The sequence below is a fragment of the Brachypodium distachyon genome, chromosome 4 (genome assembly GCF_000005505.3).
Source record: "Brachypodium distachyon strain Bd21 chromosome 4, Brachypodium_distachyon_v3.0, whole genome shotgun sequence".
NCBI lineage: Eukaryota > Viridiplantae > Streptophyta > Magnoliopsida > Poales > Poaceae > Brachypodium > Brachypodium distachyon.
Window position 1 is genome coordinate 5532406 of NC_016134.3, and position 113373 is coordinate 5645778.

General features: G+C 45.2%; 13 protein-coding genes, 3 long non-coding RNA genes and 1 pseudogene across 19 annotated transcripts; 8 read left to right on the forward strand and 9 right to left on the reverse strand.

Annotated features, from left to right (window-relative positions):
- Positions 1-5239: 5239 nt before the first annotated feature.
- On the reverse strand, positions 5240-6054 carry LOC100821733. Its single transcript, XM_003575441.3, has one exon. It carries the CDS (start codon positions 6032-6034, stop codon positions 5501-5503), a length of 534 nt encoding a protein of 177 aa, XP_003575489.1. The 5' UTR covers positions 6035-6054; the 3' UTR covers positions 5240-5500.
- Positions 6055-6438: 384 nt separating this feature from the next.
- On the forward strand, positions 6439-7260 carry LOC100822048. Its single transcript, XM_024455380.1, has one exon. It carries the CDS (start codon positions 6471-6473, stop codon positions 7029-7031), a length of 561 nt encoding a protein of 186 aa, XP_024311148.1. The 5' UTR covers positions 6439-6470; the 3' UTR covers positions 7032-7260.
- A 203-nt stretch (positions 7261-7463) lies between these two features.
- On the forward strand, positions 7464-12390 carry LOC100822356 (annotated as a pseudogene).
- A 2412-nt stretch (positions 12391-14802) lies between these two features.
- Positions 14803-16568, reverse strand: LOC106866596 (40S ribosomal protein S29). The gene is made up of 3 exons (XM_014901938.2): positions 16407-16568; positions 15825-15924; positions 14803-15037 (listed from the first exon to the last, which is right to left on the reverse strand). The coding sequence occupies exons 1-3, from the start codon at positions 16466-16468 to the stop codon at positions 15029-15031; spliced, it is 171 nt and encodes a 56-aa protein (XP_014757424.1). The 5' UTR covers positions 16469-16568; the 3' UTR covers positions 14803-15028.
- Positions 16569-16749: 181 nt separating this feature from the next.
- Positions 16750-19963, forward strand: LOC100822662 (histone deacetylase 6). The gene is made up of 4 exons (XM_003575443.4): positions 16750-16883; positions 16986-17197; positions 18284-18409; positions 19552-19963. Exons 1-4 carry the CDS (start codon positions 16836-16838, stop codon positions 19730-19732), a joined length of 567 nt encoding a protein of 188 aa, XP_003575491.1. The 5' UTR covers positions 16750-16835; the 3' UTR covers positions 19733-19963.
- A 7735-nt stretch (positions 19964-27698) lies between these two features.
- On the reverse strand, positions 27699-28479 carry LOC112272453. Its single transcript, XR_002966239.1, has 2 exons — positions 28228-28479; positions 27699-28162 (listed from the first exon to the last, which is right to left on the reverse strand). It is a non-coding gene; the product is annotated as an uncharacterized LOC112272453 (long non-coding RNA).
- Positions 28480-28825: 346 nt separating this feature from the next.
- Positions 28826-31144, forward strand: LOC100845827. 2 transcript variants are annotated; one of them, XM_003575996.4, is made up of 3 exons: positions 28826-29139; positions 30389-30480; positions 30580-31144. In XM_003575996.4, the coding sequence occupies exons 2-3, from the start codon at positions 30421-30423 to the stop codon at positions 30988-30990; spliced, it is 471 nt and encodes a 156-aa protein (XP_003576044.1). In that variant the 5' UTR covers positions 28826-29139; positions 30389-30420; the 3' UTR covers positions 30991-31144. The 2 variants fall into 2 exon arrangements, with proteins under 2 accessions (XP_003576044.1, XP_010237230.1); XM_010238928.3 differs by having other exon boundaries at positions 30607-31144.
- A 19-nt stretch (positions 31145-31163) lies between these two features.
- Positions 31164-34647, reverse strand: LOC100821231 (PXMP2/4 family protein 4). The gene is made up of 4 exons (XM_003576000.4): positions 34235-34647; positions 33353-33581; positions 31725-31849; positions 31164-31651 (listed from the first exon to the last, which is right to left on the reverse strand). The coding sequence occupies exons 1-4, from the start codon at positions 34562-34564 to the stop codon at positions 31553-31555; spliced, it is 783 nt and encodes a 260-aa protein (XP_003576048.1). The 5' UTR covers positions 34565-34647; the 3' UTR covers positions 31164-31552.
- Positions 34648-35379: 732 nt separating this feature from the next.
- LOC112272452 lies at positions 35380-39454 on the reverse strand. The gene is made up of 3 exons (XR_002966238.1): positions 39294-39454; positions 38944-39095; positions 35380-38862 (listed from the first exon to the last, which is right to left on the reverse strand). It is a non-coding gene; the product is annotated as an uncharacterized LOC112272452 (long non-coding RNA).
- On the forward strand, positions 38906-39794 carry LOC100822465. The gene is made up of 2 exons (XM_003576004.4): positions 38906-39066; positions 39266-39794. Exons 1-2 carry the CDS (start codon positions 39026-39028, stop codon positions 39522-39524), a joined length of 300 nt encoding a protein of 99 aa, XP_003576052.1. The 5' UTR covers positions 38906-39025; the 3' UTR covers positions 39525-39794.
- Positions 39795-40033: 239 nt separating this feature from the next.
- LOC100824320 (protein TRIGALACTOSYLDIACYLGLYCEROL 5, chloroplastic) lies at positions 40034-41967 on the reverse strand. The gene is made up of 4 exons (XM_003576008.4): positions 41815-41967; positions 41656-41700; positions 40522-40554; positions 40034-40444 (listed from the first exon to the last, which is right to left on the reverse strand). The coding sequence occupies exons 1-4, from the start codon at positions 41852-41854 to the stop codon at positions 40266-40268; spliced, it is 297 nt and encodes a 98-aa protein (XP_003576056.1). The 5' UTR covers positions 41855-41967; the 3' UTR covers positions 40034-40265.
- Positions 41968-42280: 313 nt separating this feature from the next.
- Positions 42281-45229, forward strand: LOC100825851 (zinc finger CCCH domain-containing protein 19). The gene is made up of 2 exons (XM_003576010.3): positions 42281-42725; positions 44968-45229. The coding sequence occupies exons 1-2, from the start codon at positions 42384-42386 to the stop codon at positions 45085-45087; spliced, it is 462 nt and encodes a 153-aa protein (XP_003576058.1). The 5' UTR covers positions 42281-42383; the 3' UTR covers positions 45088-45229.
- A 2523-nt stretch (positions 45230-47752) lies between these two features.
- Positions 47753-49253, forward strand: LOC100823289. Its single transcript, XM_010238929.3, has one exon. The coding sequence runs from the start codon at positions 48044-48046 to the stop codon at positions 48995-48997; it is 954 nt and encodes a 317-aa protein (XP_010237231.1). The 5' UTR covers positions 47753-48043; the 3' UTR covers positions 48998-49253.
- Positions 49254-51135: 1882 nt separating this feature from the next.
- LOC100827705 (probable WRKY transcription factor 3) lies at positions 51136-56552 on the reverse strand. Its single transcript, XM_003576015.4, has 4 exons — positions 55968-56552; positions 54153-54811; positions 53936-54076; positions 51136-51927 (listed from the first exon to the last, which is right to left on the reverse strand). Exons 1-4 carry the CDS (start codon positions 56385-56387, stop codon positions 51642-51644), a joined length of 1506 nt encoding a protein of 501 aa, XP_003576063.1. The 5' UTR covers positions 56388-56552; the 3' UTR covers positions 51136-51641.
- A 7727-nt stretch (positions 56553-64279) lies between these two features.
- Positions 64280-67880, reverse strand: LOC106866815. 2 transcript variants are annotated; one of them, XR_002959891.1, is made up of 4 exons: positions 67033-67868; positions 66115-66961; positions 64896-65821; positions 64280-64708 (listed from the first exon to the last, which is right to left on the reverse strand). It is a non-coding gene; the product is annotated as an uncharacterized LOC106866815 (long non-coding RNA). The 2 variants fall into 2 exon arrangements; XR_001407696.2 differs by lacking the exon at positions 64280-64708 and having other exon boundaries at positions 64751-65821; positions 67033-67880.
- Positions 67881-68077: 197 nt separating this feature from the next.
- LOC100829734 (autophagy-related protein 10) lies at positions 68078-70594 on the forward strand. Its single transcript, XM_003576021.4, has 2 exons — positions 68078-68408; positions 68876-70594. Exon 2 carries the CDS (start codon positions 68938-68940, stop codon positions 70153-70155), a length of 1218 nt encoding a protein of 405 aa, XP_003576069.1. The 5' UTR covers positions 68078-68408; positions 68876-68937; the 3' UTR covers positions 70156-70594.
- Positions 70595-70897: 303 nt separating this feature from the next.
- LOC100831579 (protein cornichon homolog 1) lies at positions 70898-75585 on the reverse strand. 2 transcript variants are annotated; one of them, XM_010238930.3, is made up of 5 exons: positions 75238-75585; positions 74121-74302; positions 72417-72539; positions 71459-71565; positions 70898-71331 (listed from the first exon to the last, which is right to left on the reverse strand). In XM_010238930.3, exons 1-4 carry the CDS (start codon positions 75310-75312, stop codon positions 71496-71498), a joined length of 450 nt encoding a protein of 149 aa, XP_010237232.1. In that variant the 5' UTR covers positions 75313-75585; the 3' UTR covers positions 70898-71331; positions 71459-71495. The 2 variants fall into 2 exon arrangements, with proteins under 2 accessions (XP_010237232.1, XP_003576073.1); XM_003576025.4 differs by having other exon boundaries at positions 70898-71328; positions 75238-75584.
- Positions 75586-113373: the final 37788 nt, after the last annotated feature.

Below are 113373 nucleotides of genomic sequence, written 5' to 3' on the forward strand. Positions count from 1 at the left end.
CTCCAACCTCACTAGACGTACGAGAGCTTGCCCGCATCCTTTACGCGCCTCGTCAGCCGCCTGACGTCCCGTGCCTCGCCGTACAGCAAGAGGAGGCCTGTCTTGGTGTGCGCCTCGATCCTGTAATTGAAACGGGTGACCACCTTGCGCGCGAGGCGGTAACGACGATGAGGAACATCTCCCGGTCTGAGCTAAGGGACGCCAGGCAGGCCGGATCGCCGTGATACATGGTCAGTGCACTGGCAACGCCGGGCACGACCACATTGTACTGGAGCATCGGGTGATCTTGCATGCATGATGTGGTCATGCAGGGATGGTCTGCCGGCGTAGATCCCACAGCCGGCGATGGGGCAGTAGCAATGATAAGTGATGCAGAGGGTTCAGTTGTACACATTGACAATGCAAGGGCAGAGATATATATTTTGTCATGGCACAAAAAATCAAACTAGCTGTGAATTCACAAACATCCCAACATCTCAATTTAATTTACATGTCAGCTAGCAGTCCAGCACTCAGCCAGGCAGTGCTAGTACTGAAATTAGAAGAAAAAACAGTGTATATAACAGCATATATATAGTGATGTATGAACTGATAAAAATGACCTAGCTAGCGACCAGAAACAACAATAATAGATCAACTCGATCGATAACACACATAACTAAATTACTTGCAGGGGGTATGAATGATACGTTAGTGGATCAATAGTAAACGAAGGGAAGACATGTTTCCTGTATCTGGAAAATGGGTGGAACCAATCCGCCAGAACAGACTTCGCATTCCAGCAACTTGGGGTCTATGGCGACCGTGATCTTGGGAGAACAAGTCTTAACCACCTCGGCCTTAGCCTTCTTCCTAGAGCTCCCCGCCGCCTCCGCCGCAGCCTGCTTCTGCAGAATAATTGATCCAAGTTACTGAGAATAGATCTACCAAGTCAACCTAATTTCCCCACCAAATCAACCCTAATATATCCGCCGACCTAGATCCGTCCTCTCCTTCTCTGCCGCCGCAGCAGACTCCCCCTCTTCTTCCTCATCCCCTCCCACCCTCCTAGGGAAAATCAGCCGCCGCCATAGCAACGAGGAAGCAAGATCTCCACGCACGTGCTAGCTACAACGACAATGTCCGATCTAAATCTCGATGCTTAGCCAAAAACTAATGGAAGCAAGATCTACGGAGGTGGGAGATGTTCTGGCGGAGGCACTCGTCGGAGAGTTTGCTGATGAAGTCGACGCCTCCATCTTCGTCATCTTCACGTACTTCATCGCCAAGATCAGTTGGCGCCTCCTCTAATTCTAGTCATTTTAGTGGGTATATATAGCCCACGTTTTTTGCCTTTTCAGCCGATTTTCCGATAACGTGAACCCAGTTCACCGCCTGTTTTGGCCTGTGCAGAAAAAACCACTATCTCGACATGTCCGTCGGCTATAGGCCACCTTTTTGGGTTTTCAGCCGATTTTTCAGAATCGTGAACCCCGGTATACGATTTGGGTTAGTTTTGGGCCGGTACGGAAAAATCACATTTTTCGCCATTTAGGTGCCCACTTTTTTTGGGTTTTCGGCTGTTTTTGTGGGTTATAGTCCATTTTTATTGGGTTTTAGGCCGATTTTCCAAAATAAGACCCACGGTACACATTATCGAGCAATTTTGGGCCTGGGCAGAGAAATCAACATTTTGGCCGCTTATGTGGCTAACACATACCTTTTGGGTTTTCTCCCGATTTTTTTATCCCCAGGATGCGCTTCGTTCCGTTTTATACGCATTACCTAGAATCACCATTTTGGCCATTTTTGTGGGCTACACCTCATGGTTTTTGTGTATCGACTGATTTTTCGATATCGTGGCTGTTGGTACAATTTTTCTGGCAGTTTTGGGGGTATAACATAATATAAATCGGAATTTTGTTGCTGGATGTTTACACAACACAATTGGGTATATGTGTACATAACACAATTTAAATAGGAAGTTTCACACAAACACATCCAACTAAGTATATATGTACATAACACAATCTAACAGAGAGTATGTGTTTTACATCCATATATACTTATGTTTGTGTAAAACACATCCAACTATAAGTATATAGGGTTTTTTATTTCTGTGTCCCTCCTTCCTTAGCTGTACTCAGGAATACCCAGGCCTCATAATTGTGCTCGCATCTATACCTGGCCCTTTGGAGATTCCTCGCAAATGCCCTGACGGAGCACATGCTAACGGTCAAGCCCCTTTGACCGTTTGGTTTCGACGGATGGACCGCGGGGAGTGCTGACAGGTGGGGACGGAGCGGAGTTTCTGGCATGTGAGGCTGCGAGGAGAAAGTGCAAGCGGGCAGGGCTTAACGGGTCGACTGAGCTTTTTAGATGTGGGCCAACGCGCGTCCTGACAGGTGGGGCGGTCATCGTTAATGACAGGTGGGCCGAGGAAAGGCTGACCGCTGGGGCCGAGCAAAAAGGATGACGGGTGGGCCGAGAAAAGGCTGACCATTGGGGCCGAGGAAAAAGGATGACGGGTGGGCCGAGCCAAAGGATAACAGGTGGGACGAGTCTTGAGATGACAGGCGAGGCCGGTGTCATCGGCACTTACATGTGGAGCCTACTTCCTCTCCTTTACTCTCAGCCCCAGCTCACCCAAATCCCGACCAGAACCCTAAATCGGCGGAGGACGGCGGCGGCCTTGCGGCTAGTAGGTGTGTAGATCCGAGCAGGAGGCGGCGATGGTGAGCACTAACCCACCTCCGTACCACAATGTCGGTAGCTGCCGCCGATTCGCGGAGGAGATATTTTGCCGCGCGCGGGGAGCCTGATATCTGGCCCGATGTGGCCGAGATAGTGATTTCCCGCACCTCCAGGATGGAAGAGAAGGCGGTGAGGCTGCGAGGTAAAGCCATCGTTGCTACCATCCATACAGGATCAGTGCTCAATTCGCCGGCCACTTCGGCTGAACAGGTCATGGCAACTCTCAAGCAGCACTGCAACTTCAAAAGGGGAGTGCGCATCACGGTATGCCCTGGGCCGGCCAACTTTCTGATTCGCTTTGATTCGAGTGATGATTGCACGGCAACAGTGATGCAATCGATGCGCATCAGCTGCCTTGCCAGCCACATCTCGTTTCGTCGCTGGACCTCCATCTTCCGTGGAGAGGAGTCAAAACTGTCTTTTAGCTGCGTTTTTAGTTTGGATGGACTGATGGAGGATGCGCAAGAGCTGGAATTTGTGAAGAATTTGATTAATCAGCTAGGCGGCACCCGGATTAATCAGTAGGTCCTGACAGGAAGAGCTCAGACTTTGCGAGGTTAGTGCAGAGGACCGAAGCTCGACCAAACAGCTCACGAATCGCCTAAACAACACGAAGGTTGTCAAGGCAGGGTCCAGTGAAGACACACATCATCAGCGTAGAGGGACGCCCGGAACCGCACCGGACGGGCACGGAAGTCGTGGAGGACCCCACATTCATGGGCCCCGCGCAGTAGGTGGTGAAGAGGATCAATGGCAATGATGAAGAGCATGGGGGAGAGGGGGTCTCCCTGGCGGAGGCCTCTGGCATGGCGGATGCAGGGCCTGGCATCCCATTGAGCATGATCCGAGAGGAGGCTGAGGAGAGGAGAAGGCAAGTCCACGCCCACCATATTGGGCCGAAACCAAGAATCTCCAGGACCTCCAGAAGGAAAGGTCTACTAACCGAGTCGAAATCCTTTGTGATGTCAAGTTTCAAGAAAAACCTAACGTCTGCTCCCGGTGCATCCGCTTGATCAAAGCCTGGACATGGAGGAAGTTACGGTGGATGCAACGCTTCTTGACAAAGGCCGTCCGATTGGCGGAGACAAGCCCAGGGAGGATCGGGCCAAGCCGGTTCGCCATGAGCTTGGAGAAGATCTTGGAGAAGCTGTGAATCAGACCAATGGGGCGGAAATCACAAGGCTCCTCTGTCGCGAGCTTCTTCGGGATGAGCACGACGTTCGTGGAGTTTGCAAGGGCAAAACCCGCCAAACTCCCACCCGAGCAAAGGTTCTTGACGGCCGCAACGATGTCATCTTTGCCGATGCTCCAACAAGACTTGAAGAAGAAGCCAATGAAACCATCAGGCCCCGGAGCCTTGACATAAGACCGCGCAATGAATCTCCTCCTGGGAGAAAGGCACCTCAAGGGTGGAGAGATCTCGGGGGAAATACCCTAGCTCAGCCCAATTGAGGCCCATCGACCTCAGCGTAGAAGTCCCAAGGAAGGCAAAAAAGTGATCTAGGAGCACCTTCTCCTTCTCTGAGTGGGAGACGCATAACCAGAGTCCGAGCGCAGGGTTTGGATGAAGTTTTTCGACGATGGCCGTTGGCCCAGAGGTGGAAGTAGCGCGAATTCATGTCTCCAACCCGGATCCCGGTGAGATGAGAGCGCTGACGAATCTTGGCTTTACCAATCACCGCCATGGCCAACACGCGCAGGCACAGTCGGGCGCGAAGATCTTTCTCGGTAGGGGAGAGGAGCCTGAACTCCTGCGCCTTGTCGAGCCTAGCAATGACCTCATAAGCATCGAACTGATCGAGCCTAACAAGGAGATCATGCCGGTTATCCGGTGAAAACCACTTGTACGGTGCAAACTACATTGATATAAGTTCTAAAACTTGTAAAAAAAATTTGTATATGTTAGAGAAGTGATGTTTTATATCCGTGTAAAATTTCAAGTCCAAACTCAACTGCGTTTGGTAGCAGCGAGAAAAAACAAATTTAACATGAATCGGGGTACTTTTGTGTTTGACACGATTTATTTGTTTATTTCTCTTTTAATCCCTTCCAAACGCATTTGAATTTTAACTTGAAGTTTTGTACGTTTCATAGAGCATCACAGCTCCAACACATGATAGTTCTTGGATTAATTTTTTCACACTTTTATATATAATTTTATGAAGTTTAACCGAACATGGATTTTCACTGGATATACCGCCATTTTTCAAATGTCTCTGTCACCTTTCTTGTGATCTAAATCAGAAACAAAAATGGAATGCTTCATATTCAAATACCTATATAGTCCTTGCAAGCTTACTATGAGTATATTTTGTTAATCCCATAACTATTTCCAAGTCGTCTTTAAGAAGCATCCATCCAGTTCAAACATGAGATTAATCCATGAAAGCACAAACCAGACGGAAAGGTCTCGTTGATCCGACAGCCCATGTGCAAATGTAGACACCCAGCCATCTATAGTGTTTTGTATGTGATTTATAGACAATTTTACAGATAGTATATACAATACTCTGTCTACTAAAAATTATAGACAGCAGACATACAATGGTAAATAATCTGTCTATAAATTCTTTATTAAATTGTCCGTAGAACTGCACATATAATAGACTACTGTTTTTTCTCAATCTCTTTCGTCAGCCTCAGCAAAACTACCTCGACGACGCCTAAATCAGCCCCGTTATACGTGCCCTGATCCGTTAAATTATTGCAACATACGGACAAACATTCGCACGAGAGCTAGGAAGGACCGGAGCGACGAATCCGTCCATCAGCCGGCGTGGGACACGGAGGCGACGACGGCGTGCGCGACGTTGGCCAAGATACCGAACGCTTCGTTCTCCGCGGGCAGCTGGGCGGCTCCGTCGGCCACGCCGGCGCACCCGGCCGCGATGTACCGCGCCGCCTCCAGCACCGCCGTCGCCCCTGGGTGCCGCCCCGCCGCCACGGCCCGCGCCGCCCACTGCAGCGCCGGGACCGCGCCGCCGTACATCTGCAGGCACGCCCGCAGTGCCTCCGCCGGCCCCTTCCCTGGCGAGCTGGCGAGCGCGGCCTCGAGGCTGGCCTTGGCGGCCGTGGCGTTGGCGGCGGCGAGGCCGGCTGCGAGCGTGGCCAGCTCCGGCGCGTCGCGGGCGGAGCGGCAGGAGGAGTTTACGCAGAGGGATGACGTGCAGGTCTCCGGCGTGACGTAGAAGCCGCCCAGGTTCGCGCACAGCTGCTCCAGCGGCGCCGCCGCGGCCTCGGACCCGACGGCCGAGATGAAGAATAGCAGGAGAGCGACAAGCAGGGCAGAGGAGGAAGCCATGGCCGTGCTCTGGTCTGATTTCTCTCCGTTAACTTCCGATAATCGATCGTCTCTCTGAAATGCTTCTGAATTCTGATACGATCTTAAGTGCTGCTACACTACAGAGTACAGGCACAAATGCCTTGATTTTAGGTAAGCAAATATCACGGGGATTTAGTTTGGTGATCTGTTTCCATACTTTTGAAAGCCTGCCTTGTATACAATTTCGGAGTAAATTGGTTGATTGGATTGAGTACGTTAACACAGGAAGGTGCACTGGCCGCTCTAAATTCCCCATTTCACTCAATTCCCAAATAACACCGAGATTCGGTCATCTGTTTCCACCGACCCTGCAGGCCCATTTATTCACTCCCAAATCCCAAATTAACGAAAGGCAGAAACAAATAGGGGATTCGATCCTCTGTAGGCGCACAACACAAGCTACGAAGTAAACACCATGAAGAAGAGCTCGTCGCTGCTCGTCCTACTCGTGGCCCTGGCCGCCGGCATCGCCGCCGCCGCCGCCGACCAGGCGCCGGCGGCAGCGGCAGTCGACACGGTAGCCGACACCTGCAACGCGATCCGCAACCTGGTGGACTACGCCTTCTGCACCGCCGCCCTGCGCTCCGCCGGACCGGGGTCCGACCGGCACGCGCACCTGCTCCTCGCCGCCGACCAAGCCTCCTCCCGGGCCGCCTCCGCGGGCGCCGCCGCGTCGGCCTTGGCGCGGTCCGGGGATCTCAGCGACGACGCCCGCGACGGGCTGGAGGCGTGCGCGTTCCTGTACGGGGCGTCGTCGGCGCCGGCGCTGCGGCTGCTGCGCGGGTACGCGGCGGCGCGGGCGCTGGAGCGCGCCAGGTCGCTGCTGCTGTTGGCGGCGCAGGGCGGGATCGGGTGCGAGGCGGCGTTCGGCAAGGGGAAGGGCGCGGAGGAGGCCAAGGGGAAGATGGCGGCGGCGAACCGCGAGTTCGAGCAGCTCAACACCCTGGCCACCGCGCTAGTCAACAACCAGGCCTAGCTAGCTTGCTGACGTGCCACGGTGACGCACGTACACGCACACGCTCATTTGTGTGGGCCGAGTTTGAGATGATACGGAGATCTTGAATTTCGGATGGATGCTAATAATAATCATGGGTAAACTAGTCAAAAACCGTGCGTTGCTACGGAAAATAAATTACGAATACAAAGCACCAAAATGAATGATCACAACATTGTGAAAACAGGACAATCTTCCGATGGTGCATCTACCGATGGCTTCCCGTGGTGCAATTTGGCTTCATAATCTAATGCTCCGTCAACCAACGTGTCCTTGTCTTGTAAAAGTCAATGAGAAAACAACCGCACAAAACTAAGCACAAAAGTCCGACCCTGCCGCGATCAGCGTCGTCGGCCATTTCTTCTCCGTCACTCACAAAGCATAACTGCACAAAACTCTGCATCCACGCCTTGCAGTTCCAGTCCCGGCGCGAGTAATGGAGGGCGCGACGAAGCTTGTGTGGACTGTCGGTCAGCTGGTGGGCGAGGAGTACTGGCAGCTCCGCGGCGTGGGCCGGCAGGTCGCAGGGCTTCGGGACGAGCTGGCCACCATGAACGCCATCCTCCGCATGCACTCGGAAGCCGACGACGGCGGCGGCGACGTGGACCACTTCGTGCGGGAGTGGACGAAGCAGGTGCGCGAGCTCGCCTACGACGCCGAGGACTGCGTCGACCTCTACGTCTTCCGTATCCGCTGCCCCAGGCGCGGCGCCGGCGTCCTCGTCCGGTCCAGACGCATCCTCGCCACGCTCTTCTCCCGCCGCGCCCTCGCGGGGGACATCAATGGCCTCTGCGCCCGCGCCGTGGCCATCAGCGAGCGCCACGCGCGGTACGGCGTCAACCGCGAGGCGCTTCGCCGCGCGCCTTTCTTCGCGCCCGTGTCGGGGCTCGCGGAGTCCGCGCGGGCGCTCCGTCGCCGTGCTGCCAACGGCCATGATGAGTTCGTCGGCATCAGGGGCCAGGCTAACACCCTGGCCGGGAAGGTGGGGGCTGTGGGTACTGACAAGAGGCTCAAGGTGTTCTCCATCGTGGGTTTCGGGGGGCTCGGGAAGACGACGCTGGCCATGGAGGTGTGCCGGCAGCTGGAGCGGGCGTTCCAACGCCTAGCGCTGGTGTCCGTGTCGCAGGCGTTCGATGGCAGGAAGGAGGATGTCGAGGGACTGCTCAAGCGCGTGCTTCGGCAGATCGTCAAGGTGAAAACTAACGAGGAAGGCATCAGGACAGAGGAACATGACCTCGTCAGCGAGGTCGACACGATGGATCTGGACGGGCTGGCCCACACGGTTGAGGAACTTCTTGGGAACAAAAGGTGCGTCGCGCTTAAAGTGATTTTTTTTGCCGGGGCCAAATCTACCGGAGTTAAATACATCATAAAGTTTCGTCAAGATTCACGCTAGTTTCATGCGGGCGAAAGTAAAAAGAGGCTCACACGGTTTGGCCGGGCACAGGACCCGGATGGGACGCACTTCTGGATAATTATGCGCAACAAAAATGCATGGGACCTGAAAACAGAAAACAGAAGCACGGATGTGGGAGAAAACTAACGGACGATTTGACTAGCCCAGAAAATCAGAATTTTCGACGTTGCCCTCTCTTCCCCACTCGGTTCAGTCTTTCTCTCCCTCTCACCACTGCGCGCGGGATCTGATTGTCTTCCTTCTCTCTCCCTGCCCAGCTCTCTCCCCTCGCGCTGCCCCTCTCCACAATCCTCTCCCCACACTGCCTCCTCCCTTGTTGCTGTTGCCCCTCTCCGGAGTGGCGGAATCCTCCTCCCCGCGCCACCTCCTCCCTGCATCCTTGCCCAAAATATCGTGCGTGTCAGCGGAAGAGATGCTCCGAGGCCCCGCATGGTGGAGAGGGATGGAGGTGGATCCAACCCATGGTAGTGGCGGCAGTGACAACGGAGCCGGCGGAGGGGTCGCGGCCGGCGCTCTATGTGATGGCTGTGCCGCGGTGGAGGAAACAGAGCTGTACCGTCTCCTACTCCTCGATGGCGTAACATGACCCACAGAGTGGTGGCGGGGGACGACGTTGCGGCCAATGGATGGGCTGTTTTCATCCATTGCTCAGGTTTATTCTATGCACTAGAGGTGTTGGATGAAATGGTGACGGGTTGGGTGGGGGCTATTTTTGTAGCTGTCTTGAGTGGCCATTTTGATCCATGGCTTCTCCTTTTCATTGACCAGGCACTTCCAGTACGTCTTTGTGATGTGCTCTAGGAGGTATGTCTTGTTTGATGAATTGACTTATGTCGTTCGATGAAATTTGTTCTATGTTACATGGACTTTGTGTTATGAATGTGTATATATGGACCATGTTGCAAATTGCAAACTAGTTGAGGTATTGTGTTGCTAAATTTGTGATTGCTAGGATAGCTGGTTCCTTGTTGGAGTTTCTTGTGCTAACTTATTGTTTGGTAATTAGTTACCACTAAAGCAATGGTGTAGTATTGTGCTGCTATTTTTTTTAAGATGGACGAGCCGGCTGATTAATAAATGAGTGAGAATTGGATGTCAGGCCTAACAGGCAAACAGTGTGCTAGCTGATAGAATTCCAGAACATGGTGAAGTGTAATGGTTCCGGTTTTGAGAATGATTCTTGTGTTTGGTTTCTAGAAAAATAGAAAAATGAATGGAACCATATGGTTTCTCCAAAGAGAATATTCTCACAATATGTTGAACCATATGGTAACTCAAAAAAAGTAGGATTAATTTGGTTTCAAGTGGAACCAGTGGTCCTAGGTGTTCCATTCCATTTCTATGGCATAGAACCGTTCCATTCCATTCCATTTCACCTTGCTCTGCAACCAAACACTAGGTAAGTTTCTGTCCAAACTTTAGACTTAGTAATATGTGAATTCGAGGAGACAAAGGTTTACAAGGATGTCATGCAACCAAGAATTAGAAAACCCACTTTTTTAATGCTTGGATTGTTTTTTTTTGCACGTGTAATCTTCTGTTTCTGCGCTCTAACTCCACTGTACGTAATACTAATGCCTATAATGAAACCAGGTACCTCATTGTGATCGATGATGTATGGACGGTAGCAGCGTGGGATGCAATCGTGTCTAGGTTACCAGAAAACACATGCGACAGCAGAATCATTGTCACCACTCGGATAGAAACTGTGGCCAAAGCATGTTGTAGTGATGTTGGCGGAGATTACCTTTATCCACTCAAGCCTCTGAATTCGGAAGACTCTAAAGAGCTTTTCCTCAGCAGAGCATTTGGCTCCAAGGATGCCTATTGCCCCCAGGAGCTCCAAGGTGAAATGGATACTATTTTGAGAAAATGTGGTGGGCTGCCATTGGCAATTGTCAGCATCGCCAGTCTTTTGACGAGCTATGGAAGCAAAGATATGTGGGAAAGAGTGTGCAGATCAATTGGTTCTCATATGGAGAGCCACCCTACCTTGGAGGGGATGAGGCAGATACTCACACTCAGCTACAACCACCTGCCTCATCACCTCAAGGGTTGCATGATGTATCTTAGCATTTTCCCAGAGGATTATGTGATCCACATAGGTCGGCTTTTGCACAGATGGATAGCCGAAGGATTGGTTGAGGAGAAGCGGGGGTTGACCTCGCTGGAGGTTGCAGAAGCCTACTTGGATGAGCTGATGAGCAGGAGCATGATTGATGCGGTGACCAGTACCGGACAGGATCAGAGGGCGCTGGAGTGCCGAGTGCATGACATGATGCTTGAGGTTATGGTGTCCAAGTCCTTGGAAGCCAACTTTGCTAGCCTCCTAGGTAGGCAATACGAAGGTATCACCTATGATAGGATTCGCCGCCTCTCCATCCATGGCGGAGAACATGGATCCATGGCAGCGGGGCAGATGAACATGCAGCATGCCCGATCACTGAGCACATTCAATCTTGAAGGGCACAAGCTGCTTGATCGGCTAGGAGAGTTCAGCCTGCTCACGGTACTTGATCTACAAGACTGCAAGGGCCTACAAAATAAGCATATGAGAGATGTCTGCCGGATGTATCTCCTGCGGTACTTGAGCGTGAAGAATACACATATTACCTTGTTGCCTCCCAAGGTTGGTGAGCTAGAGCATCTGCAAACGCTTGACGCAATGCACACGGGCCTCGAGGGGCTACCAGATACAGTGACCAAGCTAAAGAAACTTGAGCGTCTGCTCTTCACCAACAGAAACGATTATCGTGTTTGGTGGTTGCCGTCTCGGGGGCTTTCGAAAATGAAGGCACTGCGTGAGTTGGTAAGGATAGGTATCAAAGACGTTCAGGTCGCCCGGGAGATAGGTGAACTACAACAAATGCGAGTGATATGTATCTATATCGACTTGATGAAAACGCTCTCGGCGAGCTTTGCCGCTCCCTGAGCAAGCTATACTCCCTCCGGTGGCTCGACATGAAACAGGATGGTCATGGCAAGACACTGAATTTTCTTCATCGTCTACAGTCACCGCCACGGCTCCTCCAATTCCTGAAGCTCCAGGGCAGCATGAATGCACTGCCTGACTGGTTCGGGTCACTCGCCCATCTTGTTGAGATTGACATTTCCAGGGCGTTTCTTCATGATGACCAAGGAAACCTATTCGGCGTCCTGTGCAGGGCGCCCAACCTGAAGAGCATCATTTTGCAGCTCAATTTCTACAAGGGTGAAAAACTGGTTGCATGCACAGCCCACAACTTCCCGGTGCTCAGTAGCCTGACTGTGACACTTGCTGATGAATTTCCAAACGTTCTACGAGTCGAGGCAGGATCCATGACCAAGCTCGAGACGCTTTCACTGGAATTCGGTGACACGAAGGATAAGAGAATTTTTGGCACTGAGAACTTGACAAACCTTAAAGAGGTGCATCTCAGCGGTAGCAAAGACAGCTCTGCACTCAACTTTGCTCTCGCGGGGCTAAAGAAAGAGAGTGGTAGTCGCTCCAGGTCCAATCAATTTCAATTCACGGTTGACGTGAGCCACTGGTGATCGCCATACAGAAGTCAGCAGACGAGCAAGCAAGGGCATGTTGATGGTGATCAGTATCCCATGATGAACGACAGAAATTACGTCTAGGACGTGAAGATGAAGCTCATGGTGTCATTGCACCTATATTCTCTTTCCTCTTATCTTACTTCAAAAAAAAAATGTGAACCCTTTTTTTTAACTGCCAAGGCTTGTCCGTGTATTTGCGCGGCTAGGTTGTTACAAATTGTCATATTTGTATTTTTATATTTTACTCCCTCCGATAAATAAAAAGTGTCGCCCACTTAGTACAAAACGAGCGACACTTTTTATGGATCGGAGAGAGTATTATATATACACGCATTGATGTGCCAGTGTGCTATTAGACAACCATTTCAAATTACAGACATTGTACCCAATTATAATACTATACGAAAACGTCAACTTCTATTCAATTTACATGTTACTCCGATTCATAATAAGTGTATCACATTTAATAACAAATTTTTTTTTGACTGAAAATAGTAGGAGAGGCTCCTACTGATGTATATATTATATATAAAAAAATATTTACATATTTACAAATGTACAATCAGGGGCATTCCCCTGTTATTTAGAAAAGGTCTATCAAACTAGTAAGAGTGGGAGAAAGGGATTGAGCCACCCTACAGCCTAGCAAAGATAAATCTGATTTGAACTTTGCTAACCAACCCTGGAAATTGGCTAGCTCCCCCTCAAAAATGAGTTTATTTCTGATCTTCCAGATATTTCAAGCAGCTAAAGAGAACACCTAAAAAAAGAAATGGTTATTGAATCTACGTTTGCTTTAATACAGGTTGAGTCTCTTAGATTATGTTAATGTGCCTCCAACACCTTTTACTGAATGGACACTCCAAGAAGAGATGGTTCAAGGTTTCTTCACTTCTAGTGTTGCACAACACACAATTCAAACTTGAATCAATATTATAATTTTTCCTTGAGAGCATATTTCTGGTATTCAATCTGTCACTAAGAAGTAACCAAACAAAAACCTTCACCTTCAGAGTAGTTTTAGCTTTCCAAATCCGGGCAGGTGGGATAATTCTGGAGTAGCAAAGATTATAGAATTTGCTTGATGAAAAGGCTGAACCCCAGGTAGGTAACCAAAGATCATTTCGGTGGATAGAAATATCAGCATCAATTATAAGTTCATCCAAGGTATGCATTTTCTCTAGAGCTTATGGAGAGATTGGAGTGAAAAAGCCAGGTAGGTAACCAAAGATCATTTCGGTGGATAGAAATATCAGCATCAATTATAAGTTCATCCAAGGTATGCATTTTCTCTAGAGCTTATGGAGAGATTGTGAGTGAAAAAGCCAGCAGCAACAGATCCAAGGTTGCAATATTTTTCAATGGACATATCCTCATGTCTTGCATAGGAATATAGACAGGCCAATTTTGTAGAAATGATTTCCTCTTTGCACCAAGAGTCTTCCCATAAAAGAGCTGTGTCACCATTTCCTGGTTTACAAGTTGAAATACCCCTAAATAGAGGAATTAATTTCAGTACAGCCTTCCACCAAAATGAACCCATTGAATTCATAGCTTGAGGGACACCCTGCTGATAATAAGCTTCCCATAATAAATTAACCCAAGGGATGTCTTCTTTATTAAAAAAATTTAAAAAGATGTTTGAGTAATAATCCTTGATTCTGAATTCTGAGATTGAGGACTCCCAGCCCTCCATGTTTTTTAGATCGACACACCTTATCCCCACATTTAATAACAAATTAGTACAAAATTGTCCTAAACCTAAGACGCTTGTCAAGGATCGGAGATAATATTATATATTAAAACTGCTAGCTCTGTCAATTATTTGCGTTAAGCGCGCGAACTTCTATTCAACTTAATACGCCCAATGGAAAACATTTCCAATCATCAAATTCATAGCCAGTGGCCTCTAATCTAATTAATAGAGGTTTACTTTGAATTTAATGCCTATTTTGTTTTTCTCGAACCTAGAGCCTGAGTTCAGAGCACTCATGCCTATTTTGTAGATGGACATGGTGACTTATTATCCTCTTGTGTTGATTATAATTAGAAGCAGTACATAGATAAAAAAAGCTCGCAACTGTTGGTCGCCAGATTTTTCACATATTTCAGGCAGAGAAGAGGGCAGGGAGAACGCCGACTCCGCCGCTTAAAACCCTTTCGCCTCCCTACCAACTCGGGGCGGGGGGTCACCGCGGAGGCCAGTCCATCTCCCCGTGCAGCCCGATGACGCCTCCGCCGCCGCTTAAGATCGAAGGCGGCGCAGAAGCACAGCGCCCTCCGATGTTACCTTGGCGCCTATCCTGCTGCCGACGAGGGGAGCTCCCGTGCTGCCACCTCACCGAAAAGCTCCTGCTGCCTCCTTTGGAAGGAGGCGTAGAGCCGCTGTCACACTACGCCGTCGACTACGTTGTGGTGTGAAGGCCCTTGCGGCGTCGCTGTCCAGTTTGGCTGAGGACAAGGCCCGCCCAGACAAAGGTCTTGTGTTTGGTTAATGTTGAACTGTATTAATGCACTCCTATGTACTGAGCTACTTTTAACCCTAATGTCGTTATCGTTTAGAGTTGAGACAAATGCATTTGTGACGTTTATGTGCGATATGTATGAACTGATGAATTGAGCACAAAGTAATTACTGTATACGAAATTTCACATACAGTAATAGTTTACAGGCCGTTCATATGTAGGATCTGCTAGAACTGCTCACACTTTTGTACCGTATCCAAACAGCAACCATTGTCGTCTTTATCAACTTCTCATCAACCAATAGTAATAGGTAATCAGATCAAAATGGTAGTAAAATAGAACAGCAGTCCATGGTAACACATGGCAAAAGGCTTTTCGATCGGTAATTAACTCATGTTCAACATCCACATCATTCAGTTTCCAACAAAAACATAAACCACAAAGTTTTACTAGTAGAGTACTGAGCAAACAGCTAAATTACTGGAATTGAAATTAAGCCTTCTATCAAATGGACCGTTTGCTCCTGATTAGCTTCTCATCATGGAAGCCAAGGCGATTTAGCGGTACTGCAATTAACATAACAATTGTTAGAATGATCATTACCAACAATAGATGATTCCACTAATGCGCTGCCAAAATTTTCAATACAACACAACCAATTTTCAAATGCAAAGATGTGCAAGAGCACGACAACCAGGAATATGATCAACAGCTGAGAACTTACATTAATTGAATCAAGAACATCCAAAATAACAGCACATTCATCGCTCCTAATGATGAAATAAACATACCAACAGTGTCCAGAAGGCACTAATAACGGTTCATGACAGATAAGAAAGCGCTGCAGACTAGCAAGAGTAAAAGGTAGATATGCTAAACTGAACTCAAGTTTATTTAACAAGAGAGCTTTCAGAACTTGCAGCGACAACAGCACAAATATGGACAGTCCAATTGTAACATACTAAGATGTTGTTATTCAAACATAACTCTGACACCCACTAGAACCAACATCTTGATTCAACTTACAAAATTAAACATACTTACTCCCTCCGTCCAACAATACGGGGCATATTAGGGTTCGGTTGACCAAGCCTTTGACCACAAATTACTTCATGAATATGTGACTAATGTGATCGAAATCATAACCATAAGCAAATATCCTTGAATAGAAATATAATGGATATGAATCTACGTCATATAATTATATATCAATAGAGTAATCTGTGATCAAAGCAGTGGTTAAAGGAAAGCTAATACGCCCCCTATTGTTGGACGGAGGTAGTAAGATATAAACCAGAACTGAGGACCACAGATACAGTGGTTCACACCACCGTTAAAGCTTATAGAGTATACCTTGATGAAGCCAATGTCCTTGGCGTTGCTGCGGAAGCATTGCCTGCAGCACATCAGCCCGTACTTCCTGATCAGCCCATGAGAGTTCCCACAGACCCGGCTGCCAAATCACAAATTTAAGTGAGCTAAAGCATTCAAAACGACTGTTTTAAGGCCAAAAATATGTTCGCTTCAACAAAGATAACTGATTTTTTTATGCAAAATCATTGCAAGAAATGCTGGTCACACCAAACGCAACAAATCTTTGATGTAACGATAGCAAGAGGTAATTTACCAACAGTAACATAGCCCTGACATATGAGAATATCAGGATTGATCATGTTTTATTTGTAGCTAACAACAGCACATCTTAGCCATATGTAAATACACTTCTGAAAGATGCAGTACAATTTGGATACGAGAACCCTGCCACGAACTACATCGTCAAGATAAAACTAAGGCGCGCGTACACAAACTAAATCGCCAGATCCATCGACAATCCACTATAAATTTCACCAAATGACAGATCTCTAGCAGCGCGCAGGAGCAAGCGAATTAACGAGAGGGAGGGAATTCGAAGCGGCGGTAGAAGAAGAGTTATACCAGACGCGGGAGCCGGGCCCGTAGTTCTTGGGGTGGGAGTTCCAGACGTTGGAGTGCCCCATCGCCGCCGCTCTTCGCCTTTCCGCCTGCCCGCAGCCGCCGGTTAGAGGTGGAGAACCCTGGGGGCGCGCGTGGGAAGAAGAGGCGAGTAGGTGGCGGCGGGGCGAACGGGCGAGGATTATATAGGGAGCAGCGAGATAAACCCTAGAGAAGAGAAACGGGTTTCATTGGGCCCATTGCCCCACTAGGCCTCATATGGGCCTAACGGGCTTTGCTTTCAAGTCGGCCTTTCTAAACAATCTGGGCCTCCGATTTATATGTTGCATCCGCACGAATCGTCGTGGATTTCCTCTAAAAAAAAAAGAATCGTCGTGGATTTCGTCTGAAGAGAGGATTCGTCGTCTCCTGCTCTGCTCCGCCTCGCCGAAGATGTCCTCCGCCGCCGGAGCCGGAGAGCCCTCGTCTTCTTCCCGCCCTGTTCGTCCCCCCATACAAAATCTCCACTGGAATCATCAACCTACCGTCTCTGCGTTTGTTTCTTACTGATGCGTCCTTACGTAATTACGTTTGGTGTCCCAGGGGAAGGAGAGAGAGGACGGCGGAGAGGAGAGCAACCGCAAGGAGGAGGATCAGGGGACTGCGGTGGCGGAGGGAGACGTGGATCTGGAACTCTATGGCGCCGCGTCGGGGTGGGTGGAGGCGCGGACCAGCTGCCCCCACCTCTCCGCCATGCCCGCCGCCGGCGCCGACGAACTCGCTCGCGTGCCCTCGCCTGACTCACAGTGCTCTAGGTTTGGCTCGTCATCTTCCTTGAATTTAGTGTCGCGATCCTGGGACAGCGATGCGAATCGTTAGGGTTGTTTGATGCGGTTCAGGTGCTGCTCGTGTTGGGGTTTCTGCCCATTAACCTCTTCGGTTCAAGGTTGAAGTGGCACTCTGTTTGGCTGAAAACCTTGTATTCCAGAATTCATTCATGGTGGAATATGATGAGATGATTTAGTTTGACAAGGCGAAATGTCAAAATGGTTAATGCTTTGATTACAATGTGATTGTTGGCAGTAGCCTAGTAGGTTTGGACTCAAATATGTTATGGCATAATGGCAAGTCATTTACATTGCTGGGATCACTTATTTGCTGCTAATGCTAGCAGTAGCAGTACACCACTAGGTCGAGTCCAGACTTACCACGACCACGTACATGTCGATGATGTGATCCGTCAATAGGATTGTTAATGTTACATTGTTATCGACATGTTGTAACATCCGATGAGCAGGATTGCAGTCCTGCGGAGATGCCTGCAAGTGGCAAGGTGTTGCGACAGGAATTCTGTATTCTCTATCTCATAGCGTTTGCAATCATGTGCGCTAGTGCCGAGTATAGCTCTTCTCACCAATTAGTTCACAACTAGATGACATGGCAGTGAGCGGTTGCCTGCCAATTAGTTAAATTAGCTGAAGTTTATCCTTATTTGAAATTTGAAATGTTGTAACAACTAATGAGATGATGATTGATGAGGCATGGTTATCTATGATTGATGTATCATGTATGCAGTATGCATGAATGACATGTGAAAAGTACCTCCCTGTCTATACCTCTTATACAACTACTATAATCAAAGCATGTTTTAATGTCATTTGACGTGAAAATGTCATTTAATTTTTCATGATACACAACACAAGTTAAAGATTGTTTCGCGTTCACTGAAATTTCATAGCATGACTGTCAAATTGCAACATCTTTACTTGCACACCCCCATTTTGTTGTTATTGGTTCCGGGTGACCAGATCTGCTCCAAATGAAGCTTAACATAATTGTTGAGTTTGATGTACTTCTTATATCCATGCCTGAGTTCTCTTATGAGCATTTTTTTCATGCAGGTGTCATCACCCTTCTGAAAACTGGTTATGTTTGATCTGCAAAGATGTGTTGTGCAGTCGTTTTATCAACAAACATATGCTGTGCCATTATCAAGAAATGGGCCATTGTATTGCCCTGAGCTTCAGGTAAATGGTTGAACTTGCTTTTGCGTAACTTTCTATTTGAAGACATCTAAGATGAACCCTATGCAATGCCAGTAATCGGTACAATAGGTTTATATCTGATTGTCACCTGTTGTGATGTGAAACGGTATTGTAGCACCACACACTGTTTGAAGTTGGAGATAAGAACACTTGGTTTCCTTGTTGGTTTGGTTTACTAAATTCTATGTACAGGAGATGAGTTTCAGTATACCCATTGTGAATCAAGCAAAAATTAAGTCTCTTCCATCTCAGGATCATCACACTAATTTGTCTCTCAGGAATTCTCGTAAAGACCCCCCCTCCCCCCCCCCCCCCCCCACTTCAGCATGGTAGTTACTTTGAATCTTTGATGTGACCAAGGTTCATGTCATTATATAGTTTGAACTTTGAAGTGGTAGATCAGCTATGTCTGGTGTTAGCTTTTCCTCATCGACTACCATAATGTCCTTAACTGCGCTAGTTTATCCCTACATACGTGCTCCGTTCTAAGAACTGCAAAGTTTACTGCATGAGCATGAGACTACTTTGCTAGGCCAGTTTAATAGGTTGACTGCTGGTCGGACCACTGAACCAGTGAACTCATTGCTATGATTATACATTATGTCTTTTCAACTGGTGGCGACCCTATACACCTGTTGGATTTGGCACAAACAGTTGGGATGTGAGCATATGTAGATGACATGATCTGACTTAAATTTATTTTAATTCGTACCAATGTGCGGGTGTTGTACTATTATGCTACAAAAAGTCAATCCATGCATTGCAGGCTTTGTCTTGTGCTGCATTAAGACAATCACTCATATAGTCATTTGCCATTGAGCTAAATAACTTGAGCAAATGAATGGCAAATTTGAGACTTGGCTAGTTGGCTGATTTGAAATATTGCAGCGAATTAAGGGCAAAATTATACATAAGGGCACAAATAATTAAATGTTGTTTGAAATTTTAAATCAATGATCGACGTATGAAGTATTTTCATTAAGTTGTTGAACATCTTATCACATGCTGCCTTTCTATCTTATTCCCCACTTTCATTCTGAAGGCGTACAATTTAAGCCTTCCTGTATTGCTGCATGCACACATATTTTGGCTACTTCTACTCAGCATCATGTAACCTTTTGCAGTGATCTGTCAGTCTGGTGTTTTGCCTGCGACTCCTACCTAGATGCGCAGTCCATTTTAGAACTGCGTCCAGTTTATGAAGTTGCACATCTGTTGAAATTTGGAGAAAGACCCCCTTTTCGAACACTTGAAGTACTGGATTTGAGCAGTGGACAAACTGGAAGTTCATCTTTAGGATCCTAATGCGTTATATTTTGTTAGCTAGTTTTCTTGTCATGATGACAGTAATCTGTGTAAGGTGCCACTTATTAACTTCAGCACAAGATAAGTTGGTCCTGTTCTTTTCCTCACTACTCTTAGTTAGTACTACCTGACTACTTGTTCGGCGTGGAACAAAACGAGAATTGTAAAAGTCTGTTCACCTTTCAGGATAATAAAAGCATTATAAATGCCTTGATATTGACATCCAGAAAAGTACTCGACTGCGAATATCTTTTGCTCCAGTGATTGATGTACTTTAGCTCATCCACAAAGATATGAAAGTTTAGGTATGTGTTGGTTGACTTTTGGTCGGGATATTATATAAGAACTATGTTCAGCAATCTCTAATACTGCAATATTATCAGCACTGTTTGATTTCAACCAGACACGCTAGGGAATTCGTACAGGGATCTTTTGTTGTAGAGAAACAAAACTAAAGAAAACATGCATTTGTGGAAGCAATCTAATTGGGAAATTAACACTCAACATTGCACTATAGGGCATGACTCGAGGAACTTGTTGTTTCTTTAGCTCAAATATGATCCAGTGCGTTGTTTTTATATTTAGCAGCTCATAAGAGGAAGCGCTTGTGTTTTCTATCACACTACATGGTTCCACTTCTGAAACTTATGTGGCCAACTTGGCACTTTGTGATAAGCAAGCAAGGAAATTTGATGCATTTCCAGATTAAGCTAACATCTACTCCCACTGATCCATAATAAGTGTCGCTGATTTACTACAACTTTATACTAAATCAGCGACACTTATTATGAATCGGAGGGAGTATTGAAGTGGTGTTGTTCTGGGTGGATAAATACTTCCATGAAAGTTGCCTTTTGCGAGATGATTGAGGCGAACTGACTTTAAGTTAGTGTGATGCTATTTTTATGGACTCTTTTATTCGTTAGGTGATAGTTATGTCAATATGCCAGTTGCCTAACATTTTCAGTCCAATCAGATGTATAAAAAATGCATCGTTTCTTTCATTGTCATTCGCGTGCTTGGTAAAGCATGGTGAACGTATTGCCAAGTGTTTGATAGCATTTTCCTCAAGTAGCATTAGATACGCTATGTTAAAACTGTCATCCAAATTCGCATGCTAGTGCTTGTTTGATCATCATTGCAGTTATTCTGTGTTACATAATCCTCTAAAATCTCAGTGATATTCCTCTATACTGTTGTTAGACAATGACACTATTATATGTTTATTTATGTGCTCTATTAGCCTATTTCCCTGAAATAAAGATAGATATATTCTATCATCCTTTATTCTGATGGTGAAATATGTGGGTTGTGATGTATACAACTTTGTACTAAATCCAAGACACTTATTATGGAAGGGAGGGAATAGTAGAAATACCATTTGTGCAGTATTTGTTTCGATTCGGATTTGACAAAAAAAAACATATTAATGATGAAAAGTTAAGCAACTTGTTTAATACTTTATCCTCTAAAATGGGAAAAAGAGAAACTTCTTCAAGGCTATTCATATTCTAACCTACAATGTAAGGCCACACACTTGTTTACTCTTCATCTTTCTTACGGTCGTACGGTTTGTTTAGATTTATTAAAATCGTTACCATTTGCAGACAAGAAAAACAATTCAAAAAACATAAGGAAATGATTAGCAAACTTTCAAAGTGTTACACCTTCTGAATTCTGATCATGGCAGCGATAGAATACTCATAAACTGGTAATAATCTCCAATTGCCCTCGGGAGCATATTAAGAATAGAAGGCGCCACTTACTGTTCCATTTATCAAGTGAGTTATGGTACTGTATTCTACTGCATCATAGCATCAAATTAAGTATCTGTCGCATATGTAGTTCGTGAGATGCTACATGATACTTGGTCAGGGAGGACAAGTGTTACAGTTCGTCATCGTTGAGGATTAATTGATTTGGGCACTCACTAAAGCCTGGAAGTATTTGGTCAGATGTCCATATCAAAGAACAGACAAATGCTGCCATTATGCACTGAAGACAGCCACTAACTGGTGAGCATCAACATCAGTGGAATCTGATCTTCTTGACTTCAAGTTGAACAGGTACGGCATCCCTTTCGCCATCCCTCGTGCCATCCGATTGTATTGTAATTTGGACGGCATCACATATCTAGATGGTGATAAATTCGGTATCCGTACTTGAGCTTGGACAGTTCTTATCCAGGTTTATCCTGCCATTGAACCCCATCCCCTGTCCTCAGAATTTCACCCTGTTGGGTTCATATCCAGGGTCGACATCATGTCGGTTCCATGTCGAAGAAGCACGTTCGTGGGTACGTTGATCCAATAATTATGCAGGAGAACACATTCAAGTGCCATTTTTAGGCCAAGGAAAGCTTTCCCATCTCGACTAGTAGCTTTGAACAAGCCCCTACAACACTAGCAGTGACGTCTTTCTAAGCACTCAGGAGTAGGCAGGTCCACTGCAATGTGATTGCGTCAGGGCGAGGGTGAGGCATTGGGCATCTGCAGCCGCAATCATGGACGTATCTAGTGTTTTGTAGCTTCAAGGTTTGGGACCATCGCCCATTGGTGCCAACTTGTTAAAGGCTCTACTTGCCCCCCCTGGCTGCGTGTCAATAGGAGATTCCTTCTTTGTGGGATCTCTGTCACCTAGGGTCTGTTTGGCTTGAACCCTTCATGAACCGCAACAGATACTGAAAAATGCCCATTGACAGTATTTGTTATAATACCTATGGAAATTTGGTTAACATTGGCAAAATGTAACATCAAACGGAAGTACCTCGGCAGCGAGAAAATTGTTCACCGGAATAGTTTGATTGCCATGGAAATCTAACACCGGAATAGTTCTGTTGCCATGGTGGCGATAAAACTAGCGATCTGAGTAATTTGGCTCGGCGAAAATCTATTTTGGTCACTGTCCAAGCGTTTGCCGTGGTGAATTGTTCTACTTTAGGACACCCAGGCAAACAACCAAATGAGTCCCTAATCTTAGAACTTCTTGCGAGCACAGAACATGGGCAAAACACCGTGGCGAAATTTCTGAACATGAGCCCATAGAAACCCTGTATGGTAACTGTCGACGATTGTCGATTGGTAACCTCCATCTTACGATATTATGGAGTACGTGAAGATGTAGGGGGATGTTCCGAGTATATTCATTGTGTGGCACTGATCTATACAGGTTCAGGTCCCCCTTAGGTAATACTATATTTTATTGATCTCGAGAATGATAGCAAAGGGCATCGAGTATGGAGGCTAGATGGGACCTACAACTAACCGAGAGTACGGGGGCATGTCTCCTTGCTCGGAACTGGGGTTTCCGGCTTGATGTTGCTTGTGTGTGATGCAAATTGACTTGGTGGATCTAATCGAAGACTGCATCTACTACATCTACTGATTTAGTTGAGCCAACTATTAATTCGTAGCTAGCTGTTGTCCTTGAGAAACAATACTTCTCAATATGGATTGTTATATATTTTGGGTAAAAGATCTTTTTTGCAGCTTATGATGGAACCAACAGGCACGCATGGTTGCACGATCGTGTGTTGGTGGATGATTAGATCATGGGTGTGTTGGTCATCAGCAGCAGCAATTGGCGTACGGATGATATCTTTGTTTTATGTCTTGAAGAGGAATATTTCCACTCAGATCATTGAAGTAGTTTTGCTCAATGATGCTGCGCCCCTAGGCCTACTGGTTCCCTATAGTACTCTGCACTTGTCTATAAAGACACTTTTGTGCTGGTCATGTTAGGGTTAATTTGAGCTTACATGTAATACGTGCATCATGTCTATGAGGAGATCCACCTTTTTCCTTCAAAATGAGGCCGCCCCTTTTTTTAGTAAGCCAATAATACTCTCGATGGCTGTAAAGCACTTCCAATTGTGCTTGCAGGACGAATCTATGTAACTGAACGTATAATACATGTGTTTCTATTTTGATTCTTTTGAGAACTTTGTCGGTCGAAATGTCCATTCTCTTTATCCAAAACCAATTTATTTCTGCAAAGTACAAATAATGTGTGTTCCAAAAGAAACATAACGATGTATTTAAGATGAATGAAAGTGTATTCGCGAGATACGACTCCGAATTGGACATGTCACATAGGTCTGACATGTGAGGCCACTTTGTCGGAATAACTGGAAATCTTAAAATTGGTAATAAGAGAATGTGCCAAAAGTTTTCTAAATAGGGGTCAAACGAAGAATTTTTTGCCAAGTGGAATAAAATGTGTACAGTAACAAATTTTCTCAGAGGGTAAAAGGTAAATTTTATTTTTATAGTTTTAAAATTATTTTGCGAGACAGACTATAATAATTAGTAACTAATAACAGAATCGGATTATTGTTTTTAAGAGAATGCGGAAATAATTCAAGGGCGACAACGCAAAGACCGAGCAACTAAAGTTGCATGCACGATGACTTCACGATACTGCAAACTAGGACTATTAGATAGAAAGTGGAGTACTAGTTTATATTGGTTGTCGAAACCTAGCTTTCCAAAAACCTCTACAGTACACAGTACAGCCCTTTTGACCAAACTTAGTTCGTGTGGTGGCATGTATAAATTCCTTTGATGCAATCTCATGTATGCCGATCTTCCTTCACAGATTACATCGGACGGGATTTCCAAGTTTCTAGCCAAATGCAAGTAGAGTTTTTTTTTAATAAACTATTATTATTTATTTATTTTTGCGGAAAGTAAGTAGAGTTCACTTGTTGTTTTCGAAAGGCAAATGCCAACTTAATTATCTTCTGTTTCAAAACATCGGGGCACCTTCCAGGTATTGGATTTGAAACCGATGTTCAACTGAAGTGATTTCAAATTTGTTAGTACGAGAGCAACTGAGCATCTTGATAAAGGGATTCTCACACGTACGTAGGCATCAACCAAGAGACTTAATAATCTAACCTCTTTTTTTAGGGAAATATAAGCGCACAAAGTGCACCTTATCAATGTTTAATCATGGTCAAAATTTTGGTCTTCTGTCTGTTTGGTTTGTGTGACATGCAGCACTACCAAATATAATGTTGGCCAAGGATTTTTTATTTTTTTTGCTCACTCTGCAAATTATTTGAGAAAAATCTGTGAGAAATGAGATGGCTCATACTCCCTCCGTACCATAAAGATTGGCACGGCTTTGGACCAGAGGTAGTTCAAAACCGTGTCAATCTTTATAAAACGGAGAGAGTATTTGTTTTGGTAAGGAACCAAATAAGAACCACAGAAACGCATGCTAACTCTAGTTTATTATTTTCCCAAAATTAGCAAATAAAACTTTCACAAACATTATGGCTAGCCAAATTTTTTAGAGAACAAGGTTGAGATCAAACCAAATAGCCCCTAAATGCCTTGCCTTGAAGTTGCTAACTTTAAAAAAAAATATAAAAATCCTAGCTAGAAGCTCTGCAGTAAAAAAAATCTTCAAAAACCTGCTGGGTAGCTATCTAGCTAATTGTTTTCACCGAAATCGCAGCGGAGTTCCTACGTACTCTCTCCGATCCTAAATTGTTGTCGTTATTTTAGTCAAATTTGCACTAAAACAACGACAAAAATTTAGAATCGGATGGAGTAGCAAGCTGGCATTCGAATTTGCAAGATTTTATGACGGCCCTGTGTTGCACGTGTTGCATTCTGATTCATGTTAGAAATTTTCCTTTCACTCTCCTCTGTTCTCAAATTTGGACCGTCACCCAAGAAGTGGGAAACTAAAACTGTTGAACATACTATGTCCAAGGATGAATGCTTTTATTTGTGAGTTGGGTCAATATATGTGCGGCGATAGAGGTGCGTGGAATTTCTGATTAGCCTACTGAAAGAAACTAGAAGCCTGGCGACTACGGTTGTGTATGTCAATGGAGCAGTGAAGCAAGCAGCCTGCAAGGTTTGATATAGATGGTGAGGGCAGCTGGAATATTTGCCCTATATTTAAACCTATGTTATCTTTGCAATGAGGAGGAGACCATTGAGTATCTCTTCATTTACTATGTAATGACAAGAAATGTCTGGCGAGTCATTTTAATAATGTTTAATCTTCCATCACCATGCTCTATTTCCAATATGTTTGGGATGTGACTTTCGGGGTTAGCTAGACCTAGCTATTAAGGCACTGGTAGCGATGGATGCTTGTTTTATTTGTTGGTCTATATGAAAAAACCGTAATGATCTTATTTTTCCTAAGGAAAATGTTTTCAATGTATTGTTATGTAGGTTATCTATCCAGCGTTGCATTGGATCCATATATATAATTGGTCCCTGTTACAGAGAGTGGTGGCATGCACCCAGCTTCCATGCCTCCATGGACTCTAGGTGCAACCAATTAAAGATAGCCGCACGGGATTTTTTCTATCAGTTTGAGTGTGGCGAGCTACTTACATGCTTACTGATGTATGAGATGGTCATTTTGCAATAATATAATGGTTGTGTGCTCAATCGATGCAAAGGCCGGACGAATCCTTCTTTTTCAGAAGAAAAAAAATCATTTAGCGCCACTATGAAATTAATTAAGCAAACGTTTAACTTGGATCATCCCATCCAACCTCATCCCACAACCAGAATGGATGAGGAGATCTGATCGGCAATAGCAAAGTTAGCTAGAGAGATAAAAATGCTGGTGGCATTTGACGGTTCTCAGTCATCTGATAGGAAAAGAATTGCCCAGATCATATGACACAACATCAATGTAACTGTGATAAACGCCGAACCAATGCACATTATTTATTGTATACTTACGGTTGATCTCATCATTTGCTTTTTCAATTCGATGGCTATGAAGGCTGAAGCAAAGTCCGGCTATCAGGATAACATCCAAACTAGCTACGTTAATTCACTACAATATTATAGCATTTGAACTTCCAATCATGCAAACAAGCTGTTTATATCCTCCAAAATCAATCTGTTGACTGGGCATTTAGAATGCACGTAAAAGATGCATTGAGATTAAACCTGTACACATGCATGGAGCATGGACCTCATGTGGCAATCTCAACTGTTTTCAAACAAGAGAAATTATTGGGTAGGAGATGGGTAGATCTGAAGACTTTGTTTTCTTGCGCCAAGCACAGGGAAGGAGACCTTGACATGGCATCTTATGTGCCCTGACATGGCAGCATAAGCAACCATAGAAAATTACTCCCTTGTTTTAAAAATGTAGGGCTTATTTTGATTGTCTAAATTATCTGTGTTTTGACCGTGAATTTCTTGTACAATATTTTGTTAATGGTAAAAATCACCAGCATAAAAAATTGTGCTTCTGAAGATGAATCCAGTAATATCAATTCAGTATAACATAAACAAATGCAGATATTATTGGTCAAACATTGAATTTGGATAGTCAAAACGGACTGCAATCTGCCATAATTATGAACGAGATTTTTTTTGATAAACTCACACTTAGCTAGCTCCTTAATTGGGCTTCGTTTCTAATCACCTGATTGTGTGTTGGGTAGACTATGTTATGTTTCACGAGACAAGTATTCAAGATTATGTCGTCTTCTTTTGAGCCGTCTGATCCAAGAAAACATCATCACGCGTGATGAGTTGTCTGCCCAATTTTTGGGCCCTTCTACAGTCACATTTTATATGATTTTTCTTGTAACTTTGCTGCAGAAATAAGCTTATTTCGAGAACCAAACATAAGTTAGAAAAAAAATGTTGTGTAAGTATTTTCAGTCAAACTTCCTTCTTATTTTCCATTCAAATGCTACACCGGCTCCACGCACTTTCGAGCTCATATCAGTCAGATCTCTAACAAGAATACAAACAAATTTTGTACAAGAAAATGTAAGAAAAAATCCAATTAGATACTAGCTTCAATTCTAAAGAAATTCTTGCAAACATCGACCAACTCATGAGCAAGCAAAACTTAGATCAAAATTTCATCTAGCCAACTACGTTGTCAGGCAAGTTTGGAGTCAAATCAAACATACCCTAAACTACCATAAATAAAAGATCAGATAATATAAAAACTAAAATGCAAATAAGAAAATGATTCCAACATTATGGCAAACAATTGTGGGCATAACGCCCAATCACACAACAGAACCCAGAGGAGATTTCTACAAAGCATCTAACAAATCCAGCTAATCCTCTGCGAGAGGTGACAGAGACATGCATCCGGTGGCAATTAGATTGACAATGACAGGGCTGACACCATGTGTCTGGACTCTGGAACTAATCATGCAGTCTTGGATCTTCATGCCCCGGTCGACTTGTCAAATTCCTTGGAATGAGAGGGAACAGTTTGCTTGCTTGCATTGCAGGCCAGGCCAGGCCTCACATATATATCCTGAGGGGGACCAAGACATGTTACTGTTATGTTACCAACCACTCCACATAACTCTCCATCCAATCACACTGCCCCATCTTGAGCAGCATATGAGACCAGCACAAGATCCACACTTCAATTCTGAATCTGGTCAGGACTCAGGATTTATTGCTAGATCTGTAAAAGATAGATTCCTGGGTTCAGGGTTAAATCCTGGATCTGTAAGAAAGTACTTAATTTACCTGGTAAAAAGTGGTAGTAAGTTTTTTTCTGCTGAATTGCCTCAATCGGTAGTGCACCTTTGTTATATGTGCTTATTGGAGTACTCTCTTTTTTCATGTGATACTAAGGTAGGTGTTCTGACTTTGGATGACAGTAATGCAAGATTATATATATTAGCTGTGACAACTGGGTGATGATAATCTTAATAGAAAGCACATGCGAGTGTGGGATCTAAACATGGCATGCCTAGTTGTCTGTCCGGTTGATCCTTCTGTTGTAGTGATCCACAAAAAACATTCTAAACCCAACAAAAGCTAGACAACCCCACTGAGAACACACAACACTTGAATGAACTTCAGAATAAAGAAACCACACTTGTGATAACATGGCCAAGCAGATCCATGCACACCCCCAAGATAAACAAATGGATTCGATCGAGCTGTTCAAAGGCGAAAATCCTGCATGATGTATCGTGGGAGGGAGGCGTGTAAGATTTTATATATATTTTTTGGTGCTGGAAATGAGAATATAATTTGCTGGAGCTTGTTATCTTGGTCCTATCCTTTTCTTGTCACTACATTGGAGCATCTTTGGGTCCTTTATCATGCATGAACTCCATTGGCCTAAATTGGCTTGGATTTGTTTGGCATGCCCACAAGGCCCCACCATGACAGTAAAACTAATGACAGGAGAGAATCTTAAATCCCCTCCTCCCCCCTCCCTGCCTCACCAGATTTGATACATGCCAACCTGTTGCTTCTTAACAGAACCAAAAAGATTTGGCCTTGGCCTAGAAGTAGCTAGCAAGAGAGATCTTCTTGTGGGAGAAACAACAGAGAGAGAGAGAGAGAGAGATAAACAGAGAGAAGGGAGACAGAGAGAGTGCCTTTACCTTCTTCCGAAGAATTCAGGAACAGGGATCCTTACCAGAGGTGAGCATAAAGTCTGTCTTGATCTTTCCTTCGTCTTGTTCATCTCTCATGATTCTTAACTTGAAAGCTCTGCACTTCAGCCCTTCATGAGGCATGATAACATCTATAGAAGTTCGTGAAGCTTGGTTTTTTATTCATTCTTCATTCCATTTCTGGTAATTCTATGTGCAAAGGGAAAGGACTGATGCTCAACCTTTAGAAGGTGCAATGGCATGTTTCTGTTTGCCAACGGTAGCTGGTCTTCGTCTTGGTCTCTTAGAGCTCTCTGATCTCTTCAGAATTGCCTTCTGTATTGCAACTGTTTAGTAGTTCCTCTCGGGAAGCATAATGACATCCTCACATCCAAGCATATAGAACATGAAAACAGATGCAGAATTATGTTATATTTTCTTTAATAATTCTGCTGCCTCAAAGTACGAGTATCAAACATCGGTGCAGTTTAGGGGTTACAATTTTGTGGGTTTCATTTTGGGCATGTACGAGGGGGGGGATTCCTGTTTATGCTCTCAGTGAATGGCTACAACCTGTTACTCGGAGAAAGTACAGATAGCAAAACCTGAATATTTATGGAATTTCAGTCATTAAGAGACAATATCAAACCACGCGAGTTTGGAAACCCAAAATTTCAGACCAGACATAAAAATACTTCTTAAATGTTGCCTGAATATATCATTGCATCATTTATTATGTTCTACTCATGAATCTTAGTTTGTCCTATTGCCCCACAAACATATAAAGTTTCTATTATCTAGAATCTACAGCCCGCATGCTATCTGCATTTCATGGACAAATGGTACAGTTTTTTACAAGATTTCTTAAATATCAACAAAAAATATTCATTATAGATTTTCCGTGTGGCAAAGCAGTGCACATGTGCACATAGACAGGTGATTAATGTGTTAGGTACATCACACACAAGACACAGCCATAACATTAATGCTTGCATAGGATACTCATTGACACACTAATGCAACTTAATTGACAAAATGGCAAAGCTGGTTACTCCCATCTGAGAACCAAAAACACTTCAGCCATTGAAGAAGTACAATCATTCAGAAGCTACACGAGAGACAGTGTCACCATCACACGCTGAGAAAAAGATGGGAGAGATAAATCACAAGAAGAAGACACGCAACCGCGCATAAACAAAGTTCCAATGATTGCAATGCAGATGCAGCATCTCATACCCATTGCCAATTCATAATTGTTACAAGAACAACCTTTGCATAATCAGGCTGTGATGAAACAGGTGAAGCTGATCTTTGTTTGGGTTGGTGAGAAATGGAGAAGAAACAAATGAAGATGGCCATCATGAGGCAAGAACAGACATTCAGACACCAGGTAAACGAAGCGCAACCAACAATGTCTGGTTAGAGATAGAATCATCTTTTTCTATGTTGGTGGAAGAGTTCGATGATATATGTTCTTTGATCAAAGCAGGTAAACGAACTGCATCGTGTATACCAGGTTCAGAAGCAACTGATGACGGAGATGCACGTTGTTAAGATGAACCGGGCTCAGGCAGGAGAAGATACTCAAGCTGAAGCAATGGTGGAGACAAATCATCTGCAATGGTACAGTAACTCAGGCGAGAAGAAGCCCCCTCCCGTTGAAGACTTCAACCTGGAGCTGACACTAGCAACTGGGAATGATAGGAGGAAACAAGATATGGCATCCAACTCAGACTCCGGCGCAACAGTGTCGTCATCAACTTCTGCTGAATCAGAGTCAGGGCAGCGATTCCCCAAGTCCAATGTAAACGTAAGGTTTCAAAATAAGAGCGAGAGGCATGATGATCAGCACATGCAGTCTCCTTGGCTCTACCAATGTTTAAGTCTGAAGATGGCTTAGCTAGGCTTCAGTGTTTCAGAATTCAGTCCAAACAGAATCACAGGCATTATTATGTGTACATCAGAAACTAATTTGTTGCAACTGGAGGAACGAGCTCAATAGAAAGTAATCGGCCACATCTAAAAACGTGTGGCTGATTAGAAATAGAAAGTAATCAGAAAGGGGGTTATTCGTCAACAAAAAATACATTTTATGTACATATCAAGCATAAACCTTGCATTGTTTCATGTAACATCAGTGTAACTGGGTACAGAGAATTTGGTGCGCAAAATAGAAGACCTTGCAAATGAGAAGAAATGCCTAGTGTCATTTTCTTCCAGGTAATGGCCATATAGATTAGCCAAAAACAAAGGCAATTAGAAGCCAGGTGGACACTACTATACCCTACTGAAAATGGAAGACACCAAGGAAGCAGTTCATCTCTGTGTGGTCTTTGACTGATGAAAGTATAAATGAGCTAGTGGTACTGACAGTCGCATGATTCTTCCAGGTAATGGCCATATAGATTTTGCCTCGCAGACATAACTGACAGAAAACTCAGTCCATGAAAACCATTGGAGGACTACGAGCTCGCAATCACCTCCAATTCTGGTTTCTTTAAGCTAGCCATGTATGTTATGTAGATGGTCCAAAGAAACGAGAAGGAATTGCTTACTAGCGGCTGAAAGAAAAAAACTCACTTCAGATTGCTGTCAAACAAGTTTTGGAAGAATACGTTAGGAACTTAATGCTACCTGTAAATGAACAGGGATAAACTTGAAAGTGATGAAGTCACAAAGAGGCCAGTATATGAGCCCACTTTTGATGGTTGGAATTAAATCCCGCTTCAGTCTTGCAATGATCTCTGGGACGGTCTCACCTATGAATCATATCAAGCAAGTATTAGAGCACACATGAGTGTGCTTGCCAGAAAGTTGGTGGGGAAGGTGTATGTAAGCTTATCTGAACAAAGCTTCTCCTATCATACTCTACAGTACATAGTGGGCGTTAAATGTTTACTGCATGCAAACCTAATCCTGAAATCTGTTGTATTGCGGTCCATGATGCATAGGTCATCAAGTTTACCAGAACAAACTTGAAATGTCTAGATCATGAAGCAAGATATAGAACCAGTTATGTTGTAAGGTTTTCTCCAAAAAAACAAACTATGTAGTAAGGACACTTTAATCATATAAAAGAATCTCAGAATAAGCAAAAGCATAAATTTATGGTCTTCTTTTGTTTGTGGAGTGGGGTGGGATAACAGTAGAAACTATGAATATTCCAACTCAAATATTAGCATCAAACTGTTATTGAAGCGATGTTACCAAGGAAACAGTCACAGCCTAATTTGCATGGCTAACGACCAATAAGGATAGATACAGGCACCACATCAAGAACAGAATACATTTTTCATGCAACTGATAGACCAAGACCAAAGCAGTTTTGTCACTGGCTGGGGCAGTGGGGCTCGGCACCCTATTTTCCACACCAGCCTCCTTAGCTCTACCGGGTTGAGTGAGTTACAACTGGCCTCCTCTAATGCATGTACATATGTTCCCTTCTATATACGCATTGCGACGCAAGCTTTTGAGCTTTCTTGAAAAAAAAATTGCAGTTTTCATTTACGAAATGACATAGCCGAAAGGCATTGAAGTATGGACAATGAGTTATGACATCTTGTTGATGGCAAAATAAACGGGGAGCATTCAACTGAGTGTGTGTAACTGGAAAAATTTATCGGCAGCTGATATTGTTTGTCAAACAGAAAAAGTAAAATACATCCGCAGCTCTAACAATCCACAAAGTAACATCATATTCTGAGAAAATTGAACTCGCGGTGCACATCTTTCATGTTTTGCGATTGCCAAGTGCCAGTTATGGTTTAAAAATTAGCCACTTCACTTCCACATCTGGCTCAGTAAGTATAATATGTGACCTGAAACCTGGTATTTGAGAACTAAATGGGAAATTTCAACTTTGAATATGGCTCAATATTGGCCCACTAGGTATAACAGACTAAAAGTACAACTGGTAAATTGTGATATTTTATAGTATAGTTAGATATTGGCCTTCGATTTTACCACGGATCTAATACAGTTCCCTTGGCTTTCTTTGTAGATTTCAATATCATACATTCAGGTAACATATCGGCATGAAATTTATGATTGTGAGCTTGCTGACAGGTGATAAGTCCAAACAAGCCACGCAGTATCTTATAAAGGTCTCACTTAGAAGCAAAAGAAGCAAGTCCAAACGGAGGTAAAGCCAAGCTAGACAAATGATTTGCACGCACAAGTGCATTAACGACGCCAAACAGGAAATTACAGAAACATTTGAAACTATCCAAGTATTATTGCAGAGAAGCATATGAGAACCATACCTTGTAATCCTGCATTATACGAGAAGAAAACACAATTAATAATTGGTCCATAAACGGCCTGCCCTAGAAACATTTTCTTGAAGGTGTTCACCAAATCCTTTTTGGGGACTGCTCTCGAGATAAAGTTGAACCAAAAATGCAGGCTAGGTCCTGAGATCAGCATCCCGTAACTAGCCATGCGTAGAGTCCTAATTAGATCGAGTGACCCATCAGAATCAAGTGTGATCATCTGAAGAGGCAACAGAAAAAACAACAGAAAACATATGAGAAGCAACAACCTTTTAAGAACAAAATAAAACAAAGTTTACGGCAGTGAATTACAGCTTAGTCCCTACTACGGACAAGTCTGCTAGCAAACACCATCAACTACTAGAGTCCTCCCTGCCAGTACGAGGAAACCAAATAATAAAACCTCACATGCTGGCAGCTGCATCTTCAGCCAAAATCTATACATCCAAACACACTATGTTTCCAATTTCTAATAGGATCGACATCCCCGTAACTTCTAATGTTTAAAATTTGAATAAAATCCCAACAAACTTATTCGGTTGGCCATTTCGAGAAATGTACTATACCTTAGAAACTCACCACCATGCACTGCTAATGATAGTATTTGCACCATTTCTAAAACGGATAACAGGAAAAGTTATCTTTTTTCAGTTCCCAAACTTCCTTGATTTCTCATGGTTGTAATTACATCTCAAACAAGAACATGTAACACAGAATAAGAACCATTCCGATTCCTCAAGCATACTATAAGATTACAAGTTCTAAAACTATTCCAAGATTCCAGCGCCAGGGGAATCACCACCAACAGCGTTTCCCCAAGCACATAAAAATTCGAGTATCTCCAAGCGGTCGGAATGCACCAGAAAACGCTACCTGGGAGGTGAGGTCTGCGACGGTGAATATGGTGGCAGCCGTGATGCTCTTGGTCAGCACCGGCCGAGCTTCGATGGAGCCGAGGTACCACGCGACTAGCCCGGACCCGATGGGGCCGCTCCTCCTAGTGGTAGGGGCGAAGGCAGGGGTGAAGCGCGAGAACAGCCCGGGGGAAGAAGGCGGCGGCGGAGGCGGCGGAGGCGGGAGCGGGGAAGGAGGGGGCTTGGTGCAGTGGAGGTGGGAGCGGACATGGGACCAGGGGGTGCTCGGGGTTCGGCGCATAGGGAGGAGGATGCGGCCGCTGGCGTGGAGAGCTCCGGCGGCGGCCATGGCGGCGGGTCTGGGTTTTCTGTGGCTGTCGGCCCGGCCCTTGCGGGGGTTTACAGGGTTTGGACTCACTTTGGACTTGGGAGAAAAGAAAGGACGGAGGGAAAAGCGGACGGTGGGGCCACCCGTCAGTGCCTCGAGCACTAGTTCCAGGTTTCCGCATGTTATCAGGCAGTGTTTGGTCGGAGAACGAGTTTTATTCCAACAGGAGTGGAAAGTAATGGAACGATTTTATTTTCATATATTTTAGAAATCAAACACCTACGGCCACTGGTTCCACTTGGACCAAGTGATTCCTACTTTTTTAAGGAATGAGATGGTTAGGCATATTAGAAGAATATTCCTTTTCGAAGAACCAAGTGGTTTCATTCCAGTTTTCAATATTCTATGCACCAAACACAAGAATCATCTCAATTATTGGACCCGTTCCATTACATTCCATCTCATTCTCACATCCAAACACTACCTAAGTTTCCAGCGTCCTAAACCTCCGGTGCCATTTTTTTTCAATCCAACGGCTGCATCATCGATTAAAGTCCAAGAGCTGAAAGGCTAGTACAACGTCAAAACGGCAAGAACGACGCCAACAAGTGCCAAAAGAAAACCACGCCACCGATCCAAGCTAAATTGGACAAGAACCTAGTCACAACCATCGCAGAAACCCTGCACAACAACAAGCCTAGAAGACGAAGATGTCGTGCACAGGACCTCAACAACCGCTTCACGCCTGCCGCCAAGCCTCTCGAAAAATCACCGCAACATCAAGACCGCCCCTTGCGATGTAGCCCACCATCACGCCAAGAGAGAAGATCGGCAAGTGGGGTAGCCGCAGGCCGAAACTGAATAAGGAGATTGGCCAAAGTGCGTACATCGTGCCTAGAAGTCCAGCGTTCCAGGCATGGAACCGGCACCATCACTCACAGCAACCATGCTCACTAAAGGGCTCCAAGGCCACCTAGACAACGCTCTCAAGAGAGTAGAACGACGTTGAGCGCCGCCGTTGCCGGGTCCGACGGCCAGACCAAGGGTTTCCCTCGATGACAAAGGAGGAGGAAGCCGCGGCCAAGCCACAACGACGCCTCCAAGAAGGTAATGGCGGCCGCGACCGTCATCATCGTCGGCGTAGGCCAACACCCACGCAGAGATTTCTCTCCGGCCTAAGACCACGGACAACGAACCCGTCCAGGAGCCGCCGAGGGATCATGTCGGCGAGTCCCGTACCGGATGGAGGGAAAACCACAAGTGTTTCGACCCTGATTCCGGCCCTCCTCCGCAGGATCCAAGCCTCCGCGGCCCCCACGGCAACACCCGCTGCAGCCCAAGCCAGCCGCGCTCCACAGCCGCGGCCGCCCGCAAGGGCAAGCCCCAGCCTTTGCGCGCCCCCACTGCCCCGGCCGCCCCCAAGGGCAAGCTCCGGCCTTTCCACGCCTCCGCTGCCGTCGCTGCCCGCAAGGCCAAGCTGCAGCCTTTGCACGCCAACCGCCGCCAGGCCCGCCACCGACAAGCAGGCCGCCGCAAAGACCGGCGTCACCACCGTTGGAGCTGGCCGCGCGCCCCGGCGGCGCCCCCGCCCCCGCGGGCCAGGACCAGTGCGTCCACCATCCTGGCGCCGCACGGCGCCGCTGCCCCGGCGCACCACGCCAGCCGACGCTAGCCGCAGCTAGGAGCCGCCCACGCAGATCTGGCCGGGCCACGCCGCCACCGCGACACAGAGCCGAGCCCGCCGCCGTCGGGGCACGGCGCTCGCAGCCTCCGAATCCACGCCGCCAGCAGCTGCTGGACCATCGTGCGCCACGTCCAAGTGCCGCCACCACACCACGCGCCGCCACAGGTGACCAACCGCCACGGCCCGGAAAGGCCCCGCCGCCACCGACGTCACCAAGGCTTTGCCCAGCAGCACTCACCGGCAGTGGCGAGGGGAGGAGGAGAGGGTAGGGGCGGCGCCGGCGGCCGGATCTAGGGTTCCGCCCGTGTCGCCCCTTGGGAGCGACCGGTGCCATTTCTTTTCATTTCTTAGGAAATCAGTGCCATTTCTAAATACACTTGTTGTGATAGAGAGGTTATGTTTTAAGATTAAACACGAGCGTTTTTTTTTGGGGGAAATACCTCTGTGGCTCTGTCTTAAAAGTAAGGCAGTTTTTAGAGGAAACTTCACAATCTCTATGTTGTGATTTCTCCATGATAATTGTCTTTTAGATTGGTTCTCACATGCTGAACCATGAGGATTGCACCTGCATTTTACTCAAGTAAAAATGTCCATGGAATTAGTTTTTAGCACATCATATTCTTACAACACTTTTATGAAGAACAAGTATTTTTTTTATTAAACAACTCCAGCATTACAGAGAACCACTAACAAAAACAAAGAAAATAACTAGATTCTTGAGGAACTCTCCGCCTTCTTCCACTGGTACGAGTTGATGACATGCCGCCACTATCGAAGCCACGCTGATGTTGCTGACTACGGACGGGGTCATTATGACTAAGACCCATGAGGACCATTGTCCGAGAGAAGAAGTCGCCACCGGGGCAGCATGAAGCCGTCGATCCATGATGTTCGATGCCGCCACTCCAAGGAGCCTAATATACTTGCATAAGATCTCTCCGATTCTTGTTGACACCAGAGGATGCACTGACGAGGCAGTATCGGGGACCAAGAAACAAAAGCCTAAAATTGTGTCACCGTAGGTGAGGAAAAACGGTAGATAACAACATATTATTAATCTTCACTTGAATGAGCAGAATTATTTGTGACCCATCATTGCTATCTTTGTGAAGGGAAAAACAACAAGGAGCTGCAGTGGCGGCTAGTTCAAGTGGCGGTGGCTAAGCAAGGAACACTAACGCCTGCTTATCTACACGCCGAATAGAGGTTCTCTTGCTTTCTTTGAAATAAAATGATTACATTGCACAACACTTGACTTTGTACACAACTGAACACTTGGTGGCTACTAATCTTGTCTCTGTCTTTTTTTCACAACAGATTATATTTTCGTACAAAATTTAGCAATGTTTTAGACATGAGGTGCTAGTGCAACTGGTCGCCGAAAATCATCATTCCACAGTAATATTCATCTTTGTTGTCGAGTAATCTGCGAATTGGGCCCAGTAGGCCGATTTTGCCATGCTCGTCCTGCGAGAGGTGAGCTTCCGTAGCTGAGTCTGGTGTGGTGACTGGTGAGACAGCTCGTGCACCGTTACTCATTCTTCATATTTCTTCCGTCATGACGTTTCAGAATTTTGCTAAGACGACGGCTATGTTACCTTAAGCGACAGTGCTTTGAAACCGGATTTGCTTAGGCCCTGTTGGAACAAGGGTAATCCCCACTTAAATATCGGTATTTAGTTCAAACTAAATACCAAAGCTCCCACAAAAGGTTTATTCCACTGTTATAACTCTCTGATAGACTAATCTCACCACACTGATACACTGATGCCTAAAATGTAAGAAAATCAATTTTCTTGCTATGTAACAATATCATGCTTCTGACTCCAATGTCAAATCAGGAGGGGAAAAACTTACTTGCCACCCTGAAGGCTGCAGCAGGAAGAGACAAAGAAACAAGAAATGCTCCATCTTTAGTTTTGCACCACAGCTATGCATCCCACAACGGGAATCAGATCCCAATCCCATGATCTCCATTATTGTGATAAAGGATTGTTCATGATGCATATCAGATAAAATGGATGGGGAAGATGGATCAGATCATAAAGCCGTATGCGAAAAATTTCTGAGGCCATACGACACAATATCCAGCAGGCAAACACATCCCTGCCATGAGTTTCTAGCTCGAAATCGGTAAAAAAAGCTACCAGCAGATGTATAATTTGCCTGAATCCATCTAACGGTGGGGTCCAAATTTCAGTTACTTATTATACATATATTATATGGTTCATAAGAAGTCCCTGTAACAAACAATATCCTTCCCAACCAGACAACCATATATCTATAGGGTAGTCTTTCGCACAAAATTTGCTTTTCTTCTAGTTGTGTTCTGGTTTCTCTCTCCCTTTCTTTTTGAGAATTGTGTTCCCATTTTTGCTAGTAAGGTACAATCAGCATCAGTAGTGCTGTCTCATGATTCTCCAAGTAGTAACAGTACCACCCAAAGGACCGTACTTGGCCAGATTTGACTTCAGATTCTGGGAGCATCAGTTCTCATGGTGTTTTGTCCGAACGGGTGCAATCAAAGCTCAAAAGCTCAAGTCGAAGCCAGCGACTGTGAATCAAATCGTTCGTGATCGTCCATGGCAGCTGGTCAAATCATCCATACTCTACCAGATGTGCAGTCTATGTAAACCTGACCATGGTAGTAGCATTATGCCTGCAAAGCTACATCCCGTATATAAATACCAGGGTTGGGAAGGAGAGAGATACTAACAAAGAGGGAGCTGCCATCAGCTGTTTGACACAGAGGGAAGAGCAACCAATAGGACATTTTGGTGCCTCTCCAGCCTCTGTTGATGGCTCGCAGTGCAATTGCAACATCCACTAATCTTCTCCGGTAATTTGCGTCTAGCCATCCCTCTAAACCTGCAATGACAAGCTTGTGATCAAACTTCCAATATGGTAGATTCCAGCAGGATGATGTTAAGTATGACTGGAATGTAATGATAAATGCTCATGTTCTAATGAGAAGACACTTGAATTGCTAAATGCAACAAAAAGCTTTGTAAAGTAACTGCTTAGATTGCCATATGCAGGGAAGTCAAGAACAGGCAAAGCTCGAACCTTATGCGACAGGTGCAACCTGCAGAAGCAAGGTCAGCAGACACAGCTTTGTGGGTGCCACACCCAAGGACAGGGATCTACTACCCCAGGGGCTTCGAGTGGGTCATGGAGGATGTCCCAAGCAACGCAGCATCTTTCCAGCAGTCATATTGGCTCAGGAGTGGCGAAGCAGAGACAGCAAGCTCTCCCACATCGAACAACACCACCGCATTTGATCATCCATTTGTGTGAATGCATGAGAGGCTTTGCACTGGAAGAATCCTTGATAGCTGCAGTTGTACAACTCGCCACCATTGTTGCAAGGCCCAAAAGTTATTATGATACACCAGTTGTTCAGACTTCAGATTCCCAGTGTCTAGGGACCGCATGCACCAACAGATCAGAAACAAACCCTGCCTTTAGTTTCTCTGTTGATTTGGCATTTCTGTGGTTTCTACTAAAATAAAATTGCAACTGGTTTTAATATCTGGAACACTCTGAGCTAACAGATTTAACTTTTAACCTTACCCTACTAATTCTGGCCTTCAGTGAAATGACACAGCTTTCAGTTTGTTGCCCTAGTTGTCTATGAGCAAGCAAGCATGCAGGATCATGAGTTCAAAAGAGTGCTTAATGTTTCCATGCAACTTCTGTCTTACTTCTCTGCTCTACCATATCCAGACCACACACAATTAGTGGATTACTCGTACTTAACAAGAGCAACAATAAACATTTGCAAGGAGCGCTTGACCAAGAGAAGATTAATGGACAAGATATTAGTCCAAACAGAACATCATTTTGCATGATGAAAATGCCATGGATAATCCTCATTCTGGTTACAATTAAGTTCAACAAAACATCAAAATGCTTTCAGAGAGCTAGTAGGTAATTAAGCTACAATTATGGAACAATGGCACCATTACTGGTGCAAACTATATGATGGCATGGAACAGTGGTACCATTGCTGGTGCGAACTATATGATGGCAGCTATACTAGCCATAAGGACGAGATTTTTCCACAAGCCCTGATGAAATCAGCTTTGGCGAATCATCTCCTTCAGACTTTTTCTGGAATTCAATGCCCTGAAACTGGACCTTCGAAGATCGATATTGACAACCATAACCGTTGCCAAAGCCCCATCCTAACCCAAGACCAACTCCGCATCCCCCACCTATCAACAAAGTTGAATTTCAGCACCAATTTACTCTAGATGATGTAGATCTATACAGTAATTGACAAGCTTAGTACCGATGCCCAAGCCAAACGCATTCAGAGGCATTCCTGTAGTAGAAAAGACAAATAAAAGCAGGTTATTTTCTTACCACGAATGGACATAGTCAATGAACACTAGCTATAATGAATAATCGGTTTTGCTATTGATAAGTCGCCTGTTTTTTAACTAGAGATCAATCAACATGTTAGCCATCGGATCTTGATCCAACGATAGAAAGTGAGAGATGAGAGAGTGGGGATGACCCTCAGATCTTAACCCAACAGCTCTGAAACATCGATTGATATTTAAACCTCATTTCTTAAAAAACAGGTGATTTAGAAATAGCCACACCCATGAATAATTAGTACAATGTGCACACAAGTCAGTAACGTTATATTATTGCATATTATGTACACTCTTCAAAGGAAGTCTGTTCTACCACAGGATAGTTAATTCAAGATATAACCTAGTTAGAAAAAAAAAACTATCAGCTGGGACTACAGAATTTTGTCTACCTGTTCATAACATTTGTATATGGAAAGTGCAAGTTCATAATCATTTGTATATGGAAAGTGCAAGTTCATAATCATTTGTATATGGAAAGTGCAAGTGCATGTAACTACCTTTTATTTTTACAGGAAATCATAAAATAAAAGGTAGTTACATGCTACTTTGTGGTTGTTGTTTACCAGGGCAGCGTACAGATTAAATCCAATACAGGAGTATATCTTTTTTTCACCAACCACAAAATCTATCCCTCCAGAACAGAAAGTATTTTCGACCACTCTTCTTACACAAGAAGTTTTGTGTAATTTACAGCAGTCTTATATTAAAACAGCTTTATGGAGAATTGGCTTCAGATAAGATTGATAGTTGCCACATGATTTTATTTTTTTGTGACTCTGACTCCATAGATCGATTAGTCCCCTACACAAGCTTTCCTCAACCAATTCGCAAACAGTCTTATACTAACACAATGGAATGTATCAGCAAAAACCAAACGCCATTCTTCAGAATATGATCCAAGCATAAGCCGAAATAATAATCCCAAATAAGAACTGCGTTAAGTGTGTTCAATACAACATTATTACCGGCTGATTCCTAGTCCTCATTCCATTTACCGGCGTAAACCTCAACAAAAAGAAAGCGAAAAATTAATGATTCCTCACCTCCGAACCCCCATCCGATTCCAAATCCGCATCCGACGCCGAAGCCTGCATCGAATTACCAGATAGACATGATAAAAAAACCTAATAATAAGACGAATCGAGCACCAAATTGGCCGCAAGGTCCGAAAGTATTGACGAATCCATAGGTCCGGTGCTCACCGAGCCCAATCCCCGGGCCGCTGAATGTGCTGACCACCATGGATGCCTCCCCGCTCCGCCGGTGGTGCTCTCGGCTGGATGAGAACGGAAAGGGAAAGCTTCGCTTCGGTGGTCAATACCACGCGGTGACGTCAGCGAGTAACTGGGCCGACCTCAAAAAAAAAAGCGAGTAAGTGGGCCATAGAAGGCCGGGTCGCATTTTGGGCCGATCCCACCACCCTGCGCAGTAGCCTCTTTAAAAGGCCCGTTTTTGCACGCACGAGGCAACTCTGCTACACACCTCACTGACGGGTAGGACCCACTTTCCATGATAATCTCTTTTTTTTTTTACCTCCGCCCACGAAGAGGATAAGGTTTTTCAAACGGGGGCGCTCACGCCGATCCCAGCCGTGCGATCCCTTCCCATCCCGCATCCGACGGCTGACAGGCTTCCGCCGGTCTACTAGTCAACCGAGGCCTCGTACTGTCGCACAGTCGCATTCCAATCCCAATTCCCACCTCAGCACCTGGCCAATCGCCACAAACCCTATCCCCAAAGGCCAAAACCCCTGGCGCTGCGCACCACCGCGATGTCGGCGACGGCCATCCGCTCCGGCGAGCTCCTCGCGTTCCCGGCCGCGCTGAGGCGGGGCGCGCCCGTGTCTGCCGCCTCGTTCGTGTCGTTCCGGATGAGGGCGGCGGCGGCGGCGGGGCGCGTGGCGGTGAGGGTCGTCGCGGCGGCGGCGGAGGGGGCGGGGGCGGACGCGGACGCAGGAGGGAAGCCCAAGCCGAAGAAGAGGGCGGCGAGCGGGATCATGAAGCCGAAGCCGATCTCGCCGGAGCTGCGGGAGTTCGTCGGGGGCGCGGAGGAGCTGCCCAGGACGGAAGCGCTCAAGATCATCTGGGCTCACATCAAGGGCAACAACCTCCAGGTCTGTCACCCCCTCCTCCATGCTAGTGTTTTACTTTAATTCTAGCTATTATAGCCTATAATGTATGTATGTTGTGCTGGTAACTTAAATGTAGTGGTTGTTTCTGCTATGTATGAATTATTACTGTGCTTTACTGAATGTTCCATAGCTGTAATTTGCATCTGTTGTTTCGTGGTTGGTGAGGGAGCTGCTTTTAATTCTTATGTAGATTTTGTAGCCGCAGTAGTTGGATGGGCAATATGGTATAGTGGATTGCAATGCTTGCTTTCTCCGATATATGTTGTAGTAGGAAAATAGGAGGTGGAAGTAAGGGTGCTTATGGTCGGCACTGTATGATAGGTGGGAGAAGGTGTGTACTGACCATGCTTGCCATATGGGCCCTGACTTCAAGCCTGTGCTGGTAGGAATTCCAGAGTATTCGAGTTTCTTTCTTATTTGATTTAGCCGTAATCATCAAGGATACTTGACTTAGGAATTAGCTCCTTATCATCGATATGCTATTTGCCAGTGCCTTTGTTTAACACTTTCAACTTTTACTTGTGATCTGAAATCCTATGCACATCTGTCGAAGATAATTAAGTAATGTAGTTTGCAAGGGCCAAGGAATTGGTTACAGAAAGATGTGAATGGGTATTATGATCTGTCTGCAAACTCCATGTTTGGCAGTTGGTGCTTCCCTATCCTATACACATATAAACCATATAAACTAAAGAACTAGTGAACGCACAAACACATCATGTACATGTTCAACAGTTATTTCCACAGGCAATCTAGAATTTCATGCACCTGCAGAAATTCAATTCTGTGTAATACACTCCTTCAATAGAGGTTATTGAAGAAATGATCCAAAATCAGGATTGTGTGCATGTTAGACCATTGAGATGTGGAACTGGCTTAGTTACCGTTAATCCCAGCAACTGGCACCTTTGCATATTAACCAGATAAGTAATTGTGCTTTCCAGTGACTGGGCCACTTGATTGTGCCAAAACACTTGTGAATTTTCCATCCTTTTTTTTGCTCGTAAAGAGGACACATAAATGAGGCAGACATTAAACTGAAATTTCCCATGCATTTTACTTCTGTAGCAAACTAAGAGACACGACTTCACCTTATAGATTGTATTGCATTATTCAACCCTCTCAAACATTAAATGAGGAGCCTGTAGAGCATATTTCCCAACATTACAACACCATGAGATATTTGCACTTCAGTAAAGTTATGTCAGAACTCAGATGCACAGGTGTAATTTACATAGATGGAGAAACTAGGAAACAGCTTCATTGAATCATTATAATCAAGCTTTAACTAGATAGTTGAATTTCTTCAGCTAGCGCTCTAGCTGGCTGGTTACCAATCATCCTATGTTCATAACTGCGTGGACCACGAACAAAGATGCTTTTGTGAGGAATGCGTTCGCCGAACTTTCTATGGTAAATTGCTAATGGCTTTAAGTTCTAATATAGCCATTATTATCTTTTATTATTCTATTGTTTGCATCAAAACATTATCCTGAAGTGCCTTTAATTTACTTTTATTGTAACTATTAATATAGTTGAATGTTGCCAATGCATTCAGAGGGACTTGCAATTGTGGGCCTAGCCCAACCACACAACCACCTCTAAAGAAGTCAAGATTAGCTCAAGTCAGTTGTTATTTGTTAGTTAGCGTTTATCTTCAGCTTATCTGTTGGCCTATCTGTGCACAAGTTCCACTGTGCTTCCAAGGGCTAGCTCCTTGAGTTCTTGTTATCCTTTGGGCTCTCAACCAAATTGGAGATTCTTCCTTCATCCTCACTCCCAAATTTCCAACGTACATGTTTGGATCCAAATGTGGTGTATCTGCTATTAGTGTAATTACCATTGTGTATCCAAGTTTAGTATATGTATTAGTAGCACCCAGAACAGTGTCCAATTGTCTGTTGCAGGCAGAACAGTTTACCATGTTACCCCATACGAAAACCAGTTAATGATCATTTGTTTTATGTAAGACAAATTTATGTTCCGTTCATTGTTTAGTTTAGTACGATACTATTAACTAAGATAATTGGCTGCAGCTTAAAAAAAGATAATCGACTGGCTTGATTCTAATTAATGCATGGATTATGTCTTACTGGCCATTTCTGTCAATGTGCAGTGCAGCTATTAGTGGCACCAAATGTACCGACTGATTACCTTGCAAACAATATTTTCTGTTTTCATGGAATGAACAATTTTTTCTGACTCTGTTTGTTTTTGCAACCAGGATCCTGCCAACAAGAAGATAATAGTCTGTGACGATAAACTGAAGAAGATATTTGGAGGGCGTGACCGTGTTGGGTTTCTTGAAATCTCTGGGCTCCTCAATCCCCACTTCCAGAAATGATAGATTTATGTAAATCTTGCTTTTTTGTACTAGCCAAGACTGTTGTGTCAGTATCTTTAGCTGAACCTGGTACGGAGGGTCTTAATTCTGCTTTATGAATGGTTTGCAGTAAAGGGTTTGCTGCCTTTTTTCTCATCATCAATTGTTTGCCCTTTGATTATTTATGTATACATTCTACTAACCTACTATATCAGACCTGAATGGTGGATCATCACATTCTTTCATTCATTATATGCTTTTTACACTTTTTAGATTGCAGGCGAAAGCCAAAGAATTTTCTACAACAGCCAGGTCCTACAACAGGAAGGTATGAGTCCTTGTCTCTGGCTCACTAATGATCTATCATCGACTCTGAAACTGTTCATTTGGCAGGAAAGAATATCGATGACATGTTCATATGAGCTGCCTATTCAGATCAAGCCCAGGACAAAGAATCCCGTGCTTCAGATCGGCAAGAACCGTGGGTAACATTTGCGAGTTGGTTAATGCTTTTGATGATTTGGCTTAGGGTCGCCTGCATTCTGGGCATGTTGAAGGCTGGCAACAAGAATTGGAGGCATCCGTGCAGATCCATAGGCCGTGCTCGGTCAGTTGAGCTGCTTCACATGCTTCCAGCTTTTCGGACAGGTTCCCAAATCCTGCTTATACGGAGCTTGGAGGCTCGTTTTTGTCAAGGGTAAGTGGCCACTACTTTTCCATGTCCTGTTATTTATGTGTTCCATTTAAAAATCTGTAAAATCACTATTCATCATTTCCCAACGAAAAAACGCCAGGAGATATTCAGAAGAAAAAAAGGCCAATCATAATATATTTGGGCTCAAATGATTAGCCGCTGGGTGAATAAATAAATAATGCTGCAGCTAAAGTGATTATGTGATCCTCTCCTTTATCTTAAAAAAAAACAAAAGAAACAACATGATCGATCATAATGGGCAAGTTCTTTGTGCCATTACAATAGCGATTAGTGCGTGGATGAGCAGAGCACATGTCGGTGAATGTTGGACGCGTAGGGGTTGAATGAAGTTGGCGTCACCTTTTGGCTTTTGGTACCGGCGGCCGTTGAGAAGGACCGGTCACTGGTTTGTGTTCAGATTAATCCTTGTTAATTTTCTGTCCGGGCCTTTGCAAAGGACGCGTACATACACACCCGACAGCAGTGCACGTACATACCGCCGCACGTTGGTCGTTGGTACAGTCCCATGCAGTACCTCTTGCGCCCTTGGATAAAAAAGCTCGAGGACGAGATTGGCTTCCATCACCAGACTCACCATGTTTGAACTCTGGGACATTGGGCTTGTAAGACGGGTTTCGTAGTCGGGACTGCTTTGTGCAGATTTACGGCTAGAAAAGTAGAAAGTTGTTTTTCCTGAGAAACACCCTGCTGCCTCGGTCCAAAAATACAAATACAAGGCTGATATGGATTTCTGTACTCCCTCCGACCGGTATTACTTGTCTCAAATTTGCCCAAATACGAATGTATCTACGTGTAAAAAGTGTCTAGATACATGTAATATTTCGACAAGTAATTCCGGCCGGAGGGACTATCAAACTTTGATCAACTATTGAGTTATTGGTATGGGTTCACTGTTATGCACTGCCTCTTTGCAAGATTATGGTCATCTGCTATTGGACGCCATAGTGGTTAATTAAAATTGTCAAGAAATATTAATGATGTGATCTGCTTGTACTGATTCTGGTTTAAAAGTAGTGTCACTGTAGCTGGACATCGAGCATGCATTGTCTACACCTAATCCTCTTTACAGTACGATGAGTAATTTGAGATTTAACGGAGACTTTTAACATATATATAATGTCTTGTTCCTAAGTGTAGCCTTTTTGGCAGAGCACTAGAGCAGGCAGTGCCAAAAGGTGGCCGGTTCACAGACGCACATTCTCTTGTCCTGTTTCATTTATGTACGTGCCGAAATAACCGGCAAAAAGCATCGCCATTCTAGAGCCAAGTACCAGAGAGCAAGAGAATGTGGATCCATCCTATCTGTCCTTAGAAAAATCCAACGGTGACTACTGCACGAAACCCACAATAAAGAGCCCAAACTATATTTTTTTGAGCTAGCCCAAACTTATTGGCTGCGCAGAAGCATTGGAGTAAAATGTTTTCTTCTTTTAGCTGCGAGATTATAAACGCTTGTTGAATTTTTGTTCATCGTCCATTATATCATTTACCTAATCAACGTGGTAGGGTGGTTAATTTAGGAGAATGCACCTAATTGCACTGACCAAGAAGTCACCCGATCAACATGTTGTTGTCATGCTGGTGAGTCACACCCACTCCGGACATTTTCATTTTTGAAGCGGTCCAATATTTGTGAATGAATAATATTTATTTCTACTCCCATCGAGCTTGTCATTTTTAACAAGAAAGACAGAAACATTAGAATCAGACTCCGTCTTTTACGATACTTTCCTATGATCCTAAATTCTTGACTCAAATTTGTCCAAATATGAATGTATCTATTCTTAAAAATCGTCTAGATACATGTAATATTACGACAACAATTTAGGATCGGAAAGAGTAGATTATTTCAGAAGATTGCAGGCGGTTGTTGGACCACCAGGATGGATGGGCGACATGGAGCAAGCCAGAGAAATGGTACTACATATTCTTTCCACCTTAAATAAATACACTAGTCCACTGGTTTGTGTTCACCTTAAATAAATACACTTGCCACTTTTAAGTGTAGTATAAATAAAAAACCAACATTCAAACACTCAAACCACACACACCACTGCACTGTCCACCACAAACACCAACCTCAACAAACAGCAAGGTCTCATCAGAGCATTCCGACACCAGATCACCAAACGCGGGCACGTAAATAAAGAGCAGAGCTCTGAGAGCCCAAGAGCAGAGATCAAACCACCGCAAGGCGCAAGAGGACTTAACGAGGAAGAGGAAGATCAAAGTCTGGGCATTGTTGCATTTGCGGTTGCGGCAATGGGGAGCGCCAGCAGGATCATGAGGGCGGCGCTGCACGCCTTCTTCACGCACTACCACCCGGCGGCCTCGTCCGCGGCGCTCCTGGCGCTCCCCTTCTCCGCCGCCGCGCTCCTCTCGCGCTCGCCGCCCCCTTCGCTCCTCCTCCTCCCGGCGCTCTCCCGCCGCCTCCGCCGGGTCCTCGTCGCCGCGGGCTTCCCGCCGGCGTCGCAGCTCCTCTTCCTCCTCAACCACAAGCTCTCCCAGTCCGCATTCTCCTTCCTCGCCACCCTCCCCTTCTCCCTCTCCTTCCTCCTCCTCTCCAAATCCTGCGCCGTCCGCGCCCTGCAGCCGGCAAAGCACCACCAAAATCAGCGCACCTCGAGCTACCCGGCCATGGCGCGGACGCAGCTGGCCAACTACGCGGCGCTGCTGCTGGCCAACCTGGCTGTGTTCGCGGCGCTCCTGGCGGCGTTCAACGCGGCGGAGGCGCTAGGGCTGGGCGGCGGCGGCGCCGGCGAGGGGCGGGCGGCGCTCGCGCTCTCCGCCGCGGGCGTCATCGTCTACTCCGTCGCGCTCGCCAACGCCGCCGCCGTCTGCAACCTGGCTACGGTCGTCGCCGCCGCCGAGCCCGGCCGGGACCGGGGCGGCTGCGGCGCCGTGCTCAGGGCAGCGCTGCTGCTGCTCGCGCGGGGCGGCGGAGCCGACGCCGCCACCGCAGTCGCCGTCGCGCTGCCGGCCAGCCTCGCCACCGCCGCCGTCGAGGGGCTCTTCCAGCTCAGGGTCATGAGGCTGTACATGGCCGACGGCAGGATCACCTCGGCCATGGTCTGCGAAGGGCTCTTGATCGCCTACATCCACTCCATGATCTGTGTCCTTGACACCGTCGTCACTTTCATTGTCTACCAGACCTGCAAGGCCACCCATTCTTGCCATCTGCTGGACTTGGAAGAGAAAGGGGATTTCATAGCCTGAATTTCCTCCGAAATTTCAATTCCAGTACTAGATTTTAGAGCAGAAACTGCTCTTTGTTTTCTGAGTTTTTAGATTTTATCCTTGTGTCAATTTCTGATTCTGGGGGCAGAGATGCTGTTAGTGTTAGGGAGTGCATCAGGTCCATCAGATGGCTAAGTTGGATCAATCTGTAAGTAATTGGAAAACCAGAATCAAACTATAAAAAGATTTGGTACAATATGATTATAATATACGATTCAGAATCTGGTTAAACTAAGTATGTCATTTGCTACATTAAGGTACTTAGTTTAGCTGTTCTGCTGTTATTGACATATACTTGAAGCATTATATATGTCAGTTAGAAGACCTCACCTGGTTGACGATGTTCCTCTATTAGATGAAACAGTCTGCATCTACAAGAGCTTTTTACCACAAATTATGAAATACAACCATGTTCCAAATTTGTGCAATGTTTTAGCAGTTTTTAGGAACCGTCTAACAGACATTTCACTCATTCCAGTGCCTGCAGGCGTATTATGTGATGGATAAGATCCACATCCTGACATTGTCCCCCAAAGCTGCCAACAATTTTTGGGTCTCTTGTTAACTTGTTAAGATCCTGAGCCCACCATTTCAAGTGCTTCTTTCCTTGATTCCAAAGCAACACGCATGCATTTCTGTACTGCATGTCCACATCAACTTGGCTGGCTTGGTGGTGAGTGAGTTGTAAAACAGTTGAATGATTTTCTACAGCTTTTTGGTAAACTTTCTAGGCTCCAATCCAAATCCATGCCCTCAGATCTGGGAATTATAGTTACTACCACAGCACCACTTGCACTATGCAGATTCCCAGTGCCACAATACTACAACAACATTCTTCCAGTAGAGTCTTGGACTGTAGGCACCATTGGAGCACAAAAGTTGGGACCTGGGGATTATGCTACACAATCAATGGTGACACTAAAAGTTAGGGCATAATAATAAAGTAGCTAAGCTTTTGGAATGACCAAATGAAACAGAATGTTACACCTCCAACAAAAAGTGGAATGGGTGTATGAAAGGTTCTGAACAGAGGATTTTTCGATTTAAAGCAGGTTGGAAAGTAAATTTGGTACCACAAGTTTGCCAAGAACACCAAGTTGCAGGGACATACTTCAGCAGTATGAATACTCGAGTGTTTTACAAGAGGTCAGTGATATTTGATTTTTTGCATTTTAGATTCTCTGAAGTTCAATTTTTTTAACAAGAAATTAACTCCCATCTTCCAAGATGTATTCGCTACGCAGGTTTCATTTCAGGTGAGGTTCAAATGAGAAATGATAATAGCACAACACAACTACAGATAGCTACAATAAGTGAGATTGCAATTTGAGGTACCAAATTGGAAAAGACAGCCTAGCCCCAAAAAACTCTTGATAGTATTAAACAGGAATCCTGCTACTTAGGCGATGTTATCGTGTTAGGAGAGGAGCATTTAGCAAAAGAAAACTTTAACTTCAAGCATGGTTTAGAAAACTAATTCCAACAATGAATAAAATAAGGACCCTTCCTGTTATAGGATCAAATGTCCTTATCAAATTTCATTCTGGGATCATTCATGGAGGGTATGAGCTGATGTTTCTTCCAAAAGGTTCAGTATCAACCAACCGAATTGTGCGTGAGATTCGGAGCAGATGCGGCAACATTAGATAAGGACATTCTGGCTGATCTTGACAGGGATGTGCCTGAAATTAGCAGTGACAAACTGACCGTTCCCTTTAGGCTAGAAAAGGGGAAAGTAAAGTTGAGAAAAAAGGTGCATGTGATATAATTGGTGGGGCAGGGTGCCAATAGCTAATCTGAATAGATTCAAAGCATGTCAAATTGTCTACAAGTAGCACCAGCAGCTAGACAGAGTCAGAAATAACAATTTTCCGCAGAAAACAAAACACAAATATAGAAAGATGTTTCTTTTTTACCAAATCAATCTATACACATACCTTTAGTAAATTGCAAGGACCCAAAGGGAATTACTCCCACAAGGAATATGAGCATGAACGGCGACACAGTGGACACGTAAGAACACATGCTTTATGCTAGCAGAAATAGAGAATTCAAAGTAATGCCGATGTAACAGGTAGGAAGTTTGAACAATGAAGAACAAAACAAATGTCCTGTGAAACCCAAAATATAAACAATGTGGCATTGAAGGTAAAATAATCACAATATATTGTCTACAAGAGAACTTTCTTAAGTTGATTTCATTTTCTAGAAATTACAACATAGATACCAGAAAGCATATGTACATCCACTTCTCTTTTAAATCTTATTACAATACAAACAAGAACATGTTGGGGAATAAATTACAAAGTAAACATGTATACAACTGATACGTCTACAGCATCATAAACATGTATACAGAGCTTCCATCTAGCTGGTATTGTACCGCATTTGCTTCCATTAGCAATTCCATGTATCTGTTATGTATATGAGCTAGAAAAGTTTGTGCTGTATGAGCAATTCCATGTATCTGTGGGAAAACTGAAACACTGCTACTATTGTATAACTTGATTTCAAGGATGTTCGGAGCCATATGACTTCAAGAACTTCAGGCATCCAATCTTTGCCAGAATAAAATGAACCAAATACCAGCACAACAACTCTGCAATGAGGGTCCAAACAGAGTCTACTCTTCCCTCTTGAACTGTAACACCCCAATTGGCCTCTGGTTATTGTTGCTGAAGTCTGTTCTTGTAAGTGAAGTTTGATTACTGGACATGCTACTCGGCCCTTTCTGCTGTGACCTGTTGGAAGGGGCTGAGTTTCCTGCGTTCTGATTACTGCCCCTACCAACTGGTGGTTCATGGTTATGTTTTCCTTCATAAGTTGTTATGACAGCCTTGGGATCTGAAGAGGCCCTCTCAATGTGCTTCCTAACATTGCAACCAGCAAACGTGCACTTGTAGTAACTCCTACAAGAGTAGAGAGAGAGAGAGAGATCAAGTAACTAAAACATGAAACAAGTAAAGCAAGAACTACATGCACTGCATGTAAACTAGGTATGGAGCTCAGCCATGGCTAAAAAATCAACCAAATCCAACATTCTGGTCGGAGTAAAGTCAATAGAAAGTGCTTAAACAGGTAATAACAATTTCTGGAAAAATGATTAAGCTTCAGACATGGTTACATATTTGGATGCAGTGATATTGTTTCACCTTTCAGGGAAAAGGTCATAACTCTCACAGAACTCGAGTAACTGATAGTCATTTCGCTTTCTTTTCTCCTCTACATGAATCACGACTTATGCTCACTTCGTTCCTCTAGTTTTTGCAGCTAAGATGGTTTTCTTTGTATAAGAACATACTGACAATCACATATTCTAAAACTGTACTTCCAACCATTTAGCTATTTCTGAGTACATCCAAATAAGGGATGATATTGAGAAGCTCAGGTTTTAATTGTAAACCATCAAGGATCACTCACAATATTTGGATACTCCCTCCGACCCATATTACTTGTCGAAATATTACATGTATCTAGATGCTTTTTAAACATTGACACATCCATAATTGGGCAAATTTGTGACAAGTAATATGGGTCGGAGGGAGTAATAAAATCATAGAAAAGATAAAGATCATTGCAATTTGAGTAACAACTGGTACCTACTCTTTATGCAATATCATGAGTCAAACAAATGAGGAAATCTATGATTTAGTTTTAGTGAAATCTAATTGTGGCAGAGGTGTTTCCCCGAGTACAATGTGAATGTTGGAACAGAATGCAGTGCTTCTATTCAAGAGAGCATGATCAAGCCAATGATTTCAAATCTGGCAAAGCCTGATACTGGCCCAGCTTTTGGTTAAGCTTCCAATAAGGTATCATTTCTGTCATTTATTATATTATTTTCTTGTATTGATACATCAATATTTATGGCTTACTAGCTAAGTATCTGTGCTGCTACAGATGAAACAAATTAAACCACCAGCAGGTAAAACACATCAGACTAACCAAAGCCATAAGCGATGCCAAGCTTGGCTTCCCCGACATGCTCATTTGTATTAGTACCATGCGCATGTAATTTTACCTCCCGCTGTCGCAACGTATCTAGTAGACATGGTCAGAGGCTAATTTATGGAAAAATACAAGTAACACATCTGTCGTTTCATATAACTGGTTAAGTATCCATGCATTGCTACTGATAAAACAAATTAGACTACCTACTAGGTTGCAGCAGATAAAACACATTACACTACCCAAGCCACTCTGAAGCTTAGTTTATGTGACATGCCCATTTGTTTGCTACTATATATAAGTTGCTTTTGCGGGTAGTTTTATCTGAACTTCAGTAGCAAACAGGACCATCGTCCCAGCCCTTTGCAATGGAGTAGATGAATGGACCGCCATCACTGATTGCCATCTTTATAACATTCAACAAATAAAAGGCCGGTTGGAGGGGGGTTGTGAAAATTGCTCATGACTTAGTTTGTGTGCACTACAGTTGTTTAGTGCTGGCTTAGGAACATAATATTGGTACAGTATTGCATAATCTCTTGGTTATGTTTACACTCCTGTATTCATTTTTGTGTCTACCACATTACAAGTATGATTGTATTCCAATGATCTGGCTTCAGGTAATAACTCTGTAAGAATGAGAAAGGAATCATGCCATGGCCAATGACGTAAAGATTATTGTTTTAACGAAGCAAACTTATGGCGCATACCTTTTACCTGTTTGGGACCAAAGCATACAAATTTCGAGCAGAACACATAGCTTAAAGTTGCTGAAGGCATGCATGACGCCACATATAATAATGAATAAAGGTGAACAATATCTCATCCACTATTCGGAACTCCAGAAAATAGGAGTAAGAGATGACAGAACACAGGTAGTTGGATGAGTGTAGTGTGGCCCGTGGGCTATGTTTTGTGGGCTATGCATGTGAAAAAAACAAAAGAACAGTGAAGGGTGTAAGGGGAAACCTTGGATGAGGATTTCCTTTGACCACCTTCTGCCCATACTTGCGCCATCTATAACCATCATCCAAAAGGTCAACCTCACTGGTTGTTTGCACGATGATCTTAGACTCTGTCAGGGTCTTCTGCGAAGAAACTTGTATATTCCTATACAATGGAAGAATTATTTTCAAAACATAAAAACCTAATCAGATAGTGGACTTGTATTGTCAGCTAACAGTACCTTCGTTTGCAGTCATTCTCTCCATTATCAACTTCATTTGGCCTAGATTCACCATCATCCTTATCATCTCCATCACTTAAACCTGATAATTGTTCAGACATTGCATATACAGCTTCCTGATCTCTTCTAACGCCTGACAAACCAGATGCTGTGTCATTGGATTGTTCATTGTGCTCGGCTGCTGAAGAGTTGCCATCTTTTGCCCGCTTATTTGGTGGTCGCTGGTGATTGTGTTTTCCTTTGTATATGATCTCAGATATTTGACCATCTTCTGCGTGCTCTACTTTTTTCTTGACAGGACAACTGGGATGAGTACATTTGTAGTAGCTCCTTGGGCAATCACTACCCTTCACCACCTTCTGACCATATTTTCGCCAATTGTAGCCATCATCAGCAGGCTTATCAACAGGGGCAGGAACTTGGTACCTCTGGGACGCCTCAGCAGAATGAAATGCTGCATTATCATTGTTCGATATTGTCGCCATCTCTGACATTCCTGCCATATTGGCTGCAGAGCTCATATGTTGTACAGCTTCAGATGATGATGCAGCTGCTGAGAAAGATGGTTGTTCAATGTGATCAAACATTCTGAGCGGAGAATGGCTTGCTTGGGCTGTAACTTGGGCCAGGGCCTGTTGATGTGACATGCCAAAACCTCCCTGTAAAAAGCAGAAAGTTTTCAGAACTTTCTTTATTGTAACCAAAACAGATGCCATCATCATATTGACACGAAAAGGAGCAACTTGGGCCAGGGCCTGTTGAAGTACTAAATGTAATGACATATGAGTTGATTGTTCTTCACCATGAAAAGGCTAATTATTTGTCTTGTGATACTGAATGTGCTTAGTTGAGAACTTCTCTTAAATAAAGATTAAATTTCCATGTACAGATTGCCCATATGGATTTACAGCTTCCCTCAACATACAGCAGCCATCGTAAATCACAAAAAAAAAGTGAAGTTGCTTGGCAATAGCACTGCCCTCGAAAGCAAACAGACGATTAGTATAACCACTCAAACTGAGTAACATGTACTGGACGGACCATACAGGTACTGAGGTACCAACAGATCAGGACCATCAAAATCTAGAAATGAACAATACTGTTTCACTGGAAGGTTGTCCCATCGGTATCAGGTATGAACCAATCATGCCAACATGTAATTGCATCATGCTAGGGATAGATCCATAGATTAATAATACAATTATTGACTGGCATGGCATGGAAATGTGCGACATCACCACTTGCTGCATCTAAAATAGTGAGAACCATTATCTCTCGTTTGCAGGTTAAGGGTCTTCATTGCACCACAGTGCCACAAACAAATAAGGTAAGTTACCTTTATGTGTTGCCGGGCAAACATATGGGGCCGACTAGTAAACTAGATGTTGTCACCTCACTAGCACAGCAACTGTAAACTTGTCGACTAAGGAGCTCCAGATTCCTACTTCATATTAGTAGTATTTCACAAGCTTTAAAACTCCATGGAAAATGAGCACATAATTCTCTCAGATTTCCACTCATGCCAGGGCAGAAGAAAAGGGGGAAAGCTTAACGAACTGATGACGCCGATTCAGGTTGAATTAACAGCTTTCACACGATACAAAGAAATGAAAACATGCATTACAACCTAAGAACACAGTAAATTCTTGTCATCTTTACTAATCAGATGAAAAGCATTAATCCAATGCACTCCGTTAATACATGAACGCTTACATGATTCCAGTTAAAGTTGAGACCCCTCAAAGGAGAATAAGCAAGAGCAAAAACAAAAAAACCCAATTTTGGGAGCAGAAGTGTAAGAATTGGAGTACATACCATGGCCGGCGAGAAGATCAGGCCGGGTGAGTCGAATAAGCCGGAAGGGCTCAGCCCGGGGGGCACGGTGAACACGGCCGCGCCCGCCGGCGGCGCCACAGAAATCGCCGGCCCTGCCCTCGCGACCCCGCCTCTCCCCCTCTCTTGCTGCTGCTGCTGCTGCTGCTGTTGTTGCTGAGGCGGCTGCGAGAGGTTGCCGATGAGCAGCTGGGTGAAGCTCGTCGGCCCCGAGCCAGAGGAGGCGCTGCCCCCGCCGCCGCCTCCGCCGCCGTCGGCGTCGGAGTCGGAGGAGAAGAGCGCGGAAGCGAGCGTGAGCGGGCCGGGGCTAGCGTCCCCGACGCCGGTGAAGAGCGACTCCGCGGTCGAGCGCGGCGGCAGCGACAGGTGCGGGCGCGGCGGCGGGGGCGGGCGCGACGACATGGTGGCGGGAGCCTTTCGGGGGAGAGAGAGAGAGAGAAGGAGAGAAGGGATTGATTTGATCCTCTTCTTGGTTCCCGGCGTTGACTTCTGCTGGAGGTTCTGGTTTGGGTTAGCCTTGACCTTTTTGGTTTTGTCTTCTTGGAATGGAATGGCCAAGGGAGCAAGGAGGAAGAGAGAGCTAGCAAAAGTGATTTGCTTCGCTCCGCTATTTAAGTAAGTTCGAAATGTAATGTTTTTGAGTATTTATAAAATAATTATTAATAGATCAACAAATTATAAATCATAGGAGTAAGACTTATGACATGGATCATGGTCGATAATACTCTTTTGTCATTTAGAAAATATGCAAAACATGTTATACAATAGGTTATCTCTTAGTGTCATTATCTTAAGATAAGTGCTTAGATGAATAAAATTAATTAAATAAATGTTAAGAAAAAGGAAAATCTATTAAATAAAAAAATTGCGTCATTCTTCTTGTGAAAAGACAATCTCTTAGTTAAGAGAAGGCTCATGTCGTTTTTTTCATTCCTCTATCTTTCACATCATCAATTATCTTACATGACATTTTTAAGATAATGTATAATTTAATTAGTTTTATTCCTCTATTTTTTTTTTCATTCCACATCCCGACATTACCTCATTATACACGCTCTTAAGTTAGATAACAAATTAGTATAATTTAGGGTATATTTATAATCCTAAAATTAGACTGGTACTGAAAAACCATAATTCAATCTTAGTAGGAAAAAAATACCACTTTAGGCATATCATCTACTGGCACTTGTGTTGAGATTCTCCTTGAGCCCATCTCGGAGTTGCACTAAAGAGGTAAGAGATTAGAAATTTAATGTGTCGTCCAAGAGCACATGCTTCTGAGCGAAAAAAGAACATTCACAGTATTAAAAAATTGGAACGCACATGTATATTCCTGTGTATTTATATGCAGTTAAGTTTAATAGAAAAAGATAAGTTTTGCGTGTTGTGTAAAGGAAAACCTCCCACTCCTAAATTTGCTTTTTATTTTTTTCATGAAACTTTATAGGTACAAATGACACCAGGCCACCAGGGTGTATATGTGTACAAAATCAGATTATTTTCGAACACTTCTAAGTATTTTGAAAATTTTACTGTTCATCGAGCATGTGCTCCTAGGAGCCAAAAGGCCCGCATTTTAAAAGTAGTCCTGATTACAAAAAGGGGGGGAATGAGGATGAAATAAGAATTTCTGTTTCTTTCCAAACATGTGTATCATTGGATTCCGTGGCTTGTGAATTTGTTTTTCTAGAACAATAACTTATGTCTATTTTGCAGAGGAACGGTGTATGCTTTAAAAGAACGCCTAAGAGGAATGCGCGCGTCCCGTGTTGCTCCCGTGGGCGGCAGCGGGGCGAAACCCTAGCCGCCGCCACTAGGACCTCCTCCGCGTCCCTCCCTCGCGGCTGCTGCCGCCGGCCTCCTCTGCCGCGGTGGCGGCGGGCCCCACACCCCAAAGGGTTCGTGGGGGTCTCCTGTGGTGGGACGCTCTCAGGCGGCGGGGCCAGTGAAGGCCGGGGCGGTGGCCCCGGGAGCGTTGGCGGCGGCGTCCCCTGGTGGTGCGGGCTCCGGAAGGCGGAGGCAACGGCGGGATCCGGCGCCGGCGGGTGCGGGTGGCCAGGCGCGGCGGAGGTTCGGGCCAGGAGCGGCCGGATCTGGCCATGTGCGGCTCGCGGCGAGGAGTGCGTCGCAGGCGGGGCTCTCCGGTGACGGCCGGGGCGTGGGCGCGCGGCGTTGCTGTGTTCGTCGGTGGCGGCGGCGGTGGCCTTGCTGCACCATCGGTGGCCGGCTTGGCCAGCCTAGGGGGCGGACGGCTGGGGATCTTGGGTGGAGGGTGTGATGTGATTTTCGATGCGGCGGGGTTGTTGTTTTCTGTTGATACCGTTGGGTTGGTGGCGCGTAGGCGGTGCTTTTCTTTGTTGTTCGGATTTTCTGTCGATTTTCTGTCAATTTTCTGTCAACAGGTGGGGTTTCGTCTTTTTTTTTTCGGTTTTTTCTAATTAACTGCGCAACTCTATTTTTTAATAATGAATTGCAGAAACTCCCTGAGGTGTCCTAAAAAAACGGTGTATGCTTTTTTTTTCAATCGCTCCTTCCCCTTAGCTACCCTAGAAAGTTATGCAAAAAAGCCCAATAGTGGCTCTTATTTTCTAGCACCCACCTTAAGACTTGGGGGTTTCTTTCAAAAAATTGGAATGAAATCCAATTTGAATTCAAAGTTAAAACTTTACCGAGAAATACTGCACTCTCTGACAGCCATTTAGGGCCTTATGAAATTAGGAACACCTTAGGTAGAAGAGACTACATACTTATGCAGCACTTTTAGCTTTAAATGTCTATAAACTTCCGTAAATTTACATGTCAGCTACATCTATCGGAGATTCGTCAAACACCTAGGATGAAAAACCTGGCGGGTGGCCGGGTTGTAAACTGATAAAGGAAAAACCGATAGAGGCTTTTCTGGCAAAGATGAGAGGGCCAGAAGCTTGCTTGACAAGTCAACCGACGGCCCTTATTGTCCACAAAAAGTCCAAGATAAGACGCATAGATCCTGCTGTCATCCAGCAAGTAGGAGGAGGAAGATGGTCCATCAATGAGCTAATTATCATTCAGAGTCCCCATTGTATTAATTGAATGAGCTAGGACGTATGTGCAATCAATGGATCGAGTGCTGGGGCTGCACTTGCAATTCCAACAGTGATGACAGGGGTGATAAGTATGCACAGCGGCATTTTGCAGATTTTCTTTGTTTCATTTATGAGATTCTATATCCAAACTTACCTGGTAAGTACTCTCTCCATTAATTGACTCGGTGGCTGAAAATTTTGAGCTCCAAATCTCTCAACTAATAGACGTAAATTGTGCTGTGATAATAACGCACGGAGGATTACAAATTAAAACAACCAAGTAATCTGAAGTCGAAGGAATTCTGGAAACAATCCTCTGTACCGAAATCGAGCGTACCTTGGTTTGTCAAACCTAGCTAATGGAATCGGCAGATCGTTTTATAAAATAAAATAAAACAATAATTGAATTTTGATTATTATTTTCCATGACATGATCGTCACAAGGTAAATAATTCCATGGCACGAAAGCACGTGCTCATTACTTTGTGCTGATGAGAGTTGGTTGGGGCGAACACATCAGGAGACTGAAAAAGGGACAGCGTGTCGATCGTTTGTCCAATCAGTGGGAGAAAATGACAAATGTGAAAAGGTTGCTAGCAGTAGCTACTTGTTACAGTACCCTGCACGTGCCATCGACCTTTTTGCAGACGATCCATCATAGAGGTTGCTGCTGTTGTTGTGTGTGCATCTTTTGGGCGGCTGCATTTGTTCAGGACAAAAGCATGCACTGTCACGTAACAGTTTGATAACTTACATCAAGTTAACTTTAGCGTGAATTACTTTTGCTCGATCTGAATTCATTACCCGGTACAACCTCAGCCTAGCTTCGATTGTAATTAAGCAACGAAGTTAAGTTGAACCCAATAAAAAGATGTAAATTTGTTTTTCACTCACTAGCTCTCAACCCTTTCCTGAATGACAGTATGAGCACCACCCCACGGAGCATATCACCTGGAAGCAGCACCTTCCCTCATTGATCTGCTCCTAGCTATATACTCCATAGAACTACGACACAAATTTGGTTCTTGTAAACAAATTTTTGAACTGCCAAAATAACACTTTTAGAAATGCTACATTTTGAGCAGTATTGATAACAAAAGATATTGGATATTGTTTAATTGAAAAGTATGCTTAAGATACATACTTGATTACCTTTTTCACAAACAAGGGCTTTTAAATAAGTTTTTTTTATCTAGGTGAATATGGGTCTTCTGAAAGTCTACATTTGCAGAAGAAAAAAAACCCGTATCTCATACTTTTCAAATAAACTAATTGGTTTAGCTTATATGGTATATGCCTTACTGCCTCTGCTCCAAAATATAAGGGATATAAAATTTGTACTAAGTCAAACTTCCTAAGTTTGACAAAGTCTATAGAAAACATATTAACATCTACGGTGCCAAATCAAGATAACTAGATCCATCGTGAAATATGTTACTGTGTGTTGATTTGGTATAATAGATGTTAATATATTTTGCTATATCCTAGCTACTCCCTCCGTCCCATATTAATTAAGTGACTCAAATTTGTTCAAATATGGATGTATCTATATCCAAAAAACATCTAGATATAATATTTCGTCACTTAATATGTGACGGAGGGAGTATAAGCTTGGTCAAGCCTGATAAAGTTTGATGGTCAACAAACTTTATACGCCTTATATTTTGGAATGGAGGGACTAATAATTTGCCTACATAAGAAGGCTTATTAAGCCAAACATCTCAATGCTCATTGCCTTCAAATTAAAAAAAATCCACAATTCTGGAGCTATTTTTGTTGTGGCTTTGGTTATTCTCACTGCAGTCACATTTGCAAGCTTGGGCACTGGTTACTGGGATTGACTGTGTTGATGGGAAATATGCAATGCCCAACATTACCAGCCAAAGACTGAACAACGGTATCCCCAACACCTTTCTTGTTTGATAATCAAACGGTTTGTTCAACGGCAAGATATATGTTCTAGCACATGCATTGTCATGCTGACATAGAAGCATGTACATGCAAAAGTATGTACTCAACCTTCGAGGATGCACGACTGGTTTGCCCATTTAGGAAGAGGTTTATATGTACTATGAATCATTCCCTCTTGCACTCACCGCGGAGGACATCCTGTCACGAGACTACCGGCTGATTAGAGGAGCTTTTAAGTGCGATGGTCCTCAGGTGCTTGCACAGTGTAAAGTGTTCAACAAGGCTATCCATTCTTTCTTAATGAAGGCAACACATGCCACTAAATGGTTGCCATCGGACACAAGGATTCAAATAGAGATGATTATAAATACAAGCTATATGGGCTTGCAGTCTGTCTACCTAAAATGACATCTGCTTAGTGTCGGGACTGCTTGAAAGATTTGATGATTGCACATAATTTTATATATATATTTGGCATGAAGGCGGGTGGAGACTCCAAGGAAAATAAACAGGTTGTTAAGTCGAATTACAAATTTTTTTACCATGAGTGAAGTACATGATGAATCCCTTTCGTGTCAATCCTCTACTGTTGCGGACTATAACTGTCAGGGGAGGGGGGAGAGCCCTCCTTGCTGCTTGATAGGGGAGGGGGAACAGAGCCCCGTCTCCTACTAACTATAAGGGCTAGAGCTCATTAACATTTGGTTTCAAGAGGGCCAAATCCCCCCTCTACAACACATGCCACTAAAATGCATGTTTGGCATCGAACACAAGGATTCAGATGAATATGATTGCAAATACAAGCTATATGGCTTTGAAGACTGTTTACCTAAATGTCATCTGCTCAGTGTCGGACTTTCTTTGAAAATTTGATGGTTGTATCTGATTTTATCGGGCATAGGACGTGTGCAGATCCACACTATGGTGCAACTATAAGTTCGACCCGTACCCCTTCTTCCACGTTCACAAAGGCGAGTGAGCCACAATATACATATAATAGATCATTCTTTTTTGTTGTCATATAATACTTTGTTTTAGTAATGTGTAAAACTATGTACATATATATGCAGGAAACAAGACCGTTTGGATCGTGGTTGGTTTATTAGCAGTGATAATTACCATTCCCCTCATGTTCCTACTTTGGTGGAGACAGCCGGTACCGTTTCTTAATTCTTAATTCATAGCTTATCTGATTACGTAAGGTATGCTCAATATTAAATTATTTAGAAGCAAAGCCTCATTTTTTGCAAGAATAATATAGAACAAAGTTGCAAGAAAGCAATAGCCACGTCCATCTTAAAGAAAGGGAGCTACCAGTTCATGAACAACACGTACCTTAAGCGCGACTATATAAAACACACACAAAAAAAACATGAGTGAAGCGTGTGATGAATCCCTCTCCTAAGAATTATGATGCCAGCAAAATGTGTCAATCCTCTACTGATGTCGATATAATCAGGGGATGGGGGCTAGAGCCTTCCTTGTTGTAGGGAGGGGTCAGATCATCCTTTGCTGAGCAGGGGCTCTGGCCCTTTGGCATTTGGTTTTGAAAGTATTTTATTTGGACATGCTACAATTTTAATTCCAAATATTTGTGTATGTATTGGGAGGAGGGTGAGGATACATAATGAGTATTGTTTATTTCTTAAAACACTTTCAGTGTCGTTTGGGCTAACTCTTGGCAGAGTCTAGAATACCTTCCTTTATAACGCGGTCTGACCCTTACTCCACGGGCTGCGCTAGCAAGTTGAGACAACCGATGGCGAGAGGTTAAATACTGATTTGAACTAAGGCCTACCAGTGTGTATAGAAACGTACTGTCGCTTGAACGTGAGTTGGTTTGATTAGCTAGGTAGGAACCAAACAAATAGTTGTGCATGATTGGGCAAGTTTCTATTGTGGTGTTAACTGAGTTTTCTATCTTGGTGCCAAGGGGCTATTTGATAGTGGCAAAATTGTGCCCTACATTTTTTGGTCATGACCAAATAGTTGGTCTTTGTTTAGATTGTTGCTAATTTTTTGGCATGCCAATGCTTACTTTGCAATTCTAGTTCATTTTTCTTGCTCATGTTACCAAATCTTGGGCAATCAAAAGCAACATTGGCTAGCCAACTTTTGGTAGGTAAACCTAGCTAGGCTAAATGCCTAAATCCAAACAGCCCATAACTCTCTTGGAAGCGCTTAACTTGTGCATGATTTTGGTATAAAAAAACAAGGCAACTAGGATCCCGGTCTTTTCCTTCTGTATCCAATCTTGCCTACTGTTTTCTTGTACGGAGTATGAATTGAAAAATAAAAAATAGGAATGTATAAATGGTAAGCAGTTGATACGGCTGTGGTACATTATGATATATATTTTGGACAACAATTTCCCCACGATGAACTGTAAAATGAGTTCAGCGAAGCACACGTCAACAAAAGCTATGCAGTGCATGTCCAGCATGATGCGATTACCTTTGATAGCACATATGCCATGCAGTTATTCCGAATTAGTTCATTTGGGAAATTCCTTGTTATCTTAAAAAAATACTACTCGCAATATCTAGATTCTAGTAGATTTACGTTAACAAGAGATCCTAATACAATTGTTATATATAATGTCCAAACGTTAGTTCATCAAAGACGTGTGTAGCTCAGTTGGCTAACTCAGACCGATTGCAAGCAGACATTCTGTGTTCGAAGCCCAGTCAACGCACCGAATTTCCAGCGATGATGAAACGCTCCTGTGGCAACTTTGGGTCGCCACGCTGGTCTGATTTCCGGACGACGATGAGCAAACTTGAGCTGGTGTTTCTTTTTTTCCGTGCATTTTTTTCTTAACTTGCTCCGTGGCATTCGGAAAATAAGCATCAAGGCTACATACGCTGAATCGGAAGCATCAAGGCTATATACGCTGTTGTAGACAAGGGCATGTTTGGGAGTGTTCCACGCCACCTCTAAACTTCATTTCACGTTTGAACGCTGAAGCTACACAAAGCTGTTTGGAGGCCTCCAGATCCACATTAGACCATTTCTTATGCTTTGCTCTGCTCTGGAGTCTGGAATGCTATTGAACCAAACATCTGTAGCACACATGGACTAATGATGTCTGTGCAGATTCTTGGCACACATGTTCTGTTAAACCGATCACTCACGTACTTGAACATATATCGTGCACAAGGCAGATTTGGTACACAGGAACTAAGCACTGTATTTCATCAACAATTTGCACAAGCTCCAGCCACCGACCACTGGCCAAGTTCGTTGTTTCACATGATTCATAGACCAGATCTCACTGTTGAACACTGAAGAAATAAATCGAAACGACAAAACCAAACAGAAAGCAAACCCCGACTGACTTTGAGCGATTAATTACATTCTGAAAAATGTCATTGCCAATCTCACCCTTTTGGCTACGACCATATGAATTCTGTACCGATGCTAGAAAGTATTGACATGTTAAGACGAGAAATTGATCTTATGAACTCAACTGCAGAGACCAAGAGGGTCCCAGATATTTCATGAAGTACAAAAAGGAAGAACATAAAGCCATTCCAGTTACATATCGGCAGAAAAAGGAAACCTTTTAGCAACAAGGCTAGTTCGATAACATCAAGTCTTCTCTTTGATCAACAGATTAATGACCTGGCTTGGTAAGGAACAAAATGCCAGGAAGTAGGAACCTCCCGTCAGAAGCTCCTGAAATTGATTGAGCTTCAACTTGCTCTGGAATCCCCACTGCTAACATTAGCTCTGATTTTATCAGCCCTGTTCACAGTGTTCCGGTGGCCAAACAAAGAGACGAGGAAAAATGAGCACAAATGTAGCCATCATATCCAGAGTAATCAGTATTATTATCTTGCAAGGAGAAGTGTTACATCAAAAGAAGAATATCTTGTGAGGAGGAACTACTAATACATTTAACTAGTCTCTGTGTCATCAACTTCATACGTACCGCCCGCTTGTCATCAGAATTTAGTGTTCCAAACGGTATCCAGTGAGGACGGCGATGTGAGCGAGGTGCTCTCCGACCTTCCAATATGCCTTCTTGCCATCCCTACCCCCTCCAGTTGCTGCCCCCATAAGGTTCCATCAAATCCCAGTACCTCTTGATTCCAAGGTTGGGGCGATTGGGCAGGATGTTGACCGCGCTCCTCAAGGCAGCCTCCGCAGCCATGACGTTGTACCTAGTGGTGCCGTCACAGCCGACTAAGATATCAACCTCTCTGAGGCTGGAGAGATGCTGAATGCCAGTATCAACACCACTATCCTTGGATGCTACTCCCCTCGCCTTGAAAGCAAAAGAAAGATGTTGGAGTTGTGGCATAGCACATGGTGCAAACAGGACACCTGTTCCTCCCCCATCACAACGGATGGACAGCTCCTTGAGATGTTGGAATCCCTTATCACCCATGATGAGCTCTTCCCTAGTGGAATATGATAACAAAAGTTTACATAGCAGAGCTGGTAAAACACTGAGGTTCCAGATATCTTCCTGCTGCATCATGCAATGTTGATCGATAGTTCAATGAGATTGGAATGAGCTGTAAGGCTGTTTGGAACCCGAGAGATCATGCTGCCTATGTTTAGCTCTCAGAGATGTGTCAAGTTTGAGCCCATCAACGAATTCAGCATGGGATCTTCACAGTTCATGCTTAGGGATTGAAGGCCATGTTTTTCCAACCTGCTGAGAGATGACACAAAAATATCGTCACACTTCTCCACAAGTTGCTGATAACCCATCTCAAGTCTTCTCAGTTTGGTCAGCTTGCCAAGCTGCTCCACAAATTCTACCTGGTTGTTGCAATAGTAGACATTTGACAGCTCCTCTAAGCTTTCCATACCTCCAATTCTAGATGGGAACACCACATAGAACTCAACCTGCAGGCGCACCAACTTCCGTAGCTGAATGTGTTGGAAAAAACACCAAAACTATACAAAAATACTGGATATTGGTTTTTCTAACAAAAGTAAGATCCGTAGAATCATAAAAAAGATCATTATCCTACAATCACCGTTGAAATACTGCAATGATCCTACCAGATTAAACTTAAGAGCACATGGTATATCGTAATAACAGCCTTGATAAGGAGCTCAATTGATGACATTAGAGGGTGTAGGGCTTAAACTAAAATAAGAGTAGTATCTACAAAAAGGAAATGAAATCCACTTACCTCCTTCCACTCAAGACATGTCTGAGCCTACGCACTAGTTGTTCTTCATCCCACATCTCTGACTGACATACTCATATTCATCAACTTGATAGAGCATATCCTTCAAAAGCTTCTTGAGATCGAGGGTGCGTGACACTGACACCGCAGCTCGACACTGAAAATCTCCTCCAATTTTGTGAAGCACTTCCCTTGCAAGAGTTGTCTTCCCCAATCCTCCACATCCAACAATAGGAACCACTTTAAGCTCAGCCTTGCCTTTCCATCAACAATCTGATGATCTTATCCCTCTGGCTATCAATGGCCACTAAACCCCTGGCCTCGGCAAAGAGCAGAGGCAGCCGAGGGTCCATATCTATGGTCCCTGGTTTGAGGTTATATTGTCTAGCTTATACCTCTCGCGCCGCTTGCTCTCCTCTTCGACGCGAGCCTTGAGATCCTTGATTTAGCTGGCAATCTCATGGCGTGCCCATAGCGCCTTGAGCTGACGCACAGTATTCCTGTCTTGAGCTGACGCACAGTATTCCTCATGAATCTGGTTTTGGCATCACCACGAGCCAAGCGTTGCATGAAGAGGTCAATGCAGTCCTCAATGTCGTAGCTCAGATCCCTCACCTTGTTCCTCCAGTCCTTGGCAAGGGGATCAAGCTTGTCCATGCTCCCCAGTGTGACCAGCAAGGCGTTCATGGTACTGACTACTGAGCCACGCTTAAGGAATCCGACCTCCTTGCGAACTCCTTTGAGAAGCTTGTACTGGTCGCCAAGAAAGGCGGAGAGCTTACTCAGGAGAGAGCTCATCACCCCGTTGCAGCGCTTACCGCTGCCATTCCTTACGTCTCTTGCAGTCTTGCTGCAATACATATTTCAGCTCCTTTTGTATGGTGTTCGAGATTGATAAATAAGGTGGAGAACAGATCTTACCGATGAGATCATGAGAAGATGGACTGAAGAAGTTGCTGATGTCCGACGAAGGAGGAGAATGGATGGTGGCTTCAGGTGTTCACAATGAAACAAATGCAGCAACACCGCTGCCTGATATGTACCGGCTCCACAAACTGGACAGCAACAGTCTTCTTTTCATGACTCTCGTGTTCCTTTTTACAAAGAAAGAAGTGGCAGAGAATAAAGGGATCAGCGCACGCATGCGAGCATGATGGTACGGCAAAGGTCACGAGTGCTCTTCTGCCAGGCAATTCGTCGAACAGGTCGCGCGCACTCTACTAGTGTACTGTTGATATGGATAGCGGTTAGTGGGCTGCAGGTTGGGGTGCCGTTGATGGCGTCGCCGTCGTCATCCTGGCCGCGGTCAGGCCACCGCCGGTGATCTCCCGAGGAGAGAGAGACAGCTTGAGCAAGGACGGAAGCATGGCTCGTCTACGGCGTCATGAGTAAAATTCTGCTATCCTCCCCCGAGCTGCTCGCTCCCCGGTGATCTCTCACTCAGGCGGAAAGCAAATGCTTCTGCTTGCTCAAAGAACATCAATTTGATCTCTTTTCAGAATATACTGTGAATAATAAAGTGAGGACTTCAAAAAAGGTAGGAGTACTATTGGGATTTTCAAGTTCAATGTTAGTGTAGATAGCATTCTTGAAAAATGTTAGTGCAGATAAAGAAAAAAGATATGCATGTGGTCTGGACTCTATAAATGTTTCCGAAAATTCCGAAATATTTTTGACTTGTCTATTCCAAAAAGGCCTCCAGTTAATAATAAACATACAAAAAAAAATCATCGTCAAACCTCTGAATCATGCTTCGCTTGCTGTACGTGGGCCCTAGTCTCAATAAACCATAGCAAACGACTCACCAAACCTTCAAACAATGAGTGCCGGTGACACTGCGCGTGGGGCCAGCAACGACCAGTCAAGAGTGGCGCGAACCAACCTACCCCCTTTCCAGCGTCATATTCAAATCAAACCCACCCTTCTCCCGCCGTATTTGACCGGCCGCCTCCGCCTTGTTGGAAAGAAAGAAGCTTCTTCATCTTCAAGTCTCGAGCGCATTAAAGAAAATCAGAGAGCTGAAAGCCCCAGCTACCACCATCATCATCTCCCTCTCTTGACCTGGTCGAGATCCGTCGCCTCCTATGCATAGCTACCACATCGCCGACGGCGTATATACGTGTGTGTACGCCTCGCACTGGCCTGACCAAACCAGACCAACAAGTGTGCCGAGAAATTGTCTCCTACCTTATTCTTGGAAGGATCCAGCTTTGGTTTTGGTTGTCCCTTGGTCTCCGGCAGAGAGGTGGTAATGGCGCACGGCGGCGACTGAAGGGCGCCGGTATCGATCGGTGCCGGTGAGTTCTTGCCTTTCCTTGCTCTCTCGATCTGGTCTCCTTCTGAATTCTGATGGTTCAGCGCCTGGTTCTTTTGGGTGTTGTTGCCCGGTTTGCGCGGGGTTGGCTGGTGTTGGGTTTTACTGGGATTTGTTTCTGGCTCTAATCAATCATAATTACTGGCCTTAATCAAGCACAAGTAGATGTTGTTGCAAGTATTTTTTGGTTACCACCTGCTTCCCTGTCTTAAAATTTAAATTCTCCCATGTCTATATATTTCCTCCGATCCTAAATTGTCGTCGAAATATTACATGTATCTAGACACTTTTTAAGAATAAATACATCCATATTTGGACAAATTTGAGTCAAGAATTTAGGATCAGAGGGAGTACTAATCTCTTGCCTGCGAATCAGAGGACTAGTGTGTTCCATATTCGGCAGAATCCAGAGTCCAGTTTCTGTATCATACCTTCTCCTTCCTCTTGCAGATCTGTATACTCTGCACTTGTGCACACAGCTCGGTTTTACAGGATAAAGACCTTGAGACGCCATGACCGGAAAAGGTGCCAAGTCGGTTGCGACTGGTACGACGCCTCCTCAACGCAACGGGGCCGACACGAAGGCCGTCCCCAACTACCTCAGGCCATCGACCGGCTCATGCCACAACGCCTGCAAGTACGGTGGGCATCACGCATTCGAGGAGAAAGAGGTTCCCAAGGACCAACCGAGACCTCGGAAGCAGCCATCGGCTTCTGATGACCAGAAGAGAAGGCTCGTAAAGGTGCGATCAGTGTCCTGGAGGCGTGTCGGAGATTTCGGCAAAACCGGGAAGGCCGACAGGCTCGTCGGGGAGACCGTGGAGTGGAAGGACATTGTGGCCTATGATGCAGTAGAAGTGCTTCCACTTCCAGCTAATGGACCTGATGGAAGGAAGAGTGATGTGATGAAGGGGAAAAAGCCATTTGCCAAGACCACTGGGCAGGAGATTGTTGCCAAGAAGCCAACTGAATCACTGAACAAGAAGCTAGTTAAGACTGTCCGATCAAAGCTGACCGGGAAGGCCTCGACAAGCTCTCAAGCCATTGGTGGAGCAAAGGATGCCTCATCTTCTGATAACAAGAAAATGATTGACAAGAGCACAAAGAGCGTGAAACCTCTGAAAACGAAGAAATCGACAACATTGCCCATCGAAAAGAAGGTTGTGAGTCAAGAAGTAGTTCAGGGAGATGCAACTACTGGTGATAAACAAGGGGAGACAATCTACCCTCCTGACCAAGAAGAGCATGCTGCTGTTTCTGAATCAGGCAAGCCTATCCCGGTGCATCGAAGGGCGAAGAGCATGAGCATCAGCAGCCGATCGGTGCGCTTTCCGTTTATCCGACAGGCCAGCAAGAATGCAGCCACCTTCAAGCTGCGCTCCAAGAGCAGCAAAGCGCCAGTCCTGGCAGATGAAGATGAGAAGCCCACGAGACTCAGGTTCAGAAAGGGGAGAGCAGCGGCAGGCGAGGAACCCAGCAGTGGCATCCAGCTGAGAATTAGGAGCCTCCGGAGGCGAGGGTCCGGCATCTCCCGTGGCGCGACGAGCACGGGCTTCGTCGTGCCGGAGGTGACGCTGAGGCATCAGAAGACGCTGGAGAAGAAGAAGAGCCGGAGGCTATACAACAACCTGATCGAGGAGACGGCCAGCAAGCTCGCCAAGAGCAGGAAGAGCAGGGTTAAGTCCTTGGTTGGGGCATTTGAAACTCTCATCTCCAAGATTGGGAAGTAGAGTTCAGTATGTACATCGCACAGTTTGCCATGAACATATTGATATTGGGTTCCTTGGATTGGATGGTTTGTTGCCTGACTTGTATAATCTTCATATAATTGTTTATTCTGGCAATCCGAATGCCTCAAAGTGAAGATACTGAACACTGCTACGGTCTAGTCTTGAGTCTGTACAGGCCTTCCTTGCTCCTAGTTCAATTGGGCAGAGCTGAAATGAAGACCTTCTGCAGAGATGTAGTACGGAGTAGTATAGTTTTGATGGAGCCATGCTTGATCCTGTTTAAGATAGTGTATTCGTGTGGGAAGCAAAAATCTATGTTTTTGTTTTCATTTATTTTTAGACTTCTATTAGTAATGCCTAGGAAAGGTTAGAAAATGCATGGGCGCAAGAATATATGTAGATATAAAAATTCATAACCTAAGCTACTTATGGCCTCCTTGATTTGCAATATTCAGAAAATGCAGAAATGAGACTGGAATTTTTTGCAAAGAAACCTTTGGTAAAAAAAGATTCCCATACGATTCAACTGTACATACAAACTAACCCATGATTATTACTACGAAGCCATTCGAATCAAAGATCATGCTACCATATCAATTGGACTGTTAAATGCATGAAAAGAGGTGACATTCAAATAGCGGTCAGGGTGCAGAGCATTGACTTAAAGTTAGTTTAAGATATTCAAGTGGGAAGGTTTGAACATTGAATAAATTGGAAAGAACAGCAAAGTACAACATACAAAATCACGGCACATTCAGCAATCAATTTTCAACTCAAGTGTGCTGCTCAGGTATTCACTTTGCCATGAAAACAATTTTGTCGAAAAACCTACAGCATATTCCAGTTTTACACGGACAAAGCAGGGACGAACCAAAATACAACACTGCTATGATACAAGTACATTGGGTTAGGGATTCACAATTCGTGTTCGAAACATGGCATTAATCACATGGTGCTGCATCGTTGTTAACCAAATCTAGACAGAGTGCGTTGAAATATCTAAACCCATCAAATTACACTGTATGGCAGAATGGTCAGTTGATGGTTACAATGAAACCAAGGCACCACATGAGCTCCCCTGATTAGGCTATGAATTGACCATCGTATATCAGTAACTTCTGAAAGCCATGGAAATAGACTCACAGGTTCATCATGGTAGTGTCTTTTTGGAGCCTGCTATTCAAAGATGCATACCATAAGTTAAATAATTGCATCCCTAGTTTCTAAATACCAGTTTCAGTGCAGGATAAACCAAGAAATATGAGCAACGAACCCCGTGACAAAATGTGATGGTAAAATATACCTGGCCATTGCCATCTGTGAAGTGTTGCTGACAAACTCTAGATAGTCCTAGTTTCTACCAGATTAGCATCCTCGTCAATAAATAACAGAACAGCTGTCATCACAAGCCTGAAAATGGATCAAATATGAACAGTTATACTGTGCAACAAGCATCTTTAGCATGGAACTGGCACATAATTATGCTTGAAAAGATGAATTATGTTAGTACAGACTACATAGATGATAAATGTAACACAAATCTAGGATCATGTGTACACCATAACTGGTAAAAAGGAAAGAAAGATCATGAGGGACATGCGTTTATAATACTGAATAAATCACATCTACTATACTGATACGATTTACAGAGTTCAACTAGTTGGACTTTTTTTTTGCAAAAAAGTTGGACTTAATCCTTGCTGGACATGTTTTAAAGCAAACCATAGATTCGATTGATACTACGCCCAAATCGGATACACACCAAGAAAATTGACAGTGACAAAAGTCATCCCTCCGTGCAATCAACATGTTTCTGATTTTCAGAATATTTGGAGATGATGAAAATCAGCTCGATATACATGCACCAAGAAATCAAGTTTTTGAATTTCCCTTGGCTTGCTCATCCTGTGGGAGAATTGCTTTTTGTTCTAATTTGTATTCAACGTAAGTTAAATGGAAGCAATTTACATGTATAACATGGAAGGTGCAAGGAGAAGACAATTTACAAGTTATTGTGTCCTATGATGTTTGTGACTACTCCCTCGATCCTAAATTCTTGACTCAAATTTGCTCAAATATGGATGTATCTATTCTTAAAAAGCGTCTAGACACATGTAATATTTCGTCAACAATTTAGGATCGGAGGGAGTAATTCAGAAGCACACGTAACTATCTTTAGGACTAGCATATAAATGTATTTGCAGAACTAATGTATCCAATTATAGAAATGATAAATAAATGAAAGTAATCTGATGCCAAACCTGTAAATAGTTATAATAAATAAGCCGAAGTAGAAGGCAAGCTTGATCATCCTGTACTTTTTCTCTCCATGTAGCTGTCGGAATATCTCAGTAACATCTACAAGATGTTTCCGATTCATATACCTGATTAAATCATATTTTTCCATTAACTATCACATGACACAGAACATGATGGCACATGAAAAACAGGCACATGGCCATAGAAGGGTATATGCAAACATTTGTTTGGTTTTGGTTTACAAAAATTACTATGAGAACAAGAGGTTCCACGCCAAGATGGATTAAATGTTTTGAATATACAGTAAGAAAAGTTAGGCTCGATATTGACCATATTGGCAATAATTTATCTCGGATTCTTGCAAAAATAATTTTAGTTGTATCAACTAGTAGCACTAGCTCCAATGCCAAGGAAGCAATTTATTTGGTGTCTCAACTGCGAAATGATCTCCCAACTAACTGAGAGGACTACAGTTCAAAAGTTGAAATATTATTTGCTTATTTCAACCATGAACATAAGAACGAACAAGAAACCAGCTAGTCAAGATACCGTCATCTAGACAAAAGTAGTACAAGCTTGTTGGGCCATGTGTCTGGCGATTGGGAAAAAGATGTGTGATGTAACTTCAGTACTTTTTGCCTTTTCGGAGTCTCTTTGCACGATTCATGTTCATCCTGTTAGATTAGTTATTCACCAAGGGCCTTTCATAGCTAGTAGTCAGTTACTCAGTTGCTGTTTCCTGCTGTCTTGGTTGTATTGTACTTGGCTTCTATTTCCATCTATACTAAAATCAGTTAATTCTGTCTCCCAGTCACTTAACTCTTCGATGTGTAGCATATTACTATTGTAATGCCCAACAATGTCCATTAATCTGACAAAGAACACGGATATTTCTTTGTGGAAATAGTAATTACAAACAAGGCTCTATTAATCAGCTTACTAAAAAAACTAGACCAAAATTAAGAAGTGCTTGCGATAATCATACATAAGGACAGAAGTCCTTTAGAGTCCGCGAAGGTTACTACAAGAAAAACAGTTGCATCGGTTCTATTCTAATACAGAATGGTGAAAACGGGAACAATTCATGTCAACAAATAAAACACACATGGCAGCTCCACTGGAGACTACATGCAGTCTTATAATGACAATAACAAAAAGGTAATTGCAAATTTCATTTTTGAGGCTCATAAAAGCAAGGGAAGTATAATACTGTTATTAGGGCAGATGCACATCATTCTTCTCTAAATGTTAACACCCAGACCAATATTTTAATCATGGGAAATACAAAGAAGAAGAAAACATGAATAACCCAAAACAAGCAAGCAATTAAATATGGTCAGCCCAGAACAGCAATATCGCCCTGCCGAATTGACATGTTCTTAGTTAGCTGTTCGCCGGATGTTTCTAGATCATTTAAAAAAAACTAAGAGCACTACATAATATGTTTCGGTGCTTCACTATGCCATGAAGACGATAAATACTGTATGCAGTACATAATAAATATCTAACTTTTTTTTTCAAAAATTCATGATGCATATTGAAACAGCACAATCATATAAATACATAATAGATTCTGTCAGTAAAGAAAAATTAATTAAAGATACCAACCATTGCACATAAATAACAGCAATACAATAGGAAATGATCAAAGAAGCATATACAGTTTGACAGACTAAACTTAAGGGCTAAGTGCAATAAATACATACAGCTTCACATGGTAGTATGTTACAGGAGCCATGACGAGAAATGGAAACCAATTCAACGTCAAGAGGAAAGCAGCACACAGAACCGCTTGGAGGGCGTATTCTATAATGACCACCGCATTGATGCGAGATGATGAATCATATGGATTGATATAGTCAAACTCCAGATCGGATAAACAGATAAGCTGATACAAAAATACAAAGAAAAAAAATCAGTGGAGTAAATCAACAAGAAGATAATATATTGTCCAGGAAACTAAACCAAACATCAGTTTCGTAAATGTCACTCTACAGACTAGAACCTCTACCAATTATGAGCAGTTGTTACAGCGGTAACATCTAAATTAATAGACCCAAGTTTGTTCTATACTGGGATCAGAAGACTGGTTGCATTAATGCATAACACCAGATAATCATTGAAGCAATACAGCATGCCATGACCATAATTTCTACTTATTCAGTTAAAAAATAAGAATTGTTACAGCCTGAAGCATCATCCATCAATCATGGGGGTTTGGGGCGCTAAAGCTACAACAATCCATATGCCATCCCTGACCAGGCTGATCTCGCTTACTAAAGGAACAAACTTGTGCCATATATGATCACTGCTACCAAGAGCCTTGTGTTAACATTCTAACCGGACGAATAATCTGCTTGCAAATTAAGTTTACGATACCAAAGAACATAGGAAAGGAAATACCTTTTTCTCGTCTAACTAACATGGAAGTGAAGCAAAACTGAGAAGCCCAGCAACTTTGAATGATTTAACCAAATATCTCGGTCTTCTACACAATGTTGAATTTCTGGGTGTATGTTCGACAGATTCTAGTATCCAAATAACTGAGATTGTGTGGGAGGAAAAAAAAATCTAGCTCCCAGTCAAGCTGACCTACTACGAGCTATCCTAGCACCTCCAGTTGACCATCTAATAAGGCAAGGAAAGACGCCAAGAACTGCACAGTTGACCAAAGCCCGCCCAAATTCTCTTCACCATAATCATAAAATTGACAAACTGCAGCACAATCTGGCCAGGAATTTCGCCAAACCCGCTCTAGATCTTGACCAAAGTAAAGTCGCGTTTCGAAGCATAAAGTTTTAACGAATAAGAAGCCGAGCTTGCCTGGTAGGCGGTGAGGCCGACGAGGACCATGACGGAGGCGAAGGAGAAGAGCCAGAGGATGAGTTCCACAGACATGGCCACCGTCGCCGCTGCACGGGACCGATTCTTACCAACAAAGTGCCGCACGGGACCGCCTCCGCTCTTCGGCTTCTGCCTCCGCGCCCAAATTAACCGGTATGGATGGGAAAGTGCCGAGAACCAGTCCGGCTGGCCGTGGTCGCCACCGGAGACGCGACGGGGGAGGAGGTTGCGGCGGCGGCGAGGTTTGGGGTTAGGAGCGTGGATGGGTTCGACCCTTCGAGGAGTCAGTCAAATTGCTGGTGGGCTTTGCTGCAATTTTTGCAGGCTGAAGAGTTTTTTTTTTTTTGAGAGATCAACGGGGGCTGAAAACCCCACCTGAATATATTAAAAAAGGAAGCCCCAGGACCAATACAACTTGCCGGAGCAAAAAACATATGAAAACCAAAAAATTCAGTAGATGATTACAACACAACACTAATGAACCCACTAAACAGGAGCTAAGCATGAAGCATAGGCTATGTTATAATCAGTGAACAAGGTATCACGAGCAAAAGAGGAGGACTGTCGCAGATAGCACCAGAGAGCAGGGGGGATCATAACCAGAGAGTTCAAACCAAAACTTTGACACTAAGCCGGGAAAACCAACACATCATCATCAGGAAGCCGCACCGATGCCATCATTGGGGAAAACAATAGACGTCGGGGCTCGTCGAGCACGCATAAATGTCGCACAAATCCTCCCCCCGAAGGGCGGTTATTCCGAGAGAAGGAGAAGAGTGACAGGACGGTCACATGCTCTCAAAGAGTGCCACAAGTGAAAGGTATCTCTCCAAAAGAGGGTGGTTTACCCAGTGGAGGAGTTTAGAAGAAAGGCACATACGACGACTATAGGATGATAACAAAGGCAACCAAGCAAAGGTTTGTAGGAGATTTAGAGTAGCTAACTGGAGGTGGATGGATCTCAGATCAGTCGTAAACAGCACACACGCACTCTATCACGACCATCTCCATCAGGAGGGTGTCGCCTCCATGGCCGCCATCTGCAAATCCATGGATTCTGGAACAGAAACCAGGTTGTATAGAGACCTCCAAGTCCAAACCACGGCACCAGCCGTTAGACTAAACGGTGTTGCCACCAAAACTGCCAACTGCAAACAATGGTTACCGAAGGCGTGAGTGGTCGAGCCACGGCCGACGGAGGGAGGGATGGGGAGGGAAAAGAGGAGTATATAACTTCACTCTAATCAAAGTGAAAATCAGATAAATATTGCAATCTGAGAAGGGATGGCTCGGTGGAGTGGAGGGCGGCGAAACTGAGGAGGACGATACCGGCGTTGGAGCTAGCAGGTGGAGGAGCAATTGATGGCGGAGTGGCTGGCGGGGGTTGGGTGCGCACGGGCCGCAGGTGGGGACCAGGCTTGCGACGCAGCTCCTCCCAGATCTTGCCCGGTAGTCGCCGGATCCAGGGAGGAGGACGAAGGATCTGGCCGGGGAACCCCACAACGGCGACGAGCACCATCCATGGTGGGTGTGGAGGAGCCTAGGGACGCGTGAGGACGATGGCCGGCAGCACTGACCTGGTGCGGACTAGGTCAGCACGTTGGCACGTGGAGGAGGAGGCAGCGAGCCCGCGGGAGCCGCAACAAACGGATCCGGCCAAGCCCACGCCGGGGCTGCCCGGATCAGGCCTGGGCCGAGCCTCTGCTGCCGGAGATGGGGTGGGGTGGGGGCAGGTGCGACGTAGTTCAGAAGGCGCAGAACAGCGACCCCATCTCGTGTTGATGGCGTGTGATGAAGACGATGACGAGTGACGAAGACGATGGCTAGCGCACGAGAACCAACGGCATGGCACGCCGGATCTCGCCCGGCATGCGCCAGAGCATCACGGATCTGGGCCATGAGACCCGACCGCAGAGGGGCATGTGGCAGGTGCGGCACCAAGGCAGAGGAGCCGCCGCCGAAGGTGGAGATGAGCGGGGGCGCGAGGTGGCGATGCACGAGGCAGAAGCGCGCGGAAGGACTAGTGACGACTAGGCCAAGCGACGGATCCAGGCCATGGGGCCCTTCTCAGTGCGGATCTGGGCCCAAGTCCCTGCCATGGAGAGGTTCCGCCGCCGTTGGAGCTTCGCGGGGCGCTGAGATCCAGACGCAGCAGTGGAGCTAAAACGGGTGAGAAACCAACTGCCTCGCCGCCGCCGTCCTTGAGAGCCAACAATGCTTTGCTTTCAACTCTCTCAGGCGACGAGGAGGAGCAGGGAGGAGGGTATAGCCGCCGGCGGCGCTGCGCAGGAGGTCGCCGCCCGAGTCGCCCGCTAGGAGCGACGCGGGGGCTCACACGTTTTTCTAATCTCAGGCTGAAGAGTTTAGACCAAGGCTACAGCGCTATTCCTGTATAATCCCTCCGTTCATGTTAAGTGATTCAAATTTATTCAAATATGAACGTACCTGTTGCTAAAAAGCGTCTAGATACATAGATACATGTAATAAAAAATCACTTAATATGAGACGGATGTAAAAAAATACAATTGGTTTCCGGAGGAGACTGGTTCGTAGATTACCTACGGTCACTCTTTTTTTTATAAAAACGAATCCTAAAATCCAAGAATAGAAAAAAGAATACAAGAACAAAAAATAAACCTACAGAAATTGAAACCACAGAAATCGGTAGTATACGGTTTTTTAGAGAAAAATACCTGATTTATTTCTTAGCAATAATACTTACATCTTCAATTAAAAGAGGTACAATGCGAGATGGGGGAGAATCAAACCATGAGCTAACAGGATTAAACTTGGCCATTTGAGCTAATTCCCGAGGCACAGAATTCGACTCGCGGAAGCCTTGGAGCGCCGGAATTCCTCCAGCAAGTGGCAGCAACGCGAAGCAATCTTCGTTTATAGCAACAGCAGCACCAGCACCAAGAGGTTGAGTGCCAGCAGTAATAACATCCACAACAGGCTGGGAGTCGGAGTGAAGAATAACCTGGGAACAGCCCGTCAGAGCCGCCGACCCGGACGGCATCGCCTCCGCTGCCTCGACATCGCTGACGGAGTCCAGCTTCCAGTTGATGACGGCGACAAAATCTCCTGCATGGTCACGAATCATGGCCCCTGCGCAGTGCCTCGTCGAGAATCAATGTCGAAGGACGCGTCGACAGTGAGCTTTACCCAATCGAGAGATGGCTTCGCGTTTCTGCCGGTGTAGCCGCAACATAGTTCGACACCAGGGCCCTGATCGCAAATGCCGACCGCTCAGTGCTCCGCAGCCTGGTAGAATAAGTTGTTTCACCGTGTTTTAGTAAATATAACCTTTATATGGACCGGACCGTAAATTCTACGTGGCGTATACGTCCTATTTTTATACTCGCACTCGTGCCATCGAGCATTGGCACCCTTTATTCTAATTGTTGTCGAGAACAACAACAATGGCGTCGACCGTGAGGAACCCTCGCCGCAATTGAAGATTTAAGGGCCCCGACGAAGGCTACTTCATCAAATGCCCAACTTGCCGCGAAGTCTACACGGTTGTAAACGAAGAAAGCAAACGCTTCGGGGGCTCCCGAGGAAGAAGAAATCCTCATCAATCCGGACGTCGCTGCAAGCATGATCGCCACGACGAAAGTCGTGGTCGCACCTCCGCTCCCGGCCGTCCCTGAAGGAACCGAGGTGTTCGAAACCGTCTTAGGCGGTCCCTTGACACTTACCGACGTAATGGCAAGGATCGGCGAGCTGCCTACGGTTGCTGGCCCCGCAGGGGATACGTAACTTGGCATGCCTCTCTCGATGGGCTTCGCACCACCTTCCTTACAACCGGTAGTGACCCTGCCCTCGGAACCTACAAGAGGAAACAACGTGGCGTCAGGAGGATCCGCGCCAGAAAACCAAGGAGTCCCAGCCTATGACCCCTCCAACCCAGGACTGCCTCCGCTGCCGCTCGCCACGATCGCCCATGGAGCTCCTTGCTATCATTCTTATTTGGGGCTTTCCGCCGCAAGGTGCTCTCCAAGTCGCGCACGCTCAACACCAACCTCGCTTTGCGAGCGCCCCTTGCTCCCCCCGTCGTGGTCGAGCAAGGTGGCAACCAGGTACCTCCTCAAGCTGCGCCTTGCGGGGAACGAGACCCCAGCGTGCATGGGAACGAGCAACTGGCGGAGTCCAGAGCTCGTGCCGGCAGCGAAAGGAATTCCTGTCGACGCTCCGACCCCCCAAGGAAACACCGAGATCATTCTCCAAGCGACCCTTCTAGTGACAAAAGCGACTCCTACGAGGGAGAACCTCGCCGCCGAAGGAACCGGAAGGACCGGCCGACTTGTAACCCGCTCACGCTGGAGATCCAAGACGCGCCTTTTCCGCCAAGGTTCAAGCCGCCTACAGTACGGCCGTACGATGGGGGAGTCCAATCCTCTTCAATTCTTGGATGTCTACTCCACCGCCATAGGGGCCGCCGGGGGAGGTCCCGTCGAGATATGCAACCTCTTTCCGCTCGCGCTCACCGGGATGGCGCAAACTTGGTTTTACAACCCGCGGAAGAACTCCGTGCACTCATGGGAGCGCCTCCGAGAGGTTCTCATCGCCAACTTTCAAGGAAACTTCAAAAAACCCGTGTAGGCTCACGAGCTATACGCCGTGAAACAAAAGCCGGGGGAATCTCTTCGAAGCTTCTTCCATCGCTTCACGAAGGTACCAAACCAAATCGCCAACCCACCATCGACCACCGTGATCGACGCATGCATGCAAGGCTTTCTCCAAGGAGAAGTGAATCGGGCCCGGAGTTGCAATCCTCCAAGGACGACCGAGGAGCTCTATCTGATCTTGCAGGAATACGCCCGAGGCGAAGACGGGGACATTGCCAAAAAGGACGCGCCGCTCCTGAAGGAACTCCCTTGTCCAACAAACCCCCTGCGCCTGCTTCATCTTCCAAGAAGAAGAGGAGTTGGGAGAAAAATGCCCCTGGCGACCAAGCCCGAAAAATCTTCGCCGTCGAAGGACAAGCATCATCCCAAAAGACTGGGAAACCAAGAAGCCACATCGTCCTGCCGAGGGAGGAGTTGGAAGATGCCTCATCCGCAACTCGACAAGCCACAGCACCGAAGAGTGCAACACTCTCATCGCGGCTCGCGAAGAGTTCTAGGCACGAATGTAGGCCCGATGCAAGGATGAGAAAACAGCCGAGGCTCCACGCCCCGCCAACGTCCTCATTGCTGACCTGGCACCTAAGGAGGATGACCTTCCGTTTCAGAAACCCGCGCATCACGTCGGAGTGATACTCGGGGGCTCCGTCACAGGCCGAGGATCGAAGAGGCAACGCAAGGAGTGTGCTCGTGAAGTCAACGTCGTGGGAACCTTCACCCCGACACCACCACCAAAGTGGGCGAGCGTCCCAATCGCCTTCACCGAGGAAGACGCCAAGGGGATACGCTTCCCACACGACGACGCCCTCTTTGTGACAACGATCGTTGCCAATTGTGAGATCAAGAAGATTCTTGTGGATGGAGGAAGCTCCGTCGACATCCTATATCTGAGCATGTTGAAGAAGCTGATGGAACCACAAGGGGGATACAAGAACGGCTCGTTGCAGCCATCCCTTTATCCTCTCACCGGCTTCGTGTCAAGGAAGTCCATTCATCCGCTCGGACAAATTGAGCTCCTCACGACCTTTGGAGACGCCGCGAATCATCGAACCGAGCTCGTGCGCTTCGACGTGGTGGATATAGAGGCCTCCTTCAACGCCATCCTCAGGAGGACGACGCTAAACCGTCTCTGCGCCGCCGTCCACCACAACTTCTTGTGCATGAAGATCCCGGGTCCAAAGGGCGTGATAACGGTCCGCGGCGAGCAATCTTCTGATAGGAAGACACTCTACCGCCATGAGACCAAGTGTGCCGAAAGGGAGAATCATCCATGAGTATCCACGTGCTTTCGAACGCGGGAGCATCCGAAACCGATCACCCGGAGCGCTACATCCCTAAGCCCCTCCCGAAGGAGAACTCAAGGAAGTACGCGTCTCCCAAGATGACGCCACGCGCACGGTGAAGATTGGAGCCGACCTCCCAAGTAAACTCGAGGAAGAACTCATCGACCTACTTCGAAAGACTTCCGATCTCTTCGCTTGGTCACCTTCCGACATGGGAGGAGTCCCGCGCGACGTCATGGAGCATCGCCTTGCCATGAGACCCGACAAAGCTCCGGTAAAGCAAAAGCTTCGGAAGCTCTCCACCGAGCGAAGCGAAGTCATCAAGTAAGAAATCGCCAAACTCTCCGACGCCGGGCTCATCCGAGAAGTTTGGCACCCCGAATGATCAGCCAATCCATTCTTGGTGAAGAAAGCCAACGACAAGTGGCGAATGTGTCGACTTTACCGACTTGAACAAGGTATGCCCCAAGGACGACTACCCGCTCCCTCGGATCGACCAACTGGTCGACTCCACGGCGGGATGCGAAAGGTTGAGCTTCTTGGATGCCTATTCAGGGTATCACCAAGTCCACATGGCCAAGGAAGACGAGGAAAAGACCAGCTTCATCACTCCCATCGGCACATTCTGCTATCGCAGAATGCCTTTTGGTTTGAGGAACGCCGGCGCGACCTTCCAACGCCTCGTCAGCCTCATCCTCAAAGAACAATTGGGAAGAAACACCGAAGTCTACGTGGACGATGCCGTCATCAAAAGTCAAATTGCGAAGACCCATCCCAAGGACCTGCAAGAAACTTTTGACAATCTCCGCAAGTACGGCGTAAAGCTCAATCCGGAGAAGTGCGCATTCGGAGTTCGAGGAGAAAAACTCTTGGGCTTTCTTGTCTCTCAACGAGGGATCGAGGCCAACCTGGAGAAAATCCGGGCCATCATAGAGATGGAACCTCCTGACTCCGTCAAAGATGTGCAACGTTTAGAAGGAAGAATGGCGGCCTTGGGACGATTCGTCGCCCGGTCAGCCAAAAAGGGTCTTCCTTTCTTCAAAGCCTTCAGGAGCCTCAACAACTTTGAGTGGACCGACAAAGCTCAAAGGGCATTCGAAGAGCTCAAGACCTACTTGTTGACCCCTCCACTTCTCACGAGCCCAAAACAGGGGGAGCCTTTGCTCCTGTACCTTGCGGCGACCCCGGTCGCCGTAAGTGCAGCACTCATGAAGGAAGAAGACGGGGTCACAACGCCCGGTATACTACGTGAGCGAAGCTTAATTTGGGAGGAGCAAAAGGTCGATACACCTAGATCGAGAAGATCTCATACGCCCTCCTCATGGCCTCTCGAAAGCTCCGTCATTACTTCATGTGCCACATCATCATGGTACCAACTACCTTCCCACTCAAGGAAGTTTTCGGCAACAAGGAGGCCACCGGAAGAATTGCCAAATGGGAAACTGAATTGGCTCCTTTCTCGTTGGAACTCACGGCGAGAACGGTCATAAAATCCCAAGTCCTGGCTGACTTCATGGCCGAGTGGCACTCTCCACTAGTCCTGCCCGAAGAAATCACATCCAAGACCGAGCCTCCCGAACCACATTGGATAATGAGGTTCGATGGCTCTAAGCGCCTCGACGATGCGGGAGCTGGAGTCATACTCATCAGCCCCGAAGGCAAGATCTTGGAGTACGCCGCCCATCTTGACTTCAATGCCACCAACAATATGGCAGAATATGAGGCGCTCCTTCTCGGACTTTGATTAGCCAGGGCCATGGGAGTCCGACGCCTTCTCATCCAAGGAGACTCCCAACTGGTGATAAACCAAATGGAGAAGTCATATCAATGCCTTGATGAAAGGATGAAGAAATACATTGAAGAAGTTCGCAAGATGGAACGGCATTTCCTGGGCATGGAGGCGCGACGCATTCCACGAGGAGAAAATCACCTGGCCGACAGGTTGGCCCGAACGGCCGGTTCCACAGAACCGTTGCCACCTAGCGCATTCTTCGAAGTGATTCGCGCCCCATCCATAAAGGAAGAAGACGACGCCCTTGACAAAGCTTCAAAGACCAGCATGGTCTCGACACTCCATCCTCTTGCATGACACCGATTGTCCGTGCCTTGAAAGGCGAAGTGGATGAATAAGCGGAAGGGCCAAGCGCCAAAACGCTGCTCGCAAAAGCAAAGATGTACATCCTCCTCAACGGCATCCTATACAAGAAAGGAGCAGCCGCGTTGCTTAAGTGCATAACCCCTGACCGAGGAGCCGAGCTCCTCCTGAAAATCCGTTCAGGAATATGCGGCCACCATCTTGCGCCAAGAGCCACCGCGGCAAAAGCCTTACGTCAGGGATTCTATTGGCCCACCATGGTGCAAGACGCAATCACCATATTGCGGAAATGCGAAGCTTGCCAGAAAATGACTAAGTCAATCCATGCGCCCGTGACCTCCCTGCAGAATATCTCGATAACATGGCCATTTGCACGCTGGGGAATGGACCTTCTCTGGCCTTTCCCCGCATGCAACGGGGGCTGCAAGTACCTCGTGGTGACGATTGATTGCTTCTCCAAATGGATAGAAGCAGCGCCGCTTGGCAAGATCACGTCACAGGCCGTCCAGAATTTTTTCTGGGAACACATCATATGCCGATACGGCGTCCCACGAGAGCTAACCGTGGACAACGCCAAACAGTTCGACTGTGCGGAATTCATCAAATTCTGTGAATACCTTGAGATCAAGCTGCACTTCGCATCCTTAGCTTACCCTAAGAGCAACGGCGCATGCGAAAGGGCAAATGGACTAATCCTCCGAGGACTCCGCCGAAGGATAGAGCACACGGTTAGAAAAGCAAGAGGAGCATGGGGAGATGAACTCGCTAGCGTGGTTTGGGGCATACGCACCTCCGTAAGCCATTCCACGGGCCGAACACCATTCTCTTTGGTGTATGGCGCCGAAGCAGTTCTTCCCGCCGAGATCGAGTTCCGCTCACCTCGGGTCGAAAGGCTCCAGAAAGCCACTCCACTTGCCTTCATAAAAAATGAAGAGCATCACAAGACGGCCATCGATCTTGTGGAAGAAGCTCGTTACAAAGCTCTCATTTGGCACGCCGTTTACGAGCAAAGTGCCGCATGCTTCTACAACACAAGGTTGCGGGAACGAGCCTTCTCCCAAGCAGATCTCGTGCTGAAAAAGAACGTCGACCCAAAACTCCAGCGCAAACTCGACCCTAAATGGAAAAGACCATACCGCATTGCCGTAGTATTGGGAAATGGTGGCATACAACCTTGAGAATATGAAGGGGCAAAACCTTGTCCATGCCTGGAACGACGACAAACTCTGGTGCTTCTACGCCTAAGGAGGAACTTCAAAGGCGATCCTTGCCGCTCCCAAAAAGGAGACTATCAGCGCCCAACCGGCCTTTTCCCTACGAAACTTCGAGGGATCGTAAGCGCCAACGAGGCCACGTCTACATAAGGCTTGTAAGTGCCCATCGGGCCGTACCTTAAGACAAGAAAGTAAGGATCAATAAAAGCAAGTCCTTGAGGAAAAATTAAGAGTGACACGAGACACTCACACGACTCATCGTCGTAAAAGAGCCGCTGCCCCCGTGCCGCTCACCGAGGAACGCGAAAAGGCCTCCGTTGGCCCGAGCATCCTCTAAAAATGTCCATGGACATAGGTCGCCACTAAGCGACTCGTTCCTTGGTGGATCCTAGCGTGCCTTGAAGCCATCCACCAAGTAGAACTAAGTTCCTCGAGGGCCGGAAGCTCCTTAAAACGCATTTAAGGGGAACCGCAAATAAGCGAGTTATGCATGAGCTTACTTACCTCGGAGAACCATGCTACCCGTATGCGAGACGTCGCGCACGGGCCTGGATGATACTAACTGGGTTAAGGCTCCATAATAATCACGGGAACGCATAGCTTCCCGAAGTCCGAAGAGGGAAAATTTCGCATGAAATTTCCTGAATGGCAGGTCGAAATGTCCGGATCACTACCGGCATATCGATAGCGACGCTCATAAGGGTAGTAGGATCCATGGCTCGTAACCATGGCCTTAGGCACCGAAGCCTAGTCGTATCCCAACAGCGAACATCAATTGATGACACAAAAGTGTAATCATAGCAAATGATTGCGAGATGTATAAACTGAGGAAATATAGTACTTCACAAGAAAGAAATATAGTACTTCGAGAAACACATATTGAGCCAAGTTAACATTTCCGATAATGTCGACTACATAGTGAAACATGAGAAATACATCCTGAGCTAAGTTAACATTTCCGATAATGTTGACTACAAAGTAAAGCATGAAACACAACAAAAAAGCTGCCTTACAACCTCTACGACCAAAAGCCTAAACATGGTAGCCATGAGGCTAAGTCAAGTGGAGATATGCAACATCGCATAAGTAAGCAGTTGAGGTACATCACCACCTCCGAGGGCGACGAGGCTCACGCCTCACCGTCACCCTCCTAAAGAGCGGGCTCAAGGCAACGCACGAAGCGTCGAGCCCGAGCGCGAAGAGGAGCACCCTGGTCAGCCAGAAACTTCTGCGCCCCGTGAGACATCTCACCCTCAAGCCCGCTCATCCCGGCACCGTCATCCAGGACTGCCGCAACCGCCGACGAAACAAGTCGAGCACCCGTACTTAGGAGGCACTTCTTCACGGTAGGCTCGATGAGCTCCACCTGGGAAGAAAGCACCCTGCTCGCCTCATCCACCGTGCGACACGGAGGAAGGTCCGGCTGGGAAACGCTCCTCAAGCAAATCATCGTCTCCCGAATCTCGGTGGCCTGAGCAAGTAAAAGCGAAACCACCTCGGGATGATGATCCGGAGGAGAGCGAGCACGAGGAGCGAGCATCGGACCGTCACTCGCTACAGCCAACTCCACCTTGAGGGAAGCAACCTCCGCTCCAGCGTGCTCCCTATCAAGGTTGGCCACCACCAAGTCCTCCTCAACTCGACGAGTCTTCGCAACCTCGGCCGCCTGACGCTCCTCAGTGAGAAGAGCCCTGGCCTCCATGGCCGCAAGCTCCGCCGAAATGCCGAGAAGCTTGGCCACCATGGCCTCGCGCCGCACCCTCTCCGAAGCCAACTCGCTCAAGGCAAGGGTAGACTTGAACATCTCCACGTCTAAAGCAGTAGAAAGCGCCCCCACCTGAGTCTTGTGGGATTTGTGAGAAGAAATAAAAAGAGACAAGACACGGCAGGTGCCTTTAGTCCCAAAAGTATTTGATCGCGCGTGTGTGTGCGTTCGTTCAACACTAGTGGGTCTTTTGAACTTCAGTTTCCCTCAAAAATAAAATACGAAGGAAGTAGCTGGAACAGGTGCGCAGAAGCGGGGATTGGACTAGATATGCCTTCCATGCCTTTGGGTGGCCCCATGCCCCCATTCTGGCCCATGCGCTCCTTTAGTCACGTGCTGGTCTTGTGGTGTACAAGTCAAAGTGGCGTTGGACTGGAGATCGATCCCTCGGAGGACAAGGTAAACGAGCTAGCTTGCCCATTCGATTGCGCTTGGAATGACTCCCTCCTAAAGTCGAGTCGTTGTTTAAATTTAAATTTCAACTGTGTCACCATGTGGATTGATTCAAGAACTGTTCAAAATTTGCTTGTGCTAACGATTTGCATGCCACTAGATGATGATAAAATTGTGGCTCGTTGGAAGGTACTCGATCAATATTAGGTACTCCAAAAGGGCTCGTTTACCCCTTCATGAAGCCTCGTTTGTACAAGCTTTTGGTGAGGCTGCACTCGATTGGTGGGGGTATTCGTCTAAATCATACATAAACTTTTAGGGCGTTTTACGAGCAAATAGAGTACATATTTCACTATTTTACCAAAAGCGTGTGAAATGCCAACACGATTTAGCTTGTACACAAGATAGGCTATTTGTTTTGTCATGAATGAATAGTGTGAAAGAGAATAAGGCTTTCCGCCAGAGTACAAATAGTGTTTTACCGTTTTTGGATGGGAAATATACCAACTACCGGGTCAATTATGAAACGAATGAAACCGTAATCGACCCCACATTTTTTTCGCAAACTACATACTCCATTTCAGAGGCTGTGTGCAAGTCTGGCGAATTTTTGAAGTGTGCTGGTATATACTAGAGTTTAAATGAATATCTGCGGATTTTTCGGAAATTAGGAGATTTTGAACTACATGTACATGAAATAGGTCCCATTTTTGGCAAAAATAATTTTCGAAATCCTTATGACATGTAGTGGTCGTTTCAAAGTCAACGGTCACAAGATGATGAGCATGATCAACATTAAAACCAATAACTTTGTTTAGGGCTATTTTGAATTAAATGTAATAATACGAAAAACAAGTTGGAAAAATCTAAAAGTTCACAGGTACTTATTAGGTGCCAGTAAGTACCCGTGAATTTTGTTTGGATCATTTGGAGAAAGTTGTTATGATGGATCGTGCAAAAGCGTCTGAATCCCCAACAAGGGTTGGACATTAGCTAGTGTTAGTCTAAAGGCAACATATGCATGAAACTTTTGAAATTTGAAAATAATTGAAACTTCCTACGAAGTTTCCTCTAGGTGTAAGCACCTCTAATGTGAAAGTAGTTTTTCATGTTTTGCTTTAGAACAACATGAAAACATGATTTAGTGCTGAAATTAGCAAACTGCATTAGTTTCTTTTCCATGCGCGATGTAGTTAATAACTCTCACTTCTTGCTCCTCAGTGTAGTCCGGGCGGGGGTTGTCATCGTCATCTTCGTCCTCATACTCCTCCGCATCTCCATCTTCCTCGAGGACAACAGCACCAGCTAGAGGAGGTGGCGGCGCGGCCAGCGAAGGGGCCCGTGGGCGGATGTGGTCAAACGAGGGGGCGGCGGCGGCCAGAGGAAGAAGAGTAGTGGCGATGGCAAAAGGAAGTGCTCCTGGACGGACAATTTGAGCAGGAGCTCGCGGGGGTGGGGGCTGCGGCCATCAGAGATGGGGAATGACGCAGCGTCCTAAGCAGGAGCTCACGGGGGCGTGGGCGGTGGCCGCGTAGGTCGGTGACGAGGCCGGCAGTGGCAGCCCGAGGAGGTAGGGTCGGCGGCGCCTAGAGGAGGAAGATAGGGTTGCACATTTGGTTCGCTTGACACGCGGAAGATTTTTCGCCTAAGAGTCTGGATCCCTAAAATGATTTTTCGAATCAACCCTCGTTTACAGTATTTGTTTGGGTCAGTTTTTTTCCTACTGGATCCTTAAAGTGGGAGTAAATTTCACAAAACCTCTATTCTAGGGGTTAGGGTTTCATGGAACTATCACTTCAGGGAGTTATATTAGTCTACTACTGCTCTAGGGGAGTAATTATTTTCAGTTTGCCCAAATCTTGCCGATTAGTGTATTTGACAGCAAAACTGACATGTTGGGCCACTTCTAAGATGCCAGCTCAGCATTTGCAGGGCTTCCGCCCGACTCGGCCTGTTAAGAAGGGGGTTCTTAACGCGAAACACGACGAGAACAGTTGTATGAAGAGAGAAATACAACAGAGAAGGGGGTTCTTAACGGGTCGGGTCGGGCGAAAACCCATAAGATAAGGCAGTATTATTGTACATGCCCTACCTTGCTGCCAGGGAGGGCCGAGATCCGCCCTGGACTAGCTGCAGGATGGCGACATGAAGGGAGAAGAACTGTTACTTGTTCCAGGAACCAAACAAAATGCAGGGTCGTTCCATTTTCTCCAACAAAACACACTGATGGAATTGTTCCATTAAATTTCATTCCTATAAGAATGGAGTGGTTCCATTCTATTTCTCCCCGCTCTGGAACCAAACACTTACCTTAGTGACACGGGTCGGGTGTATTAGTCATGATTTCTCATGATATTCGTGATAGCCACGTACATGTAGTAGTGGCGGTTATGTAGGAAACCGTCATGTATGTTACTATTCGTGTCAGCCTCGAATTCATCTTGTTCCCATCGGCCGCATCAAAATGTCTATATTTAGGGTTATTGGACCTGCTATTTATCCCCTTTTAACTCATGCCTGAAAGGTGATGAAGAAAGGAAAAACGTTAAAAAATAATATCGAACACTTACATCAAACTCCCGTTTTTCCATATTGATTTTTTTTGAGGTGGTCGCCATAGTAGGCGGTCGCTAGGAAAAAGTCCGTTGGCAGCAGGGACTGCGGACTGCACGTGCGTTCTCTTGTATTACTTGCTACCAGCCCAAAAAAAAAGAAAAAAAATCCCCTCCTCGCTAGCCGCCGCTCCCAAACCCTAACGCGGCTGCCCATGACTCCCTTTTTAACTCGTGCCTGAAAGGTGATGAAGAAACAAAATACGACCTAAAAAAAACACGAAATTGAGAAATAGTTATTTCTCAGGCGACGATCGCGGACCGTCTATTTTTCCTGCTCAAGCAAAGATCGGTGCGTCTTGTTGTTTCTGTGTTTGTGCCGGGGTGGGCTGTGTTGTTGCGGGGGGTGTGGGCTGCTGTTCGCGTTTGTTAATTCTTAAACAGGTGCGTATCACAGTCATGTGTGACTGTTAATTCTTGAGTTCTTTTTTTTTTGAGTTGTTTTTTTAATTAATTCTTTTTCCTGAAATTTTTAGCCAAGACCTACTAAATGAGTCACACATCATGACCATTCGTGCGCAAGTAAATGTGAGTTGCACATCGTGTCCATTCATGTGCAATTGAACGATTTTTTATTTTCTCGAGTTGCTTTTTTTAAAATTGAATCTTTCATCGTGAAATTTTTACTCGAGCCCTGCTAAACGATTTGCACACCGGGATCACTCGTGCGCAAGTAAACGTGAGTTGCACATCACGTCCGCTCGTGTGCAACTGAAATGATATTTTATTTTCTTGAGTTGTTTTTTTAAATTAATTATTTTCCCAAAACCAAATAACAGGCACACAAACAATCATCACGTACAAAAGAACTCAACAAACAGCAGTACACAGCCGTTCGACTGAGAAATAACTATTTCTCAGCCGACCAGGCAATAGGCACGCCCATATTTCGAACGCTTACATTAAACTCCGGTTTTTCCATATTGATTTTTTTTGAGGTGGTCGCCACAGTAGCAGCTGGTCGCTAGGAAAAATTCGGTTGGCAGCAGGGACCATTTAGGCTTCGTATAGACTGCACTTGCGTTCTCTTAGATTACTTCCCAGCCCCAAAAAAAGAAAAAAATCCCCTCCTCGCTAGCCGCCGCTCCCAAACCCTAACGACGGCTGCCCATGGCTCCGGCTTGCCGATCCAAACGACGCGCGGCCGCCGCATCCACCTCCTTGGGCGCCGCCCGTGACCTTGAGGCGGCAGTCCAGCAGCGTTCCACCATCGACTCGGTCACCGGCGGAAGGTTAGTAGCCATCCCATCTCATTGGATGTGGATCTCGAATTCTCGATACTTTTTTTTTTGAAAGGGCTCGAATTCTCGATACTGTAATTTCGATTCTTATGTCAAGCTTGATGGGTCTGCAATTCTGCAAACACCCCTTAGCGAATCGTGATTTTCCCTAAATTAACCCTAAAGCACCGATCTATTGGATCCCAATTTTGCTTTCATTTCAGCGCTGCTGGCATGATGCGAGACTGGACGAAACTCTTCCCGGAGCTCGTAGTGGTGGTGGCCAACGTCCTGCTGCTCACAGACGTGAAGGACTACATCAGCATGAGAGCTGCGTGCAAGGCTTGGAGAGGCGCCACCACCAACCCGAGGATCCTGGATCCCCGCTTCTTCCCAAGGAACTGGATCCTGATCCAAACGAAGATCAAGCTGGGCAGCAAGATGGGCAGGTTCGTGAACGTTCGCACCGGATGCTCCCTCCGCATCCAGCTACTTGTTGAGCACGGCTCCGTCCTCGCCAACGCGGAGGGCTACCTTGTCTTGGCCGACAAGAGCACCCAGATTGTTCCTGTTCAACCCCATGACAGCCGCTACCGCGGACCTACCATATCTCAATGTCCGCCGGAAATCCGAGAGATCAACTATGGATTTGACGCCGGAAGTCACCGCCGCCGGAATCATCTACGGTGGCGATGGCGACGGTGTGACTGTGGTGCTCTGCTGCCTGACGCAGCAGAGGGACGCGGCGATCCTCTGCGCCAAGCCCAGCGACACTGCCTGGGTCAAGGTCGACGCGAGGTGCATGAAGCACGAGCAAAGGGGGGCCGTGCCCATGTTCCGGGGCGGCCTCTCCATGGGTGGCAACTTTTATGTCCCGACGCGCGCTGGGAACGTGCTCAAGGTGGAGCTCAGCCCGGCCCCTCATCTCGTACATGTAGCTAGGCAGGACAAGCTGGACGAGGATTGCTTCGGATGGTGCGACTTCGGCATGTGCCTGGTGCCATCGCTTGACATCGATGACACCAATGACGGGATGCTGCTGCTGGTCAATGGTTTGTACGACAGCGAAAGACCCACCATATGCACGTTCTGTGTGTTTGGCGTGAAGCTCGCCGAGGGGAGACTTACCCGGATGCATGATATCGGAAACCGCACCATCTTACTCCGATTTTCGGCGACTCTCCGCACTGACAAGTTCCCTTCTCTTGCTAAAAGCAGGAGAATTTTGTCTGAAAATGCCAGGATCGATATATCTCGGCTATAATTGAATGTGCTTGTGCCATGTGATGCCATTTCCATCCATGAAACAATTCATGGTCCTCCTTGCGTTTACTATTGAACAATTTGTTCGCAAGTGTACAACTTTCTTTGGATTCCTGTTTGCTGAACAATTTAATGAAAAACTGGCCAGATGTTCATTATGGCTATTATTCATATGAATGTTCATATGCCATGTGATACCATTCCATCCATGAAAGAATCATGGTCCTCCTTTCGTTTGCTATTGAACAATTTGGTTCGTTTAATTTGCTGAACAATTTTATCAAGTGTACAACTTTTGATTCCCTTTGATTTATATATGAATGATTATCTGGATTCCTGTCTAATCAGTTAATTATCATTTCTGTTAACCCAGTGCTGCAACCTTATCATATGTTGTGAAACAATCTCCCAAGCTGCATGATCGAGCTGATTGTACATATAGCCTAAGAGGGCATTTTTTTTTCAACCCTTCAGTATTCGATCTATATATGTTTTTAGTCATTCTTCGATACATATGAAATATGAATTTAAATATGGCTGGCTAATCTCAGTCACCATGTAAAGTGTGCAATTGCAGATGTGGCTGGAATGTTTTAATATAGCATGCCCCTTAATGAAATAAAATAGTTGGTCAGATGTTCATTATGAAACTAATTGATAGTGGTAATTAAGCAACCCCTTCCCACGTACATACTAGATCACTCTTCAAAAGAATCGATCTAAGCTTATGCTGGAAGTGATCAGAAAATACAGAACACACTTAGTTAACCTGCAGGAGTGGCCCCTGTATCACGCTATATATCGCGCTATATAAAACATACTCCATAATTCAGATGCAGGGAGTGGCCCCTGTATCGTAATGTCTTTAGTTTCACTCTTTCTGCGTAGACTTTAAATTAGACTAAAACGTAGAAAATCTAATTGTTATTTGTCGGATGTAAGTTTCGACATTTTAGTTTCCCTCGAGAAGCTACAAAAAACAGTCTAGACCTATTGCTGAATATAGCATGTGGCAGTATAGCACTAACAAGTTCCAATATCTCACTAAAAAAGTGGTCAATAATGTCTAAGAATGCAGGCAGGATCTATATCAATTATAATTTTAATGTGATCGAGGATGCCAACCCATTGCCATGCTAGCTACATATAAAGTATTTCCTTACATTTCTGTTGAGCGTTTTGGTCTTAAAGTACTATTCATTTGTGTTGAGCTTCTAACTTATCTGTGATTGTTTTCTGGATTCAAGTTTGGTTGACTAATTATTCGATTTCTGTTAATCTAGGTTTGCAATCAACCTATATCAAGTTGCTAAACATTCTTGCAGATACTAAGATGGACTGATTAGTCCAAAGAGGCACTTCATTAATATCACATATGACAAAAAATACCAGGGACCAATAATATTACGTATCACTGTCGTTTGTCCAATTTTACTATGGTGCATCAACCCAGATATTATTTGTTTGTTATGATACACTTCGATCCTTTTGTTTTTGAGTTATTGTGTTTTTCATAGTCTATATTACTAAAAAAATTATCATAGCTAAAAGCATATTCACCAGATCAACTGGCCAGATATTCATCGCCAAAGAAAACTAATGTGGTAAGCAACTCTTATCCACGTCTGACAGTATATATATAGATCAATCTACTATATATCATTGGTTTCATCCCGCCTTGCGTGTTCAGTGGGAAATGAGTACCTGTTCAATGTCAGTAAGTTAATAAGATATGTGGTGTATCCTGCTGAAATGATTATATATACCAGACTTTGGGTCCCTCCGCATGTGAGATGTCAACATTGAAAAAACATTGAGCAGACGGCACGGCGTGGAGATTCCCATGTATCCATAATTCCTCATTGTCTTCCATATCACTCGATTACGTGTGTGGATTTTAAATATGTGTGAAAAAGGTAAAATATTATTGGAGATTTTACACATATGATGAAAGTCCCAGGTGAGAATTACCAACCTTTTTGACACCTTCTTGTATATACCGATAGTGTAGCTGCTAATGTATTGACCACATCAATATATGAAAATTCTCTTTTTTTTTTGGAGAATAACGTTTACTTTAGTCTGACCAAGTATTGAAGTTGTATGGTTATAACTCTCCTTTAGTTTTTCTATTGATCTATTATACTCCCTCTCTACCTTGTAGTTTACCATTTAGGCAGCAAGCCAGTCTTAGAACATTATTATTCTTAAATCAGCACGGGTGTTATATATCTACATGGCAGTCATGTCTCGTGAATATATACTCTTATTCCTCTGTTCAATGAAGTGCATGTTACTAATAAGTGTTGCAGCCAAAGGTTGAAGGAAATAAATTACAACTTATCACGAGGATGGCACCCAGCTGTATAAGGTGCTCCCAGTTAAGCTACTAATTAACCTTTCGATGTATCAGCTAAAAAAGGACCTTTCGATGTTGAAAAAGTCTATTTTTTTGAAATATTTTTTTTACTCTGACCAATTTCTTATTTAAGTTTCATGATTAACTCCGCAATGTTTCTTCTGTGCATATTCTATACTCTGCGAAATATCCATAAACAGGGTCGTTCTGCACAATTTACTCCATGAATATTATACAACCACTGCACCTGAAGATTGAAGGAAATAGATCGAGCATTGAAACCACATTTAGCCATGATAAAAAGTTCATATTGATGGCCTTCACAAACACAAAAAAAATATGGGACATGATGCACACCCCATAGTACATACAAAATACTATCGAGTCGCTAAGAATTGCAAGGAAGTAGTTTAATTAACAAAAAATCAATGGGTCAAACAAGATTCCAGGAATTATTCATAGATAAATTAAGAGTTCTACACAAATAAATATTGCTTTCACACACCAAAATGTACAATAAATAGAAAATTAATGCCGAATAGTTGGATCGATAGCAAATGAATGACAAGGCGGAGACCATTGTATTGCAATGGCTTGCATCGCTATTTCGGCTATATATAGCGAAGATATATGGCAGCGTCATCACGAGACATTATTCCCCTCATTCCAGTGAGAGCCGGGAATTTGCAAGTGCGGAGCGTCAGAGACGGGAGGAAGATGGTACGATTGCCCTGCATGGGCTGCAGCAGGGTAATGCTCCCCTCTCCGATGTTCACCCCAAACACATGGAAAAACATTCGTATGTCATAGTCGGAGTTGCATAAGCTACGCACCAGCAGCATCCCATCGTTGGTGACATCGACGTCAAGTGACGTACCAGGTAGGATCTCATGCCGCCGAACCTGTAGCAATCGTCCTGCAGCCTGGCCACGTAAGCCAAGTGCCGTCATAGATGATTCCAGCTGTGGTGACGACTTTTGGTAACCACTTTTGTACCCCGGACTTCCCGCGGACATTGAGGTATGGCAGGTCTGCGACTGTGGCTGTCACTGGGTTGAACAGAAGCGGTCGTCTGTGTCCAGGCGATGGGGGCTGTTGTTTGTCCAAGATGAGGTAGCCCTCGGCGGTTGCAATGACTCCGCCTTGCTCCGCTGCTGGCATATGGTCAGGGAGCTGGAAGTGGAGGGAGGCACCGGTAAGAACGTTCACCGACCGATTCCCTCTTCGGGTCAGCGCCCAGTTCCTTGGGAAGAAGCGCGGTTCCATGATCCTCGGGTCCTTGGTGGCGCCTCTCCAGGGCTTGCACACTGCTCTGAGACGGACATACTCAGTCACGTCCGTCTGGAGCAGAAGGTCGCCCACCCCCACCTCCGATACTAGCTCAGGAAGGAGATCGCTCCAGTCCCGCTCCGGGTCCGGCACGCTGAAGGATTCGATACATTAGGGAATCACTACACATCCTAGGCCAAGCTAAGTATGCAGATCCACAAGAGTACTGAAATTAATATTCAACAGAGATCCACATCCAAATGATACTAGCTTGGAACAAACAAGTTGGCTACATAGAAAAGTACCTTTCCTCTTGGGCAGCTGCTGCGACGGAGAGGGTGTCCTCCGGCTCCAACTCCAAGGTGGCCGCACGGAGACATGGGAAGAAGCGAAGCATGGCGGCAGGGCGCAGTGGTTTCCTTCCAACTAGACTCACGTTTACCCCTCTTCTAGCTAGCTACACTGGGGTGGCATTCACGCCTCAATCGCTTGCAAGGCTTGAAAACTCAGGACCACGCCCTGCATCACGGCCGGTGGATGCCTTGTGGCTGAAGCTGAAACCGCTGGACGCCGGATGCAGTTCCGCTAGCGGACAGCTCCCCGCCCCCTGTTCTGGCATGCACTCCACGGATCAACAACCCTCATTCTGGCTCTTTCTGAGCCTGGTGCTGTTCGCGTGTTCTCCCCCAGTTCTGCCTTTCCTCGCCGTCACCAGCTAGCTAATTTCTCCCCGTCGACCTCTTTGGACCAAATGCAAAAAATTAGGTACGTAAGCCCAGCCCAGTCCGATGCAACCTTTTCTTTAGGTAAGCCCGATCTATGCGGTCCATCTCAGCTCAATCCAAGCCATAAAATAGAATGTTTGTGAAATAATAATAAACAGGAAGTTTGTCACTGAGAATTTTGAAGTAAAAAAAAATACAAGTCGAAATGAAATTTTATAAGAAAAAAGGAAGTAACTTCCTATAAAATTTGGAAGCCCATGCCAGAAATTTGGAAGTATATATATGTAAAAAAAAGAACAAATATAATATTTTTTTTGAAAATTTGGAAGTTTGTGAAAAAGAAAAAGTGTTTCCGTGAAATTTTGATAGTTCACTCTTTAAAACAATTGATAGTCCAGCTCGAATTACAAAGCTCATCTCTACCTTCCTCGGAAAACTGAAAGCTCATCTCTAAAACTTTGGAACTTGGTTAGATAAAAGCTGAAGCATGCAAGGAAATAACCGCATGTCCGCATGGCAATTCCCATGGGATCATCGTCCATGGACTAGCTGCTCCTGTATACTGCTACTCCCTTCACACCACATTAAGTGTCGCAACTTTATCTATGCAGGCGTATTTATTATGGGGCAGAGGAAGTATTAATTATGACGATCTCTACTCTAATTTTGGTAAATATTTTTCAACTCCCTCTGAAAAATGAAATATTTTTAGTCTGATTTCTTTGGTTCTACATACACTAACACCTGTACAACTTTAATTTTTTAAGTAAGGTATACATATTACAATGATCGTTCAAAAAAAGGAATTGCACGTTAATATAATTAATCTTGAGCTTGAGTCTAGCGCATGTGTTTGTGTCCTAATCGGATTAGGAGCGTTGCCCCGCGCGCGTGTGTGTGTGTGTGAGATTCAACATGAGTTGTCTGTGTTCGAGTAGGACTAGTTGTCACTATGGTGTTGGGTGTTGGGTGTTGGGCTTGTGCGTGCATATATATACATACAACTGGTAGCTTGTAATCAGGTTTGTGGGATATGTGAGAAGAAATAAAAAGAGACAAGACACGGCAGGTGCTTTTGGTCCCAAAAGTATTTGGTCGCCCTTGTGTGTGCGTTTCGTCTTCATGTGATCAACCTTCGACCAAACCCAGCATTGCAAGGGGTAGTAAGAGAACACTGATCTGAATACTTAAGTTAAAACTAAAAAATCTTTGGCACTCTAGTCTAATTTTGTTAAATGTGTTTTAGCGCACGTGTTCTCAGTGCTACATGAATTGACACCATGCATTGACACACTGGTAAACTGGTTTATTCGACAACCTTTGTAATATCAACTGGTTTTTCATTGAGCCATGGGACTCGCAAACATGGCGCATGGGCGTGGGGGATTTTGAAGAGGCCATGGCCCTTTCCTGACTGGGGATGGCCTGCACCTAGGGATGGAGAGTGGAGTTTTGGCTCAGGAGTACCATATGGCTCCAGGGTCCATTGACGTTCAATCTTGATCGCGCGCAGCAAGATGCCTAACAGGTATTTCATGCCGGTCGTTGGGCTAGTGCTGTGTTTACAAAATCATGTTTCGTCAACGGCGCAAGCAGGTGCCCAACGACAAAAACGACGAAATCAGTCTGATCCATCGTCCTGCTAAATTTCTGCTTAAAAATTGTCTGCGCCGCCTTTAAACTCCTTCCATCTTTTCTTGAGTTTGCTCCTAACCTCTTTCGGACAACTGACACAGGGCCTCGACTGACTTCTCCCGCGCTATAGACATCGCCATCCTGTCGATTCCCGGCCTCTGTCGGCATGATCTCTACTTTTAGTGACAAGCACAGGTCACGTGGGAATCCAGCACCTCAGAAAAATAGATTATTTTTCAGCATCCGTGCTGTATACTACTCCCTCCGTTTGGGTTTATAAGGGCCATGCTGAATTTTATGCCAAATTTTGATCAAAAATTATATTAGTAATATGAGATTATTGCGGCACAAAATATATATTAATGGACTCGTATTTAAAACTCTTTCTAATAGTACTCCCTCCGTCCCATAATGTGAGGCACGCATGTATTCCTAAATCATCGATTTGATTAATTAAATACTCCCTCTGTCCAACAAATGATGTCTCCATTTTGACTAAATTTGAATGCATCTATATACTAAGTCATGTCTAGATATATTCAAATTTTGACAAACTTGAGACATCTTTTGTTGGACGAAGGGAGTATGTATATTTCTTAACAAAAAGTACATCATTAGATTTGTTATCGAAAGAACTTTCTAATGCTATAATTATTTAATTATGTAATTTGTATTTAGTTAGCTAAATTAATGATCTAGGAATATGTGCTATAATTATTTATTATGTAATTTGTATTTATATACCCAAACAGAGGGAGTAACGAACATGTGTGATGAACTTTTTTACTTTATCTAAATTAACCATTGATTTCTTCTTTTGAATCGGCGCGCAGGACGCAAGTCGCCTTAGGCACCGACACCAACCCTCGCATCGAGGCAACCGTTTTCAAGATAATCGGTTCTCGAAACCCTCATCACACGCTTATTGATCGGCCTGTTCCTGTCAAGTTTACAGCACGTCCAAGTCACATGTACCACCGACTGAGGTGCCGAGTAGTCGCCGTGTCGTCATGGTCTTCCGTTGATAGACTTGACGATCAACGCAACCATGCAGAGTACCCTCATGTTGACAAGGGGTGCCATTAGGATGAGTAAGCTTGTTGTTTCGTCCACGATTGTTCTTTTTGCCAATAAACCGCGCACCAAGTATCTAATAGAGAGAAGGTTTTCTTTCTTTTCTCTCATCCAACATAGCAGACACAGAAATCCAACACCCTTAATTGCAAAATATTTCTTTGCTGATACATTAAATGATAATCTGTAATGTAATAAACACAAATATTTTCGTGCTTTTCTGTCGTCCAGCACAGGAAGATAATAACAAATTGCTTTTTCTTATCACATAAGTGCAGAATTTATTTATTGGCCTCCTCCTTCACATTAATGGATGGGCATAAAAAACTTGTACAAAATCGTATCAAACAACCATCATATCCGCGATCCAAATAATATTAGATCATGTAAATTGAGACATGGTGCAACATTCCAAATTGACAACTAACTCCATTCCTCATAAATAATAGTATCAGGCAAGGGAATGCAGATTACCCAATGTAAATTTTCTAAGCATTATAACATGCATGCTTTGACCTAGCTTGAGATTTAGTTTGAGAAGAATGAGGGCATGCACGGTGGTAGGAAAGAAAACGGTTGTACAAAGTTCCACGAGAAGGCCAGAAAATCAATTTGTACAATATGTTACCTCCTAGCTTCCTTTTTAGAAATAAAACATGTTTGCCCATGGAAATGAAAACTAAAATAATAACATGCATGCGTGCTAGCCATGGGCACATGGTGATTATGCTCCTCGGTACGTACCCATTTTGCATAACCTCTTGAGTGTATAGGGTGTAAATCAGACTGGGGCTAATTTTGAAGAAATAAATGTTTAATCCTGACCATGTTTTGGGTTGCATGCATGTGCTATGCGAGGAACCGGGCCTTTGGTCAGAAAATCCACGAACAGAGGTGTTATGCTCCCAAGAAAATATGTTGCAAAGTGGAATCATAAGAACAAATCTGGGTGCAATATTTCAACAAAAAAGGTGATTTAAAGTGTGATTAAAACAAGAATGTGCAGTGCAAGATCGATGGATTTATTTTGAACTCTGTGATTCATTGAAGTTGCATCTATATGAAGCAACAAATTACATAGAGGATTACTGTCCCACTATAACAATATGCCATCTCCATCACTCACTTGGACAGCAACAGTACCACAAGATGTGTTGACCGCAGAAGCAATTTACACCGCAGTCTGAGCACCCTATCACAGAAGCATCTTGGGTTTGATCACTTCCATGGTATTTTCCCTCACCATCTGCGCACGACAAAGAACGACATCATGTCATGATGAATTCATGAAGTAGTATGAGCCAGTTCCTTTTAGTCAACTTACAAATGTGTATACAAGTACCTAATATGTTATCTATTTCCTGAATTATACATACATGATATGTTGTGTGTTGCCTCACAAGAAAATGTGATAGACATGATGATCAACGCAACCATGCAAACTACCCTCATGTTGACAAGGGGTGCCATTGGGAAGAGTAAGCTTGTCATTTCGTCCACGATTGTTCTTTTCCCCAATAAGCAGCACACCAAGTATGTTCCTTTCAGAGTGTTTATATAGAGTTTATTCGAACATCTTTAGAGATGATCTCTTATCTAATAGAATAGAACGTTTTCTTACTTTTTTTTTCTCATCCAACATAGCACACGCGGAAATCCAACACCATTAAATGCAAAATATTTCTTTGCTTATGTATTAAATGATAATATGTAATCTAATAAACAAAAATATTTTCTTGCTTTTCCCTCATCCAACTCAGCAAGACAATAAGAAATTATTTTTTCTTATCATAAGTGCAGAAATTATTTATTGCCTCCTCCTTCACTTCAATATGGATGGGCATACAATACTTTTGAAAATCACATCAAACAGACATCCTCAATTCAAATAATATTAAATCACGTAAATTGGGACACAAAGCAACATTCTAAATTGACAAACTAACTTCATTCCGCAGAAATAATGTTATCAGGCAAGGGAATGCATACTAATGAATTTAAATATTCTAAGCATTAACAATATGCATACTTTGACCCTTTGACCTTGAGATTTAGTTTGAGACGACTAATGAGGGCATGCACGGTGGTAGGAAAGAAAACGGTTGTAGAAAGTTCCACGAGAAGGCCAGCAAATCATTTTGTACTTATGTTAGCTCCTTGCTTCCTTTTTAAAAACTAAGCCCATGGATATGAAAACTAAGCCCTCCTATATATTGGGCTGCTCATTGTGGTGCGGAGGGCACCTCTTAAAACCTTATGTCAATCTCCAGTTTGGCCTCGATGGACCACGATGCTTTGTAGGGCTGGAAAAGCTCGAGAGAGAGGATGTGTTGCTCTCTGGTTGGTCCTTGATGGGGTGTTATGCAGGTGTAGCCAGCCGGCCCATCGCGGACGTGAACTATAATGTTTGACTTGTTTGTAACGTGGTATAAAAATGCACCCTTTAGGCCTTGTTTGACACGAATGTTTCTGTAGTGTTTTCTTGGGTATTATCCTATATTATAGATTGAAAAACACTAAAAACCCCAAATAGTTGTTTAGTAGGGCTGGATTAGAGGGGATTATCTCTAATTTCCTCAACATAACACCTCATTTTTGTATTAATTAAAAACACTTCTCGTACTAGTGTTTTGGGATGGAAGGGTTTTTTGAGAGTATTAGGTCAATACCCAACCACTATCTCACCGCAGACATTTGCCCGCATTATGCTAGCCATACTTTGTTCAAATGTAGTTAATTTTGATTTTTAACTACACTTTTAGCACTCCAACCTCAGATTTTGCCAATAAAATGCGTCAAATACTTTTGCCAACACGAATATATTCAACACTTTTAAAGTACCACGAATATAAATTTGACGCACTTCGAAGCCAAATTGATACAATTTGAAACGCGTCCGGTAATCTACCGTAGTGAACCCCCTCAAATATCAACAAACTAGTGACTAAAAAATACACTACTGCCAAACAAGGCCTTATAGATTATTTCATAACATTGTGTAAACTTTTCCTAAATTTCTGATTGTGGTTAATTATATATGTGCATCGGTAGCACCAAAGCACCATTAGAGAAACAAAATAAACTCCACGCGAAGTTACCTAGATCCTTTTAGCACTAGAACGATATTGGTAATCAGGGATACTCCTTAATTGTGAGATATCCTAATAAGGTAGTACTAAATGCTTGCCAAACATTCCGTCAGCAGACACTTATCAGATTATCATCATTTTCCATTCATAGCGGGACACAGCTGCAGGCACGTGAAATGTGTTTTGTGCTGTGTGAACTGAATTTGTCCCGGTCTCATCCACGCCAGGAGTTATAAATCTGGCGTTTTTTGCCTCAAACCCCCATCATCTGGAGCACCGCCGCCTGAACTGCCATAGTCGTTTTCAATTTTCTTTGCAGCTTGGAGATTTTCGCCGGTGTGGCGAGGTGAACTGAATTTCGTATACCCAGTTCTCAATCGCATGTTATAGATTTTCCAGATCTGGTTCTGCCTGATTGATTCTTCCATCCAATATATCCCAGCCTGCCCATGGATCATTCTGGCGGCGGCTATCCACGGTTTGGTGCTGCTGCTGCCGCCGTCAATTCTGAGCCGTCACACTCTGAGGATGCCGGCGTTGATCAGATCCATAGGTCAGCTTCCCGGAAAGCTAATCAAGTTTCTTCAATCTTTGTTTCCCCTGGCAGATATCTCTAATTCTCTTTTTTTTTCCTTGTCCAGCAGCCTGCCTTGTCAGCCACTAGCAAGGGATGTACTGGCTTGGGCCTCCAGAAAGGGCTACACAGACAAGGAGAAGATAAAGTTGGACGCCGTTGGAGCGTTGCTCGACATGGACATGATGATTGTTCCTCCTGTCCCTCGCTCGGAGATCATGGCTGCACTCGAGGACATAACTCAGGCGCCCTTGACTGCCTTAGAAGGCCAAGATGAGATAGAGATCGAGCACGCCGACCCTCTCATGGACAGGTTGGAGGCCGTTGGAGCGTTGGTCGAAGTGGACCTGAGGATTACACTTCCCCCTTCTCCATGCCCGGAGATCATGGCAGCACTGGACCAACTCGCAGAGCCGCCGCTGGCTGCTGTCAGTCCTGCTCCAGAAGAGATAGATGTAGGGATCGAGGGGATGGATATTGCTAGTGATGCTCCGCCCTCGCCGCAAACTCCCTGAATCATAGTCATAGATTGCTGATCCTTTCTGGTCGACTAGTGATGAGTAGTCATTGTTGGGGAATAATTTACTATCGGCCATATGAATTGATTCAAAAACTAGCGCCGTGATTTTATTTACATTCGACTATGACTTGAAGATTGCAAAATCACGTGGCTTGAAGATTGCTGGCCTAATTAAGATGTTAATCGTCACATCTTCACCGGAAAAGAACAACTTCACTGAAAAGTATTGAACACGAATACAATGAATAATCTGAATGAACCATCTGGACTTAACCACATGTGACGGGGACTAATCATCATGTGAGAACAGGGTTGGTGACCGTCCTGCAACAGTGGCGGGACTAACCAACTGCAATCCTTCTTTTGAAATGAAATAATCGAAACACTTGGATACTGAACAAATTCTGAAAACAATGAACACAAGAACAACCAACCATTCTGAAAACACAAGCATCCACGCATAGGGAAGGAATCCTCAAGAAACACAAACGACCAGACATATATAGGAAATGGATGTCACACACTCGCCTCATATCAAATAAAGGAGTAGAAATTTTTCACACAATGGGCAGACATATAAAGAGGGATTCGTCATGTACTTGCCTTGGACCAGGGATCAAACCAAAGATTCATACGCCGCGCCCGAAACTCACCAACCTGGGGGTAAATCACTTTTAGAAACTACTCCATTACTGTCACATGTTCTAAAGCTACAAGTTTTCAACAAAATAGATACGGAATCTGGTCTCTGAACCTACAGATTCATCTTCTCTCAACTATCAAGCTCAATTTTTTCTGCCTTCGGTACTAAACTGTACAGTTAGATTACTGCTAGCTGCCAGCTTAAAATTCTAATCCTAGACACTAGACACCACTGCAGTTTAATGCTGCTGAAGCAACAAGTAATACGGCTGACTTGTGTACTTCTAAGATTTTGATTCAGCCTAGACAAAGGTACTCTTGCTACCGTAATTAAAAAGAAGATTAAACAGATTCTCTTGAGGTGAGAGACGAGGAGACTCTCGGCTACATGCTGGCCGGTCTTGGATCGGAGTATGAGCCGCTGGTGACATCCATCACCACCAAAGACGAGGCTATGACCCTCGGGAGCTTCTACGCTCACTTCCTCAGCGCCGAGCTTTGCTTGGAGCAGCAGAACGCTGCCTCCGACATCCATCCCTCCTCCGCCAACTCCGTCACCTGTGGGCACGACTCCAACCGCGGCGGACGCAGTGGTCAAGGAGGGGGCCAGAACCGTGGCCAGCAGCAGTCGCGCAACCGTGGCAACGGCAAAGGACGGAGCAACCTCAATTGCCAGGTCTGCTCCAAGTTTGGCCACGATGCTCTTCACTGCCGCCAGCGCTTCAACCACTCCTACCAGCCGGAGGAGAACCGTGAGCGCTCCGGCAACGCCGCCAACACGGGGAACTACTCCGTCGACACCAACTGGTACATGGACAGCGGGGCCACCGATCACTTGACGGGTGATCTCGATCACCTCACTGTCTACGAGCGCTACGGCGGCAAGGAACAGGTTCAGGTCGCCAACGGAGCAGGTTTGAACATCTCTCATGTTGGTCATTCAGTAATTTCCGGCTCTTCCAAACCTTTATATCTTCGCAATATTTTGCATGTTCCACGTATCAACAAGAACCTTCTCTCTGCTAATAAACTTGCCTTTGATAATTACGCTTTTGTTGAACTTCACCCTTTCTCCTTTTACGTGAAGGACCGAGCAACGAGGGCGGTTCTGCTACGCGATAGGAGTCATGGCGGTCTCTATCCGGTGCCAAGCCTCAAGTCAAGTTCTTCCATGTCCTGTCGTCGTGCTTTGTCCAGCACCAAGATCACATCCGATCTATGGCATATGAGATTAGGTCATCCCTCCAACAGCGTCGTAGATTAAGTTCTTAGAGAGAATAAATTTGCTTGTGCACCTTCCAACAGTTCTAGTATTTGTGATGCTTGCCAACGTGCCAAAGTGCACCAATTACCATTTCGTGATTCTTCTCATATGTCACATCACTGCTACACAACAGCCTACCAATGGCGGTGGAAAAACTGGATCAGTGGCTGGCATGCAGCCCGCCACTAAGCTTGCGCCAGTGGCGGTGACACCAACGGCCACCGATGTCAACCCAACAACAGTGGCTATCGCATGCCACCACCACTGGTGTGGTTTTGCCAAAACAAAAAAAGAAACATCGGTGGCTGTCGCATGCCACCACCACCAGTGTGGTTTTGCCAAAATAAAATAAAACATCGGGCCGGCCCGCAGGCCCGCACCGAACCCAAGAAGCGGCAGCGCTCTCGTCGTCTCCACGGCGACGGTGAGCTCCTCCCATGGCGGCGGCCCTCAGTCTGCAGGAAAATGATAGATCCGAGAGTGAGAGGGGGAGAGAGAGGGAGATAGAAGGAGTGAGAGGGAGAGAGAGGGAGTGAGCTCACCGGATCCGGCAGCGGCATGGTCGAGGGACAGCATAAAGCAGACCCGCGGCGTGGTCGAGGGGGAAACCGGATCCCGTCGTGGCGGAGGAAACCGGGGATCCGGCGGCCGCACCATGGACGCGATGAGGAGGGAGGAGGTCAGCGGCCGCTAGCGAGGAGGAGGGAGGAGGCCGAGCTCCTCACGCGCTCGTCCTCGGAGGCGGCGACTCGCCCAGGAGGTGTCGTATCCCATGGCGGCCTCCTCCATGACGGAGCTCCTCCATGGCGGTGAGGCTGGGGGAGCCCGTGTCCGGCAGAGGAGATAAGGAGGAGGGCGCAAGGAGGAGTCCGTGTTCGGCGTGGATCTGCAGAGGGGGAGGAGGAGAACAGGAGAGATGGGGAGAGGATCGGGAGGGAGGAGTCACGAGATGAGGAAGGGAGAGAGGAGATGGGTTCGGGTCCTTCTGGAGGGTTGAGATATGGAGAGAGAGAGAGAGAGAGAAAGGAGCGAGAGAATCGGAGGGAGATAAGAGGCGCCATGTCATGGATCCGAGCCGGTTTTCCTCCACCAACCACACGAGAGCACTCGGATCCGTATTTTTTCAGATTCCAGACAACCATTTGGCTCAAATACAGCACCAGTGGCGGGTGTCATCCCCAAAACAGGCACCGGTGACTTATGCAATTTTATTTTTTATTTTTCATATAATTTATAAATACTTTATGTGACTAAACTGGTTTAGAAGTGTGTAATAATGGTCTGCTTTGTGTTAAAATTGGATATGCACCATTTTGAGTATTATTACATGTACGCATTTATAAAATGGAAAGAACATTCATTTTACTTATAAAGTTGTAAATTTTTTTGGAAACATTGTTTGTCATGACAAGATACACCTCTGTGCAAAAAATGGATACAATATGATGAACGGTGACATAGATATGGTCGTGACTTTGGTCATCTGGCTTGAAACTCATTAACATTGATGCCTAATAGTCCATTTTGAGAAGATGTTTTTTGAAATGTAGTCAAAATTCAAGTTTATTATTTTTCATGGGAACTAGTACACATAAAAGGATTCCATGCCAAAGAATGGACTTTTTTTGACATTTTCTTCATATTATTAGATTTTTCGCAAGATGGGATGAAAATTATCAGCACATCTTTCCATAGAAGGTTGCTGAATATTTGAACATCCTATACAAATCTTACATCATTCTTACTTGGGTACCTTAAAATGGTTTTTTGAATTTTTTAGGAACAAACTATCACACACTTGTAGTTCAAATTTGAATTACTTTCGGGAAACCGCTAGAAATTCATTTAAATGGAAAAAAATAGCAATATAGATAGAAAACTCAAAACCTTTGGACAGTAGCAATTAAATATGTCATAGTTGTGTGAACATTAGATAGGTGCCATTTCGAACCATAAAAAATGGACTTGTTTCACATAATACTTTATTTTTTGCATTGAAAAAAAATGGAAAATCATATTTTATTGAAAAGACCATGTGATATTATTGTTCCAACGTGTAAATAAGTAGAAATGGGGACTTCAGCAAAAATAATCCCATCGTTTGGATGTTTTTTGAATTAGTTATGTCGCACGAGTGGCACCCAGGGTGCCACCACTGCCTGACGCGTGGGCCACCTCGCTCTCTCCTCGGGAGGATCGCACCCTTGGCAACGCTGAACAAGCTGTCCGGCAAGTCACCAGCCCCGCAAGACTAGCGGGGCTGCGGGGGATGCCTTTGGAGGCAACAAGAGGAATCCCGCTCGGGCGCTTCTCGGGAGGCTACTTGCCGGGAAGAGCGTTCCCGGGAAAGAGTATCCGTTACAGGGGCAGGGTCGAGCGGGCAGGACAGCGGCTCCACGTGGGCGCTCGGGAGGCTCCCTGTGCACAGGGTTCGTCAGGACAAGGAGTGAAGCACACGCCGCATTAAATGCCTCGACAGAAAGGGGATTCCCCGTCCAGTCAAGTGCACAGTGACTGCCCAAGTGTAGTTTTTAGGTGCCTAGACCCCTACTTACAGGGCTACATTTCATGCATGCAAGCCAGCGTAGCGAGGTCGAACTGCACCAGCTCTTTGTTTGCCATTTGTCACCCATGCACCATGGCACCTATGGTATCCCCTTCGGTATAAAAGGAGGACCCCCGCCAACGGTCAAAGGGTTGGACCAGTTCACAGTTCACTACTAGCAATAGCACAAAGTAGCAAGCGGTACTTAGCTGAAAAGAGAGAGCACCCGAGGACTCCCCCTGGCAACCTGTAAACCCCAGTTTTTTGGCAGGACGTAGGGTTTTACACCTCAAGGTGGCCCAAACCTAGGTAAAAAGTATTCTCGTGTTCATCGTGTTCATACGCTCTGCATTGGTCCCGCCGGCGATTGCCGGACCGATCCCCGTAGCCTACTGCCGAACCTAAAAGGGGGTGCTCACGCATCCCCGGTGTCAAAGCCCCGTCCTGCGACAAGTTATGATTTTTACAAGTTTTAGTGGTCTCCGTTGGGATCACTAGTGGCAGGTCTGTAAGCCAAGACGAGCCACTGGTAACCCCACAGCAGTGGCGGGCTGAGAAACCAACCACTGGTGTGCCACCATCAGTGGCGGGTTTTTAGACACGACCCGCCATTGGTGACCCCCTACAGACCACTGAAACTTGAAAATTCGTATATAATTCATAAAAAAAATCAAACAAAGGTGATTCTTTTTGCTGAGGTCTTCATTTTTATTGATTAACATGTTGGAATAAAAATATCATATGGTGTTTCTCAGAAAAAATGATTTACAACCAAGATAATCATCATATATGAAATAAATAAATGAATTACTTTTTCTAACTAAAATCAATTATATTATTACTCCATAGTATAAAGCATGAAAAGGGAAGAATTTACAAAAAAAAAGAATCATATTTTTCTCTTTTGTTGTGAATTAGTTATGAATTTTACAATTTTAAGGGGTCTCTGGTTACCGTTTTCAGTTAAAAACGGCCACTAGAGGTGTCGGATCAGCCACTGGTAACAAGTGGGGGAATCCCCACCGAACACCAGTGGCTGTGGACTTGCACCGCCACTAGTGGTGGAGCACTAGTGGCTGTGATTCAGTTTTCACCATCTCCACCGCCACTGGTGCTAGACCACCAGTGGCTGTTGCTGTCCACCGCCACTGGTGGAGCATCAGTGGCCGTGATTTTTTTGCCCCGCTCGAACAGCCACTGGAGGTCGTCCGCCAAAGCTACATTCTGGCATAGTGCATGTGCCTCTTGAACTTGTCCATTCTGACGTTTGGGGGCCGGCCATCACTTCTGTCGGCGGGTACAAGTACTATGTTAGCTCTGTGGATGATTACAGTAGGTTCACATGGATCTACCTCCTTAAGCGCAAATCCGATGTAGAGCAAGTTTTCTACAACTTCCAGAAGCTCGCCGAACGCCAATTAGACACCAAAATCAAAGCTATACAGTCCGTTGGGGGGGAGAGTATCATCGCTTATCTCGGTACTTCACACGAGAAGGCATTTCTCATCGAGTTTCCTGCCTGCATACTTCTCAACAGAACGGGGTCGCTGAATGCAAGCATCGGCACCTAGTTGAAACGGGCATCGCTCTCCTCGCTCACTCCTCTCTACCGGTTCGTTTCTGGGATGAGGCGTTCCTCGCTGCATGTTACTTAATTAATCGCATGCCTACACGAGTTCTTGGCCACTCGGCTCCCATCACTCGTTTGTTCCATGAGCGTCCTGATTACACCTTCCTTAGGTCTTTTGGTTGTGCTTGCTAGCCTAATCTCTGTCCCTATAACAACCGAAAGTTGGAATTCCGGTCTAAGCAATGCACCTTTCTTGGCTATAGCTCCATGCATAAGGGGTACAAGTGCTTGGATAGACAGAGTGGACGCATCTACATCTCTCGGGATGTCATCTTTGATGAAGCAGCTTACCCATTTTCATCTCCTTCGTCATCATCATCATCTCCTCCTATTACACCAGCCTCTATTTTTCCTTTGACCGAGCCGGTTATTGTTGATGATCACATGAGGCATTATGATGTTTCTCACCTTGCTAACCCTGCTCCCAGTGGTCCTTTTCCTACCGCAGGTACAGGTATAGGACAAGGTGACTCGCCTGCCGCGGCAGCTCCTAACACACCGGCTTCTACCGCGGCAGATCCTGCCGCGGCAGCCCCTGCCTCGCCGGCTCCTGCCTCGCCGGCTCCTGCCGCGGCTGCTCCTGCCGCGCCTGCTGCGGCAGCCCCTGCCGCGTCGGCTCCTGCCACTCCTGCCACGGCAGCCCCTGCTGCACCAGCTCCTGCCGCGGCAGCCCCCGTCGCACCTGGCGTCACAACGCGGCTGCGTAACAACATCACCAAGACACTAGTGCCCACCGACGGAAAGGTGTGCTACAACCCTCGACGACGAGCCTTCTTCGCCGAGCCCATGTCCCATCGTGTGGCCCTCGCCGACGCCAACTGGCGGCCTGCTATGGAGGCCAAGTTCTCTGCCCTTCAAGAGAACCATACCTGGACGCTTGTTCCTCGGCCGCCTGGGCAGAACATCATCAGCTGCAAATGGGTGTTCAAAATGAAACATAAAGCTGATGGTTCCCTGGACAAACTCAAGGCCCGTCTCGTCACTAAGGGTTTCACGCAGCAGCATGGGATTGACTATTCTGACACGTTCTCCCCGGTGGTCAAACCAGCCACTGTGCGGCTTGTTCTCTCGCTGGCTGTCTCCCGTGGCTGGCATCTTCACCAGATTGATATCAGTAATGCGTTCTTGCATGGTATTCTGAATGAGACAGCATATATGCAGCAGCCCCCTGGCTTCCAATATCCTGCCAAATCTGATTATGTGTGCAAGCTCCACAAATCCCTCTATGGCCTGAAGCAGTCGCCGCGCGCCTGGTATTCTCGCCTCAGTGATAGGCTGCAGCAATTGGGTTTTACACCGTCGGCTGCCGCCACCTCGCTCTTCATCTTCTGTCAAGATGGCGTCACCATCTACATGTTGGTCTATGTTGACGATATTGTCATTGCGAGCTCTTCATCTCCTGCACTTACTGCCCTCTTGCAGAACTTGTCGGCAACTTTTCCTGTCAAAGATCTTGGCGCGTTGAGCTATTTCCTTGGGATCGAAGTGGTTCGCAATTCAGGGGGAATCACTCTTACTCAGCACAAGTATGCTCTTGATCTACTTCGGCGTACCCACATGGAGAATTGCAAGCCCATTTCTACCCCAATGTGTACTCAGGAAAAGCTTACCCGAGAATCTGGCCGCTTGCTTGGTGAAGATGATTCCTTTCGCTACCGAAGTACAGTCGGTGCCTTGCAGTATCTCACTCTCACCAGACCAGATATCTCTTATGCTGTCAACAAGGTTTGCCAATACTTGTCGCAGCCTACTGACGTACATTGGGAAGCCGTCAAACGCATCCTGCGTTTTGTCAAGGGAACAGCCTCCACCGGACTGACTATCAAGCGGTCGAGCTCAACATTGCTAAGTGTTTTCACTGACGCAGATTGGGCAGGTTGTGGCGATGATCGCCGATCTACTGGAGGATTCGTGATGTTCTTCGGCCCCAATCTGATTTCGTGGAGTGCCCGGAAGCAACCCATTGTTTCCCGCTCTTCGACTGAGACTGAGTACAAGGCGTTGGCAAATGGAACAGCTGAAGTAGTATGGGTACAGTCCCTCCTGAAGGAATTGCGTGTGCCACAGCCTCGAGCTCCCGTTCTGTGGTGTGATAACCTGGGTGCAACTTATCTCACGGCCAATCCAGTCTTCCACGCTCGCACAAAGCATATTGAAGTGGATTTTCATTTTGTCAGAGAGAAGGTTGCCATGGGAGCTCTAGAAGTCCGGTTTGTCTCATCGGCTGATCAGGTTGCAGACACGTTTACCAAACCCGTCACCAAGTAGATGTTGGAACAACTTAGGCACAATCTCAACCTTGTCGCCGGTTGACATTGAGGGGGAATGTTAACTGATGAAGATCCTAACTAAGTTAGGTTAGCTTGTGTAGATGTTGCCGGATGGTTGTTACTGTAGCTTATCCGGCAACACAACAACCTTGTTGTTATCCCTTGTAAGTCTCTTGTAATCCTTATCTAACCAAGAGGTGAATATAAATATGAGGCAGGCTGGTGAGGGTTATTCTCACGGCAACACAAACCCATTCTTGTAACTCCAAACAACCAGCCTAAGCTTTGAAAAAGAATAGAAAGAGAAAAGCTACAAATCACCTACCAGGACAAGCGTCCTTGGTAATTCCCTTGTAGCAGCATGCAGAAAAGATAGAAAAACAATGCTGCTACTAGATGGCCTACTCAATTCAATCGATGGCCTGTCTCGCTGGATATAGAAACGAAGACAGTGTTTGAGCGCACACACCTGTTTGGTCCAGCTACTCAGCACATGAGCTGGCACCTTAACAGCCCACGTCCACGGGAGCCCACAACAACTAAGGCCTCAAGTCTAACTCAACCCAAAAGACCGATCTGATAGATGAGGTTTGCTCCACCTTATATGTTGTGTTCTTCCACAGCCCACAGTCAATTTCTGATCTGATAGATAAGATTTGCTCCACCTTATATGTTGTGCTTCGGTCACGAGGCCTAAGCAAGGCGTGCAGCTGGTGTGGCATTATGGGCTTCAAGCCCATGGAGTCTGGCCCAAGCGTACGGGACGGGAAACAGCTGCTCGCTGGGCGCTGAGGAGGGCGCGTGGAAGTTGTGCTCGGAAAAATGCTGCTGGACTACATGCAGCCGGACATCGTAAGCATGGCAATGCGATTGCACCGAGTTGACGCCAAAGGGTGAACATGGGGACCAGTTTAGAGGAATAAATCGCAGAACAATGAAAAAGATCGACAGAAATTGGCATTATTTGTTTTGCTATCTCTCTGTTCATAATTAATTGGCGCCGGCCTTTTTGCAAAAAAAAAACCTGTAAATTTTTGAAATAAACTTGCTGTCCACGTTCTGTTGGAACTTTTGCGAAAAAACCTATTGTTTTTCGAAATCAACGTGCAGTTCACGTTTAATTGAAGATGTAAACTGCAGGTTTATTTCGGAAATTTAGAGGGGTTTCTTTGCAAAACAGACGGTGTCAATTAATTAGGAACGGAAGAAGTACTTGTGTTCAAGCATTGAGCTTCGAATCGGCGACGGGGCGTGATGATGGGTGCGAAGATGCTGGGTTGCTATTTCCAAATGAGATTAAATAGTTGCACGACATAAAACTGCTACATCTCCCACTTGTCCAAAACATTTAATGAAATAGCAAAAATACCCATTTATGTCGCTGAAAATAATTTCGAGAATAATTCCTGACTAACTGGCTTAGTCAATGCAATAATGACGTACTCACACTGGACAAATAATCCAAAACCAATAACATGAATGTGGTAATATTCCCTCAATGTGTTCACCTTCTGAAGATCTTGATCACTTCATCACTTCCACATTATTAATATAACAATGCTAACTTCCGATGTACATTCCACAACCTTAAGTGTAGTAAGAAATTCCCTTAGCTAAGACTTCCTTCAATGCTCAAGATTCATTGAAGTATTAACCTTTCACAAAAGAACAACCGAATCTTGTTTCCATTAACCGCAAAAGATAGCACCTCGTTCCAAAGTAATTCCACAAAAGAACAACCGAATCTTGTACATTCCATCGAAGGAATCGACCACTACACGCGGACGCAACGGACATCACGTATCCGCTGCGCTATCCATCCTACATGCGCATGGCAGCGGTAGACGACGCAGGGCCACGGCACGACCCAACAATTCCCTGCGATGACATCAGCATACAACATCGAGAGGACGGCGTGTGCACGACGTGGACGGCACAAGCCAGCTCAACGGAGTAAAAAACGGACAGCTTACATACATGTCCCTCAAGCGCTTGCTTCCTCGCTGCGGACGCACGCTCTAGCTACACGACTCGCGCCCAAGATAG

What these genes read in the sequence shown, in the direction of transcription:
- LOC100821733 (XM_003575441.3), bottom strand. Translation starts at nt 6,034, where the DNA reads ATGGCTTCCTCCTCTGCCCTGCTTGTCGCTCTCCTGCTATTCTTCATC.
- LOC100822048 (XM_024455380.1), top strand. Translation starts at nt 6,471, where the DNA reads ATGAAGAAGAGCTCGTCGCTGCTCGTCCTACTCGTGGCCCTGGCCGCC.
- LOC106866596 (XM_014901938.2), bottom strand. Translation starts at nt 16,468, where the DNA reads ATGGGGCACTCCAACGTCTGGAACTCCCACCCCAAGAACTACGGGCCC. An exon ending in GGGCCCGGCTCCCGCGTCTG is followed by an intron (nt 15,925 to 16,406) that starts GTATAACTCTTC and finishes GTGATTTGGCAG; the next exon opens with CCGGGTCTGTGGGAACTCTC.
- LOC100822662 (XM_003575443.4), top strand. Translation starts at nt 16,836, where the DNA reads ATGTCCTCCGCCGCCGGAGCCGGAGAGCCCTCGTCTTCTTCCCGCCCT. An exon ending in CCTCGTCTTCTTCCCGCCCT is followed by an intron (nt 16,884 to 16,985) that starts GTTCGTCCCCCC and finishes TTGGTGTCCCAG; the next exon opens with GGGAAGGAGAGAGAGGACGG. An exon ending in TGTATTGCCCTGAGCTTCAG is followed by an intron (nt 18,410 to 19,551) that starts GTAAATGGTTGA and finishes AACCTTTTGCAG; the next exon opens with TGATCTGTCAGTCTGGTGTT.
- LOC100845827 (XM_003575996.4), top strand. Translation starts at nt 30,421, where the DNA reads ATGGAGAAGAAACAAATGAAGATGGCCATCATGAGGCAAGAACAGACA. An exon ending in AACAGACATTCAGACACCAG is followed by an intron (nt 30,481 to 30,579) that starts GTAAACGAAGCG and finishes TGATCAAAGCAG; the next exon opens with GTAAACGAACTGCATCGTGT.
- LOC100821231 (XM_003576000.4), bottom strand. Translation starts at nt 34,564, where the DNA reads ATGGCCGCCGCCGGAGCTCTCCACGCCAGCGGCCGCATCCTCCTCCCT. An exon ending in GTATAATGCAGGATTACAAG is followed by an intron (nt 31,850 to 33,352) that starts GTATGGTTCTCA and finishes TATGATTCATAG; the next exon opens with GTGAGACCGTCCCAGAGATC. An exon ending in TTATCCCTGTTCATTTACAG is followed by an intron (nt 31,652 to 31,724) that starts GTAGCATTAAGT and finishes TTTTTCTTTCAG; the next exon opens with CCGCTAGTAAGCAATTCCTT.
- LOC100822465 (XM_003576004.4), top strand. Translation starts at nt 39,026, where the DNA reads ATGGCTCGCAGTGCAATTGCAACATCCACTAATCTTCTCCG. An exon ending in ACATCCACTAATCTTCTCCG is followed by an intron (nt 39,067 to 39,265) that starts GTAATTTGCGTC and finishes TGCCATATGCAG; the next exon opens with GGAAGTCAAGAACAGGCAAA.
- LOC100824320 (XM_003576008.4), bottom strand. Translation starts at nt 41,854, where the DNA reads ATGGTGGTCAGCACATTCAGCGGCCCGGGGATTGGGCTCG. An exon ending in AATCGGATGGGGGTTCGGAG is followed by an intron (nt 40,555 to 41,655) that starts GTGAGGAATCAT and finishes TTTCTACTACAG; the next exon opens with GAATGCCTCTGAATGCGTTT. An exon ending in TGCGTTTGGCTTGGGCATCG is followed by an intron (nt 40,445 to 40,521) that starts GTACTAAGCTTG and finishes CTTTGTTGATAG; the next exon opens with GTGGGGGATGCGGAGTTGGT.
- LOC100825851 (XM_003576010.3), top strand. Translation starts at nt 42,384, where the DNA reads ATGTCGGCGACGGCCATCCGCTCCGGCGAGCTCCTCGCGTTCCCGGCC. An exon ending in TCAAGGGCAACAACCTCCAG is followed by an intron (nt 42,726 to 44,967) that starts GTCTGTCACCCC and finishes TTTTGCAACCAG; the next exon opens with GATCCTGCCAACAAGAAGAT.
- LOC100823289 (XM_010238929.3), top strand. Translation starts at nt 48,044, where the DNA reads ATGGGGAGCGCCAGCAGGATCATGAGGGCGGCGCTGCACGCCTTCTTC.
- LOC100827705 (XM_003576015.4), bottom strand. Translation starts at nt 56,387, where the DNA reads ATGTCGTCGCGCCCGCCCCCGCCGCCGCGCCCGCACCTGTCGCTGCCG. An exon ending in GAGAATGACTGCAAACGAAG is followed by an intron (nt 54,077 to 54,152) that starts GTACTGTTAGCT and finishes TCCATTGTATAG; the next exon opens with GAATATACAAGTTTCTTCGC. An exon ending in AAAGGAAATCCTCATCCAAG is followed by an intron (nt 51,928 to 53,935) that starts GTTTCCCCTTAC and finishes CTACTCTTGTAG; the next exon opens with GAGTTACTACAAGTGCACGT.
- LOC100829734 (XM_003576021.4), top strand. Translation starts at nt 68,938, where the DNA reads ATGACCGGAAAAGGTGCCAAGTCGGTTGCGACTGGTACGACGCCTCCT.
- LOC100831579 (XM_010238930.3), bottom strand. Translation starts at nt 75,312, where the DNA reads ATGTCTGTGGAACTCATCCTCTGGCTCTTCTCCTTCGCCTCCGTCATG. An exon ending in ACATACTACCATGTGAAGCT is followed by an intron (nt 72,540 to 74,120) that starts GTATGTATTTAT and finishes TGATTTAATCAG; the next exon opens with GTATATGAATCGGAAACATC. An exon ending in TTTATTATAACTATTTACAG is followed by an intron (nt 71,566 to 72,416) that starts GTTTGGCATCAG and finishes ATCCATTTTCAG; the next exon opens with GCTTGTGATGACAGCTGTTC.